Raw genomic sequence first — 144,179 nt, 5'->3', positions numbered from 1 at the left:
GAAATATATAAATAAGAACACAATTAAGCCAATTGAGTGGAAGGAGGAGGAGGAGGAGGAGGAGGAGAGGTGTGAGGCAACAAGTGGCCTGATGGAAGTGATGCTTCCGGCCAGCAGAGGGAGCTGATGAGCCTTTTCCAGGCTGGCAGGGAGGAGAGCGGAGGGGAGGGGAGGGTGGTCTGAGGTTTCCTTTGTTAAGCCCTCCATCACTCTGCCCACTTCTTTCAATGCAGCCTGAATGTAGAGGCAGTTTCTGGGTCTGGCACCTCACCGGCTAATGACCGCACTAATTATTTGCATGTGGTTAAAAATAGATCCGCCCTTTAAAAAGGGAGAGAAAATAGAAGGGGGGGGAGAAAAAAAAGAAAAGGAAAGTCCTCATTTCTCACCATCGATCATTGCACAGAACTCAAATGCACAGTTGGACCCTTGGGCTCCCGGCAGCATCATTCAGAGGCCTGTCTGATCATGAATAAAAATGATTCATGCGTTTCAGGGCTGGTGAGAGGCGAACGGCCTTGAAACTCAGAGGAGACAGAGTTTTTCAGACCTGGCAAAAATAAAAATGATTTCAAAAAAAAAAAGGCAGGGATATATCAGGGATGGAGCACGAGACAGACAGCGAGGATGTAAACCAAGCCGTGCACAAACGACTGCAGAGGACTAAAAATAGAGGGAGAGACTCGCGAAGAGGCAACCGGAGTGGCCTGAAAAGCAGAGAGAAGGGAAGGAGGAGAGAGAGAAAGAGAGAGAGAGAGAGCCGCCAGCTGCTCCCGATTCCTCCGTGGAGGAACTGAGTGGCGTTTTTTTTTATGAAGGAGAGACTCACAAAGCCGGGCGGCCGAGCTGCGAACACTTCGCGGCCGGCCCCGGGGACGAGGCGGCAGGAACGCGCTCACGGATGCTAATGCTCGCCGCATCTTCACCGCGCTCCCTCTCTGCCGTTTGGTTTGTTTACGCCTCTCGACGAGTCGCTTTCCAATCGGGTCTCAAACGGTCAGACGCTCTCCGAGCAACACCCCAGCGTGGCGTTGCTAATAACTCTAATTAATAGGCTAAATTCTGCTAATTGAACTCGCTTATGTCAAACCTCCCTCTCTCTCTCCCTCTCTCTCTCCTCTTTCATTCTCGCCGGACTTCGAGACCACGCTGTTCGCTTTAATAGAAATTTGCATGGCGATTATATTACTGTTCCGCAGACTAATGCAATCTCCCTTCTTTCATCATTACCGTAAATAATTCCTCAACGCTAATCCCGCGTTCACCTATTTTCAACCTTCCCTCCCGTTCGGCGTCTGCTGCCTCTTTCCGTTTGATTACTCACAACTTCGCTACAGGTGGTCGAGTCGGCATCGTTCTGAAATTAAATTTCGGGGTATTTTTTGTGTTCTTGATGTCATTGGGCTGAAGATGGTTGGCTGGAGGCGATCAGGTGGGGAGCATACAGAATGGGAGTCACGCTGTCTGGAGGCCGCCATTGTTGATGACGTCCATCTAGTCGTCCAGAAGAACTACTTCCTAGCAGCGTTTCAGAAAAGTTGCATTCTGTCCACTTCTGCGCGGCGATGGAGTCAGAGCGTTTTCAAAAAGTTGCTTTTTCAGTTGCTGGAGTTTTAATCATTAAGAGGAAATTTTAACCCCGATTATTTCCTCATCCCAGAATATCTCACCCCATTGGCTGAGTGAGCACAGGGTTAATATACAGTCGTTATATATTAAGCCATACAGGAGTTACATTGAAATTTCTCATGCTACGATATAAAAAGCATGGCTGTTTTATGTGAGCCTGTATTTGATACATAATTCATAATACAGTTAAAAAAAGAGGATACGCTGTCTGTTCTCCCAACTCATATTCGAATATATAAATCTTCCTGTGTGTCAGGGATGAATTTGGAAAAAAGCATATTTTTAGGCATCGCATCTACTTTTTTTTTTTTTTTTTCCCTATTTCATGTGCAGAACTACAAAAACTGCACATTGGCTCCGAATCTGTAGAAACCCTGAGTAGACCATTTCTGTGTTCATCTGGCATGTGCACTGTGGAAAAAGGCATTTATAAAGGAGGCAAAACCCAGATTTTATCCAAATTTTGGCACATTCCTTGCGATCTCTGCTTTTTTGAGTATGGTGGTGCTGGAGAGGCTTTTTGGAAGCAATTTTCTTTATTATCTAGTATGTGAACAAACTCCTACAATAGGTAGAAGCATAAAGCTACATTAGTGTTTCTGCACCAATATGATGTATAAATAAAATTGGAAGAGTGACATTCTGCATGTCGAATTAAAGCGATCTCTATGCACAGCAACGCCCAGCGTCTTGCTTCAGATTTAAGTAGGAGAGTGAAGTGACAGCGGCGGCGGAAGATGAAGAAGAGGCAGTATTCAGCTGAGCGAGCAGAGTGTGGCGGAGAGGACAGGATCTGGGAGGGACGCGGGGAGGGACGCCCATTAGCCACGCCAGCTGTTTCCCTTGCATATTAATACGAGAGCAGGCAGGCGAAAACAGGCAGATGCGCACACACACACACACACACACACACACACAGGCGCCACACATGCCGGGAAACATGCAAACTCATGTGGAGACGAACCCCGGCGAGAGAGGCAGGAAAGAGAAATCAGACACACCGTTAAACATCAAAGTCGAGCGGCAGATTTACAGTAGAGACACATGCGTGGCAGATATACGTGATGTGGACGTGCAAGCAAGGAAGGTGAGTGGAGGAAAGAGAGACTGTCACGGGGATGGAGTAGATTCACAACAGATATAAGGAATCCACATGCACGCACGCACGCACGCACGCACACACACACACACACACACACACACACACACACACACACACACACACACACACACACACACACACACACACACACACACACACACACACACACACACACACACACACACACACACACACACACACACACACACACACACACACACACACACACACACAAGGTCATGGCCATGCAGAGGAAACAGATGCAGGAGATTTACAATGTGAAGACATGTGCAGAAACACACAAACCTGAAGAATGAAAAGATCAGAAAATCTTCTAAAATATATATGCATGTGTGTATATGTGTGTGTGTGTGTGTGTAACCTGAGGAACACTCTCTCACACATGCCGGCAGATGCAGCAGTGTGCCCGCAGAACACACACACTGCAGCCTGTGACAGGAGGAAGAAAGCAGGCAGGGCTGCTGTGATGGGCAGAGAGAGGAAGAAAAACAAAGCGAGAGAGAGAGGGAGAGAGAGAGAGAGAGAGAGAGGGCAGAAGCAGGAAGATGATTGTGGCTGTGGCTCAAAGAATTCCCAGAGTGAGCATTATGTATTGAAAGGGGGATAAAGTGCAGAATTGCCTCTTTCCTTCTCTCTCCTCTGTTGTGTTTCCGCCAGAACGAACAAACACTGTCACATCCCTGAAAGCTTTTTTATAAATGCCCTGTGCCATACACTCCTGTATCATATTGTGCGCCGCACATAATCAGATGGCAGTGTCTCCGGCACACGCAGCCCCGCTTGAATAGTTTATTGAATCTAACATGTGTGTGGGCCGACGAGAACAACGAGGAGAGCATGTAGAGAAGAGATGTTTCTGAGGGCTTTTATACACTTTTCCATGTGGAGTTTGCATGTTCTCCTTGTGCATAAGCAGCCCGGGTGCCAAAACATGTGAAAGCAGCCTCAACGTGTCATTTTTGCATGTTTTCAGAGAAATGTTCACGATATAAAATCCACGTCAGTAAAACAAATAACACTAGGAGCCTCAAACTCCCCCACCTCAAGGGTAATAAGTTCCAACCAGCTAAACAGATTAGATGATCCTCCTCATTAATGCTAATTTTCTGTGTATCAACTGATATACTCTTATCACGTAACACAGATGTAGATATGGATAACAGGCATAAAAATCCCCTAACAAGATGCACAAAAGCTATAAAATGACACAGTAAGAAATCTCCTCTCCTGCATTGATAATGCATTTAGTGTACTCCATCGTTTTCCAGGGGTGCTGCAAGTATATTGAAATATAAAAAAAACTGCAGCCGCGCTCCGATCACGCCGTTCCTTGTGACTTGTGACAGCTGAAAAGACAAGCCTCGTTTCCACCCGGCAATTTCTCATGGGGATGGTGCAAAAGAAAGAGTAGCATTAGTTCAGATATCATGCGGCAGATAGAATCAGGACCGTGGAGACCCGGCACCCTAATGGCACAAATAGCAAAGCAGAAAAACACCTGGATGAAAGAGGGGGGGAAAAAAAAATGGGGGAAAAACAGGCAGATAAAGATAGAAAAATAACATGTCATCCGAGTCCAGACAAAAAGCCGACGTGCTCGCGAAACAGAAAGGACAAACAGAGCGGCGGAGAGGAGGATTCAAAAGAACGCCGAGATGTGAAGTGTGGTATGTGACAGACGCAACACACACACACACACACACACACACACACACACACACACAGACAAAACACGTACACACACGCTCCACAAAGTAATAAGTGTTTCGACACAGACTCAGAAAAAACCGAGACACGGATGATCGTTATGTTCGCGCGCGCAAACGCGCACGCACACACCTAGTGTGAGCTTGACTTATGAAATCCTAACTGTGGCTCAACGCCGCAATATTGTCTGAAAATGTCAAGGCTTAGATGGAAGCTCCGCTGGGACAAAATGTACTGTCAACACACACAGGGCTCAATCTGTTCTCGCAAAGACATATGGCTTTCATTTATCACATTCCATGCCGAGACAAATTGTTTTCCCAAACCCTCCATGTGCAACACAACAAGAATGGTAAAGATGAGGTAAAGAAGAAATGTCACAACATCGGCGGAGACCACGGAGAGCCAAGATGGCGGCAAGGCAACGGGAACGCACCGCCGCAGTCGAGACGGGGTTTTTTATGAACAAATAAGACTTTAATTTGGTGAAAATGTCTAATTGTAGGTGAAACAGGGCAATTAAATAAACGACGCGGGCTAAATATACAGTTTATTTGCCTTTTGGTGCTTTGCAGTGAGCGGTATTTTTGGCCCTCAGGGGCCACAAAACAAATCTGATTCCAGTCCTGTAAACTCCAGCTTAGCATAATGTCTTTGTGCTCTTATAATTAACCTCGCCTGCTGTATAAACCGGTTAAAAACTACACACAGAAATAGAATCTGAGCATCAGCCCAGACTCCAATCTGCCCTCGGTTATTTTTTTTTTTTTTTTTCCTGTTATGCTTTCCAAGCATCAGTGACTTGGCTTTAAGACGTTATAATCTGTCTCCATATACCCATAAACCCTTGCGTTCCAAAGCAATTTCCTGTTCAGATTATGTTCTCACTCCTACCACAACACGCCGCAGTTGTCTGGGGCCCGGAGAGCCGGTGCGCCGCCGCATTCCGGCAGAGTCGGGCGCGCTCGCCGCGCTCACCTGGACAGATGAATGAAGCGAGAACAAGTTCAACAGTTCACCCAAACCTCAACGTGCAGTCATGTGCTGGAGTACCTGCTCTCTGGGGACCGTTTTTTTTTTTAAAGAATATTAAACCCAACTGCCAGTGATTATTCATACTGAACTATACAGTTGGTTCTCTGGAAAAACTGGACTTCAATAATGTTTTTTCGGAGGGTTGGCAAAAGCTATTTTTTTCCTGGCAGAGTTGTCATGTAGGTCAAATTAATGTAAGATCTTACTCATGCATTGACATCAGCTTATAATGAAGATATGTGGAGGAGATGTCAAAGTGCCAGCCCATTTATCCAAAAAGCAAATAATGTAGCTCAATAAATCGTCTCTGAGAAGCTCTGCTTTTTAAGATGAGGTCAATAACATTTATGAGTGTAGAAAGACATTGCACATGTTTAAAAAAAAGTGATTTTTGCTACAGATTTCCACTGAGTGGTGTGTGTTAACTGTCTGAAGTTGGATTTTCAGGCTCCGTTTCAAGCGAAAACGTCTCATTTTTGTATTTGTTTCAGAGAAGTTTCATGCTGATACGGCAACGTTTTGAAAAAAGATGTGGAATAAATGTGCATAAATGGGCTTCCTCCAGAAGTTTAGCCTTCATGAACTGAATGCTTGGATTTGAACACCTAATTATCATGACTGGTACTCAGTCTCCCGGTCCTATATCTTATGAGTGGTAGAGGATGATGGAGTTTCATTTCAAATTAATAGAAATTAAAATTTTTGATGCATGTATGAGGTATTAGTGTTTTCTGTACTGAAGCAACAGTCAATCTGATCCATTTACCAACACTTTACGGACTTGATCAAAGCAATAGTATCACTTAAAGTACCGCGGGGATTAAGACGTATCTTATGCATGGTGAGCGAGACGCGCTCACGTGCGCCATATGTGCAGCACACACGCCTCCGTCCCTCACTTTAATTACACTTGCCTATATTCCTCCGCTGTGTTTCGCACTAATTAGACAGAAGTGGTCTGTCACGAGATAAACGATCCCATGTGGCGCTCTTATTTTGACTTTTTATCACGGCGTCGCGCTGCCCGCAAAACTGCAGCAGTTGGTGCACGCCTTAATGAAAGTGTGAACACGTGCACGGCGGACGGACAGCTGCGTGCGCGCGTACAGTATACACTGTAAAGCGGACGGTAATTGGAACGCGCCGGGTTTTGATGTTTATAAAAAGGGAGAAGAAGAAATCCGTCAAGCAGACCTCGGTTTCCTGTTGGACCTTAAAAGCGTCTTTACGGGCTGCGGAGGCAGGGAGGTACGACGCGACGCCAGGCTCGTAACGCTAACCTGTACCTTCTCCCACCAAAAGCCGTGGTCGCGGGACCGCGCCCTGCTTTGGGCCTCCGTTTATGTGGAAAGCCCGTCGCTCTCCTCCCTCTGGGCGCAGCCTCACGTTGCGACTCTTGTGAAAAGCCTGCGGTGTGGCAGGCAGGACACCGGGGCCCCGAAACGGCCCTGGCACTCGCATTTTATTTGGCCTCAAATTGATCCAAGATGGCAGCGCGAATTCCTGACTAACAATGCAGATGTGGGCCGCCGCTGCTGCTCATTAGTCCGCAGCCGCGTTAGCTTAAAGCGCAGGAGGACGACGGAGGATATTAACTCCGGTCTCCTTTTCAGCGAGGTCTTAACCTCCCGCCACCTCCCTCTCCCCTCCCTGTGTTCTCCTCTTTCCTGCCTCCTGACCTCTCCCTGCTGCCGGTTTCTCCTCGCCCGACCTCTGACCCCTCAGCTCCAGCGATCCCGACCGCGGGGTCCCTCCGTGTCAAACGCCGTCTGTGAAAACACCGGCGCTCAGATAAGCCCGACGCGGAGAACGCCGGGCTCGAGAAAGGGAAAAGACCGGAGACAACATTGAGACGTAGCGAGGCGCGGGAGCGGCGCTCGGAGACTCGGCAGCCCTCCTGTAAAGTGGACAACGCGGCGAGATAAGCCTTAGTCAAGTATCAACACGGGCCAAAAAAACCGATTCAGTGTTCAGAAAACACTGCCGCTCCCGATAAGAGGAATAAAGTACCACACATTATGACTGTGCTCATTTCCAAGTCGCAGATAACAAGATGCTGCCGGCTGGAAGATAAGCTAGAGCAAGTAGTCAGGCAAACATATAGCTGTGAGCCTGTATGCATAAAAGCAGCGCAGTGCGCGGAGCTGCGGGACGAGCCCCGGGCCGGTCACATGACACGATACACTTCATTACAAGGATTAATCAACTCATTCAGACTCACTTTACTGTTGTAAGCTGAAATTTGCCAAACAGTGGATGTGGAAATGCTTCTGCTCTGGGGCTTTAGTTTCTGCACAAAGTCTCAGAGAAGAACCATGAAACCATATTCTGCCTCACAATGCTGCGCACAGCGCTGCAGCTCTTCAGCACGGGATGGAGTTGGCCAAATAGAAAGGTTTCTTTATTGTTGGTGCCAAGGGATTTTTGTGTAATTTATCAATCATTATTCATTCTGTCCCAAAGACTAAGGAAATGAGCCGATGCCAACTTGGATGGATACATCTTCCGACGCATATAAACAATCCTCTTGAAATTAATCGATTGCTCTGAGGTGCAACCAGAGTTTCCGCATAATAAAGCTGATTAAAGCGAGTTTGTACAGAAATGTCTCTGGTGACATTTATTGTAGTGTTGTAGTGTCTTGAAGAAAGCGCACAATGACAGATGTTATTCATGTTAAACACAGCAAAAATATTCTGTACCATGAGCCCGGGTAACAAAGGTCACCAGGCGGCGGAGTCCATTCCAGCAAACACACGCACACTTACACCTAAAACCAATATAAAGACAGCAATTAACCCGTGAGAAGAAACCTCGGCAAGCAATTTCGTGACGCCACGCACGCTCATGGAGAACATGCAAACTCCACACAGGAAGCCCCCCTCCCCTCCCAAAAGGGACTGAAATCTGCCATGTGGTGACAGAGCTAACCGTTTCACTGCGGTAAGTGCTGTATTGATGTTCGTATCACCCCACGAAAAAAAAGAAAAACATCTATAATCCAGTTAGAAAAAAGGTAGAAAGTGGGCATTACGCCAACAGATTCTTTCAATACCACCAGATAAAGACTTCAATCTGCGGGAAAAATATGAGGAACAGAGTCTTTACATTTGTGAAGCTGAAGTGAGCAGATTTCACGTTTATTTCTCAAAATCACCTGATCGACCAATCTTCCAGCAGACTGTTGGCTCAGTGGTAGAAATGTGTCACAAAGACATTTGTTGATACAGCCCGACTCTCCTTTGTAAAGAAGTACAGTCATGAGACAATTTCAGATATCAGATCGAAGCCGAATTGTCGCCGGCTTCATTTTCCTCTGAATTATCTGCCGCAGTCCTGCACGGAGTTCTTACTAAAACCGAAATAAGAAATGCTTTATGCTTGGATTGGGAGGAGGAAAAAAAAAAAAGAAAAGAAATATCATCAGTGCTGAAAATGAAGAAAAGGAATCAGTGATGTGTCACTTTTTCAGGTTTACAAGCCCAGTGCGGCTCCCTGCGATCCCCTTTAAAAAGGTAAGAAATGTCCCACTCTTCATTCTGAATAAGGAGACTCCAACAGGTTTCTGTCACCAGGATGAAAAACCAAAGCCCAGACACTCAGTGCTCTCAAATAGAGAGCCTTTTAAATCCTCTGACAATGAGCGGGACAGATAAGGAGAGAGAGAGAGAGAGGAGGAAAGGAGACGCACACAAACAGAGAGGGGGGAAAGAGAGAGAGAGAGGGAGAGGGAGAGACGGAAAGGTGTAAAACGGGGAGGATAACGAATGAGTGCGCCGCTGAGAGGCAGCCTTAATGATGTCAATGTGATAAGTCTAAAACGAGGTGAAAATTGAAATGAGTGCTGCAGCGGTGGTGGTCGGCGGGGACAGTGAATAGGAGACGCCGCCGCCGCCGCATTCATTCACTTAGATTAGCTGAGGGAGAAAATAGAAGAAGAGGTGAGAAAGGAAGTGAGGAGGAGGACAGATCTGTGAGCGGAAAAACGCTAAATGGGACGAGAGGGAAAAAAAAAAAAAAGAGCAGGTAACAACATGAAAGGACATAACGGAGGCCAGAGAGAAGAACGAAGACAGGAAAAGACAAGAGATGGAGAGAGACAGAGAGAGAGAGAGAGAGAGAGAGAGACACAGAGAGAGAAACAGAGCACAGGGCGAGACAACGGGAGAGCAGGAGCTAAGTTCAGGCTAAAGTCAATTGAACAACTAATGTGAATCGATTTGTTGCCTCTGCTTTTGCTCTTTCGGGAGCGGGTGACATTTTAAAGGCATATTTTATTATTGGGGGGGGGGGGGGGGGGGCGGAGCTGTTTGCCTGGCAACTGAGCACACTGACAGCCTGCTGACAGCTGGACAGAAACACACTGAATGGGAGAAATACTGCAAATGGCCCCGCGTGCGCTCGGGGAGCCATTGTGCGTCTGCGGTAGGAGTGTGTGTGTGTGTGTGTGTCTCAGACGACACGCGGCGGTATACGCCTGTATGTAGGTTATAGGTACGTATTTCCTGTAAATGGGTGTTTGCTCGTATGATAAATACTGCAAGTGGCCTTTACGCCGCGAGATTACTGCATCATTAGCTTGCACGTGCGCAACGGACAACAGTCATAATTTATTAGGTATGCGAGCGCGCTTTCCTTCCACACGTCAGCCGTGGAGGTCCATGCTTGCAAGCGTGTGTGTGTGTGAATGTGTATTTGTGCATGTGTGAGCATGTTCTGGGGGAATAATTCATGACGGTGAGTGAAATGTGGTGGCCGTCCGCAGGCAGCCGGTACAGAGGGGCCGCCATTAATATTTAAGAACGCTTTTTGCAGGGAGGATCTCGGCGGCGTCTGTTGTCGGCCGCTCCCTTCAAGGGGCGCGTTCAGGACAATCACACAGGGAAAAAGTTTGGAAACACTGCACAGGAAGTGATACTATAATACAGAAAAAAAAAGAAAAAAAACATTCCAAAGACAGCAGTCACGAGTGGAAAGGTTGCCATGAGGCGAGGCAGCAAAACAGCCATAAAATAAAATATTTTGGTGGCTTTTTCCCCCACCACTGCTATGTGGCTAACTGAGAAATACAGCTTTAATTTTGTCTTTGTAATTGACTCAAGGTGTTCAGCCTGGTCGTTTGTTTCCCCGCTGAGCAAAGAATCATTTTTCGGTTCGGGATAATGAAAAGTCAAAGAGGCGTCCCAGGAATTCACTTATTCTCAAGGACCCACATCCAGAAGCGGCCCGCCAAAACACATTATTGAATCGGAGTAGTCTTAGCAGACCTCGGCAGACCTCATCTCTCAGCAGTCTTTGGTCGCAGTCCAAAGAGTGTGGTAATCTACTTTTCATGGTATATGTAATCCGGGGGAAAGTCTTCCAAACAGCGTGCTGTGCAAAGGAGTGGATCAAAACAAACAAACCCAACACAGCCGCTCACCAGCGTGGCCACGATCCAACCCAAAGGAGTCATCCTTAAGCCCAGACGGCTGGCCAAGTATCTGCAGCGGGCCAATCCCCGGTTTATTGGAAACACTAATGACTGGCGAGGGAAATCAGCTTTTGCATATTCTACGAGCCTCGACCGCACGCCGTTATCGCACATCGCGGGCGCCGGCGCTCCGTCCTGCGATCGGCAGCTAATCAAAAATTAGTACGGATTCTCCTGAAAGTCGTAAACAAACAGGCTTTTTAGTGGTGCTCCGCAGACAGAAGCAGGATGATGGGGGCAGGATGTAATTCCGGCTTGTTAGCGGTTCATAAAAAGCTCGTTTTCACATTATGAGAACTAATCCAATGGCAGTTAACAGGAACACCGTCTAGATGTTTGACTTATTAATCCTATGGCGGTTGTCTGGTTGTGTCCATCAAACTTCTCTGCTGTTTCCTTCCAGACCATCTGACCTCCACCAAAACTATTTATTGCTCATTCTTGGTCTGCTTCACCTGAAATTGTTCCATTTTAAAGTTTACAGGCTGGCTGGTCTCCCGAGTTAATTGATGCAGTTAAACAGAACCCATTAACTTCTCGGTTTCTGGCTGACAATTGTTCTTTCCCAAATTTCGACTTCAAATCTGCATTGCTGTTTTTCTTTTTTTTTTTTTTTTTTAACAAGCACATCTTGCTCTTGTTAATCCCAAAGCTATCCACCCTTCCTTCTTTTCCGCCCACTTCGTACGTTCAAGTGTCCCGTCACACCTCTTGTCTCTGGAGGGAACAATAGAACGGTTCATCGTCGACAAGCTGGCTTTTCTGTCGCCGCCACGGTCACGAATCGTCGGTGGCCTGTGGTTTCTTGATCATGTTAGGTTTCAGAAGACCCGAGCTGCTTCCGACCCCCCTACCAGGAGTACTCTGGCTGATTTAGTTGCCTCCGACTGCAGCTGAGTTGAAGGTCTGCTCCAAACCCTGGGTCTCAGAGTTTCTTCAAAAAGGCAGTTCAATAACTTTTTCAGCTCAAGTCTCCAAAGAAAAAGTTTTTGCAACTCATGGAGACCCAAACATAACATTGTTATATTCATTAATAAGCGCAAAAAATAATAAAACCCACATGATTTTTTTTTATATAAATATGGAATCTATTCAAGTTCCGGGAGTGTGCATGAAATCACACTACAAATCAAAACCTGGGGTGAAGAAGGGGGGATGGTCATCTGAGATAAATTACTGTAGAATGGAAAGGCAGGCTCTTTAAGAGTATTTTAATATGTAGTTCTATGTCTGGGGACCAAGAGAGAACTGGTCCATGACCAATTTTGGGTCCAGACCCACAGGTTGGGAAATACTGCTCTAATGTGATGGAAATCTAAAATTCCAGCAATTTCGTGAAGCAATACTCCAACCGTAGTGAATATCAATGAATAACTTACCGAGCAGGTGTCGCCACTGCGTCACACTACAGCAATCAAGATGTGGATTTTCCTTCAATTTTTAGTAGAAATTATCCACAAGGCAGAGTAGCTACAGAGAAAGCATTTCAAAAACACCCACTATCAATTTTTCTTGAAGAATCATTGCAACGACAATGCAATTACTAACCTACTGCTCCAAATCTGATTATTAAATCCATGGATTAAGAATAAAAATACCTTGTACTCTGACTTGGCAGGAGTTCAATACATTTCAGAGAGCACTGTAATCACAGGCTTGTGCTGTTGTTTCCATTGAGATCTGACCTCTGCCTACTGCTATAGAACCTGATTCTTCTATAAGCCCTTTAATCTTGTCTGCCTGGGTGCTTGTTGTGAACTCGGTGTGCTTGTTTGAAGTAAACCATGAGTGGACTTTTTACCGACCCGCCAGCGTGTTTGTGAATCCAGGTCTGTTTTGTCAGCCGTGACAAAGAGAGACACAAGGTGCATTTCTGATCCGCAAGCCACTCACAAACTCACCGAGGTCTGCGAATAATGAAAATGACTGAGAGAAAAAAAAAAAAAAACCCTAAAAAGCATAATGTCATGTTTACCAGCTGTTGACTACAGTTAAAGTTCAACTCGTCAGAGTTTAATGACGGCGCTTGTGTGACATTTCAGAGAACAGAGAAGCAGTAAAAGAGAAGGAGGAGGTAAGTGTGGATGTGATTGGGTAACCGTCTGCAGATCTACCACTTTTGCATCCTAAGTAGACAAGCTGCCAGGACAGGAGCTCTCGGTCGTGGACTCGGACTGGAGCGCGAGGCCATTAGTGCCACTCAGAGCGACTGACCAGCAGCTGTTCTCTGTACGCAGCCAACCCTGCACCTATAATATACACACATTAACATCATGATGAAGTAACTACAAGCAACCCTAGGAATTTAAACAGTAAATAAATAAAAAAATCAAGCTCCACCATCTCTCAAGCCATCGGTTTTTAGTTTGATTCCCGGTATCACGCCGCATGTTTCGCGTTGAGAGCAACCCAGCAGCTGCTTGACATTCTCCTCCTGCGCCTGTAAGGTGAACCGGGGGAGTGGCCACGCGACGAGTAAGGTCGTATTGACTTACTGTTATTGACACATTAATAAAACAAATTAGAGCCACACCAGGGCCGACATCATTGTTCATCATAATAAATGAAGAAACCAACGTCCTTTTAATCAAGTGGATCCAATAATATGTGCGTGTGTTTGGTAAATGTGGCTCTCAGGAGAAGGAAAAAGACGCAAACATGTCAGTACTGAGTAAAGTGTTCGGGAAAGAGTGAAAATGAATTCCTTTTTCAACACACATACACACTGAGATACAGACACACACACATCCATTACCCAGCCCCCTCCCTCCCCACCGCCCTCCATCCTCGTGGGTGTCGGAGTGAGAAATTAAATTTTTCTGATGAGAAAGTTTTTCCTGCCCCCATTCCTCTCCTCCCATTCTCTCCTCCCATCCATTCTTTAATTTATTCGCTTATTTATGAACTATTAATTTATTCGGCGAGAGAGAGAAATTAACAGTTGTGCAGTCAAGTGTTCGGGGCTTCTGCCGCAACTCGCGACAGATGATCGTGAGCGACGGACTGGCATGAGGCGGCCGCACCCGCTCGCTCGTATGGAAACGGCAGACAGTCGCCGAGGACGGCGCCAGAACACGGGATCAGCCGGTTCCGCTTTCAGAACCCATGAAGGTCCTTTCAGATTTAATAATAACGCCAACAGCCGCAGCGTGTAGCCGAGGCGCAGATCTATTACATCCTGCTGATATTGTGTTTACAGTCGCACGTAATGCCGAGGAACGAAAGAAACACCTTGGTTTGTTTTTCTTGTCACGAAAACAAAAGAGCGAACTCCCTCTTTGATGGGAACTACAGCACCCGGCAGAATGGAAGCAGGTGATTGCAGAAACCTTGCTGGCGCGTCACAAGTCACAAAACGCTCCACAATCATCGCAAAAATTCTACGAGCCCGTATAAAGATGGCTTTACGAGCCGGCGCTGCGTCCAACTCTCTCGCAGCGAGGGTGTTATCTGCCCCTCCGCGCGGCGCGCCGGTCGGCGGCAGCCCGCTTCGCTTCGAGTTCCCACGCCCACGCCATCCCAGCATGCTCCGTGTTTATCCAGTCAGTCATCCAGACGGTCGGTCAGTCAATTAGGTGAAGCAGTCCATCACGCGGCCCCGGCGTGGGCGGGAGAAAATAGAAGACCCGACGAGTCGGCCTCCACCCCCCCCCACCCCCCTCCCTGGGGGGACGGGGTGGGCAGCGGGACACGGTGCGACCCGCGCCGCCTCATTAGCAGGTTAACTGGCACGCGTGGGCGGCCAATGATCGCGTTTACACGCGTGTGGGAGGGGAGCGCGGCGCACGGGCGGGGCGAGGGGTGAGTGACGGCGGCGTGGGCGGCGGGCTGGAAGAGAGATGCCCCGGGGGGAAGGCGACAATGCGGCTCCGAGTGCGATTGAGGCGAGCTATACGAGGTCGCCTCGTGGGAGGACAGGCCGCTTGTCCAAACACTCGGATTCCGTTTAGCCTGAACAGGCGGGCCACACAGGGCACGGCGGCGGCCACCGGGCCTGCAGACCCCCCTCTGTGACGTGCACGTGCCTCAGGAACACTTCAGCCAACACCAGTCTGCACCAAGACGACTGTCTGACTATCAATCTATATTATATTGTATCTGATTTTCAATTTCCTCAGAAAAAAAACAAAGTTATTGTGAATATTGATTTAATTGTAAAATGTTTTATCAATATACAGCTGCATTTCTTTATCCATTCTTAGGTTACAATACGATATATATCATGTAAGCACATTTCAATGGAAAGAGTTAAGTCACGTCTTATATCGGTACCATGAATATTTTTACTACATTGAGTAAACTTTAGCAAAGTTTCCTCCTTCTGTTTGGATACGTGCTCTGAACTAAACTGTTTATAGTGCTGAACTTCTCGGTTTTTCAACACCTAAACCACAAAGAGGACGTGTACTTCATGCACTGAGTGATCGGTTGTACATGCAAAACTGTAATAATTGTTTACTGGGAGCGATGACTGAGACGCAGGCATATCCGCGAACACCTATCGAGTTGAAACAGATACCGAGACTCTCAGAAGAGGATTTTCCTGTTCATTGGGTCTCTTCACAAAAAAGAAACTTTAAAGAGACAACTGAGGGTTTCATCAACATTTAGTAACGCTTCAATAAAGCGCTTTTAGCTATCTTTGTAGCGCACACTCACACTTTTGGTCAACAAATGCTTCAAATTCAAAGGGTTTTACTGTAAACGGACTCTTCGGCCTGCTGGATCCCGGGACCACCATGAACGGGGAAATCCTCCAATGCACACCGAAAATGACCAACCGCGTAGCCTATATACCCACCGAGGGAGCAGGTCTGACAAACAGCAGACTTACAGGAACATTCACAAACAAACACAGAGGCAATTGCAACCATGTGCGCCACCGGGATGTTTCACCATTTTCTATGGAAAATAAAAAAGAAAAGAAAATCTTGTATCAGATTTTTTTGTATCAGTTCCCTCGTGGGTTGTGTTGGCATGACGGAAACGCCGTAGCGCTGAGCTAACAGTGTCTCTTTTAGGCCGTAATGAGCAGACTTTCACAAAGATGAACGCTGATTTGCATTTCATCCGCCTAAACAGCACTCAGCCCTTAATTCAGCTCCATACTTTGTCACAAAACACGACGTTGCCATTCATCTGCCTCACTATCGCTCAACCTTGACTTTGTTTTTGAAGAGCACAAAGACAGATAAGAGGCAATAACGGTCCTGCGGTGTCTGATAATGAAAATATATATATTTGAACGTCGCCGTGGAGCTGAGCGTGCAGGTAGTTTTAAAGCACGGGACTGAAATCAAATTTGAAAATATACGAAACGATTTTCACAGTGGTTTGACCTGTCGCAAAAAAAAAAAAAATGTCTCACCTACTTGATGATAAAAATAAAAATTTGACACTTTGTCCTTTTCGGAGAGCGTCAGGAGTGGACATACCACTCGTGAGATAATTAAAACGCCAGCCTTTGTTGTGTTTGTTTAAATATGCAACATGTATAAAGCGGCTCTTTTCATTGTTTAATGTCTTTTATCCACTTTATAAAGCTGCAGGTGGTCGTGTAATGGTTCTTTTGTTCCAGCCGTTCCAATTACTGGACCACATGGGAGAATTTGGATGATAAAATGCTCCCAACTTCTCTCCACGATTAATGTCAAAGTGCCCTTGAGCACAGCAGTTAACCTAATATTGAGCGGTGGGGGGACTGTGGTTGCGGTGGCCGGTGACATCATCCAACGAGTGTGTGTGTGTGTGTGAGTGTGTGCGGTTTCCCCAGCGGCTGACCAACTCCTCGCCTAAACACAATTTTACATTATACCTTATTAAAGAGAAAAGTGAAAGAACCCAAAAAGAAAATTGTTGGATTGGCTGATTATTGATTTTGACCCACCTGTCCACACTGGTGTGTCGTTATTGTTGGGAATAACAAAGAACGGGAGCTAATTGTTCCTCACACACACACATGCAGAAGGCAGATGGAGCGATGCGGTGCGTCAGATCTGGTCCACATGAACACCGACACACCAGCGCCGGCTGCCTGCAGTGACCAGACCGGACCTGTCCGCACGCCGATGATTGACGGCTCGGCCTAAATGAACTGCCGCGGAGCTGTGGGTGTGTGTGTGTGTGTGTGTGTGTGTGTGTGTGTGTGTGGAGCTGATCGGAGGGTGAGGGGGGGGGGATACAAAAGTCGGTTATTGATCCAGAGGGGCCCTGAAGGCTGGTAATCAAATGAGGTGGATGCTGAAGGGACATGGGAGGCACTTGAAAGTTTCTCAAGTTTCTCACACACGAGCGCCGAGGCAGTCTGTCAATCTGTCGTCGAGCTTGCGTCAGTGTGTGTGTGCGTGTGTGTGCGTACACATGTACCCCAACAAACCTCCCCGTCTGCCCCTGCTATCCATCAAGCCTCGGTGACTGATGGGTTGAACCCGGGCAGGCCGCGGCTCCGCAGATGGACTTTTCCCCGCCGCCGAGGCCCAGAGGGAGCGGCCGTCACCGGGCCAGGACTCTCAGACGAGGCTGGGGGTCTGGACACACACCCCGGAGCTTCAGGGACACTCAGAAGGAATCAATGACAGACTCTAAGCATCCCAGGCTTAATAGAATAAATGCGAGTTGTGTTTGTGTGTATGTGGAGGGGGGCGGTTTCGTGATGGATGCGGACTGATGACTATCACCGTGACGGCACAGTTTGGGACCAGGAGGTCTGAACTAAGAAATCAGAAGGATATGTTGGGAGCGATGGGGGGGAAGAAAAAAAAAAAGTGAAGCAAACTGAAATTCGTCACAGGCTCAAATTTAGCTCATGACTCAGTTTGGTGTCATTCAATTCCCCACCCCCAATCTCTCGCCTGCAGAATAAAGGAGTAAAGATTTACAATAATCTCCAGAAAGAATAGCAAATTGCACCCATTTGGAAAAAGACTACCCTGTGTGTCGCGCCGGGCCCCGGCTCGGGCCGACAATGCGGCACAATCACTGTTCCCACATCTGTCGCGGGGTTAATCAATGGCTATACAGCGGCTGCGAATAGACCGCTGATTCCATATGCCCGGCAGAGAATAGACAATCATTGACTAATCAGAACTTGATAGAAGCCACATAGGGTGGAGAACAGCTGCTGTGCCCAGTGAGCTCAACTGTAATCACATTATATGTTATTGATCTGCTAAAACTGAGGATTATGGGTTCTGATGTTTCTACCGGGAAATGGGCACGGTCGCACTTTTCAAGGTCACGAGTGGGGAAAAAAAAACCCGGAGCCGCTGCCGCAGGGACGACGGACGTCCGCGAGCATCCGCACCCGGTTCTGTGTGGCATTAACAAAACTTCACACGAACGCGGAAGACAGACGCTCCGACGCTCGGTTATTAAAAAGGTGGCGCTCCAGGCATGGAGAAGTGTAGCTGCAAACTGTCCACACTGCAGCGCGGAGATATTGATGTCTTAATACAATAAAAAGCAAAATAAACATTATTATCCTGATCGTTATAATTATCTTCAGCCCAGAGGCTCAAACTGAATTATTCATGGAGTGCTTAATTAAATGGGTAGACTAGGTTGTGTGAGCATGTCTGTGTGTGTGTGTGTGTGTGTGTGTGTGTTTGAGCGTCTAGATATTTGTGTGTGTGTGTGTCTGCCTCTTGTCTTTCGGACAGTAGCATTAAATGAGAGTAAATATTCAATCAGCCTGAGACTTAGACGATGCAGTGACAGAGAGGGAGGAGGGATGGATTACAGACACGCATCCCCCGTTCGCCCTTCACTGTGGTCCCCGTCAAGGGAAAGGAAGACAGACAGCCGTTTAGCGTTTCTCAGCGACGAGCCCCTTTCTTTTTCTGTCTTCTAGTTTTTTGTTTTTTTTTTTTACTCACTTCTTACATTTAACAGCTGGCACAATAAGCAGCCAGTCACCGCTCTGAAGTCTCTGCTACAAAAACGACTCATAAGGCCTCAGCGCGCTGGCGCACAAAGAGACGGGAGTGCGTAACCAAGCTGAATGCAAAGCTTCTAATGCAGTCAATAGTCAAGTCAAGGCCACAGTAGTTAAATGGCGGAGCAGCTGACAGTTATTACTTCTCCCTGGCTATGATTACTGTATCAGCCGCAGAAAGAGAGTGCTTCCTCTGGCCCTGCCACTGATATTACTCCTGGAGAAAACACACACACACACACACACACACACACACGGAGCTACAGAGCGGACAGTTACAATGGTGAGCAGGCACAACTGGAGAAACTTTAGGGATGTTTCATGCAGTAAACCTGCATGGGGAGAGAACATTAAAGGTGCTGTAGGCAGGATTCCGCATCTCCGCCATCTTGCTTAGGTTTACCTAAGCAAGATCCTAGGTAAGCAAAGCAAAAGCTTAGGTTTACCTAAGCAAGATGGCGATTTGACCCATCTAAGATGGCCATTTGAAAGCCAGCACAGCCAATCCTGTCCTGTTTTCTCTGACATCACGCTCTTACGCAAGTTAAGCCCCTCCCACAAGAACGTGCGACGAACGCCCCTCGACCAATCACGGTTAGAGCCTCATGGGCTCTTCTGATTGGTCAAAGATACCTGGAGCTGTGAGATTCCTTTTCAGCTCAGAACAGAGACAGATGGAAATGCTGCGCCCTCGTGGTAGTGCAATTATGCTACAATCCTAACGGATTATCAGTGGATACTCTAACATTTAATCCAAAGAAAACATAGAAAAATTAGCATTGACTACCAAAATCCTGCCTACAGCACCAAGTCTATTAGGGTAATGAAGTCTGATCTCACCAGGGATAATGCATACTGGATTTTTCAGTTACAGTCTGAATGGACATTAATATAAATGCTTCAAGATCCAAAATGTTTCAAGCATTTCTTAAAGACAATGTTGCGAAAGATTTAAATATATTGAAACAACAATTTAATTTTTATATTATTCTTCCCTTAAAATAAACTAAGATTTAAATGAACTGATAGAGGTTCAAATTACTATCATACTTCCATATTTCAAACTTGGCCAGCATGCAATGATCAGAAAATTCAAGAAACGACCAAAACTAGAAAGGATTTTTACAGCATGTCCTAATAAAGGAGAAAACCCATGTCCACAAACTGCCCATCTGTCTAAAGTCAAACCAGCGTCTTCCTTTCAGCGAGGGAAAAGTGCTAACCACTTCACCACGGTGCACTTCTAGCACCACACGATTATTGTGCTTTCGGATCACTTTAAACACTTGGCGTTAAAAAAGCCACAGAGGGTAGATCCTTTCTAAAAGCTTGAACCATTCCAACACCTCTCTCACACCATTGAGCCGTCCCACTCGGATTTTCCCTCGCCTCCCTCACGCCCGCGTTGGCGTGGCGTCGGGGCGCCGCCGTTTCCGTCATCTCTTCCTCAGATCCGTGATGTATTGCCGCTCTACACACGCATAAGTAGAAACCAATGAAGTGCCGATGTGCCGACAGTCCTCGTCTGGACGCCGTGGTAATGTAACAGCCCATTCGCTTTATCGTGCATTAGGACCAGGACTGCTTTTTCATTACACCCTAATGACGTTTTGTAGGGTCCACTAATCAGGCTCCTGGGACCCCTGCTGATACCCCCAAACCCATTCCACACAGACACACAGTTGTGTCTTCATGACTTCAGGGGACATTACGCTGACTTCAATCATTTTGAAATAACCGTAAGTGCTCCTCGCCTCACCCTAAATCAGATCTTTACTTCAAACTTTCAACACTTTAGCGTTCCGTCCTCTGGCGTGTCCTTATTTGCCGCGGTGTACACAGATTCAGGCCCCCACAGCATCAGCAATGCACAGACCTCACACACTGCATGCTCCTGCATATGCATAGTGCTGCACAGACAAAAAAACAGGGCATGCTGGGAAAAAAAAAGAATTATAATGGCTGGCAGGCATACAAGGACACATGTGCACAGAGCAGTCAGAGCATTTACATCGCTTATGCCTTGTAAAACATTATTTCACACAAAAAGCAATTTTGAACTGTCCTCCCAGGGCTGAGACGAGCACACAGGCTGGAGGAGGAGGGGCCCGGGCTGCAGCCATCATTCAGAGCCCACCTGCACCATGAAACAGCACCTCTACTGCTCCTCCACATGAGAAATGTCATGCCAACGGGATCAGAGACGTTGTATACGACCGACTTTGCTCCAGAGCTCAGATAAGGGCGATGATAAAAGACGTGCACAGCATGTAGCGGACTGCAGAGCAAGGAGAAATATGCACAATGCCATCAATACAGCCAAGATTGCAGAAAGACAAAAAGTGAAATCAACAATGCAAAGTCACCTGCAGCATTTATGAACTGGAGATAGATATAAACAGGAAATTGAGGTAGTGAAATAATTTTCCTACCTTTCAAATGAAGTCTGCGACATGTTTCCTTGTTTTCCTTCTGTACTAAAGCTGATCATGTTTTTTAATATGTGACAAAATGGGCGCCAGGGCCTGTAATCACCTGCACCTGTGCAGATCCGAGCAGCACACCTGGTCATTAATGCTGACCTGTGATTGGCTATCATCGGCCAATCGGCAGAGAGATCCGATGTGATGCAGGCAGACTTCACATCTGAATTTACCATAAAGTATTTCTAAAGAGCAAGATGAAAATGACAAACTTACAAACAGAAAGATCAGGAACTAGAATGCTTGTCCAAAAATGGAAACTATTGTTGGTGTGAAAGCCATGCTGTTGGAGTGAGTTTGTAAAAATATGCATAATGCAACAGCGGCAGGAGAAGTTTATTTCTTCACTATATTTTGCATCAGAAAGTTTCATTAAAATTGGTTTCATGTTGACAGTGTAGTAATTTTTTGTATTCATAGTTCGGTTTTGCAAAAATATTGACATTTTCATGACATTTACTCTGCACTACAATAAAGAAATACTTTAAATTTATAACTATGGCAGTATTTTATCAGTTTGAAGCACTCAGCATTAATTTGATATATATTGTGACCCTGAATTGAAATGTGTTTGACACCTATAGAAGAAGATTTCGGCTACAGCTTTAAAAAAAGTTAATATCTGATAAGAAACAGTGACTATAACTTTAACAGGGCTGGACATTTGGTCTATATTCATAATTCATAAACCAGTCTGGTGTTTACTCAAGGATGCCTGATAACTTTTTATATTCTGAATAGCCTCCTAAGTTTTTATATAAAATTTAATTACATCACAAAATTATATCTCTTGAGAACAAAATGCTAATTCAGATCATCCACTAACTTCTTTATAAGTGTGCATAGCCCTGTCTTCATATCTATTTTCGATACTATTTATTTTTGATACTAAAAGCATTCTTTATCTTTATCTATTTATTGAGTGTTGTTGAAACCGAGGAAGCCAAATGCGACGAAATGTCATTCCTCAGTGCACTGCTGTGTAACGTGACATGACAAATAAAGGAAGTCTAAGTCTTATAATGTCTATATTAATCTCTCATTAACAATCAATGGTGCAGCTAAAATTCAATGCAATGAAAAACTGAGAGAAAGCGGTATGAAAAATCAAAGCAAAATAAAATTATAACTTTTATATTGGATGGACAGAAAAAAAGGTGAAATAAGGTTCCAGACTCACGAGTTCTTCAACAAAATATGTCTTGAAAAGGCCTTAAAAATCTAATTTGACAAACATTTTAGAACAGATTTGAAACAATCTGGCTCCATCTCTTTATGAACAAAGTACCAAAGTATTGAGTACAAACTGTTAATTTAAATTAATGTTGAATAGTTCCATGAAAACCATGAAAAGTCAGGCATAAACCTGTAAAAAGTTACTTTATACATGATATACTGTTTCATTTTACCTGATGTAGATGGTTTCTTTTCCTATTTTTTATTTATCAACATTTATTAAGCACCTGCATTCTGATGAGAACAGCACTTCCTAAAAGTTTAATCATGTTAATTTTTAGTTGAATAACTTCCCGCCTCAACTTTTTAATAAAGTTTCAGGACATATTGGCCCCATTGCTGCCTCCAGATTCCAGCTCGGCCTGTTCTTGATTCAAGCCGAGCACACAGGCGCTCTATTCCCTCAGATTAAAACCATATGCAGATACAAACACCGTTAAGTTTCTACCCGTAGGAAAACACATGCAGTATTTACAAAGCCAACACCCACTCCAGCAGCAGTTTGCTTTGATGCTGCGCCGCACCGCAAGGCCGGTATCGTCTCACAAGAGTGGGAGATAAGTGTTAACAACAAGGAGAAAAAAAACCTCTGCCCTTCTGTGCACACAAAGGTATGGGGCATCTGTGTATATGCAAACATCCAAACAAAGCCCACACCCTCCAGAGCGGAGAGATTAGGGTGGCTGAGTGCAGGAGTTTTGCCTCCACCGAGCGCTGAGTGATTAGGTTTAGAGTTTCAACCTTGGGGCAATAGTAGGCAGTGAGCATACGAACACCGGAGTGTATATTTCTGTGTGTGTGTGTGTGTGTGTGTGTTATTTTATCAGGGCTGAGTGTATTGTTCCAACCCTGAAATGTTTCTGTACACAGTGATCCGCTGACCCGTAAGTGAACGCTCTTCAAATTGTTTCCGCAGCCGAAAGCTTTCGGCACGCTCTTCCCCGTAATGACCCGGAGGGAACGCATCATTCCGAGGGCAATCTCACCAACGCAGAGCACCAAGGATGCTCTTTTATTGCACTTTTATTCGTCTGCCGCCCTCCCCGCCGCTGTCGACATTAATTTTGTCACCATTACGAACAGCCGTGTCCGGCGACGGCAGCGTTAGCGCTCCGTAATGTATTACCTGTAGCGTCTCCTCACTCTCTCACTTCAAACTTCAAAACATTAACTTTACTGCCAAGAAAGTGCCTCAATCAGCTCAAACCCTTATGACACACTCTCTGTAAATAAGAGGGAGAGATTGAACTGCTTTCAGTCGAGAATCACAAGCTACAGTTTTAGCTAAAATTGGATATTTTCTCCATCACCTGGAAAGGCACAGAACATTAGATTTCACTAATGTAATTTTTCAGGAGGAGACAGTGGCGGCTGGTCACTGAAGCACCCAGAATATCCTCAACCCGGCTCCGAAATGCCTTCAGCTTTTTACCCACTTAGGATTAGAAATAATACATTCATTATCTGACTGGTACACTTTCACGTAACCAACCATCCAACTTCTATTAAGTCAATCCAAGCCAAGATTATACAAGAGCCAGTGCACACACGGGACAGGTGACGAGAGAAAAATCTTCTGTTATAAGACAGTATGTGGAATAGCAGTAAGCAAACAATTCACATATTTCATAAGACCGAGGAAATGAGGAAGTAGTAGCAGGGAGAAGGCCGGTGGAATTTGTGCAAGTGTACAATGGCATCGCATTCTCATGTAAAGAGAGAAGAACCGGTTTGCCCTGAAAAAACTGAAGGTAAAGATCATCTCACAAAGAGACGGAGTGACGTCAAATCCAGAGGATTATTGCTGTTTAGAAAATAGTGAAGTTTCATGTTCCTGTCTCCAACGTTTTCATGCATGGTTCCCTCGTAGTTTCCTGTGTTTCTGGTTTCTGATGTTATATTTCTTGTTGATGCTTCTGGATTTGTTGCCCATGTCTCGTTTCGGAGCATGCTTATAGTAAACATTAAATTTGTTGAAGTTGATATCTGCTTTTGCATGAACTGTCTTTATGTGCTCCTCTGATTTCAACCTGTGTTTCCACTCGTGTCTCTTCAAGCTCTTCTCCACGGTGTGTATTTAAACACTTTGTCGGTCTCTGTTGGTCCGTCACTGGTGTTTTCATGCTGAGTTTGGAGCCGGATCATTTTTTCTGAAATGTTTCATTGTTTTGAGCTTCAGTTTTCCGGGACACTCGCCCCTCATCCGTCATACAGATTGGTCTTGGTTCGGCCCCGTCATGAGTTTGGGTCTTTCCACGCTCCAACACGGATTAATGAAGAAACGGTTGCTGACACATGTGTGTGCATGTGGTTTACAGACAAGAATTCTCACAACATCAATGGACAGATCCTTATTATAAAACACTTTACGGATCATTTTCCTTACAATATAACTTTGTAATTGTAATTTCCAATCTAACAGTATGTTCTGGGTGACTAACAGACTGTGTATCAAAATAAATCCACCTAATGAACCCATCCTTAAGATTCAGACACGTATCTACTCTTTTCTGTAACAGTAATGGCAGATTAAGTGGGTTTTTGCCGGGTTCCCTCCTCTTTGGACGGCTTATTGTTCCTTTCCTTTGCTTTAAATAAAGCCGAGCCATAAATTCGCCTGTGCCTCACTACAGCAGACAACAGCTACTTAAAGTCAATAAAACATCTTCCTTTATCTCTCCAGAATGTGCTTTTTTTTTTTTTGTCTTCATTTTTTTTTAAAACACACATAGTGATCTCGTCCTGATCTGATATTAGCTCTGCTCAGTGGAGGCAGGTGACCTTTGAGTCGGGCTGTTTTAAAATCAGCCACCGCCTCAACCGCTAATGGTGTATGTATAGTCTGAGTGAGTGTGCACGGAAAGCTTCATTGGTTCCTTAATGGTGGCTGTTTAATCGAACCTATGTAGCCCCCCCCCACTCCACACACACACACACACACACACCCCGAACGCCGCCTTCAGCAGGCTTAATTCCTTGTCTCCTCTTTTATTGGTGATGTTTTTCAAAGGGAAGAATCCATTCAGTGTGTTGAGAGGAAGGCGGAGGTGGCAACCAGATGTGTGTGTGTGTGTGTGTGTGTGTGTGTGTGTGTGTGTGTGTGTGTGTGTGTGTGTGTGTGTGTGTGTGGCTCAAAGCGGATAAGACAATGGTGTTTGGTGTTGGCTCAGACACGCACACACACACACACACACACACACACACACACACACACACTCCAGCTGGGATGCTACCCAGTGACAGGCACTGGGACTCACAGATGTCCAGGTGGTGCAGGAGAAACCCTGGAGCGAAGCCCAGACGGGCATGGGAGAGACTGCCTACACACTTAAAGGAAACAATCACACACACACACACACACACACACACACACACACACACACACACATGCAGTCGCACATATAGATCTGCAAACACACCTAGAAAGCACGTGCTCCCCGCAGATTGACACACACAAACACACCCCGTGCTCGCTTCTCCCCACCTTCTCGCAATTAACACTGCTCCTATAGCTGGAGGCGAGGAGGAAATGAGGTTTGGGTTTTGTAACCGAGTGTGTGTTCGAGACGGGGGTGGGGGTGGGGGGGGGGGGGGGGGGGGGGGGGGGGCGAGGGAGAGCCGTGAGACGTAGACGGATTAGGGAGGAGGCGGGTGGAGGGTTATGGTTGGCGGAGGAAATATAATGTGTGGCATGGAGCTATGTACTCAGGGTACGGTAACGAGCGTGCACGAGGGGGCTCTCTGTGTTGGCGTGTACGCTCGTGCGTGCGCACGTGGGCCCGCGCGAAGTCGTTTCCCAGCCGTTCCATCTCCGAGTATCATGTTCGGAGGCTGCAGTTCGTTCCTGTCTGTCTGATTGTGTTGTTGTGCAGTCATGGCTAATTACCTTGATAGTCTGTTGACAGCGCCGAGACAATTAAACAGCCAAATGGAAAACAGGAGGGGGAACTTGTCTGAAATGTCCTCTTTGAGAGTCGAACTACAGAGTGATTCATCTCCAACATGTGTTTATAATAGGAAATCGTTTACAGGCAAAAGGGATGGAGTTTGTTTAGTAAATTGTAGGATGCTGCCTGGATGTGAGCTTCAGAACTAAACCAATTACACTTTTGCTTGTCTTCCTGTTAAGACAGCTCAACGTACACATCTCAAGCCGGGAATGAAAACAGCTGTCAACAAAGTCAAATACATTGTACAGTTGACCAAATGGACAAATATGCAAAGCAGAGGACTGCTGAACCGGCGGTGGAGAACACAAACACTTGTAAAATGGATACAAAAATAGATAAATACATTTTTTTTTGCTTCATAAACAAGCAATTCAATTCATTTACAAGCTTCCAGTTATTTAAAATGTCATTTTAAAAAAGTTAGAGAAAACATTTGTTTGAAACAAACCTTCTCTAAACACCGGGCTCGGTAGCGTAGTGGTGAGCTCTCTTGCCTCACGGTAAGTTTATTCCTGGTTTGAGTCCAGATGACAGCATTTCTTCATCGAACCTAAGCTCAGAGTAGACCGAAAAGTCCAGAAACATGTGTACGAGCCAAATTTGAGGCTTTTTTTTACTTGAAAATAGAGTTTAAACATACTCTAAGATGCTGTTTTTCTGTGTCCCATTTTAAAGAAGGCTTCTACCAACAGACCCTGACTGTTTTCAGCTTAACCACAGCATGTATGGTGATTCCCTGCTGATCCACGCATTGTGTTGTTGTTAGTCCTGTCTGTAGAAAAGATTGTAAGCAATGCACTTTTCTGCAAACAGTAGATGAATGGAGCAAACTTAAAATATGGAAGATTTTCTTTAGTGGTTGTAACTGAATGCATTTGTGTGTTTTCAGTCGGTTTCTGAATGGATAAAACCAGCGTTCTATAAATCCAGCTACCTGACATAATCACAAACCAATATTTTAAAACTTCTTGACTGCATATTATTCTTTACTCTCTCTCCACCAAGGACGTCATGTCTTTGTCGATCGGTCCGCCACCTCAGAATAAAACCCTGGATTTATTGCTCTGCAATTGAGCTCGGAGACTGAGAGGAAGCATCCTGTTTATTGTTGGGTTTCGGGTTTTTTATCCGGCTCCGCAAACACTTCACAGGATGTCCTTTAAAATATTTCAGCTTCTTTCAAGATGAGTCACGAAGCCACTGGCGCGGATCGACATGTTGTGCCGATTGTCTTCACTAACTCAACATGCCTCATCTATTTCATGTTGAACCTCACTCATTTGATAATGGTGCAAAAGCCCATCCCTCTTTTTTTCAGGGTTTTTTTTTTTCACTTTGTCAAACTGAATCTTTGAATATAAATCCACACAGCACCCCAGGTTACAGTGCTTTCTTTCCATAATCAGATTTAGACGAACAGCTCGTCTGAAATATCAAAAAGAAGAAGAAGAAGAAAAAAAAAATCACATTTCTTCCATCTGCAGACTCCATCTCTAATCTTCCTCCTCCTCCTTCTAATAGAGAACATGCATCCATATATGTAGGGCTGGCGTGTCCCAGCGGCGATAGCGGCATCTATTATGTACACATGCTACATACAAATAGAATTTGCATAAACATGATGGGGGAATTAAGGGGGTTAGGGGTTAGTGTCACTTGGAGGTGGGGGTGAGGCTGAGAAGAGGTTTACAGTTGCATTATGGGATTTCTAACAATGATTTTTTTTTTTCCAAGATGGCATAAATTTGATGCGAAACCAGGAAAAAAAAAAAAAGCAAAGATGACAAGAAGCAAAGGTCGCGGGCGGAATCTAAATCCACGGCGTCAGCCGAAAAACGCGACATGTGTCTGCTGAACCACACACTTCACCTCTGGGAGTAAATAAATTGCAGGTGTGTACACAAAGGTTCTCCCAGCTAATGCTTGCTTATGGAAAACAATCTCCTCTCAACTTAGCGCTCGTGGCGTCGCCCGACGCCCAGATTGATTTCTGCCCCGGCGTTTCGGGGAGAAAACAAATATTTCAAATCATTCACTGTTTCGAAATCTAGTTAAACCTCGGAGCTCCATGATTTGTGTGTGTGTGTGTGTGTGTGTGTGTGTGTGTGTGTGTGTGTGTGTGTGTTCAGTCAACCCGTGTCTAAGAAAGGAAGGAAGAAAAACCCGGAGAGGGGCCCGCAGCAGGGCGAGCTCGGCTGGCATCAAAGCTGTCGCTGCAGACTGATTCCAGATTGGGTCTTCGGGGGTTGCGGGTGGATGTGTGGCGACGGGCGGGGGTCTGCGGGGGTACAGTTGGCCGGGGTGCTCACACACTCAGGGCCAGGCCTGGGGGTGTGTGTGTGTGTGTGTCTGGCTCCTGGTGTGTTGGCAGGGATGGGAGCTGGCAGCACCCCCGTCTGACACCACTACAGTTGGTCCCCTCTGGATATCCTTCACACCCCCCCTGCCCCGCAACCTGCCCCGCTCCTTCCCTCCTCCAGCCATTGTTTCCCCCAAAAACTCTGCACCATTTCCACCATTTTCAAACTCAAGATGTCCCCGCCCGATGCTCCGCGGCGCTATAGTCGCCGTTTAAGCGCAAAATTAATTCACAAAATATACAGCTCCACAGTAAAACAATGAAACATGGCCTGCACTGGGAATAAAACTTTACTGCGGGTTTTACAGGCTGTTTTCAGGCAGCTGTGGTCAGAGAGGAACTGCCATCATATTGGCAGGGGATGCCAATATATGATGGCTCATAAAAAAGCAATAACTGCTTGATGCAACTGCTGACTATATATCTGCTTAACTACAGGCGGACCTCCACACCTGACCCGGCCGCCGTTTCCCCGCCGTCTGCCGCATCACGGAGACTCCGAATTCTGACTTCCGATGTTTACAAGCCTCCATATCAAACCTCTGAATCTTCAGACTGGGAAAAGCAATTAGCCCGCGTTTAAAAGACAATCTGTAAATTCGATAAACAGCCTGCTAATCTGCTTTGATAACAATTAAACTGATTTTACAATGTTAGTGGTAATAAAAAAAACAGATGACTGAAAAAAAAACAATTAAAAAGGGGGTGTTTTATATTTACTGAGGGGAATTTTTCAAAATAAATTCATTGATATTGATATTTTTCTTGAAATTAGCTGAAATTTGAGGAAGGCAGCTTCTGTATCAGAGTTTAAGGTCAAAATGTTTAAAATGAGAATTCAAATGCAACTGGGAATAAAGAAGGAACTCATCTATTGCGAGCGTAACATGAAGGCCACTGCTCTGAACCTGAGATCATTACTTTCTCCAAATAGGATTAAACATTGTGTTTTTGCAGTTAAATATCAAATGAGGTCAGCTGGGGGACCTATGAGGACCTAATATGCTGCATACTGCCAGAAAGCAGCAGAAAGAAATATACAACTTTTTAGAGATCTTGATTTTAAAGATGAATCCTATATGTTTGATTGTCGTTGACATATAATATTTAATTTTTCCTGAATGTAAGAAGGAAAACAGAACCATTCTGTCAATAGTGAGGTAAAATGTTCTTAGTTCCAAGTACTTCCAGTGTGAAAACCACCTTCTTGATTAGTTATTTTCTATTTCTTGTCAAAAGAGTCATCAATTATCTATTCATACAATTCTTCAAGCAAATCAAAACAGTGAAAGTGAAGACGATTTTTTTACCCTATTTATCAAAAATCTGAGGAAATTCCTATTTTCTCATTCAAAAACTGAAATATGATTGACAAGAAAAGCTACTAGTAAAGCATGTTTGTTTTTTTATTTTTGCTTTATTTTACTGTTTTTTTGGAGTTCCCATGTAGTTTTCCACTCGCCAAAAAAAAGTGATTGCATCTCCAACCTTGCAGCTGAAGGGTTTTTGCCAATGGCCTGCCTTAGAAGGACTCTTCAAAATGACTCTTTCCACTTGGCAGAGGAGCGGCTGGTAAACGCTCCGCGGCTTTAACAAGCTGCAATCACTCGGTGCCAGATCAAACCGCAGTTGGAGTTTGTGTTAATTTTTTTTTTCTCCCCCCCTTTCAAGAGGAAAACAGGAAAGAGGGGATCTTTTCAGAGAGACGGCGCAGTCTGACATTTGTTGACTCGTTCAGAAACTTACATATTTATCAATGATATCGCGCCATTTCACTTAAACCGGATGACATGTGAAACATCTCCTTGCACCTGAGATGTGAGGCGGAATGCGTCGACTTTACAAGACACGATGTCCTGGGTTGCTTTGAATCTTACCACACCATCAAAAAAAAAAAAAAAAGAAAGTGTGGATGTGTGATGTTTTGGCGTCCCAAAGCGCAGAGAGTCTGGGAACACTTTTACTTCTCTGAAATGTCACTCTGCTAAGTGATCGCATTTTATATGAGGTGTGATGAAATATTTTCTCTTGAAAGTCAGACTGATTTTTATCGTGCAGTTTTTTTTTTTCTTTTTTTTACACTCGGTGAGTTTCTTCCTCTCCGATCAGGCCTCCCGGGCCTCTGAGTGACATCTCTTTTCTGCCCTCTGTTCCTCATCTGTTCCACATTCGGGGCAGTAAGTCCGCTCGCCATTTTCCTTATTTACCACAGGAAGCGGCCGCAGACGGCTTCACTTCTGGACGCAGGAGCCCCGGGCTAACACGAATACACTCAGTTCCTGAGGTGTGTGTACGTTGTATTTACCTGAGTGTGTGTCTTCGTATGTATCTGTGTGTGTGTGTGTGTGTGTGTGTGTGTGTGTGTGTGTGTGTGTGTGTGTGTGTGTGTGAGGGAAGAGTTGTGGCAAGAAGCACAAAGGCAGCGGAGACGAGGGGGGGGTCTGAAACCACTAAAACTGCACCAAACGGCACATCTGTGCTCGAGAGAACTCAAAATTCACCGTGAAGACGCCTTCTTTCTTCTGCGCCGTTCTGGTCCAAGTTTCTCTGGTGCGCCCCCCCCCCCCCCCCCCCCCCCAGCCTGGACCACCTCCCATCTCCCTCAGTGTACTCACTTACCTCCTTGAAACCCGGCCTCGCCTCGCCCGTCCCCTCCCTCTGCGCCTCTCCGTGGCAGATGGGCACTGTGTGTGACAGCAGGGTCATTGGGTCACATCCACATGGGGTGGGGTGGGGTGTGTGGGGGGTGTGGGGGGGGCAGAGTGTGGGGGTCTCCTTTTGTGTGCGCGCCAGGGTGTGGAGTTTGACCTTTTTGCACGCACGCATGTAATTGTATGTCCTTTGCATGTTTGTGTGTGTGTATGTGTGTGTGTGTGTGTGTGTTCTGAGATTTCTGTGCAGTTTTTTTATTTACTTTTAAATGAGCCCAGAGTGTGTGTTTGTGTGTGAAAATGTCTTCAGCACAGTCATATCTACAGGAATTGGCTAAATGGATTGTAACCTGAAGAAGCCCCCTTAGCCTTAATGCACACACACACACACACACACACACACACACACACACACACACACACACACATGCTTCCCCGCCATGTCTCCAGTCTCAGACATGATATGCGTGACTGTGTCTGTGCCGCACAGTCACGCATGTTTTCATGAGTGTGTGTGTGTGTGTGTGTGTGTGTGTGTGTGTGTGTGTGTGTGTGTGTGTGGTGAAAGAGATGCGGACTGCATGGATGAGAGTATTTATATGCGTGAGGGTGTGTGACAGAGACAGAGTGCTTGTGTGTGTGTGTGTGTGTGTGCGTGTGTGTGTGTGCGTGCGCCATTGTGTGCGAGACAGAAGCCTGAGGGCACGCTCATCAGCAGAGAGACATAGATTTGCATAATGAAATTCCCTCTATCGCACTGCTGCAGAGGACAAAATAAAACAAGACCCTTAAGAAACCCTTTAAACACCTAGGTGTAGGCGACACAAGCACACACACACACACACACACACACACACACACACACACACACTCTCTTATCCTTCAGTCTTGGATTGTACCTCAGGAGAGGCTCTGGGAGTTTGTGACTATAGGTAGAGCGGCTCTCATTGTGTCTGCCTGAGTGCATCCCCTCTTCTTAGGCGTGACACTTGTGCGGCGGCGGCGGCGGCGCGCCGAGCGCCACAATAACGACAATGCCATTTGGCTTGGCGATTGTTCTCCTTTGTGCAACTGTATCTGAAAAGCTATTGTAACGTGTGTGTGTGTGTGTGCGATTCCTTCATAACCCAGCGATATAGTGGAATCAGAAGCCCGTCCAAGCTTTCATGGTTAGATTTGTCTGACAAAGAGAGGTGGAGGTGGCGGGGTGGGGGGGTGGGGGGGGGGGGGGGGGGGGTGGAGGTTCGGGGGACTCTCATCACCTTTACCCGGTCATTCAGTCGGAGCTCAGCTCTCAAGCGAGCATTATGTGAATGACCCAGTCGTGTCTGCCTGTGTGCATGTGAGAGAGAGAGAGAGAGAGAGAGAGAGAGCGAGCGAGCGTCTGTGCACTATAGTGCTATCAGTGTATCTGTCAGGCGAGATGATAAAGGCAGCCCGGGACCTTCACATGTGCACGCCTGGCAGACAGGAAATCTCCCATCACCACTGTTCTCTGCCTGCCTGCCTGAATGTAATGTGGTACACGCTTCAGCGGCGCGAGGGAGGTGGGGAGGGAGGTGGGGAGGGAGGTGTGGGGAGGCGAGTCCGACTGGTCGATAGGCGAGAGGAGGTGAGGGCACAGAAGGTGGCTGAGTGGCGAGAGAGAAAGAAAGGGAGAAAGAGATCACTTGTTTGGGACACGCATCATTTTTCTTGCAAAGGATGCTGGCAGCTGCTGTGTGTAATTGTGGTGGGGGTAGGGTTTGGGATGGGGGGGGGGGGGGGGGGGGTGCACGAAAGAGAAGGAGACGACAGGCTGGAAGAGACGGGAATGCCGGTGATGCATCGGGGGAGGAAAGTCTCCCCTTTTATGAGGAAAACCTAACGAGTGTAAAAGCATCCGTGTCAGAGAAAGGAAGGAGGGGGGGGGGGTCGGATCTATACAGAGACCACCTGTTTCATCAGGGCAAAAAAAAAAGAAAAAAAACAAAACACAGATCTACCATGTCGGCAAACAAGGACAGAAGCGGCGGAGGATTTCACAGGTCTTAAGGATGTTATTCCTCTGTGTGCTCAGACGCTATAGACGGCGTTTAGCCGCTGCTGGCAGCGGGGCTGCTGGATGAGGCCCTCTCCACGCGCTTCGCCTGGCATTTCCCAACGACGCCGCCTCTCCGCAGTGGAGAAATTCCCTTTGTGGTGTGGGCTGAGGTAAACAAAGCTCACTGAGACGCGGCAAGGCTGTAAAAATTTCACAGCTGTGATTAGCAAATTTGGTGAATCTTAATGTCTGTCAGCTCGAAGCGCCTCCCCGATCGCTCTGTTTGGATATTTGAGGAGACAGTCAGATGGGCTCAGGAGAGAAACACAAAAATGGTGGCAAGGTGACGTCAAAACCTGCATAAAACAATGCAGCCCTTCCATTTGTTTCAATAATGCAGAACGCGATATGCTAATGCACTAATTGTAAAAGTTGCAGTTTGTAAACTTCAACTTTTTCGTGCGGCATGGATCCCTCTGCTCCTTCCGCCCCGCTGGTCTCTGCGGTATTATTTACACTGCAACCTCATGCAGACTGTAGTCACAAAACAAAGACCTTTTCATTTTTTTTTTTCTTTTTTTGTGATCTTACTTTCAGCCAACTATAAATGAAAAGGGCAGCGTTTTGGCAGATGCGAGCAGGAATCTGTTCAGGCTTGTGTGGCTTTCACGCAGACGGGGGAGCCGCGATAACGCTAGTGTGACTTAACACTCTCATTAATATTCTCAGATATTTCTGGCTCCATACTTGATCTTATGTATATCTCACTCAATAATACATTAATATTCCTTTGAGAGAAGCCTTTGAAAAAGAAAGAGAACGCGTTGCAAGTGTGTATTATATACATCTTATTTTATCAGTCTTTATATTTTTTAATAACTAAACACTGCATATCAATGTGTACACTCTTTTTAGACACATGTTGCACTTATATACAAATGCATGCTTCTGTACAGCACTTGCAGGTGTGACAATGCAATTACAATATATAAGTACTTTGCACTTAAGTGTGTGTGTAATGTGTTCATGCTTCTGCATAATGTACTGGATAGTGCTATAATATCCCATCACGCCGGTTGTGTGCGAGTGTGCGTTCGCACTCTTAAAGTGTGTGCCCGCTGCCATCCGAGTGTATTTGCACGTGTGTTTAGTGTTTAAGTATGTATAAGTACTCGGCGCAGGCATGCACGGCTATACGAGTGTGCTTAGTTAGTGTGTGCTTGTGCATAATCCAGGGTGTGTATGAATGTATGCATTTGCCTCTGCCCTGCAGACACGTGTCTGAGCGCACTGTAAAAAGTGAGTTTGAGATTTTACCGTTTCTGAATCGGTTTAAATTGGTGGAAATTAAAAAGTCTCATGCAGTTTTGGGGTTAAGTAGGACTTTACTTTCTTCTCTCGTGAGCTTAGCAGAATAATGAACATGAGATCAGTGAAGCCGCCAAGACTTTCACACTTTATTCTGCAACAATAGCATAAATAAACAGACGCACAGTCTGCTTTTTTCCTCTTTTCACACCTTTTGTTAAAGTTATGTTTTAAGTGTTTGTGATGAGTTTTGTGAGAACTCATTGTGACAGACAATAGAACTGAGGTCAATGCTTTAATGAATCTGGTTGCAAATGACAGAACTCACAAAAAGGCGGCAGAACTTTGAGCAGGAATGTTTTAGTTTCACTTTCATGCGGTGATAAAAACATGAGTCAGGCTGCAATTATTAAATCGTGAAAAGGTCGCCTCGAAAAGATAAAGTCATTCAATAAAATCGTGAAAGAAGAAGATCTTGTTCCATTTTATTTTGGAAACATTCATCAAATGTGATGTTGATCTAAATATGATGTACAGAAGTGGAAAACGCTTCATTTCACTAAGGAGTTGATTGAATATTTTACTTTTCTCGTCCCGATCCGAGTTTCTGTGATACCAGATGTAAAAACGTACTTAATGCAGCCAGGTCAGAAATTATTTTTAGTTCAACCACTTCATTTTCACAGCACGGCCGAGCAGGGGACAAGTGTGACACACCGCATTTTCCCTTTTTTCTTTCTTTTTTTTTTCCAGCATCTCTAACGGATGTACTTCGCGCGAGTGAATAATAAGCGCTGCCTTTGTCGGTGCTTTATTTCAGTGGGCTTCAGTGATTTTCACACCTCTTCTCCCCATTTAGAGACACTGGAGTGTTTTTTGACCCCCCATCCATCTCATCCCATCAAAGCTGCCCCCATCCCACAGATAAAAACTCTACCCGGCAGCCAAACTTCTTAACCCGCGCCACTTCACAACACTCTTCTCCCGCTATTACCGACCACTTACAGCACCTCACACACCGGCGAGAAAATCAATACTTTCACTGCATATGAGTGTGTGTGTGTGTGTGTGTGTGTGTGTGTGTGTGTGTGTGTGTGTCGGTGATTGTGGTGGAGACTTGCCTCCAAACCTCCCTCCCCCCTCAAGTTTGCTTTCAAAGCAAAATACCCCCATCATCGAAACCCCCCATTCCACACACACACACACACACACACAGGGTTTGATGTATTTGTGGTGTCGCCTCATCGATTTAATGGATTCTCTCGACCTTCATCCTGACCTCAACTGTGACAAATGACCGTCAAACTAATCCGGATCATTATGTAATTGCTACTTTTGCCCCCAAAATACGCATTTTAACCTAAAGCACATGGATTTTGGTCGATAGAAGGTAAGTCAGACCCCATAAGTGTAGCATGTTCCACTCACACACACTCTCTTCCACCCCTGCGACTGTTCAAACACGCTCACACACACACACACACACTCCTGTGCGCCCGCATCTTTGCGACAAAGCTGCGAGGAGCACCTTTGTTCATGCCCAGCTGCGCGCCGAGCGGTGTGAACGCCTGGCACGCCGACGCCGCGACAGATAAACTTAACGAGGCCCCGGCGAATGTAAAGCGTTCCTCGCACCGATGTCACTGGTACAGTGAGAGGGTCCTCCTCCTCCTCCCCCCCCCCCCCCCCCCCCCCCCGTTGGTATGCTGGCCACACACACACACAGAAACACACACGTCCCGATGCTGGGCCTTGTGTTCTGTTTCCTCTGGCAACGGAAGTTCAGTATTTAGGAGAGCTGCTAGACAAAACAAATACCCTTCGCCCCTCTTCCACCCCCTCCCTCCCCCGCTCCCCCCTCTCTCGCAGCTCTCTGTACATCTTCCTCGATCTTGTCATGACGGTTCTCCCATCTGACTTCGATCGTAGTCATTTGTCTTCTCTTTTTTTTTTTTTTTTTAATCGCCTCTTTTTATGCCCTCTCTCCTGCCCGGTTCGCACACTAACACGGCCCAGTGCCTCTCCGGACACACACACCATTCTCCGTGCTCATTGTTCCCCCCTGACAGCTTTTGTAGTGGGGAGAAAAAGCGACTTCTCCCCTCCTCCCTTCTTTTTTCCATCTCCTAAATTCACTCTCTCTCTCTCTCTCTCTCTCTCCACCCCTCCCGCAACACCCAAACCCTTGCCTTCGCTCTTTTAGTCCCCCCCCCTTTTTACCATTGCCCCTCACAACCACTGGTCTGCACACACACACACACACACACACACACACACATTCCACAGGCGTAAAGGTCAAAGGGTGCAGCTGCCTCAATAAAGGGATGGGGGGAGGGTGAAAGTAGTGGCAGTGGAGGTGGTGTTGGGACGGATGGATGGATTCCTCCCCTTCTAAACAGAGTTAGTACATTGGCGTTGGATGGGAGGGGGGGGGCTCGGTCGGGGTCTGAGGGATAAAGCGGGGGTGAGATTGGCTGGTTTTCCGGCTTGTTTTGCAGCTCTTTGGAAGAGCAGTTGTTGTACCTCTTTCTCACACTCTGTTTACTCTCTTTGGCCGTGGCAGATGTAAACACAAACGGCTGGTTACAGCCATTTAGACCCCCCCCCAAAAAAAAGATCCTTGGCCGGCCTTCTTTGTATTTATGACGAACCAACATGCAGAATCTGCTGCTGGCCGATGGACAGAATCCTCCACGCCTTGGCGTGCTGGAGACCAGTGTGTGGTGCTGATACTGGCCTTTCTGCACAACGCCATATCAGGGCCAGGCAGTTCTCCATCCCCGATACGAAAGAGATTCCTATCTCACAGCTAATTTGAGAGCTATTTGTATTGCGAACGTCAACGTTTCCAAGTGGTCCACCAGTCCAGACTGAAGCCCAGTATCAATATTTATCCTCCACTGAGTATTTGCAATGTGTTTGTCTGACGGGATCGTTTGTTGAGCTGAGGTGATGCCAGTTGTGTTGCGTTGATATGTGGTGAGTCACCGCAGCGTCCAGTCCCGCTCTCAGACTTTTAGCAGTTTTTCTATTAGTTACCGAGCGTCGGAGTCATATTTATATACAAACTGCCTCCTTTTTGTGTGAACTGCTTCAGTTTGTTGAGTTAAAACTGAGACAGGCTAAAAATTAAAGGCCAAATTGTCTCTCAGAGCGGTAATATGAGACCGGACAGACCGTATTGATTTGGATGGCATGCTCACTTGGCTACATATCCATTTGGGACAAAGCACATAAACACATTCAAGATGGTGTTGTGACTGTTATTTCCCCACTTTTTGGCCTGATTTACTAAGGTCTTGCATAAAGTGTGCTAAATTTGCATGCAAATTTTAGTTGTTTTTTGGAAGTGATTTCCTAAGAATAACACGGTGATTGTTCCCACGCGCAGACATGAGTGTGCAGATGAGGATTTCTTAATGCATTGGAGCGGCCGATCGATCCGCAGGAAATGGTATTGCTTTCATGCTCATTTGCTTGCATTTAGCGATTGAATTAAGCGCCGGCACTCTGTTAGACATGGCTGGCAGAGGAGGATTTCAAACATGCTGCAGAAAGTAAACACAGAAAATGTCTAAAAATAACTTCACACTAAAAATATGACTCCTTCAGCTCATTAGGAATTTCTCTATGGGTTTAAAATAAAGTATTTCTATTCTGTTATATTACTCTGTTCATTCTGACTTGAAAACTGGAGATCAGATACTGTTTAAAGGGTTAATGGTGTCTGAACACTGAAAACCCAAACACTCCAGAGAGGACATGCCAGTGTTTGTGTACACGAGAATGATTGGTCACCCTAAATAAATAATAATAATAAAAAAAGAGCCTCCTGACTTCTGGTTTAACCCTGTGCTAACTTCACTGCTTAAATAATGATTTCTTTCTTTGGCCCTCCTAAACTTTTTTGAAATATTACTGAAGAAAATGAATCAAATCCTGAGGGGTAAATGACTCGTTTTTTTTTTTTTTAAGGGACTGTGACCCTTAAAACAATTTACACACTGTTTCACAGCAGCGGTGATGAAGTGCGCTGCGGTGGAGCCTACAAATTAAGCACATGTTGACAGTGCGGGACCGACCTCGCCGATTTCCCCTTTTCTGTTGGCCAGCAGAGTAATCGCTTCCACTCGGAGACTCTGGTGCGACGCTGAAATACGCGCACGGCCAGAACTGAAAAGTACACAAACCAGTAGTGCTGCTAAGTGTGTCTTACATCATTGGATCTATGTGAAATGCTTGAGCGGGACTGTAAACCATCTGTGCAGTCTTTATTTTATACACAAACCTGGGGAAAAAAAAGTGAGTTCAGTGAAAAGCATTAAACCAACGAGCAATACAAAGAGGATTAAAAGGGTGCATGTCTGCAAAAACAAAGAGCAACACCATTTACATTCAACAATAGCTTCATAACCCGCAGGCGCTACAGCAGAGACCATGAGAATTACCACAAGAATGTGCAGAAATCGCACAGGTAATGCTTTTCTCAAGGCCGATTAAAAAAGGGTAAAAAGGCATCCGCTACTGAGGAGCATCCACAACATCGTCGGTACTAAGAAGTCAGAGCAGTGTGGTGATATGCGACACGCAGAAGTCACTTAGAAGTCAAAAAAGAACAAGCTTTCAAGATGCAAAATACAATTAGACAGCTTGATCTGATGATAAACTGCTCCTGAAATGAGCCTCAAAGTAGATGTTTGTTTCCCTGGCGGAGGAGAGACAAAAGGTCTGCGCGGCATGTCTGAAAAGCTTTTAACATTTTATTTCATTTAATTAGCTCGTGTTTCTGCACACATTCCCCTCGCCGGCAAATAGATGTGGGCTCGGCTAACAAAGCGAGAGCAGCAGGTTTCTCACACACTTCAATCGAAGCTGGGGTCATACCAGAGAGCTTCAAAGAAACCCAGAGTGTCCACAAGACTGCGACACCACAGCAGAAAAGGGAACAGCCGCTTTTGTCCCGGAGTCCCAGTCACAGTTTAATGGCACATCTGAATGAAGCCGAGCCATAACTGTGGTCGGTACGACGGCTCGCACAGTCCTGCAACTCCACCGGCTCCTCCGGGTTCTGCATGCATCACCTTTCCCTTTCTTTCTGGACTCCTCTCTGCTTCTCTGTTGTGCTGTGGCCTCATTGGGAATCTGACAGGATGCAAACGCAGAGAGGGGGAGCGACGTGCAGCAACGGTTTGCTATTGGAATTTAATTAGTATTTTACGGTATGTCCCTGAAATATCTGGCCACTTCGGTGCCCTTTGTTGTACGATCTCTACAAAATAAATGCAAGGATGAAATGTTTCAAGCTTAGGAAAAGTTTCTGTGCTATCTCAGAAGGCTTGTGGTCCAAACAAAAGCAAAAACACATCTATACCAAGACTTTGCAGTTTATTTCAGTACTGTAGCAACGTCACCGTTAATGATAATTTATTATTTGTATCTGGAGCCAATCCCAGATGACTACAGGTGGACCGTGCAAGAAAACCCGAAAGGTCCTCCCTGAAGACCCCTCAGGTCCCCCCAATTTCCCAACATGCCACCTAAGACTCCATTTCTGCAACATTTCAAATTGAAACACATTGTTTTTGCATCTTTATATCAGAAAATGTTCATGTTTCCATGGCAGAAAAGCTGGAAAATGTGTAGTTTTTACGTTCCAGCCACTAGCTGGTGCTGCTGGTTGATCTGGTAATTAAACTACTCGTGCATATCTTTCGATAACAGTATGCTACAAACATTAGCAATAGCAAGCACACCGAGAATCACATGAACACACATTCGCTGTAATGGATGACTCGCAACTAGAATGTGTGCAAACTCTGCAGAGAAAGCCCCCAAAGTGATATTTTAGCTGTGAGACCAAAGTCCGATTTCAGTTAAACAAGTAAAGTAGACTGTGAGAGTGTTTGGATGTCATCTCTAAAACTATCTGAGGTTTTGCGGTTGCAGTTTTCTTCTTTCTTTTGAGTCTGTTTGATGAGATACTCAGTGCGGGTGGATTTTAACATGCATCAGGTCGGAGAGCAGGCACCACTCGTCTCCACCGAGAAGCCACCATGAGCTCATTGACACAACCCATAAAGTCTCATAAACAAAGGCATTTTGAAGTCGAGGAGCGACTTGACTCATCGCATTGGTGCGTCGCCACATCAGAGAGCCGAGTAACATCTCTGCTGTCAAACACGCCGAGCACGTCTGAGCACTGGACGGCAAACAGCGAAATGATGGGAGCTGTTCCTGCCTGCTGGCCTTCCCTCCCTCTGTCAGCGGCAGGACAGATTCTAGCTGCTACCTCGAGCGTCGGAATCAATTGAATTGGTTGTTGTGGGGTTTGTGCGGAGCCGAGCAGAGTTCCTGCAGAATCCTGCGAAGGGGCAAACAGGAGTCCCTGAATGGGTTTCACATTCTTAAACAACAAGTCAAACCGATCGCTCCTATGGGAGTCTCTCGCAAACATTCGTTCGTTCTTTCAGCCAAACATCCGGCCGGATTCTCTCCGGGGTTTCCTCCCGGGGATCACATCAGAAGCAGCTCCTTGTCTGACACCGCCTTGGATGCTGAAATGAACTTTTTGCATCATTCAAGTAACATTATAAAAAAGAAATTGGAAAGGGACTTCTGTGGTTCTGGCGGTGCCATCTGAGATTCATTTGACAATTTCTGTCCCAAAATCTTGCAAATGCTTCTTTTTTTCTTTTTTCCGGAGTCAAAAAGTCCCCCGTGGTTCTCCTGCAGGAACAGATAGTGTCTGCGGTCACCTAAAAATGACACATTAGCCTTTTTTAAACTGCCAGCTTGTCACGGAATGACTGATATCTTTAATATCGGGCACACAGCGGGACGGCACTGAAGGTAAAAAATATAGAATTTAATATCTTTTCAAAAACACCCGTCTCTGGATACACGAAGTGTTCAAAGACTGGAAGTTGTAACATCAGGGAAAGAGCCAGAAAACTGTGACGGGAGAGAGAAAGCGAGGGAGAGGGGGCGAGAGACTGATCTCCTGAATGAAATTCCACTCTCACTGACTGCTCGTACCTGCAAAGGCTAATGGGAGGCTGCCACAGCACAAGTGGTGTGAAATCCTTCTTGATGGATTGAAAAGTGTCTTTAGGGATCCGAAAGCCTGCCTTCTTGAGCATCTCAAAGGGTGTGGTGCTAACCAGGATGACTTTGGCATGATCGCATTTAGACTCGACTGAGCGAAAATTAAATCAGATTTCCTTTGAACAGGATTCGCTTTGAACTCTGCCCGGGCATCATTTAGAGAAAGGTCTCATGACACAATTTGATCGCGGAAATGTGTGCAGGTGGAAATCCGCCTCCCCGCGGTTCGCTCTAAACTTTGAACTGAACATGAAAAACTTCCCCGGCTCTTCATGCAACCTCTCATCTTGTTATGCACACACTTCCTCGCGGCAACGATGATGCATTAAAGACTTGAAATAGGTGTGACATGCACAAATTGGTATGATGAAAACCATTCAGTGTCTTGCATTGCTGTACTTTTTTTTTTTTTTTTTTTTTTTTTGGCCAGACAGCGCAAGTATTTCCGTGTTAATTAGTTTGAATATACAGTAAATTTTCCTCCACGTTCCCCAGATGCTCCTACTGAAATACAGTAGCTGAGGAAATCCAGCCTTTTCTGTAGGTCAGAAGTCAGCTTCATTCATGACGGAGCGCTGAACCCAGCTGATGAAGATTCACATCCAGCAGAACCACGAATGCTTTGTGGGGGCTATCTGCATATTTTTTGCGCTTCAGTTGCTTGAACTATACGTGGAGGGGTTTCTCTTTCTTTTTTTTTCTTTTTTTTTTTTCATCCGAGTCTTAGAAATTTATGCAAATCAAGTTGTGGCACATAAACAAGCCCTAGAAGACGAGCGGTGCTCATCCAAAAAGCCCCCTTCATCACCCATCGCAAGAGCAAATTGCGTGCTTCAGCTGTTAAAACTAATCCAGCAAGTCTGGCACCCGCACACCCTAAAGCCTCGACGTAACTGCAGCTTTTTTTTTCCTGATCCGAGTTAAGATTCTGGGATGGAAAACCTTTTCTATTGCTCCTCTGGCAGTGATGTAGGGTTTTTTTTTTTTTTTTTCCACAATGATAAGAACCATTCTGGATGGTTCTAGTTGCCATTTAGGGAGGAGATGCAGAAGAAATTGGGAGTTTACAACCTTGATTCCTCCCAGATTTACATACTGTGAGGCTTTATGTTCAAACACGGCACCAACAGAAGGTTCTGTGCTTTACTCGCAACGTATTTACCTGACAGCAAATCCATCTGACGGAATAAGATTTTAATAATAAGCTTTTACAAAATAAAACATTGTTGCAATGGAGACGGGCCGATAGTCAAAACCATTAAACGACTTCTCATTTGAATGGGATATTCTTCCAGAAGCTGTTTTATGGTAATGTGTTGCACAAATGTTTATTTTTCTACATTAAATCTTTAACTGCACTCAATACGCGGTGATTGTTTCATCATTACTTGACTGGCAGCGCCATGGGCTTTGTGTCCCTTCGTATAAATTCCCTCCCTTTACAGAGGAGAACGGCAGCCGAGTGTGAAGCGGCGAGACCAGCCAGAACCGGGAATCCCTCTTCCAGGTTTGTGCAATAGTCGTGTAACACCGTGAAAGAAGCCAGCCTTCACGACTCATGCCAACGCTCCGCCACCTTCAAAAAATCTGGCCGTTTGTGCGAGTTTTCTCCGAACCGTAAGCCGCGCCGGGCTCCCGGCGTCTTGCTCAAGGACACTTCAGCAGTAAATCTATTTGAGAACAAAGAGCCCACAATCATCCAGCTGTGCGGGCTCGAAAACCACAAGACCACCCCGATGCCACCGTCACAGAACGCTCAGGCAGTCCTTCAACTTCACAATGAGCTTGAAATCAGTATTTTCTCTTGTTTTCCCCCGTTTCATATATATATGCACAAAAGCGAAGGTTGCTGGTAAAGTTTTCAGATGAAACAATAGACGGATGTTTTGGAAATAAACTTCAATCATGACACACCAGTATGTTGAGTTTGTTTTCCTGGGAGGGATTGGAATTCGGCGGAGAGCGTGGTTTATGTAAAGTCTGCTCGGGTTTGTTTATCTCCTCGCAGTGTCTGTGCGCGAGTGGAGAATGTATTTGTGTACAGTATCTTGTTGTGGGAGAATGGTGTATTGTTCTTTGTTGGTGAGTGGATGTGTGTGTGTGTGTGTGTGTGTGTGCGGTGTCATTTGTTCGAGTACCTGCATGAAAAATCTAAGTGAGGTAATCCACCTTTTGTATTAAATCGGTGTAAAGGCTGCAATGTGCGCAGCTGTCATTGAGAGAAACCCAATCTAATCTTCAGGGAAAACACCAGCTTTGTTTGTTTCTGCAAGTCAATATATCCATGTTAAACCTCTGCATGCTTCATGGCTGCTTGTGTAGAGACTCATTCATGACCTTCACTGCCATGGTAACAATACATCTCATGAACCGCTTGCAGTTTAGTTGGATTTGCAGCTACAGTCTGAGGTAACTCAAGATCCTTTCTCCAGCAGTGCTTTGGCAATGCAGCCTTTCGAGCTCTGTGGTTTAAATCCGTGCAACTCAGGAGCGTCCAAACTTTTTTTCCACCGATGGCCACAAGCAGAAACTGGTGCACGGCTCGGGGTTTTCTCTGCCTTCTGCTCTCACTCGTCTCACTGTGGTTCTGCCATTTTTCTTCAACCGGCAGCGACACCTTTCTTGAATTAGTTTTGTATTCCAAAGCTAAAACAAATGTTTACACTCAGAAATGCAATACAAAGTTCATATGCATGTCTGATGTGATTATTTGTCGCAATTAGAAATGAAAAACTGATCCTGAAGGTTGCTTGAACAGTTCTGATCTCACCACTTATTTTCCTGTACTGACATTTGTTTGTCCCATTTTGTGGGTCAGTTTCTTGCTCTGTCTGAATTTTACTTTCTGACCTCCTAACAAAACGCAATAAATAAAAGCTCTTTACTCCAACTAATCCACAGATGTGTATTCACTACAAGATTTAATTGTCATTTGTGCAGTAAAAAGAAAGCAGATTGTGTTTGGCCTCGGTAAACTGCATGTACCTGCAGCTATGATAATGCTGCCATAATCCTGGAACTGGCTTCGGATAAGAGTCTCAAATGGGTTGAAGTTAAATGAGATTTAGATTTGCTCAGTAAAATAAGTGGAAGAGTAATAACACAACACAGCACAGTACACTGGAGAACATGCAGAGTAATCACTGCAGCATTATACATAAAAAAAAACTGGTTTTGAGAAACAAGCACATGTCCTGTGAAGCATTCTTACATAAATCTACATAAAAAGGTTTCTGTTGTCGACTAAAACTGTGTGCAGAAAGTATCAACAGAAGTGTTTACAGTTCTAATGTAGAAGAAACAAAGAGATGAGGCCAGCGTGCTGAAGTAGTGAAAGGATGAGCTAAAATATGCAACGTAATAAAACTAGATCTTCATTTAACCATCTCCAACCAGGGTGTAGGAGTTAGCTGTGACTTTATGATGGATTAGCTCAAGCAGCAGCTAACATCACCATCACGCAGCTTCCCGTGCTGCAGACCATATGCTGCGCGCTCCGGCCCCGACGCCTCCTGCTGTGCCCCGTAACCCCGAAACACATCCCAGCCTCAGCTAATGACGCGCTCTCTGGCCCTGGAAATACGATAACCGGAACGAATGAAGCTCGTGTGGCTGCCGTTGGCGTCGACTGTTTATTTTCATTTGCCATGCTTTCTCTGTCTTGTTTTCCTATTTCTAAAAAGTGTGAGAAAAAGCACTCCCAGTCAGGTCTTTTCTCGGAGTCTCACTACGGCCCCGTGCACACCAGAGAAATCCAAAGCTTGACAAGCCTGCCATGCCTAGTTACTGGAAATGATGATTGGACAATTACTGCTCATGCGAGGGGGTTTACCAAACTGTCAATTTGATGTCATTACTCGGCGGAACAGAGCATTCTGCTTGTCTTAATCTTTAAAACTCCTGCGAGGAGAGTGGAGGAAGGAGTGAGGAACGGCCGTGATGGCGATGATGGGATCTCTGGGAAGCAGCTGAGGATCAGATTCAGAGGCAAAGCTTCTTTAATTGAACACAACCCATTTTACTGATTTTTCTTTCTCCCCCCCCTGTGGCCTCGGTTTGTGTGTATGCATAATGCTGCGAGTGTGTGAGGGGAGTGGGAGAGGGCCGTCGGGGGTGGGGGGGGGGGGTGGGGATGGGGGGCATCAGGGGAGCTGTTTGCGTGACAAGCGGCGCCATTACAAAAAAAACTTCTCTGCAACTGCCGGGGCTGCAGTGGCTCTATCCACTCAGGAATATTAACAAGTTAATCATCTGAAATTAACGCTGTTATATCCTCCAGCCAAACACATAATGCACAACAGCCCCCCCCCCCCCCCCCCCCCAACCCCCCACCGTGCAGCCAAGCTATTTTCTCCACGCTTTCCCATCCCTCCCTCTGTCTCTCTCGTGCCGTCAGCTCAGCATTTGCAGATCGCAGCTGCACTTGTCATCAGGCCCGTTATTAACTGTAACGTTTTTTTTTTTTCTTTTTCTTCCCCTCGCTCTGTGGCGGAGGGGAAAGATAGCAAAAAGTGAAAAACATTCGGGGAGGCGGTGCAGCGAGCGGGAGGTAGGGAGGAAAAAAAACAGACAAAAGGCAAGTGAGAGTCAGGTGGTGGAGGAAGAAAGTGAGACTGGAGGAGATGTACAGCAGAGGGAGGGTGGCACACATTCACACACACACACACACACACTGAGCTGCCAGCGTCACTACTGTAAAGTCACGGCTTCTCCTCCGATGATTCCTCCGGAGGCTGGAGTTTAATTACTCTCCGCCGGCGATATCTGTCCGCCTCCAGATCCGGCCACACGCAGCACAGGCCTTTTGCATCCAATCAAACAGCTTGACCTTTTAACCCTTCATCTCTTCTTCCATCATGACGTGACATTTCAGGTCTGTCAGGTGCGAGCTGCCAAACACACACACACACACACACACACACACACACAGATGCTCGGCGGGCTTTCTTGAGCCGCGCTGCATTAATCAAAGCCACGCCGTAATTTCCCCCTGATTCAATATGCAGATTCTCTGGTATGTTTCTTTGATTCCCTCGCTCCTCTTATCCTTGACCTTCGCTCATTCCCATGGTAAACGCGTCTTGCTCAAGGATTGTTTCGTCGGGAAGTCAAGTGAGCCAATCCTTGGGTTTTAAGTTGCACATCAGCGGCGGAGCTTTTCAAAATCTAATTTAGGGGATTATCTCTCTATTGATTTCACTTAAAACTGATTCTTTTCTCTTTCCTTCCTTCTGCTGCTGTGATAAAGCATCGGCAAGTGAGGCGTGTGTGTGTGTGTGTGTTTTTATACGACGTATCAGGCTCGTTCCTCCCTCTGCGGAGTGGAAGAGGAGGCTCAGCCGTCTCACTTGGCGACGCACCGAAAGCGCCAGCCTGTGCGTGTGCACCAACTTTTCGTTGCCTATCTGCATCTGTCTGTGTGTGTTCATGCGTCTCTCACGCACACACGCGTGCGCGGCTATCATCCTCCGTGGCATTAATATTCATCTGTGTGTGCATTGAGCAGAACAGATTAGCAGGAGTAATGATGAGCATGTAATGATAAGGGGACCACAGCAGTCCCGATAGTCTAAACAGGCCTCTTTTAAACCCGACTGGAAAGAAGCAAGCAAACTCATTACGGCTTAACAGCCATTAGATTAGCATTAGTTCCTCTTTGAAGAGAATATTGCTGCTGGTTTCCATGGATTAGCAACAGTAGTGAGCCATTCAAGGAACATTATCACTCCTGGTTTGGTATTAGAGTTAGCGACTCGTTGGCAGCGACTCTCCTCCGTATTGTGAGCCGCTCCAGCTTCACTATCCAGCGATGGTTGGTTTCCAGAGCTCAGAAATACACACCGACCGTCCAGGTAAAGCACACGTGTGCATGCGTACGGATTCTGCGAGTGCCGTGACGGCTTCACGGAATCACAAATATGCCAAATACGATTACTGCATGAGGTACATGTAAGCAGAGTTAGCACTAAGCTAAAGTCCTACAGCACATTCAAGCTACCCCACGATTCCCTCTTTATATGTTACTTCAGCAACAAGGTGTGTCATGTTTGTCCACGTAGAAAGAAAGTCAGCACTTCTAGAGAAGCCAAAATTACTCCTGGGATTGAGCACTTTGTGTGAAAAGTGTATGAATGTAAAGAGCTTTCAGATTAAGTGAAGTTGTCAAAGTTTGCTTTAAGTTGGCTCCGGCTGCCCAGATTCCACTGGTGGTATTTCAACCCTCAACAAGAATCCCTAAACTTAAAAATACTAAAATTCCCCCAAAACACAAACAGGGATCACAAGAAAAGCAATGATCTTAGAAACAAACCAAAAGACCAGAACACACCGAAGACTCTGTACATACCACAGCCACCAGGTGAAGGCAGCCGCACACTCAGGCACAGGTGAAAGACATCAGCAATCAGACAGGAGGACGGGAAGTCAAGGAGCCAGCAGCCAGAGGAAACTGAATGTGCACCACAACAGAAGTCCATTACTTCCACGGTGCATTGGCTCATTGGAAAGATTTATGCCTCCAGTTGTGTTAACTTGGATTTGCTCCCAGCTCATTCGGAGAAATGATGATCAATGTGACAGAAATGTCGCCAGCTCGCGACCAGAAATGCCACGGGACCAAATTCTGACATATTCAGGAGGACTGTCTCAGGGAGGCCACTGCTGATTTGACCCACGTCGTCTAAACAAATGATAATGTCACCGACGTGACTCATAAAAACCTGTGCAGTTCGCGTTTCTGCACTTTTGGTGGCCTAATTTCTAATTGGTATTTATGCTTACTGCATGAAACCCATCCATGTTTGTATATCTTTGTGTGATACGCTCATTACACAGACCACCCCCTCTTCAGACTCAACCTCTTGTAAACTGTTGGAAGCTTTCATGTACGCTCCAATTGCGAGCTGGAATCTTAGCGGTGGCGATTTTGAAGTCAATAATGATGTTTATATTTCAACCTCATTCTTTAATTCTTGTGATCATATTCGGTGACGTCATTTATGTGTGCGTCATCCATCTCAGCGAGCCTCGCCGGTCACTTATTTTCTGTGACACCTCTGATAAACAATGGACGGATCTCAAAGCAAGTGAACGATAACTCCCCGTTCGTCCTGGAAGATTAGCCCTCCGCGGCTCCGGCATGAGTCAGCGCCTCGGCGCTGCCAGACCAGTCGCCTCCAGCGTCTCCAGTAGGCCTCGTTCCTCCTCGCCGCGACTGTTTTCGCGTTCTCATCTTTGTTTTGTTTCCAGAGACATAAACAGCAGTATTGCAAGCGTCACTGATCCCCACTACAGTGGTGCCCGCAAGTTTATGAGATCTGAGTTGCACACTGTGGCCAGGCAACGCTGAAATGTTGCACTCCTACTGAGAGGCCCTGCACACACCCGCCGAGGTGTTTTCACCTCCCGTTGCATTTAAAGACGACCATGTGACTTGCAGTGGCGACCCCTGTAAAAGGAATAAACATTTATATCGGACGCTCTTTAGAATAATATACGGTTATATGAATTTAATTCCTCCAAATTCAATTTAACTGCTCCTGCTTCAGTGGCTCGCTGCCACACTGTCATCACTCCCCCCCCCCCCCAACATCCTGTTATGTGGGACAAACTAATATAGTTCAAGTCTATAAAAATTCAAGGAAGCAGATTTTTTAATAGCTTTTGGAGTGCGAATGCTTTTCTGCTGGGATTAATTAGTGTTATGAAGATGAAAAATGGCTTGTTTTGCAATTAGCTACCCTCCACTGCATGTCTGTATTAGTAGTGTTGGGGTCAGCGTGATCCATCGGTGAGGATGGACGGTATAAAAGAGTAAATGGTTCTCTTTTGTTTTTTTCTGAGAAACTGAGATGACTAATTTATTTATTTTTTTTTTTTTACTTAATGTTTTTTTCAGCTAATTCGTTGTCAGTGTTTTGGTTTGTGAGGCTGAAAAAACTTTAATTGATTAATTTAAATCAGCTGTTTCCAACTTTTATTTCCCTTGTCCGCTCTAATGTGGTCAGAATTAGTTTAGGAAAACCATAAAAAAACACATTTTCTAATATCTAGATGTAATTTCATACGTTTCGGTGTGTGTAGCTATGTATATATTCAACTTTATGAGCCATGTTATCTTTAAATTAAATTTGCATTCCTGTGTTTAGTGGGGCCACAGAAAGGTTGATAAAACTGTATTGAAACATGTTAAAGAAAAGACCCTTTGTTCACACGTTTCAAGTGAAAACACAATGGTTTTGCATTTGCGTTTTAGAAAAGTGTCACGTTTACACTGTAACAGTTTGAAAATGATGTAGTTGGCATGCCAGGCCACGAGCTGGCGCTGTTTTTTCGGAATGTAATCGTGCACAAAGAAGAAATTAGCAAGAGGAGAACACGAACATTCATGTGTACAGATGGCCAGGTTGGATTGGTAATACAGCTGACTCTCAACTACAAAACTACCAAAGAGAAGATGAACTATATGAGGCAGACATTGTTATTGTCCATCTACTCGTACTTGTGCAGAAGAAATATTTATTCCAGCTGTGGCGGGTATGCACAGCATTTCAGACAAGATTTGTCCTATTTCCAGGCAGGTGTTGTCAAGGCATTTTTCAAAAGTTGTGTTTTCCTGTAAACACTGAGATAGAGTTGAAACTTTTTTTTTGCAAAATTGTGTTTTCTCTTGTTTAGGAGTCAGAGTGTTCTCATAAAGTTTCACCTAGGAAGAAGTTTTCAAAAAGTTGCCTTTTCAGAACAACATTGTTGTTTTAACATCCCCTCGAAGCCACAGCAGAAGTCGTCCATTTTCACCTGAAATCAGAGTCTAAAACGCAGATTTGGAAACTGGCCGGTGCTTTTATTTTGAAGTTTCCTGCTTTTGTGTATAGATGGGAGAGGGCGCGTCCATTGATGTTTGGCTTCACTGGAATATTTGTGCAAACCAAAGATCAGAGAAAAAGGAAAAAACTAATCTAAATTAAAAAGAGATTAACATTAACCAAGCTAAAAAAAATCCCTTAAAAAATGCAAATTAAATTTCTAATAATATCAAAATGTATAAAAGAAGGGTTTTTTTTTTCAGAATGTTAAAGCTGGACCTTTAATATTATGGCCCAAACAAACTCATTTCCCTTCCTCTGCGACAGTAAATAACCTTTTCCCATCGGTGTGAGCTTCTTATGCTACAGCTTGATAAGATTCTTGCTGAACTCTTCCAGCCTGCCCGCATTCACGCCCGGCTCGAAAGGGACATGAAAAATGACAGGACGGCGGCGGCTGCAGGTGCTGGGTAGATTAGCAGGTTTGCCGGCGAATTGATGTTTGCCAACCGTCATTGTGCGCCGCCTGAGTTACAGTGACAGGTTGTCATGGCAGAGGCAGCGGCAAGTGTCTTCCAGGATCAATGCCGGTGTGTGGCGGCGCGTTAAGGCCCTGTTTGTGTTGGGTGGTGTTTGCGTAGGTGGGGTCAACCAACGTGTGAGTGTGTGTGTGTGTGTGTGTGTGTGTGTGAGAGTTGTAATCTACTCTCACACATCGCAGATCAAAGGGTGAAGGCAGCTGCTTGGTCATCTCAACCCTGGGCCACCCTGGTGGTGCGCTGGGCTCTGGTAAAGGCCCATAACTACACACACACACACACACTTGCACACACACACATCCAGGACCAGATGAGGCAAATATTTTAGGAAGGAGAAAACGCTGCTAATAGTTGCCATAGCGATGATTCACAAAGCTAGAGGGGGAGAAGTGGGGAGACAGAGGGAATGAAATCAGCGAAACACTAACGAAGCTGGATTCGATAACTTGTAGATAACACCGGTGGGAGAGCTTCTGTGTGTGTGTGTGTGTGTGTGCGTGCGTGTGTGTGATACGGCGGTGTTATTAGCAGAGGCAGTGAAAGAGCCCCTGCTGAGACAAGCCCAGAGCAGAGATAAGGAGAGACCTTCCATTAAAGCCAGGGTTAGTGGGCCTCAGGAGCTCTCGCACTCACACCAGGCAGAACAAAAGACCTCTGCAGACCCTCCAAAAACCAGAGAGAAAATAGAAACCACACAACAGGACCAGGAACGTGGTGCTTAAACATTTTTGTTTGTTTTTTATTCAACCTTTTTTTTTTTCCAAACCAGGAATGTACTAGATTTTTTTTTTACCCCCCCCCCCTCTCCTCTCTTTAGAGGTGTGTCGACAGGGAGTGGGAGGAGCTAATGGGGAATACGGTAAGAAAGGTGAGGGAGGCGGGGTCAGGGGAAGCTGTGATGAGCGGAGAAGGAGGGGAGGAGGAGGAGAGGACACAAAGAAAAAAATGAAGAAAACCACCCTTCTCTCACACGGAGGTGTCCCAAATACAAAGTCTCGACAACGTCACACAGGAGAGCCACCTCGACCTCGGCTTCGCCCGCCATTGGCACAAAGAAAACACACGCACGCACGCACACACACACTGTGCACATTTACACACACTTTCACGGAGGAAGAGGTGAGGGCGCTCGGCAGCAGCTGCTTTTTCTTTTCTTTTTCTCTCTCCAGTTCCACGCAAAACAGCACATTTTTCTCTCTCTTTCCAGCAGCCGTGGAAACAACTTTAATAGAACCTCTACATGACAGTCAAACAATCAACTGAAAAAAAACAAAAAAACAAAAGGAAACAAAAAACTTGGGGGGCCAAGAGAAAGTGGGCGAAATGGGACGAAAAACGAGGCAATGGTTTGATCTTCTTCTCCTCTGTTGGTGCAGTAATAATCCCAGATGTTTTCTTTTCTTGCCCCCCCCCCCAAACACTGTGTTTGTTTTTGAACCAGGAGCCGCCATTTTGGATCTGAGTGCTCTGAAAGGAGTTGCCGAAGAGAGAGTAACAGACACTGGATTTGACTCGGGAGGACACGTCGGGTTCTCTGAGAGCGTTTTAAATAGACAAAGACGGAACATCATACAGAAAGAACACAAGTCGATAGTTGTACAGAAAGAAGAGTTTGAGGCGGTTTGTTTTTTTTTTTTTTTTCCTCTCATTTCATCTTTAAAATCAATTTCGATACAGTCAAATACAATCCACACTCCTCCATCATGGTATAAAAAAAAAAAAAAAACAAAAAAAAAACAAAAACATATCGGAACATCATCAGCGTGTGTTGAACAAAGTCATTTCAGACGGATGTGACACTTAAGTATGAAAGATATCTCAATATATGATGTTAGATACTGATACAAAACACATCTGAGAAATGTAAGGTCCAGATTCAAACACTGGCGTCACACAGAAAAAAACATGGCTACAACACTGGAGGCTTTGTGTGCGTGTATGTGTACGTGTGTGTGTGTGTGTGTGTGTGTGTGTGTGTGTGTGTGTGAATGTGTGTGTGTGTCTTTGTGAGTGTTTGAAAGTAAAAAGTAAAAGCTCTCCGCTGCCACCCAGTTTACACAGAAGCCATAAACATGTTTGAGCAACACAAAACAGCTTTATTAGTATGCACATGTGAACATATTGCACCTCTGAACACAGCGATGTGTTATTGCCCTCCGAGGTTGAGGTGCCGGGCACGAGTGTGTTTGTGCAAGAGAAAAAGTGTGTCTGTGTGTGTGTGTATGTGTGTGTGTGTGAGAGAGAGAGAGAGAGAGAGGGCGTGGGAGTGTGTGAGAGGGAGGAGAAAACACGGCAACGCCACACAATCGCGCTTTTCACCGCTCCCGTGTCCATCGGGTTAATCACAGAAATACAGTCATATGAAAGTAATCAGTGTGTGTGTGAGAGTGTGTGTGCAAGGGGAGTGGACGTCTTTCAATGCAATCAGGAGGCATTTGTGACAGTCATTAAAAGGTGTGAAATCTGCGTCGGGAGGGTGTGTGTGTGTGTGTGTGTGTGTGTGTGTGTGTGTGTGTGTGTGTGTGTGTGTGTGTGTGTGTGTGTGTGTGTGTGTGTGTGTGTGTGTGTGTGTGTGTGTGTGTGTGTGTGTGTGTGTGTGTGTGTGTGTGTGTGTGTGTGTGTGTGTGTGAAGCGGAGAGAGACACAGAGGGCACGGACCGCCGAGGGGAGTTTCTGTTGTGAGGAATGAGTGTGTGACACGGAGATGCATTTCAACCAAAAAAAAAAAAAAAAATTGGGAGAAAAAAGAGGAATCTAAAAGGTGCCACCTCATGTAAGATGTGTGTGTGAGTGTGTGTGTGTGTGTGTGTGTGTGTGTGTGTGTTTGTGTTATGGGACCTCCTCTTTTTTTTAAGAGTTCAACTTCAGAATCCATTTTCGGCTGTCGGTCCATCACCTCTGATCAGAGTGGAGGGTTTTCCTTGTTCCTCCTCCGTCCATCCTTTTCCTTCGTCTGCTCCCATCCTCCCCTCCCCTCGGCTCCTCCTTCTTCTTCTTTAGTGTGCAATTCTTTCACAGTCTTTTCTATCTCTCTCTCTTTTTTTTAAAGTCTTCCATTAAGACGCTTTATTCCTCCTTCCAAGAACTCCTCTTTCTGCCACCGTCGCCACCTCTGTCCCACAACACCCCCACCCCGTTTTCTTTTCACTCCCCCATCTGAAAAAAAAAAGCGCTGAGAAAAAAAAAAAAAAACAACAATAATTGAGAAATAAAAGGGGGGGGGAAAAAAGCTTTCATAGATGGTTCTACCTCAACACTTCCACAAACGAGGTCTAAACTTCAAAACTACAGCATAGTACAAGGAGCTATAAAAATATACACAGAGCAGAAAGACCCTGGGGGGGTGGGGGGGGGGGGGGGTGAATGAGAGAGGGACAGGAGGAAGAGAGAAACAACCTCTGATCGCCGGGAAATTAAAAAAAAATAAAATAAAAAGATTAAATTAATATACAAAGCAAAAAGAGGCGGAAACAAGGTCGCGCTAAGTGGTGAAAGAACAAAAGACAGCGGATAAAAAAAAACGACTAGCAACAGAAGTGTAGTGAAACAGAGTGGGTGGAAATGATAAAACAATAGAAAACAGAAAGAAACATCTACAAATTATTTACTGGATATTCATATATATAATCTATAAGTGTTGATAGCGATAAAAAATCTCACTTTTTTGATATTCGCTCACTATTTTGTGTTTTGGTATTTAAGACAAGTCTAAAGAACGCACACATACCGCACACACACACACGCACGCACGCACGCACGCTCGCACACACACACAAACTGAACCCCACGCACACGCATATGCAAAACTTGCTGTACTGAAGCACACTAACTGCACGCACACGTCTAATGTGGGGCAGCGGCGCTAAAATTATTATCCAAGTCGTATGCACGCACGTAGGAGCTCTCGCAGTCGCACGACACGCACACTTTATTAAAATATACAAGATTCTGAGTGTCACCGATCGGTCAGGCCTCCCCCGGGGGCCTGGGCTCGGTCATGTGACCGCCGCTCGGACGCGCTGATTGGGTGAGTCTGTGGCCCCTGTGGTTTTTAATTTTTTTTTTTTTTTCCTTTTCATTTTTTTCTTTTTTCCTCAAGAGAAACAACACAAACAAACTAGAATCCTATTGTTGAGTTAGTGGCAGGGGCCGGTCTCTGGTTGGCTGATGGAGCACTGAGGGGCGGGGCGGTGGAGTATAGGCAGGTACTGTCTCTGGAGATCAGAGTTCTCCGGTGCTGAGAAGGGTTTAGGATGCAGTTTTTTTCAGTTTGTTCTTGTTTTTTTTTTTTTTCACTATTTCAAAGTCATCGTCTTCTCCTTTTTTAAAACTTCTTTTTAAAGCACGTCCCATCACCAGGTCTACACTCCCCAGAAAAGAGTGTGCTCGTACACTCCGTCGTTTTAGAGGATGACTCTTCAATTCGGCTCAGGCTCATTCAGCTCTGAGTTAGCGAGAACAGGGCACTCAGAGGCTCTTGCCTCTCCACGAGGGCCATGTTAAGAAGGGCTATGTATGGCTACTACTCTGCCCTTTCGCGCACACTTAGAGGCCCAGTTGTGTGAGAATGTGTCGGGGTGGTTTAATCAGGGCGGAAACACGACTGTGGCGGGGGTTTGTGTGTGGGGGGGTGGGGGGTCCCACGGGCAACACTGGTGGTTTGGAGGGGATCGGGGTTTGGAGCTGTGGTGGCAAGCTTTGCTGTGGCTTCATTCTGAGCGGGCGGGGGTCGGTCGGTAATGAGCGGAGGGGAGGTGGGTTTGTCCGGTCGGCCGGAGCGGTGGCCCTCTCATACTTTGTAGTAGATGTTGGCCGGGCTCTGAGGCGGCATCTCCTGGACGATGTAGACGGGGTGCCCGTAGTCCCCGCTCACCTTCTCGTAGTGTGGGCAGTAGGCCGAGTCCGACGTCCGCAGGGGGATGATGATGTCGCTGGGCTCCGAGCCGTTGTTGTTGGAGCTGGTGATGCCGCCACCGCCTCCCCGCTTGGGGCTGGTGAGGGAGGACAGGGACAGCGGAGGGTGGTGGGTGTCCGAGTGCTTGGCGTGCCTCCGCCGGTAGCACACGACGCAGATCACCGCCGTGACCAGCAGGAGAAAGGCAGAACCGCCCGCCGCGCCGGCGATCAGGGCGATGTTGGAGGACTGGAGCGGTCCGTTCTCACCTCTGCCGTCATCCCCGAACGGTCCTCGAGGCTGGGTGGAATTTCCGGCACTCCCTGAAACACATCGGAGAACAATCTTACTTCAGAATCAGAACTCTTCAAAATGTGGACATAGAACTGTGACGCACTGAACTATGGATACAACCACAACATGAAATATCATCGAAAATGTTGAGGGAATGTGAAGAAATCTCTGCACAACTGGGGCAACAGTGAAACCCAGTAATGGATAGTGTTAGCCTTAATCCCTTGCACTGCAATAAAAGCTGACACGATTCCACAATTGAGAGCAGCTAGTTGAGGTGGTATGGCCATCTGATAAGGATGCCCCCCGGTCAGCTCCCATTAGAGGTCTATCAGGCACGTCCTCCTGGAAGGAGGCCCCAAGGTCAACCCAGGAGCCGCTGGAGAGATTATATATCTCATTTGCTCTGGGGGCAGCTTGGGGGTCTCTGCAAAACGAGCAGGAGGGAGGTTGCAGGGTAGAGTGCTGGAGCCTCTTTGCTGTCTGAACAACCCGTCAGAGATGGGCGGGCCGACGGACGACTGCACACGCTCATGAAGATTTCTTTCAACTTTGTAATCATTTTAAGAGTCAAAGCATTCTTTTTTCCCGGAAATCATGGGATAGGTCTCTGTAAGGCAGACAATTATTGTGGTGTTTTTCTGCAAGTCCTTCTCCCTCAAGATAGCCTTGATGAAAGATTGCACACCAATATCTGATTCAAAACCCAACAGTGAAGCCGAATACTGTCATACACGCCAAGTGGCAACTTTGGGTACTTTTCTAGAAGGTGTCTTAATGGTTACTGTCCAGTCAGATGTCATTCAGCTTTTCTGTCATCATATGAAGATAACTTATGATATGCGGCATGAATTGTACCAACATCTGTAGATACTGTATGCTGCCAGCCAGACGCTTTTTTTTTCATGTACGGTCTTTGCCAAACTACAATCAACGGATACTGACCTGCCAACAAATCACAAAAACACAAACAAAAATAAAAGACATCAAAATACTGCTGAATTACAGAGAATCTGTAATCTCATTGGAAAAGAAGAATCAAAGAACTTTCAGAACTGCAACTGGTTTCTCAGTTTCACTTCCATTGTGATGGGCATCTTGCTTTATCTCGCAGCCTTTCAGGAAACTGAACTACTCCACATGATGTGTAGCGATGAATATAGTATATGAGCAAGAATCCCAGAGCCTTTAAATGAAGGCGGCGCTCCTCGTGGCCGTGCACCACAAATATCCTGAGAGATGTTTAACGGTGGAGCTCAGCCGGTGGAGGCTGCACACGCTGAGCTCGGAGGAATTCGGCGGATCTCACACAGGCTCATATGCGGTCGCTTTATTGACGTGATGGAGTGGACAGCGGCGCGTATAAAACGGAGAGGAATGTCTATAGAGAGCATGAGCGCACTGTACATTATATACTCTTGTGGACAGCTCGGCGAAGCCACAGTGTGTGTCAAGGTAGCACACTCTATTTCCCTAACCCTTAACAACTGTATTTACTTAGTATTACAGTCCGCCACAAGAAGAGAGCCTCCCCGCCGCCAGACCACACACTCCGCCTGCCCGCTGGCCTTCCTGTCCGCCTGTCTGTCGTCTCCGTCTGTCTGTCTGTTTATCAAACTGTCTGTCACGCCGCCCGTCTGTTTGTCAGCCCCTCGCTCACTCCGTCTGCCTGAAACCTTAGATCTTCACAGCCCGGGAGCCGGCGGTTTTCTCGGCGGGGGGCCGGGGTCAGAACCCAGCAGGTGAATGATGGTCTGGAAGGTGTGCGTGCGCTTCAGAGAGCGGGGAGGCGGAGGCGGCGGCGGCGGCGGGGACGGCTCTGGCGCAGGACCGTGTGAATGCGAGTTGTGGACTGGTTAAGGCCGGTAATGCGACTCTCTGCTATATAGAGTCTCTGGATTGGTCCATCATTATTCTTGGCACACATCCCCTTTCTTCTCCTCCCCGTCTGTCTCGCTGCGGCGTCTCCGCCGCTTCCTCACCCCCCCCCCTCGCTCCGTGGCTCTCTCCGTCTCCGGGTTATTGTAGCCATAATGACCCGCCTCGCTCGGGGCTCGGCGCCTAGCAACGAGGACGCGCAAACAAGACACACCGCCGTATTGATGTACACTACCGTGACAGCACCTCTCCCCGCCCACCCGCTGCTCGGCCCCCCGCCGTGCCGGACAGACCGGGAGCTAAAGGCTACTGCCCGACGCTGATTACTCTCCCCGCTTTCTTCCTCCGTCCATTAGCACAACATCCCTCATTCTCCGTCCCCATTATGACTGCCGTCTTTCACCAGCTCTCATTATTATGCTCTTCCTTCACCTCTCCGCTTCCACCTTTCACTTCCTCCCCCCCTCTTCCTTTTGCGCCCCTTTTTAACCATCCAAGTTTAAGCTTTGAGACTTTATTTCCCTCTTCACTTCTGCCTGTTCTACACGCAGCGGTTCAGAAATCAAGGTCCTTAAGTATCCGTTTCCCAACTCCAGCGTATCTCACACGGCAGAATGTCGAAATTGGCCATTTTTTCACTAATTCTTTTGGAACAGTTTCATCATCCACCACGCTCCTGCACATGTTTGCACATTTCAGCCTAAATAACGTGTGAATCAGCGCCTGTTTGCATCAACAACCTTTACATGAATACATTCAAGGGGATGTGACAAAATTACATAATTACTTGGAGCCGCAGCAACTCATGCATTATGGCATCTCATTGCGGCTTCGCACATAAGATGGCAGGTTTTTTTAAATGAATTTGTCTCTTCCTATTCATCCTGCTACGATAAAAAGAAGTTGCCGTGCTGCATAAAGTTTCTCTTTCAGAGTCGCAGTGGAAACTTTGGGTAAAACACAGTCCTCGTCACTGCCGGGAATAATGAGTAATGCAAGAAATTACCTGTTTCTCTCTATAGTTAAAAACAAAAGTACAATTATAGGAGCTATCCAGGATGCATGCTTAGCTAAAATTATCTTTAGGCTCTACAATATGAAAAAAGAAGTATAGAATATCTATTAATGTAAACATATAAGACAATTGTTTGTTATGCTCATTACTTTTGTCTGTACAGATAAAATTAAGCATTTTAAGCAGGGTTGAAACCAGTGGAGGGATTCTGTGGTTGTCTTTCACCTTGCATTTGTGTTAACATTAACAGTGCCGCTCCTGTCCAATAAACCATCACACTCTTACTGCAGACATATTTATTTCTCTCGGAGGTTTGAACATGTGGGTTTGTGTTATAATCCTGGTCTAATAGTCACCTCCAGGTGTTACAAAGAGTTCAGAAGCATGGTGAATGGGATCCACCAACACCTGGCTGAGGCAGGCAAACCTCCAGTCAGCAGAATGAATGAAGAATTCTGCAAAGCAGTGCCCTGTTATACTATATATGAACAACTATAATACCGATAAATGTTCATTTATAAGGAATCAAAGCACATATTAGGAAGCAAAACATCCCCAAGTAGCAAATGACTAATTGCAGTTATACTTCCCCTGGTTTTTGCAGCCCTTTTCCTTCTTTATTTGGAATAAATAGAAAAGGAAGCATTAGCAAGAAGCTTTCTTAGTTAATAGCCTGAAAAAAAATCTTTATTCCCCAAACGTTTGGCGGGGTTGCACATGCACTGAATAGGAGGAATGCTCCACAAATCAATAACTATCTGTTTAAAACTGGATTTGGGTCGACACCGGAGGAACCTCTGCACCGCAACTCCGCTGGAAACTGATTGAACGCTAGTTTGACTCAGCCGCGGTGTAATATTGAACCTGAAAGTGTATAGATTGTCCGCGTGCGATTTGGCCTATTTGCATCATTAAAAAGAAGGAAGGAAAAAAAAAGAAATCAGGAGCACTGGCAGTTCGTCTTCACATCACGCAGACTACAATCATCAGGAGTGGCTTTTCCCTCTGATTTCTAACCAAATTAGGGATGTTTATCCTCAGCGGACATCTGCACAGAGTGAGTGTGTGAGTGCTGTTTTGATTTGGCTGAGTGGAGTTTGCGGCAAACTGAGGGGAATAAAACTCTTTTAAAATTCCGACAATGCTCATATCTGCAGAGAAGGGGGGGAAAAAAAAACAAAAAACATTACCGACATATCCAAAGAATGTATTTGTATTTATTTACATCCCAAGTGATGATCAGAGGGAACAAACAAACACAACAGGAGAGAGTTCATGCGTTCACATGAGGACGAGAAATTTCTGTCGGGAAGCAAAACAATCATCTCAGATAAGCGGATAAGTGCGTGTTGAAGCGTCCGTGCCCGAGAGTCAGAATGCGTAAAACCGCTCGTTGTGCGCGTGAATAAAACAGTCTTGTGTGGCGCGCGAGTGCGTGTGTGTGCGTGCGTCTTCTCGCTCATCTCAGCGAAAACAATCGTTGTCATTGTTGCCGACTTCACACGTGTGATTCTCACCTATATGAAATGCAGGAAAGTGATTGGAAAATGTGTGAAATCCCTGATTTATTGGGCACTGTACACAAACTGACTGCCATGGAGAGAGAGAGAGAGAGAGAGAGAGAGAGAGAGAGAGAGAGAGAGAGAGAGAGAGAGAGAGCTGTGTTCTTTCCCCTCCACTGAATAGCTCTGAGGTGGAGCATGAATTTAGCCTCTTTCCATATCCGTCTCTCTTTATTTTCTGTTTCTCTTCCTTGTTCCATCACTTCCTTCATCCCTCATTCCTTCCTTCCTCTGCGTTCTCTCCGCAGAATCCAGGCCGCCCCGACTAATGACAATAATAACTCTGTGAAATGCCATCGCCACTGCCCTCTCCCTCGCTTTCTTTCTCCCTCCATCTTTCTTCCTCCCTCCTTTTTTTTTTCTTGTCATTCTCCCAAGGTAGCTATTAGCCCTCGATCCCCCGCCTGCAGCACTTAGCTCGCAGGGCCATGTGCAGAGGCGAGGGATGGAGACCAGTGGGAGAGAGAGAGAGAGAGAAAAGGCAGATAGAACGAAAGAAAGAAAGGAAAGAAATATGGAATTAAACAGAGAGATCCACAGATGTCACCCGCTGCACATCCTCCATCTGTCGCCTCCTCCCTCCCCGCTTCCTGCTGCTTTCCATTTTGATCTACCAGTCTTTGCTTACTCCATCCATCCATCCATCCATCCGTCTGTCCGACCGTTTTGCGGATGAAATCTGCAGCGGATTATCCCCCCGTTTGGTTTCCTGCTTACCTGGGTTTCTGCTGGTGGTGCGTCCCGCCGGAGGCTCCTTCTTTGGAATCAGTCCATACGGGCCTGAGGAGGGAAGCACGAGCGCGCAGTGAGACGAGGGGAAATACTCAGGCAGCCTCCGTCTTCCCGCTACAGCCAAAGCTCGCGGAATTGGAACCAATAAGCGAGATTAGCCAGCCAGAAAGAGAGATGGAGACGGAAGAGGTTTAATAAAGGCTTCCCTTCGTTCCCTTCCCATTATAGGAGAGCACATATTGATTCGGCTTCGATGTGCCACGTATGAGCACTTCTCCATTTGTTTGAATGGGAAACTAAAGAGAGGCCGTTTGTTGTTTTGGCCTGAACGAATTTACACAAGGCCATAACGGCTTGTAATCTGTAGTCGCTAAATCAGGCCATCTGTCTAGCAAGCCCTCAGTAATGGTGATGGCATTAAAGTGCGTTTATGTGACACAGGCAAAAACACACACACACACACACACACACACACAGACACACACACACAATTGTGAGCCACTGCATAAGTGCTACTCCTCAAAAGCTGAAAGAGATGGCTCAGAAAATACTAATTTTGCTGGCCTCGGAGCCATCTGGCTAACAGTGGGCCGCAAAAAAAACAGTCTGATGTCGGGTTATGGCTGCGCGGCTCAGCAGCTCGTGCAACATTTTGAAAAAGGAAGTCTGTTAGCGGTCATCGCAGCAACCGGGGGAGAACGAAATGGGTACGGCACTGTACGGTAAACGCACAAAATCCCATTTCTCCGTGTGCACACACTGCTGTGTGTGTGTGTGTGGGTGTGTCTGTGGGGCCTGACAAATTCAGATTACACAACACTCGTGGAGCCTGAGGTCCTCTACGGGGTCCAAAATACACACTGGTCTGCATGTCTTTAAGGGGTGAAGCTGTGGTTTTCCCAGCTCAGGTAACATTCTGGTATTGTGGTAAAACGCTTTGTTGTGGATTTTGGGGTTCCGGTTAGATGTTACAAAATGCTTTATGTCCATGTAAATGTAGCCTGTATGTGTGTGTGTGTGTGTGGTTTTGTATTTCTGTCTCTGTGAATTTTTGGGAATCAGCCAACCATTTGAGGTCCGAAATGCAGAGTTACACACCGATTTGTGTGTTTTTGAGGGTGGAAATGTAGTTTTCTGGGAATGGCGACAATCAGATTAAGGTAAGGGTCAGGATTATTGTGAAAGAGGACGGATAACGTCAGGGATTATTACAGGCGGTATATCCATAGGAAGGCAACACAATGGTACTGTGTGCATGTGTGTGTGTGTGTGGCTGCACATATTTTTTTCATTTATGAGACTACAAAGCTAAAAAAGACACACACACACACACACTAGAAAGCAAACTATTAATAGCAAAGAATTTATTTATTCATTTGATTGGAATTGCTTCATGTGGGTATTGCATATGGAGATTAGTTTTTTTTCTAAATCCGCTGTTGCACGTCTCCTCTCATGAATTGAGATTAATGTTTGTAACACATGGCTCCGGACAAACAAACTGATTGAACACAATAAACAAATAAATACATGATGTCATGAGATAGGCCTCACAAGGACGGAGCTTCCAGCGTGTGTGTGTGTGTGTGTGTGGGTGTGTGTGTGTGCGTAGCCATCATCCTACATATACTGACATTTAGAAAAGTGTGAGGCTATTGGCTGGAGGCTCCCCGATGACAGTGAACCAAACAGAAGTTGGGGGGCGGCGCCGGCCGGATCAATAGAAACCGCTGTGTGGTCAGCGGGGGCCTGTGGGGGGAGGTTTCGGGCGTCTGAGTGTATTTGCGTGCGCGCGAGACACATCCAGACAGCCAGCGAGATAGATAAAGAGTGAAATAGGAGAGGACAGGTCAGTGCATCTGCGCCGGGCGAGGGGTGTGAATGTGCGCGCCCGCGAGAGCGTGCTCCTCGGAGCGGAGCGGGAAGCGCCATATCTCATCAGAGATCACCACGAGGCGGCACGCCGCTTATTTAGACGACAAACAACACAGACGTGACCTTTCAGCCACATGGCAGATAAGATGGAAAAGACACGGAAGAGAGTGGAAATAGCAGAGCGGGGCGAGCCGGGAGGAGGGACGGCCGGCATGCAAAGCAAAAAGGGAAGGTGATGAGGACGGGGAGAAGGGGAATTTGAAAAGGGAAACGAGCAACAGTCGCCGGATTGAAAAAAGGGGTTAAAAAAAGAAACGGCCAATGCAGTGGGAATAGAGGAGAGGTGAAGGAAGGACAGAGGAGGAGAGAAAGAGACATGACAAATAAGGTGTGAGTGTGTGAGTGTGTGTGTGTGTGTGTGTGTGTGTGTGTGTAAGAGGAAAGTAGATTTTCCATTGCCTGTGTGGTGAAAGGAGTCAGGGGAAATAAAGTGTGTGTGGTGGTGTTTCTATTGAGCCGAGCTGACTGCGCTGATGTTCCGGGCTGATAGAGCCACAACAGCACCACTTGGCTTCTTGCTGAGGAGCACCAACAACACAGGAGGCCCGATAACACGGCACCGATCAAAGAACTGCAAATAAGTTCACGCGTGTGTGTGTGTGTGTGCGTGTGTGTGTGGCGGTGTCATGTGAAGGACAGGTGCCCATTATGTGCTGGACCGTACAGGTCAGTGAAAATGCTTGAAAGAGCATTTTTTTTCTTTCTTTTTTTTTTTTTTTGACGTTTTTCTGCAAAACCAGCACGGGCGGGTCATTACCAGCGAATATTTTTCTGAACAAATTAAACGTGCGCGCCACTACAACTCATTAAAAATCACTGACTGTGTGCTTTCACACTGAACCGAGTCGTTTCGTTATCATGCTTTTAAGCTGGCGGGTCCTGCTGCGTGTGGCGGCGCACAGGTGTGCGCTTTTAGTTGCATGTTGCAAAGTGTGTGAGAGGATGTTTACGCGTGTGCGTGTGTGTGTGTGTGTGTGTGTGTGTGTGTGTGTGTGTGTGTGTGTGTGTGTGTGTGTGTGTGTTGCATCCACGCGTGTGTCCAGCAATGAGTCAGTAGCAGTTAAAAGGCAGAGTGAGAAGGGAGTCAACAGGGCTCATTAGAGCCGACTGATCCCACACTTCTCCGCTGTTCCCGCCACTTAACCAGCCCTAATATGCTCGCCGAGAAAAAACACGCGCACCTATCTCCGTGCGCGAGAAGGGGGGAAGATTAGAGAGCCGGTTTTAAGAAGCTGAGGAGGGTTGCGAGTAGCGAACGCCGCCACTGCTCGGCTCCACGCAGATGTGGGACGACGTTAGATGTGGAGGACTGGAGGCTTCATGCAGGAGGCAATAAACCAACACTTTCTCTCATCGAGCAGAGACAGGATTCCTCAGCTGGATTCTTTAGATTCTGAGTGTGCCCCGGAGGAGGACACTTTGCCTCCCTTCATGCATGCATGAAAATATGCTCAATAGCCCACTTAGACAACGCCGAGTGCGCCGAATCCAGGCTGGTGGAGGCAGCTGGAGTCCATGCGGTAATCACGTCTATACTGGGACGAAGCGCCAGCTCAAAATACGAGGAGTCTGGAGATGCGCGGTGCTCCCCATTTTTCACCAACTGACTTCGATTATCCAGCGCTCTCCGTCGTCTCCTGGTTGTTTGCTATCCAGCTGGATAAACTGGGAGACGTAGTGCGGCCATGAGTGCCGCTACTCTTCGCTTTTGAGCTGTTTTCTCTCTTTCCGCAAGTGGTTCTGAGTCCTTTTACAAAAACAGTTTGTGTTTACGGTCCTGCGAAATTGTTTTGGGGAACACAAGAGAGCATGACTTTTAAATTTGAGGGTCATAATAATCAAATTCAGATTTCTAAAGTTTGGAGTCAGTGGCAGAGTTGATCCGGCAGAGATGAGCGGATGTGGATTTTCTCCAGGTCCTCTGGATTAACTGGTGTGTGTGTGTGTGTTTGTGTGTGTGTGTGTGTGTGTGTGTGTGTGTGTGTGTGTGTGTGTGTGTGTGTGTGTGTGTGTGTGTGTGTCAGCCCCGGTACGGGCTGCTGACCTGTCCTGTTGCAGCCTGCCTCTTTCATGTGCTGCCTTGTATAATTTTCAGCTCAACAACCCCGGTCTGGACAAAGTGTGTATAGAAGAGTGTTGGATGTCATTATAATTAGAGGATAAAGACTATTTTATTCGCTGATGACGAGCAGATGTTCAGCCACTCTTTTTTTTCCTTCCTTTGACCTAAATACTGCTGCTCCAGAGCGCTCATACTTGCGAGGGTTTGTCTAAATAAAACAAACTGTTGTTTGATGGGGTTGTTAGTGCAGTGTGAACAATTTAAAGGACAGATCTCGCTCTGCTTACAAATTAGTCTGATATTTTTTCAAAGGGAGTCTAGATGTGGCGTCATAAGAGCTGCTGTCTCATTTGTTCCTCAACTGAGATATGAACCAGGAAAGTGAACCACATGAGTGAAGACAGTTCTGGCAGTCCCATCCCGACACAAGGAAAACATTATCTGAAATCTTCTGGTTTAAACATTTAAGTCAATCTTTCTTCCTTAGCTGAGTCATTTACAACAGGACAAATCTTTTGTTTATGCTGCTTTTTGATTTTCCTGTAAAACCGGTACCGATTCTCTGGATATCATGTTTACCTAATTTGAGTTTCGCGAACTGAAACTCAGTCTGAAAAAAGCTGCTGGATTTTTTTTCCTTTTTCTCCAACATGTGGCAGGCTGCATGTACAAAGCACATCCACCCTGGGAAAAGTCACTTTAAAAAAAAAAACAAAAAAAAAACAACAACTGGCTGTGCACTTTGAATTTACAATCAGGATTCATGACTAAGCACACCAGAGGAAGAACCGATTTAGAAGGTCAACAATGTTTGGTGTCATCTGAGAGTCGGCTCTTGTTCCAACAGAATATCAAAGAAAAACTAATAGTTTAAGAGGACGATCGAGCCCCAGTGAGTGCTCATTTTATTGCGTGTTAAGTGATTCACTTGGGGAGACGTCTGGAGTTTGAGACGGGGAAATAAAGTTGAGAGTACTCACTCTGTCCCACTTTCAGGACCACCTTCATGCCTTGCGTGGCGCACACTCCGCCCCGCATGCTCTCCAGGCCTTGACGCGTCCCATCTGATGTAGCTGCGGGGATGGACAGACAGAGAATCGCCGTAATTAGTCAGGTAACAGGTTGTGTGTGTGTGTGTGTGTGTGTGAGAGAGAAGCGTTAAAGCCCACTCGCCCTCGCTGCATCCCCGACCCCGGCCCCTGCCGGTACGGCCAGGCGCTGCGGAAAGTTGTCGAGTGACATTTGCAGAGGCAGCGGTTTAAAAACTCCACCAGAAGCTCTGAAATGTCAAACCATGAGGCAGCGGCACTTTAATAAGTCCTCATTTACCAGGCTGCTGGAATTCATTAACACCCCCGCCGCACTGCATGGACTCGACTGCAGCCGCCGCCTGGGCTGCAGGAATAGCAGGAGTGGGGGGGGGGGGGGATGTGGAGCGGCTGAGGCTGGATGGAGGGGGGAAGAAAAAAGGACGGTAATCCAATCAAGAGTACATATAAAGTAAAATGGAGCCCCTGAGACACAAATCAGAAGCTTGATTGGTGGGAATACCCACTGTGTTGGATGAGTTAGAGCTGCGATGGGTAATACCCCGCCACTATCACTGCTTATGTTTTAATTAAGAGAATTAAGGAGATATTGTTAATTGAAACTGAGGGAGTTGCGTGTTAATGCAGGCAACGGTGGATTTAATATGCCTTTTCATGCCGTAAAAGCTTCTCTTACACTGTAAAAAGTGCGAAGGGAAACGGGGAGGATGGGATTTTCAGGAATTCTGATCGGAAGGAGGCCGAAGAGTTCACGGACACTGCCGACGCTCGTCGCTCTCACTCTGACGCTTCTTACGTAAAGCATGTCTGAATGTTTTAAAGATCAGCGGAGTGCAGGCCACAAGAGGAGGAGGAGGAGGAGGATGAAGGAGCAGTCAAACCGGGGAGAGGGAAACTCGGTGATGCCGACAGGAAATGTGTGAGGCGACGAGAGCGAGCGAGAATCACACCTCTGCAGCTGATCGCTTGTGCAGCCGCCCGCCGGACGCCAATGTTCCCGCAGCCTCTCTCCCTGATTTCCGAATCGCCGCCTTCAGAGGACGCGAAAACTCCCCGCATCGGTTTGTGGCGCCCGAGCTAACGGAAGGCCGGTAAAAGATACAGGAGCAAACGCGTTCCTCCACACACCGCTCGTCTACCCTTATTTTCCCCGCCGTACCCCGAGGGGTTAACCCTCACCTCTCCCTCCTTATAAAAAAAAAAGTCTGAAAAAATCATCTTCTTCCGCCCCTTACCTCCAGGCTATAGATTAGCCTGTCTGAAGCGGAGCAGAAAGGGAGGGATGGCGGAGAAGGGAAGGTGTGAAAAAGAGGCAGCTTTACTCTAACACCTCCTCTCTCTATCGCTCTCTCTCTCTATCCCTGCAGTGTGAAAGCAGGAGGAGCAGAGAAGCAGGCGGAGGTCAAGGCGAACGGCGGCGCTGTGGGAAAGCCGGGAGACAGCCGGGGTTTAACGAGAAACTTCTCCGTTCGGCAACTTTTCGCACTATTTGTTGTGACACAGAAACCCTCACGCTAATGCGTGTCGACAGCGTCGTTGATTTTGATGAAGCTCGAATAAATGAAAAGAAGTGGAGTGACTGAAATTAGGGAGAAAAAAAAAAACTTGCTATCCAGCCACGTCCTTGGCTCCGATGTCGCGTTCATGTTGTGGCAACATGTCTTCAACATGATCCCGATGTTCTCAAGCGGCGTTCCGATCAACAAAACAAAAACAGGAGCGGTTCTCCGTCCGTTCGACGTCACACACCCTGTTCTAGATAACGACCGTTTACACGGCGCGGCGTCGAACCCTCCAAACCCATAATACAGCCTCCCAAACCCAGTGGTTAAGTCCCTGAACTGCTCTGGCATTTGTTAGTGTGTTATGAAAAATTAACTCATGTTTTGACCGTTTTGGATTTTATGCAAAAAAAACGGGGATTTTTCTTTTTGTGCTGAATAATGCATCCACATATCATCATTTAATCAACCAATTAAGACCAGCTGCACTACACAACATCTATTTTTTAACAGCATTAATTACATATTCTTCTCCTGCGGCATGTTGTACTTGAAAACATAATTATGAAAATGAAGGATATGAAACATAATTATCTCGAAACGAGAAAACAAGGAAATGAGATGTTCGGAGAGAGATGAGACACTAAATGGACCTACAGAAGGACGCTTTAGCAGAAAACTTGAGGAGATGAGAAAGCGAGGAGGACGGGGAGTGACGACGACGGGCCGGAGGGTTGGAAGTGAGAATACAGGTGAGCAGGAGGGCGGAGGTACCCCGGGATGAAGCCGGGCGCCGGGGTATGATTTCTGAGAGTAATAACTGCTGACACGTGAAGGAGGACGAGGAAGTGACGGGAGACGAGGGAGGTGAGGAAGACGAGGGAGAGGAGGGAGGGAGGAGGAGGAGGAGGCGGAGGGAAATCAAGCGAGGAGACTGATTGCCTGTGACAAGCCGTCGGTGATATGATGGGGACGGGAGGATCAGGAGGCGACCCGCAGAGGCAAAGACATGCAGAGAGACCCAAACGGTAGCCAAGTTAAAAACAGAAAGTAAGGAAAGAGTTTAAATGACATGATAGATAGCAGAGAGGTAAAAGACCCTAATGTCTCCATTATGGGAGAGTGGAGCGGTAATGGATACAAAGAAGAGGCAGAGACAAAGAGCAGCCGAGCCAAATTGAACCACGAGAGCTTCCACAAATGTGATTTTGCAAATGCAAGCCCTTTTTTTTTTTTTTTTTGAAACATCACATTCAACAGGTCACAAATATCACAAAGGCAATTTTTGTTAAAACACCGAACTGTATCATGACAAATCCTCTTAAATCCATTAGACATGTTAACAGGTGCCACTATTTCTGCGAACGTGGATTTTACAGGAACAAAGCAAAAAACAGGGAAGATCAGAGCCGCTTTGCCCTGGGATGGAAAACATTCCCCTCCCAATCTTGGCTGCCGAACGCCTCGAAATGTTGCCTGTGCTCCAGGACGACGGGGGGAGGGAGGTGGGGAGGGAGGTGGGGAGGGAGGGGGGGTAATCGCTCCATGGAGGTAGAAATAATCACAGAACTTCTGTGAAATCCCGATGAGAGACAGAGATGAGGAGATGGAATCGGGAGGTTCTTCTTGGGATGAGGCGGGGAGGAGGCGAGAGTTGAGGAGGAGCGCGGGATTAGATAAGAGGAGAAAGGAGGGAGGACGGGGGGTGGGGGGGGGTGAGTAATTGAGACAATGATCAGCAGTGATGGGGGGATGAGAAGCAACGGAGGACAGAGGAGGGGATAGGCGTCGCTCCGCCACCCCGGTTCGACGGGAGGGAGAGGCGGAGGAAGTGGACAAAACTTAATTAATGAAATAATACCGCAGTCAGCCTCAATCAGACTGCACACAAGAAGGCAGGCGGCCTGGGGTGGGGGTGGGGGGCGTCGGCAGGACTGTGTGGCGAGTCTGTGGAAGGGATCGCAGACTGGATTGGAGTCTTTCTCTGTGTCTCTGTTGTTATTACCAAGGTCAGCGCCGGGCCAGGCCTTCTCCCTGCCTCCATTATCGCTCCCCGTTTGGGGAAAAAAAGATCCAGACTCAGCTCCGGCGACTTGCACCCCGGCTCCAGCCTCATATCGACTCCCATCAACGTAAAGCCGCGTCATTTGCATTAAGGTACACTTCAGGACGCTCACTGTTTGCCCTCCCGCTTTATTCCTCCTCCCCTCCCCTCGGTCGATTTTTGCAGCCCCTGGTTATATATTCCGCGCGTGCTGAGTGACAGCCGGCCTTCCGCGGCAGGAAAACGGCTCGCCTCGCCGTGAGTGATGTGGATTTGTGTACATGCTGATGTTATCATTTCTGTCACGTCCGTCCGTCTAGTTTGGGACACGAGTCACATTTCGGCTCCGCTCCAAAGTCACGGGAAGTGCTATTTTACTGCCCCCATTTCACGTTTTTTTTCCGCTTGAAATGGGATTTTCACTCCGAGGCACGTACACATACGCTGCAGCTCAAGGTGCAATATGTTGGTTTAGGAAACATTTGCATATCTTTCAAAGGGAAGGTGCTTTCACCTGTATCTCTCAACACAAAGTTGGATTATTGACCAAACACTCAATCAAAGGCACATTTACACTGACTCTCTAATTACTGCACCATTTTGTTGTATGACAATTAAAAACTCACTTGATCTTTTAAGCAATCAAAAAAAAAAAAAAAAAAAAAAACTGCTTGAATTTCTTTTTTCCGAACAAAAATAACTCCGGTTTTCAATTTCAGGCAATATGAAATTTAATTCCAGGCAATGACAACCAGAGTGGAACTGAGCGATACGGAGGCGCAATCTGGAAATAGTTCCTCTTCTGCACCGTCTCACAGTTCAGCAGGTCATCAAAGCAAATCGAGCCGGGAAAAGTTGGACTTTCTTGAGAAGTTGTTTCATATTAACTTAATTTCTTGGTGCTTTTGTGATTTTATTGATTTGAATTATTTATGTCTTCCTGTTTTGTTTTCTAATGTGTGGCCATGAGGTATGAAATAGTTAGCAGTGATATGACCTTTTTTTTATTATTTAATTACAATATATATTGTGCAGCTGGGAAGCTGTCCATCTCTGCTTTCAGACTGTTTCAAGTCCACTCACACACAGAGGAGAGTATCTATTGCCCCACTTAAGTCAACACACATGCATTTTAAATAATTTACAGGCTCCATACGGAAATGTATAAATCATACCCTCATTTTTTGGGGGGTGAAAAATACCAGATCAATGATCTAACGCAGGACTTTTATCCGTGAAAAAATATATATATTTGATGTTGACAAATGTTATGTAGCAGTTTTCCAGCCTCGGGCTACGCCTGCCTTCTTGCTCCGAGGCTTTAGTAACATCCTCCACAAAAATCAGATCAGAAGTCCGGCCAGTGAGTTGTACGGAGCCCGAAAGGCAAAAAAAAAAACCCAAGGCAAAGCAAAACTGCATATCACTGGAAAAGCTGCACGCTGTGATGAGGCAGATATAACCCGAAGAGACGGAGACAAGTGGAGCCCCCCTCCATTTCTTTATATATTTACTTTTGTCAACTCTAGCCTGAAAGTATGAAAACTTCTTTACGAATATCCTCTTATTTGACCGTTTCACACTGAAATCTCTTTTTCTAATTGTCATATTATTATGAGTTATTTAGATTCAGCAGCCACCAGTTAAAAAGCACAACCCTTTAACCCTTTAATTTGCGTCCGGTTGCAGACGACAGGATTTGACGTGCGTACTTCTCATAAGCATAACTCCGTGACTTCTAGTCATACAAATGAAAAAATGACCAGAAAGCAAAGAAACGGGACTTTTTGTGCCCATATATACAAGTCATTATGTTGCTCCAAGCGCTTCTGCTGCACCTCTGTCCAATTACAGACAGGATTCGCCGGCGTGTCGAGCATTTGACAGCGCAGTCGAAAACACAGCGATGATGGAGAAAACCACAGAAGCACTCTCTAATTTTACTTTCTTTTTTGACAATTTTACAGTCATAAAATCAAAATAAAACCAGTCTCACCGCAGAAAGGTTAATATTACAATTTAATTGGCTGGTTGGGGCAATCTGTTGCTGTAATTTATCGGGATTTACGGCGAACAACCAGCTGAAATCACAGTCGTGCAACTCAAATTTCTGCAAATAGCTAAAAAAAACAAAAGCCCAGAGAGTTAAAAAAAAAAGGGGGGGGGGGGTTAAATGGGGTCCAGAGCTCAGATTTAGCCCTGGGTCCCCGGGAAGTTTAAGGTCATTCATGTCAATTGAAAAGTTATGAAGTGGCTGTTTTCGTTCCAATCAGAGAGCCTGAGAAGGAGATTTTCTACACTTTAGCGTGAGCAGCGTTTGTTTTCCAGGCTGGTCCAACAGTCCGAGCGAGCTACTGTTGCGCGCGCGCACACACACACACACACACACACACTCTCTCAGATTACACACGCTGTCTGAGTGTGAAGTGGCAAACATCTTTTCCGATGACAGCGAGATTAAAAGGGAGCGAAAACGGGAACGTGGCGCGCTGCAAAAGAGCAGATTAAACAACAAATGGAATAAATAAACAAGCCGACCGGAGCCAGGGAGGAACAAAGCGCGCTCGCCGGCTCTGTCTGGCGGCGGTGGCGCCCCCCTCTGATTGCATTTGACAGGGTGATGGCGAGGAAGTCTGTCAAGCTAACCGACACGGTAATTACAAATGCAAATTTAGAGGACGGGAAAGGGTGTGTTCTGCTCGGCCCCAGACACGCCGCTGCATGCGTAGAACAGTATGGATGGAGTCTGTGCACGTGCACGTGCATGCGCCCCATCAGCGTAAATCCAACATTATAACCGAAGTGTTTTCACCTTCCTTTTACTTCCACTCGTTTGGCTTTTGGACGACAATGAAACTAAGTGTGTCATTCAGGTGGACTGGGAATGTGTGTGTATGTGTGTGTGTGTGTGTGTGTGTGTGTTTGTGCAAGGCTGTGAGGGTGCAGAAGGGTCTTGGGGGTGGGATTTACCGATGCCTTCCTGTTTAAATTTGTAGAACTCCCTCTATGAGCTCCATGTGTGTCATCTCGATGATGAAGAGCACCGAACCTGATCCCCGCTCCCCGGGGACCGAGCTCCCTCCTCTTCCCGTACACACACACACACACAAACACACACACACACATACACACGCCCCGAAATTCCGAATCCCACCTTTGAAATTTCCTGTAACCGAAAACGTCTTCATAAATCCGGCGTGGCGCTTTTACAACCCGGCTATGACGCATTAACGAAGCGATCACAAGCCATTACCGCGCCGCAGTGGCAAAAGGCATTAAGTTGTGTACTGAAACAGAAAAAGGCATTATTTTAGCTCCCCCTCTTTGAAACACACACACACACACACACACCAACCAAGTATTGCTTTCCCTCACATTCCATCTCCAAATACACAACACGCCATTACTTACAATATAGCATGAAATTTTCCAAACTTGTTTTTCTGCAAAAAAAAAAGGTGCAGATTTTCTCTCCTGTTTGCAGCAGACAAAGGCCCACTGTTGACTGCTGCTGCGGCTGGAAACCGGGGGAAAACGCAGAGACGTCGGCGCGTTCCCGGCCTCCTCCACCCCCCCCCTCCTCGCGCGGTGACATGACGGTATGCGGGCGGCTCGGAGACGGGATAAGTATGACATGTCGCACGGGGGAGAAGGGGAAGCGATGCCGCTCAGATGAAAGCTCGCGGACCGCTGAAGTATGTTGGCTCGCCTCGCCTCGCCTCGCCTCGTGCGGCGGGCCAAAGTTCCTGCTCGGCGTTGATGCGAGAGGCTGGTTTGAGCGGTGGAGAAAGCGCCGCAACATAACCTTCAACAAAAAGGGACTTGTAAGACTTTATTTCTGCGCATTTTCTGTCAGATCCATGAAACATTTCGCTCGGCGAACATGCTGGAAAGTGTGAGATATGGAAGGCCAGCAAGGTTCCAGCAGGATTCCTTATATGGTCGTCTGTTCAAGACAGCGCAGTAGAGGCTGGAGTCAAATTACAAGCACTTGATGCTCAATTGCTCCTGCTCACAAACGATCGACCGAATATATGCACAAATGTAAAAGACCATATCAGGAAGTGTGATTAGCACAGATATAGCTAACATAAGGCGTGCGGCCCACATGAGCCCCCCATTTCAATTCGTTGAGGCCCCAGAGGCAACGTCTATGAATGCAATAATTAGACTGGTTATCAGAAGAGGAAAGTCATTTTAACCACATCTCAACCTCATTTTTTTGCTGTATATACTGTGTAATTACAGTCATAAATTAAAAATTAAAACTTGAAATTTTCATGAAATTAGTAGCCATGAATCTCTTACGGCTCTCGCTGTGCTCGAAGCTCCCCGTCCTCACTATAGAGGGACCCACGAAAACGAAGACAACCTTTAAAAAAATGAGCACACATCGGTCACCTTTTATGAGAACTGGTGACTATTATCTGATTAAATACCGGCGCTTTTCTTTGGAGGACGATTAGTCTGACCCACGCAACGCTGGGAAAGGGTAAGATAACTCAAATTGCTTTCACACTGCCTGAACAAATTAAAAGCCATATTTCTTTAATTTCTCCAGGCAACCAAATTTGCTGATTTCTGCTGGGAATTCTCCGCAATTTGCATTCTGTCAAAATGTGAATTTAATTGCAAAAACAAGTACAACTTTCCGAAAGAAAGTAAAAAATTCAGAAGCGTGGCTCCTGTGGATGAACGGCTGCGGGGAGGCGGCGCCGGCCAGACCTTCGGTCCCAGGCTGAGCTCGCATGATGTGTCACATGCCGACTGAAGACACACAGAGTCTTGGGGGGGGGGGGGGTCGCACGCAAGCCCCCAATTTCACGCCATTACCTGGAAGTGGACGTGAGCTCCCAGACACACGCGGAATGATCTCAGTGTCGCGGCTTGCTTGCGTGCGACCGATCGCCGCGCTGCGCTCGATGACATTTTAATTCTCAGCAGTTATTCTCCCTCCGTCCATCCTGTTCCATTACAATCACTCCCACCCTCAGTCCACCTCCTTATTCGTCCTTTCTCCCTCCGTCGCTCCCTCCTTCCGTGCGCTCGGAGGGTGGGCGACTCTGAATCACATCGTATTAACCTCCAGCACCAAAACACACACACACAACACACACACACACAACAAACTGGGCCACACTGCCGCAGCCTCCACTTCCTCCCCCCGCCGTCTCCTCCCTACTGCGTGCCGAGAGTTCCAAAAAAGAGGAGGACATGAGTGAAGAGTGCACCTGATCACTACATCTGACAAACACACACACACACACACACACACAGACACAGACAGAGACACACACACACACGCAGCGGAAAGTCTGATCGCTTGTGACACGCTCGCTGCCATTTTCTGGCTCAGTTCTGAGGTGCTGGGCGTAAAACGTTGTTGGAGGCCTGAAAAAAATCGCTGCCGCTCGCTGTCACTCCGTGCTCCCTTTGTGACTAAATCCATATCATAATTTATTTGACAGCGCGGCTTCTGCCGTACCGCTAATCCAGCTGGGCGTATGTGTGCGTGTGTGTGGAACCTGTCTCACGCGCGCGTGCGAGTGCGCAAAGGTCAGGAGTGTTTACGCACACCGTAATGTGTGTGTGCGCACATGTATGACACATCCTCCGGCATATAATCTGTTTTGAGACGCGGGGGGGTTAATGACGGCCGACAATTGCAACATTAACACACTTTGGGAGCGACTGCAGCTACATCAATAAGCAATCTCCTCTCAAAGCCGCTTACAGCCTCTATAGAAGAGGTATATATGGTATATATAAGGTCGGGGGGGGGGGGGGGGGGGGGGGGCAGGAGGGACGCGATTGAGGTCGTCGGCAGGCGTAAACACACCAAGGCCGACGTCTCCTCCTCCGTTCTCACGTTAATTAAATGACGAGAAGCAAACGTAATAAGTCTGACTGCCCACTTTGGGGGGGAAAAAAAATAATCCGAATAAATGTGACCGCCGGAGCATTGGCGCGCATAATGGACCACGAGGAAGACGGGCATGGACAAAGACAGAGAGGAGGGGCGGAGGAATGAAAAAAAAAAAGCAAAAGAAAAGAGGGAACAGAGCCATTAAAGAGAGGCCTAGTGACTGGCTGGATGAGCCTTGTGTAACGTCAGTAAAGTGCTCGCCATGTAGGACAGTCACGACCAATGTTCTTTACAACTGGGTCAATGTTCCCGTCCCGGGGCAGCGAGGGCATTCTGTGCACGCCGGTGAGTGTGTGTGTGTTTCTCTATGTGTGTGTGTGTGCGGATATCTGTTAACTCCCACAAACCTGCTCGATGCCGCCATCCTCTACAATCCCCGTCAAGTGCACCTCTGAGTGGACCTCCATGCATATTGAATGAATACTTCAATGACTACTTATCAATACTTAATGAATACTTATCAGCGAATCCCTGAGTGACTTCTGCAGCACTGATTTTATTTTAAAAAGGACGTCTTTTTTTTTTTTTTCCCCCCCAGTAAAAGAAGGCATGGAAAGCCTTTTTAGACTGGGATCAGAACGTAATGCGCTCCGCCGCTGTCGGGGCGGAGGCGGGGTGGGTGGGGGTTGAGCGCAGGCCAGCGAGTTCATGGTCGCTCTTGGACGTTTGAACGTGAGATTTTCCAGCGGCGGCTGAGCCGATGCCCGATTCGCCGCAGTCGTTGCAGAATGACAAGCAACAGTGGGAACTGACATGGAGGGGGGGGGGGGGGGTTGAGCAGTCTGCACACCCCCCTTACAGCGAGTGTGTGTGCGCGTGGGTCCGTCTTAAGGTTTGTGCGTGCACGCGGGTAGCCGTTCTCCATAATATCAGCCACTAGATTGGAGGCCTGGAGAAATGGGTCAGCGCCAGTCTTGTCGTTCCTCCTCACTGTCTCTCCTGCTCTTTGCTCATGTTTTTTTTTTTATTCCCTTCTCCTTTTCCTCGCAGCCTCTCTTTATTCCCAAGTCGCTCCAAGAATAAAAGCGAAACACCTCAGGTTGTCCACCCCTTCCCGCGGCTGTCTGGATCTGGGTTAAACCGACGAAGGCCATCATTCACTCCTCCGTTTCCCTCGTCTTCCTCCTCTTTTTCGGCGAAACTCTAAGAACTCCTCTGAGTTTCAGTACTGTTTAAAGACAAAGAGTGATCATGGATCTTCTTGTCTTCTGATGGAAAACGTGTGGAAAGCTTCCTTGTGTGGAGGGACACTTGCTGCCTTCTTTATATTTTAGTGCAGAAGTCATGAACTCAGTCAAAAAGAGGAGACTGTAAAATCTAATAGCTCTCATCTACACCACATCTCTGCTATATGTTCTGTTTCTCGACGTTTATCCGACTGGAAATAAGTCACAACAGCTTCTTTTGCACTTTATACATTCAGGACGTTTTTGTATTTCCAACAATGTCCGAGATCGTTTCCTATTTAGTCCTTTCCCGATCCTGTTTAGACGAGAAATGTCATCAGCGTTCTGGTCTCCGTCCATTTTCACGTTCAGACTGCAACATTCTGACAAACATCGCCATAAACACGGAAACCTTGTAGTCTGCTCGCAACATAATCACACACACATTTGCATGCATTGAACGGCTGAATGTAAACATTCATGCCGCTTTATGCTGTCTTTCTTTCTTCGCCGCGTTGGCCGACTCAGTCTCTGGAAAAGGATTCATTTGCTCTGTTATTGACAGACAGGAATAAGAATTTGGATGCATTTGCTCCTGAAGGCGACCGATTTCACCTGAGAGGAAATTCAACCCATTTTAAGTGCAGCGAGAAACCCCCATATTCCAACAGGGTGGTCCCACACACCTGTTAGAGGAAGTGATGGCGGTAACAGGACACTACAGCCACGACTATTAGGACGGGAGCGATGCCCCACTCTCTCTCTCTCTCTCTCTCTCTTTCCCGCATTAATACCTCCATCATTCATCCTGTTGTCTTTTTTTGGGCCACTAAGTCCCCCTCAAACCCCCCCACCCCCTCCACACTCCGCCCACACACACAACCGTGGAGCGGCACGGCACACTTACACACCTGCGCGAGCGCACAATCGCCGCATAAAAGCCAGCAAGTCCCACATTAGCCTGATTTACCGGCTCAATTTAGGCGAGAGTTCAGTGCAGCGGAGAGGAAAACAAGAGACAACTTGCGCCGAGCTCGCCGCTCTCCCCGTCACTTTGTCATCACGAGGGAGGGGAAATAAAGCATCGCCGCAATCGCTCTGCTCCCCTCTCCTTCCAATTATGGCCTCTGTGTTTGCGCCCCCCCTCTCTTCGTGAGGGGGCTTCCTCTCAGGCCGGACCTCGCTGTGACATTGTTTGTCATTGCAGGATTACAGCGTTGGCTCCTCGCCACCGACAAGCCCCCGAGACGCCGAGGAAGGCGACCCCTCGCCGCACGGCTCCCGCCCTGCAACAGGGTGCAAATCCCTCCGACTACAAAAACAAGTCCTGAGACAGTTTCTGTCGGCAAAGCCGGAAACTTTCCACGGGGGGGGGGGGGGGGGGGGGGACTTAACAAGACTGATTAGGCGACTTCTACAGCCATCACTGTCCTCTTCATGTGACAATTATCGTTTTTAATAACGGAAATCATAGATTTATATAAAGAAAATTTGAAGAAAAAAAAACAGCAGAATCATGTTGAAACACTACAAGACAAGTAATTTAGTCGATTATCTCAAATCTCTCCGGGGAATAGGCGGTCAAATAACGCTGGGCCTATTTTTTGCTTTTTGAGTCAAAAATGTAGGTTATCGGAGTTTTGGAGAGAAGAAATTGGGAGGAGAGGGGGATCGGAAAAGGAGGAGAGAGGAGCGAGGCTCCTCCGCTGAAGGACAAATGTCTGGTGGAACGGGGAAGAGAGCGAGGAGCGATGGCGAAAAGAGGGAAGTGGGTCAACGGTCTGAAGGGAGGAATGTGACAGCGATCTGTGACATGCAGCAGGAGAGAAGAGAAAGTGGGAAGATGGCGGCGGGCGAGGAGCGAACGAGAGAGAGAGAGAGAGAGAGAGAGAGAGGGGAGGGGTTTCTAAATTAAGAAGAAGGGAAGCAGAAGGATGGAAGAGAGAGGGTGAAAGTGTGAGAGGCGAGATCCGCGGGAAGCTGGGAGCTGTTAGAGAGCAGGCCCTCATAAATGTCACTCCTCTCCGGGACGATATTAATGGCAAATGTCAAAGACTTCCAACTTAGAGGAGGCTACCGCTCCTAAATACACACAAACACCAGCGAGTTTCCCCCCTCAGACAATGACTTTTGAAGGGAGGCAGTGACGGAGCGGGCCTGCAGAGGAGTTGTACATCTTAAAGACTGTAATTACACATAACTGTCAGTCTAATTAAGGCTTTTAATGAACTCCGCCAGAGCTCAGGAAGGGACAAAAAGCCGCCCCGCCGCCGTGTTTGTCTGCACGCGAGCGTGATGAACGACGCGCAGGGAGGAGGACGGCGCCGCAAAAAACACCGACGCAATCAAACATTTTAATGAGCCTGAGCGCCGCTTCCAGGTCCACCATCTAGTAAAACATGCGTACTTTTAAAGTGGGGGGAAGAAGCTCTCATTTTCTGTTGTGACACGCAACACGCGCAGAAGTAATTATTGCCGTCGCCTTCTATGGTGACAGAGCGTGAACGGCCGGCCCACCTATAGGAAAGACCTTTACAAACAATCGGATTTGCCATTAAGGAAAACTTTATTCAAGATGGAGCTGAAACGCTTCACAACAGAGGTTTAATCTGCATTAAGCATCATTAGGGCGCCTGGCCGCGCTCGCCTGTTGGCCCGGTCCCGATCCGGGGAAAAAATGGTTTGCAGTCGACTGGAAAAACGTCGGGTCTTGATCTGGTGGCAGATACGCTGCAGAGACCAGAATCAAACAAGGTTTGATTGTGGGTGGGCAGGCTCGCTTCAGCGGAATGACACGGCGCCGCTTTCAACTGACTTTCAAGTTTCTTAAGGGCCAATTCCATTTATATATTTATCTGCACGCCATCACGTAAACCCGGGCGTTAGTTAAAGCAGCGGGACTGTTTGTTGGAGCCATCGAGTACAGTAATTACTACTGTGTGCAATAACAGCAGGTTTAAAGCAACTAAAGATATTTTCAAGTATTTTCTTTGTATGTTTGCTTGTATCAAAGTTATCATTTTTTTTTATTATGAATGAAGTTATTTATGTATAAAACGTACTATGTACCTTTTCTGTCTAACAACCAATAACAGAGTAGCGGTATTACTTGTAGTGAATAGATTCATTCTTTCCATTCTTTGACTTTTGGAATGAAATATAGTGACTTTTATTTCTTTTTTTATAAAAATTTCATTTCGTTTCTCCGGGATCTTTTAGATATGTTAATGTAGAAAGAATATAGGGCAGTCAGAGTCACGTCTAAGAATTGATCCTACAATTGACTTTTCCATTCAAACTTCACAAATGGCTTCAAGTGAAGGAAAGTAACCAAAAACAGGTATCAGTATCAGAACGTTTCTGAAAATACATCAGTAAGAAACTTTATATAGAGGTCAAATTTGTTGTGTTTTGATTCCTTCTGTGTTATTTTTCTCATTTTCTGTCATTAAAAAAAAAGTTGATCCATCTTTAAGTAACTTTAAGTGGCTCCAACAGACCCCTACTGATCAAGTATCAATTTAATTCCATCATACACAGCATTTTAACAGTTACATAAATTCTGCACTCATCTTCAGGTAGTTTTAGGTTATATGAGAAACAGTCACATGAACAGTGGAATAAAAAGGGACTGAACTACAAATTTAAACACTTTCTAAAAACTTTGGAGCGTCCCGGACAAATTCAAGAGTCGTTTTCCTCCAGTGAGCCATTTATGAGATTGCTGGCTTAATAAAAACCACAGTGCAAAGAGAGAAATGCTTGGAAATCACTGACATTATTCTGACACTTTGAGCCTTTATTAGACAGTAACAGTGGAGAGAAGATGGGAAACGAGCGGCTGTGTGGTTCATGATCGACGTTTTAACCCCTCAGGCGACCAGGGCGACATGCGCGAGCGTTTCGGGCTACTTTCTCTACGGCTTTGGGCAGAAGTACGGAGAAGTTCCAGAGAGAGGAGCCGCAGTAGCTTCCTCAACACTGACTAATGGACTCCGCTCTGGTTCCTCGGCTGCAGCTCATTTTTCTTCATAAAGACGGCACATTTTGACTATCGCTACGTTATTCTACTTTTATTGCTCTTACTTTCTGCCATTACTGTTTCTTGAATCTTTTTATTTCTTTCCATTTCAGGGGCCACCGCCTCCACCCGTTTGAGGGGCCTCGATTCATTACTCGGCAAAGAAACACTGGGGACAAAGAAAACAAGGCGCTTTTTTCCTCTTTTCTTTTCCCCCTGAAGTTTCTCTTTCTCTCTTGTTGCATGCCATTCTTTCAACCAGCGGCTATGTCATGCACTGTAGGGACTGTGTATATGTGCACACACACGCACGCACACACACACACACAGAAGCACTTTAAACCTGGCTCCGTTTTAATGTTTAAATGCTCCGGCCAAGACTCGACCATAACACAGCCCTGACGAGCATGGAGGTCTTTCTAATGGATCAACACACATTCAATACAATACTGCAGCGTGTGTGTGTGTGTGTGTGTGTGTGTGAGTGTGTGTTTGCTTGCCTTAAATGTCCTTGTACCATGACTGTAACACCAGAACAATAAGGTGTGCAACTGTGTGAGACTGTGTGGGGGTTTTTTCCGACTGAACTTGGAAAAAACTTTCTGAAACAGTCGAGTAATCTGCGGCAGCGCAGTTCCGTTCTTCCTCGACTCCAAAAGAGGAAAAGCAGTAGAAACTCATACACACGCACGCACACACAACACATATATATACAAAACATGGGAGGCAGCCAGCCGAAATAATACATCTTGACATCTGTGCCTGCTGGAGGGAAAGACTGGAGCGGAGGAACGAGGGAAGACGAGGGGTGAGATATGAGGGGGAAAGATGATGGACAAGCAGAAGGCATGGGGCAATTATATATAGTGTGTGTTTATGTGTACATGCGCACGAGAAGATGTGTGTGGATCCCGAGATGCGCGCAACAGCGAGACAAAGAAATTGATGACAGTTGTGTTTGTTTAGCTCTTCGGTGATTAAAGCGGAAAAGTGTGCGCTTAGCTGTTCGCCTTTCTGTCGAGTGTCTTTTTTTTTTAAACGTGCAACCGCCCAATCGTGGGTGTATCTGTGCACCAATGTTGTGGGTCTGTCTTCAGTTTGAGTGTGTTTACGTGTGTGTGTTTAATCTCGTTTGCGTGCGTCTCCGTCCCCCCCTCCCCCGGCGTCTAATCTGCCGCTCTCGTGAAATCATCCGCCGGCGTCTGGCGTTACGCAGGACTGGAAAAACCTGCGCTCCGTCGCTCATTAGCGCCAGGTTCCCCCCTCTGCGCAGTCCACACGGTTTGTTTGCATTCTTCTCTGTGTGATGAGGAGTTTATTTCATCTGACAGCTGAAAGATATCTGTCTGTCTCCTGAAGTTTTCAGGTTCAACAGGCCCAGATAGCCCTGATAAGATCATTCCCACGCTGCGAACATAAACTACACAACGCTGGCTCTGTTGCAGGAGATAAAAAAAAAAAAAAGTGTGTGTCAAACAAACCTGTGTCGCAACTCTAACTATATTAAAAAAAAAAAAAAAAAAAAAAGGTTGAGCAGAGCATTCCTTCGTGTCAAGACGGATTTTATGGCTCCTCGCGTGTTCAAAAATAACTTGAAAAGCAAACTGGAAGGACTGTGGGAGTTTAACTCATCTTGTGGATAAGCATGTGACTGACTCTAGAAATAAAAGGTCACAGGATGAATTCATCATCTGGACAAACAGCAGAAAAACACCATGAAGTAAAGACCAACAGCTGAATCCAGAAAACAGCCTGACGTAACACTGCTATTGAACTATATTTTGTTTTTAATTCAGTAATCAGACTTAATTCTGTTTATCTCAGTTAAGCATTTTTAATTAATCTGTCAAACTCAATAGAAAAGACTCTCAAGCCTTCACATTATGGAATCAATAAAGATCTGTGTCTACCAGAAGCTCAAAAGATCTCATTATGTTGTTCAATAATACGTAAAATAGCATCATGTTGACGAATGTGTAACACCACAGTGTGCCACTAGGGGGTGTTTGGAGAACTGTCCACTCCATAACCTGCAGAACTGCTCAGGTGGACACAGCAGCAGCCCGTCGGGATTGAAACCATTTTTCTTCATCTATTATGCATAACCATTTATTATTTATATTGAAAGTAGGAAAACAAATGTTTACCAAACTGTCAGCGATACTTTAAAAGGAAGTTGGTAACCAAAGCATAAAAAAGCGGCAATACTGAGGCAAAAAAGTATGTCTTTTACCTTGAAGTTAGTTTCAAGTGTGATAAAAAGGAATAATGTAGGAACAGATCATGTAATAACATTTTGTAATCAGTTATAAATAAATGGTGATTACGTTGCTGGTGTTGGAGGAACTATCTTTGGCCCCTTCTCTTGATATTTTGAGAGAACAAAACAGTCTTGCAGCCTTACTTTTGTTATCCTCATTCATATTAATGAATCTCTAAACCGCGGACATCGCTCTTATGCATATCTGCAGGCGATGCTGCTGACGCACAACATCATGTAACAGTCACAAAATACTTCCAGCAGAATCGGTCCCAAAACACAATACTGAGCTCAGTGAATTCCTAATATTTATGTCTGCATTTTTGAAAAATACAAACATTTTTTGCAAGTTTTGTGCAGTTCGGTTATGGAATACAGGTATAGTGGACTGGATAGTTGTCTGCAACGCTCTATCCATCTTTAAGTTGTTACATATTATATATTGACGGATTTGAAGCCTGTGAGGGAACCTGCTATTTTCTAGTTGAAGGTTTGGGTGAATAAACAGAAAAAAAAAAAAGAAGAAGTGCTGCTTTGGACTTGCAGCTGGGAGCTCCTCAAAAGAGTAACAGGAGCGCTGAGCGGAGTGACAGACATGCAGAATAACCGAAACAGAAAAACAAGACAGCGAGGCGCGGCGGAGAAAGAGAGCTCCCCCGCCGGACTGAAACTTTTAACAGGGTCAAGCGTGAGGTTCTGGTGTTAAAATGAAGACATCTCGGGCTAATTCATATTTCAAACGTGCTACTCACACACACACACACACATCCGGCTCCCACCGGACCGCAAGTCCACTACGCTTACCTCTGAGCATTCTCAGAGAAACGGCTGGATTTCTCTCTCTAGGAAAAAAAAAATAAAAAAAGGCAGCCGTGGCGTGCCAAAAACATGGCAGATGGGAGACATTTTCCACTCTCAAACTGACTGACAAAACCTCACATAACAAGAACTGATTTGATGGTGTAAAGATTGACATAAGTGTGATGTACTCCCGACACTCGGGGAGCAGAAAGAGGGCACTTCAGCGTCAATGTCTCCGACGAGGGGCTAAAAATATCAGCTCGGCGAGGAATAAAGGTAGCAAAGATCCCAGGGAAATCGGCGGAATCGCGTTAGCATTTCACATAACACACAAACCCCTAAATAAACCCTGACTAATTTGTTGCTCTGTGTCGTATTCGAAGGCTGAGCGACCTTTTTTTTCTCCCCCCCCCTCTCCCTGCGTCGCCAAAACTTCTTCGATTACTTTATCAGTAATCCGTTTAAAACGCCGCACTCCAACCGCCGTAAATCTGTCCCGCTCCCTCTAATCTTCAATTCATCACACATTTCCTAATCGCGCTCCAAAAATAACAAACCTGGAATTACTTAGGCTCTTCTTTCTGAAGGGGGGGGGGGGGCGCCGAGCCAGAAGCGAGCGATCAGAGGTTTATGACATGCGAATGAATCACCGAAGACTCACAAACTACCCCGTTTGTCTTGTTATACTGTGGAATAAAATCAAAAGAGACGTAATTAAAGCTTTCAATAATTTGAAAAGGGTTCGTAATAAGGCAATAGTGCTTTCTTGGCAAGGTCAACCAGCTGTAAAAACAGTTCTTAAACCTTCAAAAAAAAGAAAAAAAGTGACGAGCGACCCCGGATAAATAAAGGTCGGACCAATAAAGGAGACACGCATCCTCCAAAAAAAGCGAGTCTTCCCTGACCGCCGGTCCAGATGAGGTAAGACCGCCGATCCGCCACAACAGGGGCCCTCTTCCTCTTCCCTCCCCCTCGCAGCGCCACCAAGAGAGCAGCCGAGCGAGGCTGGAGGTGCCGATGAATTAGTTCACTGTTTTGACTCATTATACCGGACTGACTGCCTCACTTTTTCTCTGTCTTTATTTACACCCTTTTCTTCATCTCCCCCGACTTCTCTGGCACCGCACACACACGGCCGACAAAGACCTCGCTCATAATGAGGGCATGGCGGTGTCTGAGTGTGTGTTATTCTTTGTGTGATTAGTGTGTGTGTGTGTGTGTGTGTGTGTGTGGGGAGAGAGGGGAGGATTATGGCAGTTCCAAAGCAGTGAATGGGGTCTAGGCTGGGCCTTGGCCCTGGCTGAATTAATTACTCTAATTAGCTTCTTAATTGCATATATTAAACCTGCGGTTAGCAGTGGTGGGTATGGGGGAGGGGGGTGGGGGGTATAGGCGGGCTGACAAAAGGGTATTACGCACAAACACACATGTCGACACACACAAAAAAAAAGCAGGAGACAAGCACCTTAAACCCCCCCCCCCCCCAACGCCCTCTTGAGATCTTCTGAAGTGGAGGAACGAGACCAAAGCGCTCCCCTCCAAGATGAGGGTATTCAATTATCTCCTTTCCCGTTCCCACCACGCCCCCCCCCCCCCCCCCCCCCTCCCCCCCGTCATCAATATATAATCAGCCCATGCTGCAGCAGCAGATGTGTGGGCCTAATATGGACGATAAGCCCCCCCCCAACCCCCGGAGGGAACGCAGGGGATTAATATTAGAACTACAGGGAGTACTTGAAGAAGTCGTCGTCGTCGTCGTCTGAACCTCCTCCTCCTCCTCCGCCGTATCACTTACTCGTCTGTCTGTGACATTCTAGACTCCGCCGGTCCCTCCAGCTTCGCACGTGGGTTTCGGCGACAACGCCGGCGCCTCAAACTTCAATTATCAAATACTTTTTCTTGGTTTTTGCCTCCAAATGACCTTGAAGTCGCAGAAAAAAGTGACACCTCTTCTCTAGACACACAACCTCCGCCTTCACCGAAGGCGGAGGTTGTGTGTCTAGAGAAGAGCTTAAAAAAAACGGTCAGAAACGGCTTGCTGTGTCTGTGAAGCGGAACCTAAAACCTCGGATAACGATGACGATTAGTCGAGAACAAGTAAACAGCGACAGCGATAATGAATCTCTTTCCAATAAACAAGAAATCGCACACACACACACACACACACACACACACACACACACACACACACACACGCGAGCAGTGAGTGATAATGATGTTCTTTGTGTTTTTTGGTGGGTAATTAGGGCTGCTTAAATGGTGGTTAAAAAGGATTTGTGGCTGATTGTTTGTCCTTGTGTCTTTGAGCCGCGGGCCCTCTTGCTCCGCCGAGTGTCAACACCGTCTCCCTTTTTCTTCATCATCCGCATCATCCGCGGCCGACCCTCCCTCCGCCTCCCTCCGCGCGCTCAAATTATCCGAGCTCGTCTCTTTCTTCCCTCTATAATTTACCGCTTTCCCTCCTCCTCCTCTTCCTCCCCGTCTTCTTCCACCCGGCAGCTGTTGGGTCCAATCACGAGAAACGCCATAATCCGCCCCCGCACATGCCCGAGATCACGCCTGTTCCTTATAGACACGCCACTTCCTCAAAAAAAAGAAAAACAACAGCGGCGGCTCTGATCTCTCCCCGGAATAATTCAGTGTTTTGGGGAAACACGCTAATAGGTTTGCTCTCCGAGTTAGACGAGGCGACCGATACCAAACCCATGCCGGTGCACTGAGTGTGGGGCGTGAGAGGAGACGCGGCGAGCGCCGCTCTCCGGGATTCGAGTCACTTTGAGTTTATTTTCCTTAATCGGTCCAACTGTCAAGCCAAAGATAAGCCAACAGAAATGCATAAGATGCTTCATTTTGAGATGCAACGTTTTTCTTTAATTCTTCTGCAAATTTGGTTGGTTTTCACAGCAACCAAACAAGACATAAAAGTAGCTCTTGTCATGCTGTGATTGTTGAATGCACTGGAAACTCAAGTATAAGTATAAAACACCAAATAAATGTGAATAAGATCAAATATCTAACGTAAAAGAATCAGTTTGAGTAAAAGTAAATCTGAGCTCAGCAGATCTTCGACACTGGTGGATTTTACGTTGATGTCAAAAGATGCAGGTCAAGTATTTCCTGAAAGCAGCAGCTAAACACAAGAATCTGCTGGATTTTGTGTGAATTTCATCAATTTTTAAGGTTGAATGTGAAAACGGGTCGATGTTGATGAAAGCTTTTTGATGCAACAGTTTGCAGTCAGTTATAGCTGAAAGTTGAATCTTAGCCTGATGTTTCTGCCGTTATTCTCTTGTTCTTGTTGGACTGAGGAGGGACTAGAAGCTGGAAGAACTCACTTTACTCTCATCTTGTTTGTTTCTCAAATCCTCTTCGACTTTTATGAAGAATTTTGAAGCTAAAAATGGAAAGAAGAAGTAACTAAAAAGTTCTGGGTTTTTTTTCCACACATCATTCTGAGTTTTAAAAAAAATAAAGGAATGTATCTTCTCTTGGTGTCAAGTGTTTTTCACACTTCCCGGAACACAGTTTTTTGGATAATTGACTTGTTTTTCATCAGAAATGAAATAATATTAATTAGTTGATTTAGCGGGAAAAAAGCTGACCAGCACACGTGTTTAATTAATTCTCACTTTCTTTCCCTGTTTTGGCATTAGTGTTTATTAGTGAGGACATCCTAATTAAAAAAAAAATCTTCTTTTCAGATCCAAAGAGCTGTAATCACACGGAATAAATCTCCACTACTGCCATAAAGTGACATTTTTATGTGGCATAACGCCGTATATCATAGTAAACTGGATATTTTAATCATATATAATAGTAAACCTCTCTCAGCTCAGATCCCAATAATACAATAATGGGCAATAATGCATTTAAAGCTGGTTTCCAAAAGAAATTAAAGAAATCTTGGTTTAATTCTGATCATATTTTTCAGTGACGCTTACGACTCTGCGGGTTAAACAAACACCTTCCAACATGGAGGTTAACCACGCCCGCACGAGGAACAAAAACGGACAGATGGTTCATCGAGAAAACTTTCGCAATTAAGTTTGTTAGTGTGTGTGAGACACACACACACACACACACACACACACACACACACACACACACACACAGAGCGTGTGCTTATGTCGGGTCACACATCTGTGTGAACGCGTTCATTATGTTGATCGGGGGGTCATGTTTGCGTGAACCTGGACACTAAATCAAGGCTGTATTAGGAGGGTAATACGTTCCACCGATGGCAGAGGTCAGCTGAGAGGTGCGCCTGTTTGAAACCAACCCCCCCCCCTCATTCCTGATCGCCGGGTAACACGTCGCAAGGTTCCTTGGCAGAAGGCTGCGGCACAATGACGCCTTTGTTTGCCGAAGCCTCGACGGGGAGAAAAACTTTGTGCATCTGTGTGTGTGTGTGTGAGTGTGTGTGAGCCATACAGACAGTGTAGGAAGGTTAAATGAATCATACAATGTTAACCAGGCCCAATCCAATTAGGGAGGGATTCTTCTTGTCTGACCTTTAACAGGAGAGACATATTCACACTCACTCACGCAATCAAGCCCCCCTCCGCCCCCCAACACCTCCACCTTCTCGTGCAGACAGACGCAAAAACACCACACACACACATAAGCCTGTAGCCCACATGGCACACCAACACACACACAAACTGACACACACACACACACAAACTCGCAGACAGTAGCGCGGCTCTGATTGCTGACCTAAATCGGCCAGGCGATCTGTCACTTTCTCTTACTCACACTCAGCACACATCTTTTTTTCATCCTTTTTTTCCCCCCTCTTCTTTCTCTCCCCTCGCTCTCTCTTCTTTCTCTTTTTTTTTTTTTTATTTCCGTGCCCAAAAGTCCCTCGCTCTCTCCCGGTGTCGCTTCACATCAGCTCACTCCCGTCGCTCTCCTCTATTATCTCCACCAGCGACGCCTCCGCCTCGCTCCTGCCGCCGCTATAGGTGTTAGCATATGGCGCCCGTTTACGGGCCTTTTTTCTCGAACGCCGCAGTATTCCGACGCGCGCAATAGGAATAAACACCGAGCACCTCGGGCGCGATATCAGCCATAATCATTTAAAACACTCGAGTGGACCGCCGCTATTTAAATAGAGTTATCTTTTCAACTGTCCACTTTCGCCTCTCCGCCGAGAGATGCAGATAAACTTTATCTCTGGAGGGGAAATTATTTGGATCCGTTGCACAAAAACCCCTGCTGGCCTATTCTATTCCATTTTCCACTCGTGCTCTTTATTTGAGGCTATTTTCACACATGAGAGTTTAACTGAGGCTGCTTCGCCCCGAGAATTCGATGTGTTTGGTGGAGTGTGAAAAATGTGTTGCAGGGCTGGGGAAGCAGTCTCAGGTCCGCCGCGGAGCGGGGTTGTCGGGGTCTGGCTCGAGGCGGACTCGAGGCGCGTCCCCCCCCACCACCACACCATCAATACCACAACATATGTGAGGGCGTAAACACCGCTGAAGTTGAAGAATGTGCAGCAGGACTGCATTCGGGGTGGTCGGTCGGGGTTTTTGTCCACAGGTGTCGACATTTCATTTGTATGGAGGACAATAAACAGGTGGGGAGGTCGGCGAGGCGCCTGGGTCGAGAAGTTTGGTGATTTAGTTCTTGCATGTACCTCCATTTACTGCAAACTCCACATAAACAGGTGCCAGCTTAGCATCAAACCATGTCCTCCTTGCATCCTCAGTGCTAACCACTACTCCACTGTGCACCTAAATCAAGTTAGTGCAAGTCACTATATTTATTTTTGCATAAATGCAAATAAATCTCAATTAAAATCTATGAAATTCACATCTAAAGTGTTTATTAAAAGGATATTTTCTTATGAAAAACCAATTTTTTAAGTCTTATCAATGGAAAAGCAAAAAAACAAACACATTTTGGTAAAATCAGTGGATATTTACAAACAAAACATCGAATGTTTGTTTCTAAATAAATTCCTGAATATGACCTTGTGTGTGAGGATATCTGCTTCCCTCTAAAAATAAAACAGCAACAACAACAACATGCAGTAACTGATAAAACTGCAGCTCCACACGGTGTTCCTCCAGGTCTGGATCTCGTGGTGTGTTCATGGGGTGCAGGAATAATCAGATTTCCCACCTTGAAAATCTCTCCCACACTTACTGAAGTGAGACCAATAACTGAGAAAGTCTGCAGGATTTTTGAGTTGGTGATGTCTCACACGCACCAAAACATGGTATAAAAAAAAAAAAAAAAATAGAAAAAAGTGTGGTAGATTTTAATCATGCACTGCATCTCAAACGTTTATGTGGTGAGGATCCGATTCTCAACCAGCCAGATATACTTTAACCAAGTTATCAGCAGCAACCTGCGAACCCTCACGGCTGTCAGACACGGGCTGGGAACCGCTGTCACCGCCAGCTCTGCACGCTCTGATCACACACAAGACGTCATATTTCGGCTGCTTTCACGGTTTTTTCCACATTCCAACCTGAGACAGGAGCGCATCCATGTCAGAGGACGACAAACACGGCTGCAGGGAGGGCAGCTGGTGTGTGAATTCTACTACTTCCATTCAGCGCAGTTTCATCTTGAGGGGATCGGACTGGTAAAACTGTATCATAATCATCGTTAAAATTAAACTTTGATGCTTTTATTGTAGTTGTGTTGCGTATATGTGATGACATTATTAATTTTATATTGAGATTATTGTCATTTAATGTATTTTTGGTGAAAATGTTCATTTTAATGAACGCTTTTGAGGCTAGTTTCATGGCGGCATCACCAGCTTGGTGGTTTGGCCGGATTGCGGCCTCTTGCAGGCCGGTTTCGGTCCACGGGCCTCATGTTTGACACCCTTAGAACATATAAAACAGCCTCCTGACTCCAGCTGCGGTACGACATCAGTGAAGGAGAGACGTAGAGTGTTTTATCTGCGCCGTGTTCCTGTCAGTAAGTTTTCAGCGTGAGGGGGAAAAACTCCCACCTGAAGCCCTGGCTGTGGTCATCTTGCCTCTCCCCCCCCCCCCCCCCCTCCACCGCAGCTCTTCCCCCCCCCTCTCCCCTGTGCTCCTTGTGGTTGCCTCTGAACCCGGCAGGGGGCTCAAATCAGAGGGTTTAAACTTGATCAAAAATTCAGCAGATATAGATTTCTCCCAGTCCCTCGATTCCCCACCTCTCTTCCACCCAGCTGCCCCCCCCCCCCCCCCCCCCCCCTCTTCCTCTCACTCTCCAGTCTTTTTTCCTTTCTCTCGTGCTCTCCTCTCACCGCAAACAAAGTTGCTCTGGCTCAGCCACGCACGTCTGCACATGGGGAATCGTCACGGAGGAGCGTCGGGCGGCAGGAAGGAGCAGCTCATTTAGGCTGCAGTGCGGCGTTTTCTGCCTCCGCCTCCACTCCGTCGTTCTCCATCTTTCCCTCGCTCCTCTCACTTCCACCCCCCCATCTGGATTCTGTGTCATTTATTTCAGCTTAACCCTGATAAATAAACCAGAGCGTACCTCTGCATTATTAAAGACTTTGACATTGCTGTCTGCACGCACCGCGTCTGCCCCGTACTGTCCGACAATTAGACCACACACACTCTCTCTCCCTCTCTCTCTCACACACACAGCCTCACCCCGTCGCCGGCTGCTCACAGAAAACAACCCAAACTTTCCAAACTTTGCGAATTTCTCCAGGAAAACACATGAAAACACGTTAAATCAGGCGGAAATGGCAAGAGAGACGGGAAAGTGAGGACGGAGGAAATAAAGGTGCAGCGAGGAGTGACGTATCGCGCCATGCAAATCAAGTCCCACACAAACACAAACACACACACACACACACACACACGTGTGCTGCTGCTGCTGCTGCCGCCTCTCAAAACATCCTAAAGTTGCCCCAAAAACAAAAAACACATGCAAACATCATGCACGAGCGCACGTTTTTCTGGTTCTGCAGGCTCCACTCAGCTGTTCTATTATTCATATTAGAGGGGTGGAGTTGTTTATCTCTGCCATTGTATGACAGCGAGCGGCGGACTGTCTCTTCTGCAAGCCCCCCCACCAAACCCCACCCCCCCGAGGGGCCCCGGCTCCGTAAACACACCAAACATAGGAAAAATGCCTTCACTTCTATACATCGTATCACCTGCTGGGTGACACACACACACACACAAACGCACGGCAGCATACCTGTATCTGCCCCACATGTACACGCGTGCACGTACGCGTGCACACACACACACGAATGTCCGCACGCCGCCATCTGTCTCAGTATGCGACAACAACAACAACTCTGCAGTCCCACGGCGACTGACCCGCTCACCAAACCCAGTGTGTACGTCTGCATATGTTTCTGTGTCTTTTCAGGCCGAGTGTGTGTGTGGAGTGTGTGTGTGTGTGTGTGTGTGCTATTTTTGTGCACACTCACAACCACAGGCCCCACTTGTGCGCCCGTGTGTGTGTGAGTGCATATATTTACGAGTAAGCCCATGTGCATGGCGATGTGAGGATGCATATGTTAGTGCGAGCATCAAGGAAAGATTACTGACGTGTGTGTTCGTGTGTGTGTGTGTTTGTGTGACAGAAAAGGGTTCACACACACACGTACGAGGTCGTGCGTATGTCGAGTGCGAGTGAAGGCCCCGTGCGCGTCCCGCCGGCGTGCCGACAGCGGAGGTGATTGGAAGTGACCGCGTTGTTTAGGCGCGGCCGCCTATCAGCACACACTCACATCCCATCCGCGTCACGCCGCGCACACACCGGCAGACCTGCCCGTCGGCCGTCATCTCCCATCTAACTCACGCCTCCCCCCTCCTCCTCGCCCACTTTGATCCTCTCATCTCCCAACATGTACTGTATATTCAAACTTTTTTCTTTTTTTTGTGGTTCCTCGACTGTTTCCTGTTCTTCTCGCTCGTCAGCGTCTTTTCCACTCTTCTACTTTTATCTCCCATTTCAAGGAAACATCGGTTTGACTGCTGGCCATGTCACGCGCTCGTAAAGTTGTTTGAGCCACTTTTTTAATATAAGATGAGCGGCGTTTGCCTCATAGTAGCAGGAAAACAAACCAGCGGATGTCTTTATTGACAGTACAATAATACAAGTAACAAAGTTACTGAAACCATTATATAAATGAGGATAAGAGAATTCAAGTAAAAATAAGAGATTGCAGCGAAGCCAAAAGCTGACTTAAACCCTCACTCGATCTCTCTCGCACACGAAAGCAGGAGCCTTCAAAGTCAAAGCGACGTGCAGATTTCTAGGTCTGCTGTCGATTCTCCACAGATCGTCCACAACACATGTTCTCCTTCTATGAAGTTCTGCGTCTTCAGATGAAATCCGTTCGGCGTCAGGCGTGTGGATGATTAAAAGGTAACTAGAGGGCCTCTTCTCGTTCTGATTTCTCTTTGTTGAATATCAGAGAACTTCCAAAAACAAATCCAATTCTTGCCCATTAAAAAAAAAAAAAAATCAGACACAGCCTTTGCTGAATCGGGACAGAGAGGATCTGGATTGTTTCCCTGACCCTTTAAAACGACCCGATCGAATGTTCTCCTCACAGAGACGCCTCCTTATCTGATACCAACGCACCTCCGACTGCGCATGTGCTTCTGTGTGTGTGTGTGTGTGTGTGTGTGTGTGTGTGTGTGTGTGTGTGTGTGTGTGTGTGTGTGTGTGTGTGTGTCCGACCGGGCCCTGGCGCCTGATTTCAAAGCATTCATTAGAAGCAGTGAAAGACTTGATCTGCATTTTGGGGTGATGCACTGAGCACGGCTGTGTGAGTGTGTGTGTGTGTGTGTGTGTGTGTGTGTGTGTGTGTGTGTGTGTGTGTGTGTGTGTGGGACACGTTTTGAATAGCGAGGGAGACGAGCAGAAACTGAAAGGGGGCGAGAGAGAGAGAGAACGAGAGAGAGAGAGAGAGGGTTTACGTAAACTCTGACCTCGTGTTATGAATGAAAACATCAATCATTAACTATAACAAATCAATTTCTACACTCTGTCTCTGCTCTCCCCAGGATGCGGAAGTGAAGAATTACATTTAATGGGATTTGAGTAATCTGATTACAAAACAGTGGCATCTGTCCTGCATTAGTGGCAGCAGAAAGTTTTCACCGGACGAGACGAGACTCTGTGGAACCAGAAACCTTCGTTTTGATGGGCGATGTCGACCACGATGTGAAAATCAAACCTCACGGAGCTTAAGCGCAATTTAGGAATCTGTTGTTCGCCGTTGCTGCAACCTGTGGAGCAAACAGATCGCCCAGTGGGCTTTGAGCTAATAACAGGTAATCTGTTGCAGGCTCAACTTTGGAATTAACCTCCACAACCTCGCTTCCTTCTCCTGTCCCGGCGTCCGTACGTACACTTTTTTTGTCCGCGGCGTGCAAATTAAATCACACTAGGCTATAGGTTAATTAAAACAAGATTTCCCCGCGGCTCCTCCATGCACTGGCGCCTCTGCACACATGCACATCTCCCGCCCGTCCGTTTACCGGCGCCCTTCCTGCGGGGGACAGCTCGCGCTCGCGTGCGTCGGGCTATCTGCGGCAGGAAACAACGGTTAATTATCCGGCAGCCTCATTACGTGCAGCCAGTCCGGGGTGAGGGGCCATTCTTCCCCGCTGCTCGCGATACGCCGGCAATCCGAGGATGCTATCGACCGGCGCCGCCTCCGACCGGCAGCTCCCCTGTCCCCCTCGCCTCTCCCAGTCTCGCTCCCTCGCCGAATGTGACTAAACCCGGTGTGTGTGTGTGTGTGTGCGTGCGTAGGCGTGAGCGTGTGACCTTGTGTTGCAGCCGCCATCGATCGGACTGGAGCTGTCAATCGATCAGTCTGGGCTGCGCGCGGAGATAAAGGTGTTTCTGTTTTTGGACACCTGGTTGTCAGGTGGGAGCACAGAAAAGAGGCGAGCAGAGAGAGAAAGAGAAAAAAAAATAAAGAAGAGCTTTTGGGAAACAGGGCTTTACTCCTGCTTTTTAGTCTGGAGAAATGTTCTCGGAGGGTATTGAATTTTATAGAATTTGAGTTTGGGGCAGATTAAAAAGTGAAGTTTCCTGCCACTCTGGCTTTGTGCACGACAAGTGCATAAACTGCGCGAGTGTGTTTGACGTGTAATCGCTACCGGCTCCATCCTGTAAGACGGTGTTTGAAGGCCGCGGACGCTGGGAGCGTCCTGGGGAAAGCTGGACGTTGACGTGGAGAGCCACAGAGTGACGTCCAGTCCTGGACTCTGCATGATCACTACTAAAAGCATTTGGAGTTTTTTATATTTTTAGGTCTGTTCTTCCTCAAATGTGTTGAAAAAAAAAAACACTTTAGTTGGAATCAATCTTAATGTGGGCGTTTGGATGAATCTTAATGTCGGCTGTGAAGCAGAAACAAAACAAATCCCTGACAGTCAAACATACGGATATTTGTTCACAATCTTTGGAAAACGCTGCAGATTTTTGTAATTTCCTGTTGCGCAGAGATGAAGCATTTTTCACTTCCACTGGGTGCGTTCGGCACGTAGTCGCTACTTGCTCACCGGTGTAAGATGATATTTGGACATTGTGGAGAAAGCTCCGGGCTGAAAGAAGACAAAGTGGAACTATTCACTAAAACTGCAGAAAGCTGGTGACGTGTTCTTCTCGGTAAGCTCTGAACAAGCTGCTGGTGGACCATTAGATCGACCAGATTCTCACAGTTTTTGTTGCATAAAGATCATTTCTTTTTGCCTTTTGTTTCTTGCCCTCCTCATTTTAGATGTATAGAGAACAAAAAACTGTGCCATCTACACATATTTGTCCCCAGCAATAATCACTTATTGCACCGAGATGCATGTTTAAACAACTAAAAGTATCTTTTTCCCCTCAAGTGTTATTCTAATATGCATCTAATCAACATAATCTCACAGATTATGGTTTTACTATGTTAATTCACCCATTTCTGTTGAGAAATATTTAGCATGTTAGGAGTGCGTTCCCCTTGTTTCTGCATCTTTAACATGTCTGCAGGGGCATGCTGGGTAATACAAACAATTGCACAGTTCCATTTGAATCACATAAAATAAATCAGCATTTTATTTAAAGCTATTTATACACAAAAAAAAAAAAAAAACTGTTGTGAACAAGTGTAAAATATAAATGTGTTAATTCTGTAAACTCTCATACCGGATTGTAGCAGGAAGGCTAAATCAGAGATGAAATGTAATTTTTGACTCTTTTTCATGTGCGGATTGAGGTTTTTTGTGAGCGTTTCGGCGGCGGCTCGGGCTCCGCCGTTAAACATCTGTCACTCACTAAATCCAGTATCAGCAGGTATCAGGTTGCATTAATTTTCCTCTCTGCTTTATTAGACCAGAATTCCAGAGCGCATATCCAAAAACACACACACACATGCAGACAGACAGAGTGTGTATACAGTAAGAGGGGGCTTAGTGCGCGGTGCTATCTCACCTGCTCATATCTAATCTGAGACAAATAGCTGTATGCTGATACTGAAGCAGCAGAAATCTGCCCGGTCCCTCACCTCTCCTCACAAAACACGCCGGGTATGAGGACTGATAGCGGGGGGGGGGGGGGGGGGGGGGAGAGACACGAGCACGCCCGAAACCGCCAAACAAATATAGAACACAAAGGGGCATGAGGGACTTCACAGACTTCCAGAGATCTTATATTCTCTTTGTCTCTTCGCCGCTCTCTCGCTCTGTCTCTCCGTCTCTGTCCCGGCTCTCTCTTCCTCCTCCTGGCTCTGCACCGTTCTGTCGTTTTGTTTTTTTTTGTTTTGTTTTTTTTTTTTACTTTTCTTTTCTTCCCAGCAGCAGACAAAAAAGAAATGAAAAGAGCACTTGCACACCTGAGTGAGCCGAGCCCACAGGTGCGTGGGAGGAGAGCTGTGGGAATCAAACAGGGTCTCTCTCCCTCTTTTTTTCTCTGCCTATCCGGCTTCACTCTCTCACTCCTGAGGTGTTTCTTTCTTTCTCTTTTTTTATTTATTTATTTTTTTTAACTTGTGTTTGTATTGGAAACTCGTGGGCGTGTGGGTACACATGCACGTCAGCGCGCTCCTCCTGTGTGTGTGTTTACGTGCACCGTTCCGGCTGTAAAGCACCGTCGGTGCTTTCCGCTCCTGGTGTGTGTTTAAAAGAAACACGCAACCCAGGCCCGTAGGTTTTCGGGGTCGAGGCGACCTTCGCGCGCGAGATCGTTCCGTCCGATACGAAACGCCCGTCCTCCACGACCTCGCCGGGCCTTCGCGCAATCCAGCGACTCCAAACAAACCTTTGGAATAAACCAAAACAGAGCGGAGCCTCGCCATCTGCGGTCGCTGTGAGCCTGGCAGTAACAATAAACAGGCCCGGGGCCGGCACAGCAGCCCGGTAAGACAAAGGCCCGCCGATGACAGACACACTCTCACAGAGAGGCACCAGTGGAACCAGATTTCTCCAAACACACAATCACACACATGTGGGGAAAGTCCAGGGCCGCGACAGGAAATCAAGAGAAACGAGAGTCGAATTTTCTTTCCTCGGCTTACAGCAGAGGCGTCATGTGGAGTTTAGTTAATCCAGCAGGGGTGAAAGTGAAGGTGAAATTAATTAAAGTCACCTACTCCTGTAAGGTTTGGTTTTGAGGAGCAAGAAACACCCTAGAAATCCTGTACCCTCCACATCGGGGGATTTTTTTTTTTTTCTTTTTACAGTGTGTGTCCTGTCGTTTATCCGCCTGCGGACAGGATCACCCACAATTCTCAAACCTAATTACTCTAAACACGCCCGTCCAATCAGCATCATCATCACTGACATAAACAAACACACTCAGGCACAATCACAAAATCAGCCCCGCAATCATAACAACAACCCCCACCCCCCCTCCCTTCGCCACCCACACACTGCCACAGGGCTCAACGCACACGCCCACACACACACACACACACACACACACACACACATTGGCCCCATCTCCCTCCACTCACCGATGATGTAGTAGTCGTGCATGCTCTTGAACTCGTGGCCCCACAGGTTGGGCGAGAACTCCTGGAACTTGATGGTGAAGCGGCGCTCGCGGGTGGGCTCGTCGCAGGTGAGGACGATGTTGGACGTCTCCGTCACCTCGCAGTGATCGGCCTGCTCCCGCGACGACAGGAGGTAGAGCTTGTAGAACTCGTACTCCGGCGTGGACCGGACGGTGTCCAGAGGGGGGCAGATGAGGTCCAGCCGGTCCCCGATCTGAGGGTACAGCACGTAGCCTTTGTCGTCCCTGAACCTGCAGGAGACGGCGAGAAAGAGGGAAGGATGATTAATTCAAGGCTTTCTGAACCAGCTCGGCGCCACCTGTCCCTTCTCCTATACGAGCAACAGATGGGTCCTTCAGCTCGCTCGCTTCTCCTCCTCTTAGATTCTCTCCGTCACTGGGAACAGGTGCCTTTACAGAGGAACTGCTGTGCAGTTAACTGCACAAATAAAGTTTTAACACACGCGCTCGCACAATCCCCCGCTGACCTTCCCCGAGGTGGTGGAGGGAAAACGTAGGAAAACATAACCACCGGCTGATGATCCACGCAGGGAAAATAACCGCCGTCGGAGCCAGGAAGGCTGCAGTTATTAGAGAAACACATTAATCTGCGATGTTTTCTCTTCTAAAAGACCCCGGAGGAATACATTCAGAGATGTTTTTTGAGTGATCAGAATACTACGCCTCCGAGACTCCATACACGAAGTCGTGAAATATATGCAGAAACAAGGAGGGGAGCAGGAGCAGCAGAGACCGGTCGGCTTCAAAAAGACGAAACCATATATTTGATGTGGTCAGTGCTCATTCTCAGAAAAGACGTTGAAACTCACGCATGCTTTTTACCTTTAGGGCAGGAGTCTAAAACATGTGGCACATTAGCCTCACTCCAGTTAAAAAAGGTAAAACTGTGACAAAAAAAAAGGCTAAAACTGCTAAAATTACAACAAATTCTCACAATCGTAGTAGTTGGAGTGGTTGTTGGTTCGATTCACGTTTCCTTTGTCCAACACTGACTTACTGCAGGCTTTCACCTCAGTGCGCTCCAGGCACTTCACACCCGTGGAAAAGTTGCTCGCCCTCCGCCGGCAGCAGAGTTCAGCGCACTTCTGCGCACCAACGAGACGGGGCGATGATTGAAATGCCAATCTCTGCAGCTGGAGGACGTCGCACTATACCACCTGAGGCGAGGCCGAGCCGCGGCTACTCAACCGCGGCGAGCGAGGTAAATCTACCCTCAATAAATAAGGAAGCAGGATGAAAAAAAAAAAAAAAAAAAAAAAAAAAGCCTCATGAAAACAGAATCCAATGGCAACTTAAATATTTATCCTGTTTTCTGACCAAACACCCACTCTTCCACTGATACTGCAGCACATCATGCATGGACTTTTCACAGCTGAGGAACAGATGTGTATCGGCTTCGTAAAGATTCCTTGAGGTCCAATAACTAATCCAATGGAGTACATCAGTGTAGACAAGTTTTTTTTTTTTCAAGTTTAAGTCTCTTGGCTTCCTATCTGACAAAGTCTGGAAAGAAAACCCTCTCCGGTTTAATTCCTGGATGACTATCGGGGTCGTGATTATGCTATTTAATCCCCATAAATGAGCCAAGTTATAGCTGTTTAGGTAACTCCAGAGTGAACCAGGCACATGTGAAGGTCTGTTCTGAGTAATTTATGAGTTTCTGACTCTGGCAAAATGGGAGAAACAGTATAAATTCCCCCCAAAACGACTCTATCGTTGCGTGATCTCTTGGGCCGAGTAGCACACATTTAGGAAACTCTGTGATCTCATTTTGCAGCGAATGTCACATTTTATCACTTCCAGTCGCTGAACTTCTCGTGCCTCCCTCTGAAAAGCCCCTCGGTGTACGCTGTACCTCAGAGGACAAAGAGGGACTCACACTGTGTGAGTATTTCACTCATTCCTCTGCACTTTCATTCAAGAGCATGACGGTATATTGTCTCAGGAAACAAAAATCTCGGATATTCTTTTAAGCAACTATTTCCAAAAGAAGGTCCAAACAGTCTTTTTCCATCCTTTCTAAACTTCTGGTTCTGATGCAATTTGCCTGAATGTTTGTGTAGCAGTGGTTGTGGACATACAGTAAACAACTTTCCCCAGCTTTATGTATATGAATGCACGCAGATGAAGCGAAGCTCAAATTCTGTTAACATCAAGCCAGCCGAAAAGCATCTGCAACTTTGTTTTTTTTTTCTTCTTCTCAATTCGCTTTTTCTCACTGAGCTCATTTTCCTTTTTTTTTTTTTTTTCCTTCTTCTTTCTTTCCTTGTTTTATCTCCAGCTCGTATATTTGGAAGTGAGAGCTGAGGCATGTCCGTGGAGGAAGAAACGGGCGCAACACTATCGCAGCGGATCAGCAAAACAAAGCTGCCGGTGCCAAATCTCAGGTATGTACAGTTAATTAGTTTGCTAATTAGCTGTCTTGATGTGGGTCCATCGCTGGTATGAAGAACGAGTTTGTTTACGGCCTCGTAGACAATCTGACACCTGTCATCTGCAGGGAACCCGAAGCGATTCTAATCCAACTGGATGAGTACGTCTCACCAAAGCGTGCTCGGGCACGGCCTCTTACTATGACGTTACTTTGATGTTCCTTCCTTCGGCCACGGCGCGGTTAAACGGGTCTTCCTCGGGTAAACGCTGGGAAATTTATTCCACGAGAAAAATTGAAATTAATTCTGCCCACACGGAGGAACACGGCGGCGGCGGCGGCAGCGCGGAGACCTTCGCCGCGCAGGGGAGGTGAAACACAGCAGTCGAGGGGGGCATAAACTCGACAAATGAGTCAGACGCCGTCATCCCGCCTCGCTCACAGCGCACAGCCATCTCTCGCTGATAAGGCCAAATACTATGAGTTATCAACTTAGCTCCCGAGGCCCGGGATGACTTTAGCGCGCCGCGCTAGCGTGCTTGGCTAACAGCGGGGAAAAAAATAGAGGCCGCGCACACGTCGTGCCTTTATCTCAGGTTAAAATAAATGTCACCGCTGACAGGACGAGGGGAAGTGTTTATCGTGGTAAAAGTTTGAACGGAGGAGGGAGATCTGCTGGATTTATTTTTCCCCGACTGTTAGCATTCTGGCTGAATCTTAAGTGACACTTTGATGTGGAGGTGGGAGGAAGAAGCAAATGCCTGCAATGTTAAGGAGCTGATTCTCTGCTACCTCTGACTCAGATGCCGTCTCCACTTCCAACAAATCCACATAAACTCTCGGGAGTGCATCGCTAAAACCTGCTTAATTATTCTCTCTGTTCTGCCGTCAGACAACCATTTGAGCATTAAAAATAAACAATACAGGATCACAAAGCACACAAAGACAATGAGGCATGTTACATAATGGTACTGTCAAAAAAAAAAAAAGGCAAAATAAATCCTGTAACTGTCACATAAGCAACAAGTGACACTTCCATTTGTTCAATTAATTAAAAAAAAAAAGAAAGAAAGACAGCTTACCCTTCGCTGGCTCAAATGAGTTGTGATTATAGCTTTTCCTTTATGCCCCGCTTTGGAAGCCAACCAAAGATAATGCCAATTAATGAGTAACAATATGAGGTAATACTGAAAATAAGCCAATGTCATTTTTGGTGATAATGTTTCCTCATTTGTTTTAGCTGTACAGATCAAGCAGGCGCTTCAGTGAATTCACACAGCTCATTCATACAATTTTGAGCTCGTTAAAGACAGAATTTTAAAGCCCTCATTTATAAGTAAAGCCTCAGATCCTACAGATACAGTGACGCTAAATATCTGGTGCATGCTAACCTGAAAAAAGAAACCGCATCCTCTACCACAATAAGACTCAACGGAGTCTTTATTAGACCTCCCACGCATTCACGGTTCCACCGCCACGGCGCAGCTCAGACAACCTTGATGACTTGTTATACTCCCAGACGACACACTGCTTTTAAAAGACGCAGGTTGTGTCAAGAAAGGAGCAGAATCAGTTAAAAGTATCCTTAAAAATAATGCAAACTTTCTCACATTGTTTCAGCGTGTGTGTGTGTGTGTGTGTGTGTGTGTGTGTGTGTGTGTGTGTGTGTTCCTCTAACTGAAATGACATGAGGTGTTCTGGTTCTGTTGTTAAGCACACGAGAAAGAAAAAACCTGGACGAATCTCTCGCTCTCTGGTCCACACATGAATTATTTGGCGCAGAGTTTTTCGTTCTTGTCATACCTGTCAAGTCCAAGAACAACTTTTCCGCTGACCTTGGTGCAACATGTCGGCAGCTGTCCCTCCGAGGCTGCGCTCACGCAGGGCGATCAAACACGCTAACAAAGATGGAAGTATGTTAAGTCTGAGCTGACTGATTAACGTTCAGGTTCTGCTCGCAGGACAGAGCTTCAAGTCAAAATGCATTTTTCAGTTTCTGAAAAGCTTCGCGCTGACAAGACAACGGTTTGAAAACAATGTCTGTTTACACAAAAAAACGGCAGAAATGCTAAAAACATGAGGCATTTCCAAAAAGTTCCACCTTGGGAGCAGTTTTCAAAAAGACCACTGCTATGGAAAAAGACTACCAAAAAAGCAACAAAAACTTGAAAACTTTGTTGTCTTTGCCTTTGAGATCTACTGTCCTCGATGCCTAGTAATGACACATTCAATGACAGAAGGAACATCATGTAGAAGGAGCCAAAACTCCAGACTCCACCAACAGCGTTGACTGAATTATTACCAAATGTTGCAGGTTATATGTTGCATATAACTCACTTGTGTGGCAGCATGCCAAACTATGACTATTTGTGTGTACATTCAGCTTGGTCGTCGGACTCACTCGTTCCCACAGTCACACGCCTTCCATCAGAGCCACCTTTTGGTTTCTGTCTTGGACAGAAAGGCACGTAGACACGAAGCGCCGGTGATCAAAACCACCAACATCACATGACACCAGCCTCCCCTATGTGGACTTTGATAAGGCCCATGGCCTCACGCAGACGTTACAGATAAGATAAAACTTTCTGTAAAGTTCCGGCGGCTGATATTTGCCTCGTGGAATTTCAATACCGCGCTATTGAAGTTCCCCCGAGGAGAAAACCTCCAGCTCCGGCGGGAGGGAGAGTTGTTTTTGTTGAACTCGACTCTCGGACCACTTCCTCCTCTGCCCCGCAGACCGGCAGGCTACATCTTAGCTCTCGGCGCTAACAGCCTCACACCTGCTATAAATTGAGATGTGAGCGTTATCTGTTGGCCACGTTTGGCCGGCGGCGAGCACTGAAGGGGGAACTTGAGAGAGAGCGCAGCCCGAACGGCGCAGGAGCCCGGGCCCAGGCAGGCCCAGAGGCCTGCTGGGAAGCCACTGTTCCACTTCTCATTACCCAGGTCACTCGGGGTTATCAGGCAATACTTAGAGTGGAGAGGCAGGCACTCAGCTTCACTCAACACGTACACACACATATTTCACCTTCCTGGCGGCTTCAGACTGGCGAGCACTCGCACCATTTATAGAGTACGAACTGTAAACACGCCGGTGGCTCCTGGGGGCTCTGCAGCAGAGCCTAAACAGACAAAATCTATTCAGCACACTCACACAGGCCCATACAAATGCCCTTCTGCTAAACACAAAAGGTTTGCCCGAGCACATCCACCCACATCCAAACACACAGGTTTACTTTTCCCTAAACAGGAATGCTGAAGCCCAATGTCACACACACACACACACACACACACACATACACCGATACACACTTTTTTTACAAAAACAAGCACCTTTCGCTTCCTGCATGACGCATTTTGTGAGTGGTATCTGATGGTACCTTGAGTCAGCCGAGCTGCAATGCAGAACGGCGAGGAAACACACACACACACAAATACATGCACAGAAAAGAGAGAGAGAGAGAGAGAGAGAGAGAGAGAGAGAGAGAGAGAGAGGGGATGGTATGAGAGGTAAAATGCCACTGGGCAGGTGCAGTGTTTGAAAAGAAGGAGAAAAAAACAGAGGAATCGGTGAAGTGAGAGAGAGAGAGGGGGGTAGAAAAAATTAGGCAAGGTATGTGGCAGCAACAAAGAAATGTGGTGAACAAGCAGAAAAGAGAAGACGGAGACAAAAGCAAAACATCACACACAGAGATGGAGAGATCATCAGATCCAACGGAGGAGCGAGGAAGCAAATAAAAAGCCAGATCGGGAGTGAATTCCAGCACCGATCTCGCAACGGAACTCAATTTTCTGATAGGCTCCATGTTCAGAGTGTCAGATTTGCTGAGTTAACCCAGGTTAACCCGAGGTGTGTGTGAGACGGCGATAGTGCGCACGGTAAACGGGGAGACCTTGTCCCAATCTAATCGTGCCGCACAGCTCCAGAAAGCGTTTCTGTATTTATCTCTGAATTCACACTTTCCTCCTCCTTTTTTTTTTTTTTTTTGCACGAGGTCTTCAGTGTCAACAAACTCCCGGCTGCTTTCAGACACACCGCAGTAACTCAGGATCGCTTACACACCCTAACTGGATGCATTAAATCCGCCTTCAAGTCTGGTCCGGCTCGCTTTGCGAGCCCTCGTCAATCTCCGGGATGCGGCTGTGAAAAGCCTCCCCTCCCGGCGGAGCGGTGCGGACGGGACCGCCGAGAAAAAAAAAGTGAAGTGAGGTGAACTTATAAACAACTTTATGGAGTTCATCTGTGACCACATCTGAATAAATCATCGCCGTTCAGCCGCAGCTCGGAGCGGCATCACGGTTTCCCTTTACTCTCCTTTTTCTCTGGCCACAATTGGCTCCCAGAGAGACGCTCTCTCGTCACATCTCTGAGTGTCTCTACGTGTTTTTTCGTCTAATCCTCGCTCACTCTCACTCTCTCATCTCTCTCTGCTGGCTGTCCACTCTCTCGCTCGCTCTCTCTCTCTCCCCCCCTCCCTCTGCAGCCATCTCTTTTTCTCAGCCGTTAACAATAGGGCCATTCATGTGGCCACACTTTGAAACATGGCGTGGAAGGGTTGAAGGGGGCCAGAGGTGACACTGGTGGGGAGGGGAGGAAGAGGAGACGGAGGGGGGAGGGAGGGGGGAGGGAGAGAGAGTTCCCCCCCCCATGTCTTTTCTTCTCTTTTATGAGAGGAGAAACATCATTTTCTCAACCCAAGCGTCGCCCCGCCGCGACCCCCGAAGACTCAAGTGTCAGTCTGCCTGACCTCCCCCCGGACCTCTCACACCTCCCGCCTCCCTCCCTCCATCCTCCGTCCCCACGCCACTCTTCCCAGAGCCGCACAAAAACAGCTTCAGTTCCCCATCAACCGACATTCAAACTATTTTTTCTTTCATTATTCTCTCTCTGTCAGCGGGAGCGTCGCCGGCTCCACTCCTCCTGCGTTCGCCGCCGTACCTGCTCCGGGGCGGCGTGTCGGACAGCCCCGACATTTCCCAGATTCCACAGTGGCAACCCGAGCCATGTCCAGACCAAAGCCGGGCACACAGGTGCAGCGGGCGGAGGCGGGAGAGCGGGGAGACAAGCGAGACAAGGGGTGGGTGCAAATGTACGTCTGTGCGAACATGAGAATATAAAGAGGAGCAGCGAGGGAGGAGGGGGGGGGGGCGAGTCGCTGAGAGAAAACTTTGAAACCATACCATATTCGACGTGATGAAGCACTGAATCCAAACACATCAGGAGAAAGAGAGGGAGAGAGAGAGTGGGGGGAATAATGTCAGGCACAAACAAAAGGGGAAGAAAAATGAAGGGAGGAAGGACGGTGGACTTGGCAGCGAGTACAAAATAAACTAAAAATGAAATCAGCGTGGAGGATTTACTTGAAACTCTCCTCAACTTTGACCTTCTCCGTCCTCGGAGAGGGGAGGGGATTTGTCCTTGAGCTAACTGCAGCCCGGTGCGAGCGGGAAGACAGCGGAGGACCGATCTATTAGAGGATAATAAACGGCGGCGGTGTTCGGTTCTGCGGCGGGGGGAGATTTATGGCGGGCCTCACGCATAAAGCTGTCCGCACTAATCTCACGGTATACACAGTGTAATCACACACGCACACATATACACACACACACAGAAAGGCTCTGATCATATCCCGCCGCCTCCACCCTCCCTTTAATGTACACAGGCCGTCAGATGCACGGCGGGGGGGGGGGGGGGGGGGGGGGGCGCGTGTACGCTACATGAGCGGCAAGAACCAATCGGCCACGGAGAGGAGTACGCGCACGCCGCAGGAGGATGGGCCCCGCCGAGCGCCGACACCTGCAGGCCATCTAGTAGCTGTCTGAAGCAAATCCGCCGGGTCCCATTTGGCTGAGAGGTGCTTTCCAAAGAACGCCACAATGAGCAAACACATGCGGGCCGGCCGGAAAACCTCCATTTCTGAACGTGTCACCGGAGCCCGCACGGACCCTCTAAAAAAACCTCAATCCAGTCAGAAACTTTCAGCCAGTTCTTATTAATTTCCTTCCAACGTGCTTTTAAACGAATCCCCCCCCCCCATCAAACAAGTGGGAAAGTCTCGAAAGAAGAAAATGACTCCTCGGGTATGAATAAAATGATTCAAAAGATTTGGAAATGTAAAATTATCTCACTCCACTGACAGACTGTTTTACCTACTTGAAGGAAAATATTATTTCAAGCCCGGGCGCTGGATTAAATCACTTGCTGTGATTTTTTTTTTTTTTTTTTTCTTTCTTCGCCACGCACCAACGCGGAGAAGGGAGCTATCGCTTTCCACCGCTCTGCTGGAGCAATCAGTGCCCCCTATATACATGCTGCAGAAACACCAACAGCATCTAATGCGAAACACATGCTCGGGAGTATATAAAACATGACGGTGCAATCTGTCTTCGACGCGGCGTTGGCAGAAACGGCGGCTCCGTCAAACTGACCTGCTGTGCTCCCCCCCCCGCCAGTCTCACCTCCGTCTTTTTTTTCCCGCCGACTCTGTCTGATGGTTTTTTTTTTTTTTTTTTTTTTTTACAATGAGAGGATCGGGAGCTTTGAATTTTTACTCATGTTGTGCTCTTTTATCTTGACCTCATCTTTGATCGGCCGTGTTACTGAAAGAGGCTTTTCAGTGCGCGTACAAGCCGCTTGAAGCCCCCCCCCCCCCGTCTTTCCTTGCAGCTTGAACTCGAGGCCTTGCTTCAAAAAAAAAAAAAAAAAAAAAAAAAAAATGCTATTATCACGTGCAGCTGCGGCGGCGTGTGGGGTCACGCTGTGAAACATTACTGAATTAATATATTTGCAGGTTTTCACGTATGCATGCATTAGTCGTTCGTCAATCCGGATGTAAATCCCCTGGTTTTTCTCGCCGCCGCGTCTCAAGAAAGGCAAATTATCCAATCCCCATACCTTTGGCACATTATTTGTCATCTTAAACTGCTGTAAGAAGTAATAATCAATGATTTAGATTGAGTTATTTGAACGTCTTACAGGACCTTCCGCGTGCAGACGCGCCAACTCCGGCTTCCATCAGCACGCAGGGGAGACAGATGGTTTTAAAATATCCATAATCATTATTACTGTCTTCATTAAAGAACCATATACCCTGGAGAAGAGCTGCAGAAAGTGGTCTTTGACTGTGTGTACAGAGCTGGAGAGAGATGGAAACACATTTGTAGCAGAAAGAGGCAGACAGGGGAGGGCGGTGGGGGAGGGGGGGGGGAGCTATAATGTAAATTGATGAGAGTTTGAATCTCTCTAGAAAGCATGGCCCAGATACCTCTGAACATCTCCATTATGGATGGAACGGTGGAGCGGGTGTGGGTTCGGAGAGGAGCGGGAGAGGAGAAGTTAAGGTTACCATTCAAAAACTTTTGCTCCTGCTGGTGTAGCGGATATCAATAGAAATGTGTTTTTTCCTCCTCTTAAACTTTCTTCTACATTGCAGGGCACGCTTGTTCTCTTCCACTCCTCCACCTCAACAGTGGGTCGGACAGTACGAACAAACTCTTCTCAGTCCACCTTCATTTAGAATTCTAGTGAAGAAGCTGCCGTTTGTAAAGCTACCAAATCCAGTCAATCTGGACGTCAGGAAAATGATACAAACACACAAGGAATGAGGAAAATCGAGTTTTGGTGAAAAGATGCTAATTTCATGCTAATGCTAGTTTTCATGCACAACAATGAATGAGATTGTAAACAACTAAGTAATTTGTTTCACACAGCATATTAATGTTTTTTTTTATCAATAATAGGCAAATATATCCACATTGTGAAGGTTAAAGGGAGAAAATACCGACGTCAGCTGGTGTGAACAGGTAGGTTTTTCAAGCTTGCTAAGTTTCCAGCAGCATAAGTCTGTTTTTTTTTCAATTTACCTAAACCGATCTTTTATGGTTACGAATAAGAAACTTTTTGGCTTCATAATGTGCAACGGAGCTGTTATGCTCAGCGAGCACAAATGTGTCATTTTAACGCTTTAAACAGTTTTACCAGTTGTGTTTACAACCTGACGCACAGAAGCTCGTAAATCCTGAAGATGTCCAATTTACAACAGCTGCCAGGTAACCATCCACGGAAACATCTCTTTTCTAATTTAAAAATGGTTTTTTTTGTGTTAAAACTCATCTGAAAATAATGTTTGACACAAGTGTTGAAATCCTCCCATCTCCAAATGAATCAACAGGAGGCCTATGAGGAGTGAAGGGCATTAAAACAGCCCGGGATTTGTTTTAAAGACAAAAAAAAAAATCACTTAACAGACTCCAGATTTAGAGTTTCTAAACATCTACTGGGTTCAAAAGCAGCAGAGAGGCGGGTCGAGATCGGGAGATGAACCGACGGCGAGGAGCAGTGTGAACAAGGAGAGAGGGAGCGCAAGGTTGATGTAAAGTCAGTGAACGCTGTAAAGCCCCCAGGAATGCTGGCGGTGAGAAACGACAATGGCTGTAATGGTTTCCATATGGTGAGAGATGGGGGGGGGGGGCTGCGCCCGGGAGAAAGAGCGAGGGATGGGAGAGGAGAGAGAGCAGTGGCGGTGAGCAGGTAGGGATGCAGAATAGTTAGTTGGCATCATGGGAGTTTGAAGGTGATGGCGCCCTTGTCATCGCACAGTTTCTCATCGTCTTGTCCGGAGGCGGTCCAGAACGGCTGCGGCGTCGGTGTCACATCCAGTACACATCACGCCCGGGATAAGCAGCGAGACACGGGATGGCGGCGCGCTGGATGCCGTGGCATTTGGAAAGCGCACGTACACACACACACACACACACACTCACACAGAGGCAACACAATGTGTTTGTCTGTCCCATCAACGCACACCCTTCATCTCCCTTGTTGCGACGCTCCCGCTGCGTTCAATACCGTCCATAGGATACAATGCAGCAGACGAGCGTGTCGCATTAAGCTGAAACTTGCGGCTGCATCCCGAAGAGAAACTAGAACTAACTACCAACTGTGGAGAGAGGCGGCGCGGCGCGCCTTCCTTTGAACAAACCCCGACAACGCAGCCGTATCCAGGTCAACAGAAACTTTTCTCAAGCAAACATCACCCTCTATTCTTCTTCCTCATCTCTTTCTCATTTGCATCCTTGTTCCTGATATTTCTTCTTTTTTTTTTTTTTCATGTTTCTGCTCCTGCATCTGCAGCTCAGAACTTTTTGTTCGCGGCTTCTTTTGACTCCGCCGAACATTCGCTCGACGCGAGTTCAAGAAAACTGCACCACGTTCGGTCTCTTGTGTCTGACTGAGCACCCCCCCACACACACACACCTCTATACCTTTCTCCATCGCCGTCTTTCTTTCTCCGCCCCCCCCTCTCTCTCTCTCTCTCTCCAGCCAGCCACACGTCATCTCGCTCGTCTGCAGACTTTCCCAGATTTCCTTTCGCTTTTGAAGCACTTCGGCAGAACAAAATCGCTATAATGGAAAACATCTCCGCGCAATTATTAACCAAGAAAAATGTGACTGAAAAATAATAACTGCATGTTCCATTATTTGTTACCCTTGAGGTATTTTAGGGACATACTTTTTTTCTTTCAACTAAGTGCTTTACCACATTTCTTTCTTTCCCAGATGTTCTTTATACCTCGTTACATATATTTCTTTTTCTTTTTTTTTTACGCATGTCTCGGTGAAATCTCACTGGGACCCGATCTAACAAGTTATAGAACCATTTATTTAGTCAGATTTTCTCAACCCATAAAGAAAGGCACCGTTTTCAGCAGTTTCAGTTAGCGCTGGCGGTGTTTTATGTTTCTGTGTGAAACCCCAACGTGTCGACTAACCAGCAACCGTAAAGCCGCAGAGATATTTCCAGCAGGAAAAAGACACTCAAACATTAAAAGATTTGGCATTTCACCTTCCTGCAAACCGCAGACACATTGAGTGTGAACATTCGGGGTTGTTATTTTGTTGGTCGCACTGGTGGGACAGGTGGCGCCATCCGCCGGGCCTTTCAGAGTCAATGAAGGAAACGAAGTGACGGCATGAGAGGTTACCGAGTGGAGTTGCCTGGAAAAAGATGGACGTACAACTCGATTTAGCTTTTTCAAATCAAAGTGAAAGCGCTTGTAAATAAAGATTAGCAATATTTTGAAGCTATCGAATCTAAATATTTGAACTCAAAAACTCAGCGTACATGATCTGAATCCAAACTGACATCTTTTTTTTCTGCAATTCATTAAAGAAGCCAACTTTTTTAAGTGCTTTGGCCTAAACTAAACTAACTATGTAACAAGGTGCACCAAGGTCATCAGTGTTTTCTGTTAGCAGAACGGAAGAAAATGAGATGTTTTGATTTAAAAGTAACGATGTTTAGCATGTCCAGGGTCCTCGGGGGACACTTCTCCGTGGTGTGGGTTCCACGCTCCTCCTCATTGTTTTGAATTGTTGCCCCCTTCGACTCAAACCCCTCTCAGATTTTGGACTTCCTTCCTTTAGGAATTCAAAATACAGACGCACCATCTTTTTTCTCGTTTCTGTCTGCACTCCTAAAACGTCTCCCACCAGTATTTCTTCGCGCTCCCATGTCTCTTTCCCCCCTCACCTCCACACCCCCCCCTCTCCGTTTCCCCCCGCGCTTCCCTCCCGTTTTCAGCATGTACTCCGGATGATTTGCGGCGGTCTGGATTGGTCCCATTAAGGTGGTCTAGCGGAGGTGTGTGGTGATAGAGCACCGCGGACCCTTGACATGTTCTCCGTATGTGTGTGTGTGTGTGTGTGTGTGTGTGTGTGTGTGTGTGTGTGTCTGTGTGTGTGCGCGCTCGTGTGTGATTAAATGAGCCTCAACAGTCCACAAATGGATACACCTACACACGTGTACCCCTCTGCGGAGGCTGAAAGGCACCCCTGAGACACACACACATGAGCTACGGAGCCCCTATAACTCCCAGTGAGGTCTTTAGTGTGTTTAAGTATAAACCTTACGATGACATGTACATCCCCACACACACACACACACACACACACAGATAGCTGCAGCTGGTGTTTACTCCTGGCGTGTGAAAAGTCTTTGAGCAGCGACTCCTTCACTTTCAACCACCTCGGTAATTTAATTAGGTCAGCCGGGGCTCTGGAGGAACGAAGGTTAGAAACGCATGCGGCGCCTCTCGTTCCCTTTTGTCTCACACACACGCACACACACACACTCGCGAAGGAACCGTCCACTCTCCGTCCCGCTGGGAGTGGAGAAGCGAGGTGAGCTCCTGACCTGCTGCGGTGTGGGTCACCTACATTTCTGAAAGTCCCTCGAGTGTGTGTGCATGTGTGTGTGTGTGCAAGCACCTCCATATTCACTCATGCGTGTTGGCGCTCACCCCTGACAGCCCCCCCCCCCCGCCGGTGTCTGACCTGCGAGGACCACGAGGGTGTGTGTGAGGGGCTTCAACTTTGCTCCGCCGAGGCCACGGCAGAGCAGGGAGTCTGAAACTTTAGCTAAAGGCGACTCGGCTTAAGCCCAGTCAGGCCACAGTGTCAGCAGAGCCGTGTAATCCATAGGGGGCCCCCAGGGGCCACCGAGTATGCAGAGTTCCTCGGTCACATCCACTTCTTTTTTTTGTTCCCTCTTTTCAAGAACATGGAAGCAATTGTTGCATGTTTATTTACATGGGAGGTTTGTTCACTTCGGGCTTTGAAGGGCGAGTTTGGTGTTTTATTTACGGGAAATGGAATGAATACAACAAAACCCACAATGTGTTTCTCAGAAATAAGCTTTGAAATATTTTCAAAAAAGAGCTCCTATATATATATTTCTGCGGTTTTTGAATCTAATTCTCACATTAGGGCTGCACAATATCATATAAATACAAACACCTACATAGATGATGGTAATGGTCGAGGTTAAAGGTACAAACATCAGCAGCATCTGTCCTTCAGCTGGTTCAGGCCGTCTTGCAGCATGCTGCAGTTATAAAGCCTTTAACGAGGAACCAAAGAGGTCACAATAGATCTTTCTTTCCTTCTTCTCTCCCATTCGAGGCGTAAACAGTGGAGTGTATAAAAACCGCTCTCTTAGACATCTGGCGCACTTTAATTTTTCAAAAGTGTCACTCACACAAGAGCTGTAATTCGCCGTGGATTAGTGCGCACGGCGAACTCTCGGCGAGCGCTCGTGGCAGCGGGGCTGTGTGCGTGAGATTAACTCGGAAATAAACTACAGTGCCCAGGTTCATTATGATGATGGGAACGCGTCGAGCGGAGGATCTGCGGCGGCTTTCGGAAGCACGGCGGAGCTCGGAGCTGTTAGAGAGGCTCCAGCAAGATCGGCTCACTTCCAGAGTCAATACAGCTAACCGTTTTCTTAAAATAACCTCAACCTTATCTGATCTCAACGGTTAAGATTAAAGTTTTCCTGAAAAGTTCATCAACAATGCAACTTTTATCGTGTCGTTTTAAGCCAATTGCCTATTTCCAGAATGTTTTGTTGATCTCATTGTGTTTATTTTCTGAGATTCACTTTTGTCAGTCTAGTAAATCTAACTTTAATGAACTGTTGACATTGTTGTTTTACAGCACAGTTCGAAGACATGACACAATCTGGGTGTACAAATCATGACTTCTAAAAATCCATAATAAAGGAAAATTCTTTATAAAAGCTTGTAAAAGCTCTGAAAAAGCCCTGCATGTATAGTATTTGAATTACAATGTTCTCCAGCGTTGGTAAAGATATATATGCGTGTTTGCTGTGTGTGTCCCATCGGGGGAGTGTGTATCTGCTGCAGCGCTTAATCCACCATTGGAAATGGGAACCTGGCTCCCATTCGGTTCCCCCACAGGCTCCGAGCGGCGCTACCCGACTCCCAGATTCTCGGCTGCTCCGACTCCAGTGGAACGCATCTTGAAGCGATTTGGGGCTCAAACCCTCTTCTGCTCCCTCTCTGCCTTGCTTTCCTTTTTTTTTTTTTAATTCGCCCTCCTCCTTGGCTCCGCTACCCTCCTCTCACCCACCCGAACGCCCCCCCCCCGCACCCCGTTTCCAGGCTGAGGGGAAGATTTAAGGGCTTAGGGGAAAGCGCTGGAGCGGCGGTCCCGGCTCGACCCGGGGGCCGCGAAGCCCCGAGGTAAAATCAACAGTTAGCCCCGCTGCAGGAGCGCGCACGAGGGCTGCGAGCGCGCACGAGGAGTCGGGGGGGGGGGTACGACCACGGAAAGTAGGACAGGCTGGGTCCCCGGTTGGGCTGGCTGATGGCTGCCTCTGCTGCAAATACACACACACAAACACACACACACACACTCGAAGCACACAAACAGTGAAAGAGAAAGCCTCCGGGTCATCAAAAATCCTATTCACTCCCGTCAGGATATTGAAGAGTGTCATGCCAATATTTCAGTGCTGATAGCTCTGCCAGAGTGTGTGTGTGTGTGTGTGTGTGTGTGTGTGTGAGTGCACACGGCAGTGTGTGGGCGTGTGCTTGAGCACGCCGCTGTGCGCACCCCACCACTTCTCTGCCTCTTTATTTTCTAAAGAGTGGCGTTTTCAAAAGTCGCCCGGGTATTTTCAAGGGGCCTGTCTAATTCATGCAGGTGAAGTGCTTTAAAAAAAGTTCCACCCCCTCTTTCCCCCTCCTCCCCCCCCGTTTACCTGCGGGGCCTGAAAAACACACAACAGAGGTGTTGAAACATCACCTCCTCCTCATCCTCCTCCTCCTCACTTTTATCACAAACTTCTATCCTTTTCGTCCTTCACTCCTCTCTCCCGTCCCTCCACACCTGCCGCCTCCTCCGCTTTCTTCCCGTCTTCCTCCTCATCCCTCGCTTCTCCTCTTTGCTCCTCTGTGTCCCCCCCCCCCATCACACCCTCCCACCTCCCTCCCTGCTCTCCTCTTTACCTCATCCGTCCCTCATCCTCGCCTCTCACGCCGTTTGAAGCGGAGTGTTTGTCTCTAGGGCGGGATGATTGACAGCTGAGAGAGAGCCAGGCAGCTCTCTGGTGACAGATAAGGACTTTGGCTCTATTACTCACTGGGTCCCACAAACACACACATATAAACTCTCCCCCCCTATCCTCCCACATGCACATAGATTCACTTACTTGTACACACACACACACGCTCGTGCACTCGCATAGAAACACACACTCCAGGTCCCATGCTGCTCCCAGAGTTCGGCGGGGAGCAGACAAACCTATTTGCATTAGGAAGCAGCGTGTAAAATAAATAAAGAATCGGATGAATCGAGGAATAAATAGACAGGAGGCTCGGCTGGGGATGAGTATGACTGATTTGCAGTGCAGTGTGCGCGCTCGTGTGCGTATATTTGTGTGTGTGTGTGTGTGTGTGTGTGTGTGTGTGTGTGTGTGTGTGCGCTCTCCTTTTTCAACCTCTGGGCTCTCTAGCTGGGAGAGTGGCAGTGCAAGGAAAAGGAAACAACACACACACACACACACACACACACACACACACATACATGCATGCACGCACGCACGCACGCACACAGACAGTCAAATATAAATGAAATGATTCTACAAAGCCCAAATCATTATGGTAATGAAATATGAAAGGGTCTAAAAATACTGTTTTATTCCTCCCTTTGTTTCAGGGGAACTCCGGAGAGACCGCCGGCTGACAGAGAAAAAAGGGGAAAGAGTGAGCCGGAAAAAGGAAGAGAGAAGGAGTTCTTCCCCTCCTATCTCTCCTCCGCGAACATCTCCCTCTACAGCCACCCAAATCTCTGGATTGCAACACACTGCGCGCTTCAAAGAGAGGAATTGGATTGAGCGCAACTGGTTCAAATTGGGTACATGTTTATGTTCCTGGCAGAGGAGAAGCCTTAGTGACTTGTTGATTGACAGCTGAAAGTGAGAGGGAGATGGCGAGGAAGCGAGGCAGCCGGCACATAAACAGGTGCAGCATCAGATACGCAGAGGAGACGCCGAACAAGAACAGGAAAAGGAGAGCAAGCGCGGAATTAAAGGAGAGACGGAGGGAGAGTTCTTTACTTACGTAAGTTCGCGCAAGAGGAGAAAAATAGGCTGAAAACATTTGGGGGGGGGGGTCGGTGAGAAAAACAGGCCGGCGGGGAGTGGAGGGGAGACTGGGAGGCGTGCTGAGTTACAGGTGTGTCAGGGAGGGAAGAGGGAGGGAGGGCGAGGAGTGACGAGAGCGAGAGGATGGATGGATGGATGGAGGGAGGGAGGGAGGGGGGGTCGAAGGCAAGGACGAAGCTCGGGCATGACTAAAGAGGAGGGTTTGAAATCGAGAGCGAGGAGAAGGAGGTGGCAGGAGAAGGACGGCGAGCGTGAAAACGGCCTTTGTCGTCCCTCCTCAACCACGGGACAAAGGCGAGCTGCTTTCTCCAGCATCACTCCGATGACAATGGCTATTTGTCTCGTCATCAGAGAGACGAGAGGGAAGAAAGTGCAGAACGGGCTGTTCTATGCCCCCCCCACCCCCCCCCCCATGTCTGTCCTCCATCCAGGACACACCAAACCCTCTCAACCATCGCTCCACATGCCATTGATCTAACTGTCTTTAATTCCCTGCTGATGGCAGCGTAGGGTGGTGGAGGAGGAGAGGGGGGGGGGGGGGGGGGGGTGCTCCAACCTCCCCCCTCCTCCTCCCTTATTCTGGGGTTGGCGAGGTTAAGGGTCACGCTTGAGTGCTGATGGTGCATCCAGCCAGACAAAGCAGATTAACACACACAGGGCGAGCAGTGGTATGTCACCCCTCTAACCTCCCCCCTCCCCCTCCCCCTCCCCCCTCCTCCTCCTCCTCTCGGCTCGTTCCGCTCTCATTGGGCGAGATGGCATCATATGTTGCAGGTTGCACCAATGGGAGGTCACGGCCCCCCGATTGTGCGTGCGGTCAGCGGTCAAACCACCTCTTGCCACAAGCGGCGACGTCGCCGCCGCCGGGTTGGTATTCACGGCGAGCAAATTGCCGCACGAGTCGGTTGGGGTTGCACAGGCGTGTTTTGCCGTTTATCTGCCGGATATTTCTGCACGCCACCTACACATTTATCATAACATCCATGCTAATAATGCGCGACTGGCGCCACGCTCTCCCGTTCAGCCTCCGAGCTCAACAAAAGCCCGAGGAACGTCATCTGAGCAGCATTTAGCCGAGAATTTATTGAAATGAAATCATGCGCTTCTTCCTGTGTGGTGGAATAATTTCAGTCCTCCTACTTTTAACACATTTCTTTTCAGATTTCTGAGCGAAATGTTTCTTTTTCACATCCATTTGCTGAAGAGAGGAAATTCCCAGAGCTCATTAGGAGAGGAGCCTATACACATGAATTGTGAGTTTAAAATGTTAATTTAAATATTAATCTTGATCTAATCACATTCACACAATGATTAGTAAACTATAAATCTCATGTGAACGTACACTAATAGCACAGTGCATTTTATTAACATATTCCACCATGTTGAATGAGACAAAGTAGATTGATGACCCTTGGATTTCATTAAATCTGCATTATTATCACATGAATGGCATATGGATTTTTGGGTGGAGAATCAAATCATATAACTCAAAGGAAATCTTTAGAGTTGGAAAGCAGTTCTATCGCCCCGTTTCCAGGAAAAAAATCTGCATCGCTGGAAAGAAATCTCCTCACAAATCTGCAACTAATTCCTATTGTTCATTGTTTAAACATCTGTCAGTTCATATTCGCACTAATCACGGCCTGCACTGGGCTTCAAGGACAGTTTATTGAGCGTTGATCTGCTTTTTCTAGCATGTGCGTATTAATAATGACAGCTCAGTGTTTATTCATATGTGTGTTCGGAGTTGAATGAGTCGAGCGTGATCAAGGTAAACTAAATTTAGCTGCTTGTTTTTTTAGGAGCTTTTTGATCACAGTTGAAAACCAGCTGTCACGCAACAACAAATGTTTTACTTTCTCCATTTCTGGGTGTTTTAATGACTCCTCATGCATCTTTTTTTTTATTTTTTTCGGGTCTTCATTCACTATTAAAACATGTTGAAAGAAGAACCCCACGTTCTCCATCCGACAAAATAGCATCTCTCTTCTTTGTCCTGCAAGCTGAGCATCTGCCAAAGCAGTAAAAAACACAAATCCGAGCAGTTTCCAGTAGGAATCAATTTTCATAAGAATTTTCCATGAGTTGGTCTCTTTGTGAAGAAAGACTGCTGCAACACAATCAGGAAAAGTGACTCAAGTTTGGAAAATAATTGAAACAAGTTGATTTTTATTGGAAACAGCTTGAAATCGCCTTGCTGCACTGGCAGATTTTTTTTTCAGCGAGCGGTACTTTTGGGATTGACTGCATTCGAAAAAAGAAAAAAAAAAAAAAAAAAAAGAAAAGAAGCGAGCACTCAACAGCGATTCCACGAAAGAATGTTAAACAACAACAGATCAATTCGGATGTCCTTCGTTGCCCTGTTGATCTGTGTGTGAGGTCCTCCTTCTGATCTGGCATCGGCGGGCCACTGGTGCCAGTGTGTTTAGAAGTGCTAAATGCCCCCCTGACCTGCTGCAGTCTGTTATTAGACCTACCGACTGCCAGGCCTGGCAACACACACCAATCAGTCGGATACACACACACTCACACGTGCAAACACTTTAAGGCAAACATGTTGCTTAGCGAACACACCCATCGGGCACTCAGCGGAGGGTGAATCGCCGGCGATCCTCCTCCTCCTCCTCCGCCTTCCGCCTTATCAGCGAGTCGCGTTCCGCCTTAGCCGTGCATACTGTACAGTCATTAATCATGATTCTCATTAATTATCTATGCGCCCGGCTGGCTAATTAACACATCAGCTCAAGCAGAACTAATGCGGCATGCTAGTTCACCTCCCACTCACACCCAGCAGTCCCCAACACACACACACACACACACACACACGGCAAACCAACTCCAACCCCGCTTCCGTCAAACTTTTAGTTACTGTCAGCTGCAAAGAGGAAACAGACTGGAGAGGGGAAGAAAGCTTTAATCTGACGGGATCGTCGGGGGCACGGCGGAGGCCATGGAGACAAACCACGGGCCGCAGATTAAAGGAACCTTCTGCTCGGTATTCCCCGTCTGCGACGTTTAACATCTCCACCAGTAATCTCGGGTTTTGCTCCTCCTGTCGGGTCTTTTTAGGAGTTTGTTCGGCTCCACGCGCGTCGACAGGCTGTAATGAACGATCCTAAACGGTGCCTGTCACGACTGAACGGATCACGGCAGAGCTAATAACGGAATGACGAGCCGTTCAGCAACAGGTGGCCCACCTAGAAATAGGAAATTAAATCAACTTCGGCTGATATCTGTACATGTTTGGACCTTTGTGACAAACTTAACAAGCTGTTGATCTTATTGTTGACATTCATAAAAAAAAGCTTGATGAGCTCTCAGGAAAAACTAATGGTCTGCAGATTGCAATGGTGACTGAAATAAAGACATAATCCATGGTGTGACAAAGTTATTTGTTCAGGTTCAAGCATCAAAACGTCTCGGTAACATGACACTCTGGAGTCTCTGTTGCTTCACGATCAGGGTTAATTATATGGATTCCACTCAATAGCTAAGTGCACTTGAAAAATCAAGCTTAGCTGTTAACTACTCCAGAGAAGTAACTTTGATTTCTTTCAGGAAAAAAAAGACTTTTAATTCAGCTCCTACATAGCACCTGTTCTATTGGCTCTGTCTAAATAGATGACTTCTTAACTCTTATTTTCTCTTGAGTTGATAAAACTGCCTCTTAAACATAAAGTAAAAGTCCAGTTAGCTTGACAACAATATAATTGGTGTAAAAAGACATATATAAATGTATATGTAACCCTGTTGGTCAACTCCCAAAAACGATAAATACATTATCTCTGCTGAAGTCCAAACAAGGTGACGTGAGGAGAAGTCCAAACGGCGTTTAACACCCGAGCCCGTTGTTGACGGAGCGGGAACTTCTGCGGCCTCTACTCTCCGGGACGTTCAGCGCTCCGGCACCTCACTGCAAATCGCTACGAGGGCCCAATTTTAATTTGGCCATTTGCATTTTTGGGGAGACGCTGCTCCTCGCCGAGCGCTGAAAGGACACGTGGGAACAGCACGAGATAACAAGCGGAGAGATTGACTCCATTCAGGGCGCAGGAGAAGTGCCACATCCTGCTGGGATATCGGGCCCGTTTATATGCTGGTCCAGCTTCCACACTATTTACTCCCTTTAATCTCCCATGAGGCCTTGGGGCGAGAGTGAGATATATGCCTGGGGGCAAAATGGAGGGTAATTCACACTCAGACATGGAATTATAATGTTTCCATGCATGAAGCCTCTGAATAATTTACAGCGCTCAATGGCTTGACATTACTCATCCTGTGTGCGTGTGCGCGCCACGCACACACGTGCACGCACAGGTCCGGATCCGCCCAGGCTGCGGCTGCAGATTCAGCCGTCGCCCTCGCCTGGGCGATCTCTCACTGGTGCGTCACTAAATGCGGTCCCCCCCCTCATCTCATTCTTCCTGACAGGCGGTGCAGCGTATAATTATGTCCCCCCTGAAACCAGGACAGTCATCTCAAACACTTGTCTGGCCATTATTACAGCGGGCTCCGGCTCCTCTCTGCCCCGCAACCTGCCGACTCTCACTCCCCCCCCCCCCCCCCCCCCCCCCCCCCCTCCACCTCTACCTCTCTCTCTCTCTTGTTCTCTGATTTCTCCATCTCCACTCCTTCATATCTCTCCCTCGCTCTTTCTCCGCCAGCCAGAAAAGCCTGAATTGAGCGAGGGAATGAGAAAGAGAAAGAGGCGCTGTGACATTAACGAGATTGCTCGTTAAGAAAGGGGGGGAGAGAGAGAGAGAGGGAACGGGAGGTGGAAAATGGAGAGGCTGTAATTGGGAGGGTTTTTTGAAAAGGGGAGAAAGAAAAGACAGAATTAGGTTTTCCATCCAGGGCCTGTCTGCTGGTGAGTGTGTGTGTATGTGTGTGTGTGTGAGGTTGATACAGAGGGGGGGACTAAATATAAGGTGAGAGAATGACTTGTTGGATTTCTCGAGAGGTGCTAAAGGTCAGACACACCTATCAATCAGGTCCATACAAAGGGGCCGGGGTCTGCGCCTCGCCCCTCCCTCCCCGCTCCCTTCATTCCTCTTCGGAGACAAAGAAACACTTTACAGTAACAGGCTTCTGGAGACTATTTCCTCCCCGCGCCTCGCCGCCGCTGCACTGTCAGCAGGCCCATTACACAAATGCATTCCATTGGCATTTCGCTTCACGTTGGACAGGGCGGGCGGCTGCAGAGCCGCCTCGCTACGCCAGACACATCCTGCAGAGGCAGCTCGCTTTATGGCAGCATAAAGGCGCGTCAACTCCCGGCTCCGTACGGATGAAAATATTTACCCTTTCTTCGGCGCATTAAGCCTCAAGGAGCGATGCACGGCGTCGTTTTCCTCTGGCATATATTTTCTCTTTGAGTGCGTCCTCTTGAAACTTTTTTCTTTTTTTTTTTCTTTTTTTTCAGCTCATAATACTTGCTAATAAATTTACAGAAAGCGATATCCCTGTGTCTGAAGGAGCGAGCCACCCTGAGCACGGTCCTCGTGTGTGAGGTTTTTGCATTTCTTAATGTGCAAATATGAGCCAATAAGTGTGTGTGTGTGTGTGCGTGCGCGTGTGTGTGTGTGTAAGTCAGTGTAATCCCTCGCTATGGGACGCCCTTCCTTTTTCCTGTGCCAGATGAGGAGATATTCTGCCAAATTTGACGGGCAAGTGGGCTGCCAACTGTGAACATACACTCTCGACCGCACAGCGAAATCATACGCTGGCATGTGATGCACTCATATATGGGACACAAAGAGCTTCTGTACATATGTGTGTGTGTCTCCACACGCGCGTGTGTGTGTGTGTGTGTGTGTGGAGGGATACCAGCGCACACTCTTGGCTGGGTGTGGGCAGGTTTATTCTCGTCTGTAGGTCTGGAAAAGAAAATGTTGGGAGGATTAAGGGAAAGAGCCCCACAAAGAGGTAGAAGTGGAGGGAAAGGAGAGGAGGGGGAGAGATAGAGGGATGGTGAAGGAGAGGAAGATAAATGAAAGACAGGCAGAGAAGAAAAAAAAAAGGGAAAGATAGAAGGAAATTAGATCCAAAAGCATGATGAGGGAGGCACAAAAGCGGGCCAAGCTGGTGCTCTGAAACAGTTAACTCCGCGGTTTATACAGCGGGATGGATTATCTCTACCTCTGTTCCTACACCACCACCCCCCCACCTCAATCCACCCCCTCCTCTCTTCTCACCCTCCTCCTGCTCGGATCTCTCCATTGTGCCGCGCTATAGAGCTCTATGGAAGCAGCGGTGTAGCGGGTGGTGGGGGGGGGATTGAAAGAAATTCCCACTCTTTCTCTTTCTCCAACTAAATTAATAATATGAAGCTCTCTATCCCTTTCAGTCTGCCTTATCCCTCTATTCGCCCCCCCCCCCCCCTCCTCTGCTTTATCTCAGAGTATTCCTTGATTCTATTATTCCCTTGGCTGTATGCTGGAGTTATAGGAGTGTTATGCTGCTGTGTGCATGTGTGTAGATGTGTGTGTATTCAAAGCAAGCTTGACAGGCTGCACACCAATCCAAGCATGAGAAGTTTTTCTTTTTTTTTTTTTTTTTAAGCTGGTGAGAGACTGCAGGGTACGGAGCAAAGAAAGAGTGAGAAGCAGCGAGAGATAGATACAACTACGACAAAGGGAGAGCGGATTGGCGAGAGAATGGAGGAGGAGAAAGCGACTCGCCGAGGCGGCCGAGGTGCGAGATGAGACCAAATAGATCAGAGGAGCAGTTTCTAATAAGAGCTGTGACACGTTGGCATCTTTTACCTTCCGTCATCTCCACGATACATAAAGAGAAAAATCCCTCAACCACATTTCCCGCTCCGGTTTCCCTCTTTCACTCCATTTTTTTTTTTTTCCTCCCAGCTTCTTTCAACGCTCCCTTTTTTGCCTTTGTTCTTCATCTGTGCTCAAACAGGAGTGAACAATATGCCAGGACTCCAAATCTGGCAGCCCGTGTTACGAACACACAATTCTGAGGCAGAAATCAGACAACGAGGATCCGAGTGTAGGAGCTATTACCCAACACAAAATACTAATACAGCTCCACGTCTGCCAATTACCTGCTGGGCTCGGCGCGGGGAACCGATGGTTTTTTGTGAAGACATCCTACCGCTTTCCCTGCAGCCTGTTCCACCGGGTTGGGCCTCACTCCGTACCATGACCTCTGACCTCTTGCGCTATATGGTTGTCTTATCTGAGAAACATCAGCATTGAGGCCTCCACACTCTCTCTCTCGCAGTGTATCCCTGTCTCGGTACTCTCGAAGTGTCTGCTGCCCTTTCAGACGTCGGCCATATTTCTCAGTTCACTGATCACATTCAGACACATCAGAGCTGCTCTAAGTCACTGCTCACACGGGCCGACTCAAACGCTGCGTCCCGTTTCAGGGCCGGCGGGGGGCTTTAACCATCAAGCAGCTGCAGGAAATTCGGTGTGGGAGGGTCTGCAGTTGTTGCAGGAGTTTTGCGAGCACCTGTTCAGACCTACATCAGAGCCGCCGGTCGAGCCGCTCCCGTTCGCGGCTTTTCGGGAGACCGTGGGCGGGCGGATGCTGCAAATTGGGCACTCCTGTTGCTGGAGGGTCTTCGGTTCTACATGTTTTCAATGCCTTCCTACTTCAACATCCCAGGATGTAATGAGGGCCTGTTGTGCAAAACGCTTGCGAGCGAAAACAGAAAAACTGAAAGTCACCTGGAATACCAATCTAACCTGGCCGGATTTCAGTGAATTTGCCACTGTTAGTGTTTATGGCGTACTGTTTTCTGCCAATATATCATTTTTAGCATTACTGCCAGTTCCATGTACGGTAAAGGGACGTCGTTTTCAAAATCATGCCTTATCACTTGAAATATTGTGTTTATGGGACCTTCTATCATGAATGCTTATGTCAAGTGTCTGGAAGACAGCACACAAAAAACTCTCCAAGACCAGGAGTGTCAACCTCTGCTGCTAAATGCATGAATATTTTGGTGCAATGACTTAGGTTTACATACTCTTTGCAAACGTAATGTCACAAAATGCAATTATATTTGCAGAGACTGAACATGACCTGTGTACAAAACATGGGGATATGCAGGCCCAGGCATTGGTTAAATACTGTTTTTTTAAAGCTTTTCATGATGTATCCTCTTCAAAATGTTTTATCAGACAAGAACACCTCATGCGAAGCTGTTTGAGTGGATGTTGAGCTACAATATAGTGTAATTGCCGGCGACAGCTCTGCTTTATATGGATTTTACTCTGCATTTATTTCATGTGTCTTGTGTGCTGGTGAAGTAGATTTAATAACCCTGCAGGGGGGATATATTTTATGCTGCCCGCAATATAAAAAAAAAAAAAAAGAAAAAACAAGCAGAGGGAGTGTGTGTAGTGTGTACACCACAGGGAGGCTATATCCTCCCGTCAAATCGCACCCGCGTTATTATGCAGAACTGATCGCTGAATCTGAATAAAAATCTCATGTTAGCCCTGCAGTACCCACAAGCACCCTTAGGGGTGTCATACCAAAAGCCCGCTGTACAGACGTGAAAGATAATCTGGGGAGTGAAGTCAGGACTGAGCTACAGATGTGTGAATCTGAAAGGCTTATTGAGGCGTCGAAACCGCGCCGGTTAACGACACTCGCAGGCGAGATTTTGCAACTCGCCGCAGCAATTATTTCATCTTTCATCTAGACGATCATGAGGTAATCTGTAGGAAAACAGCAATCGCATTATCAAATCGCACAGCTGGGACCCTCTGCCTTGGCACCTCGCTTTGCCGCAGTGGAAACTTATTTGGAAACGAGATGGAGAGGCACATTTGCTCGACAGGAGTGTGAAGCTTGTATGATTTCTTGCGTTATTTCGGACCGAAACTCAGCACTTTTGACATTATGAACGTTTTAGTGAAAGTATAAACGGAGACCTGACAAATGATGAACACTTCGTCAACCCATTAGGAGTGATCAGCTCTGACTGATCGGTATCAGTACTGCAGTCAGATTTCAGTGTCAGTCAGCTCCGGCCCAGTTAAGCAGTGTCACTCACCCTCTTCCTCCACAAACACACACACGCACTTACACACACACACACAACACACTTCCTTTCCTCTCTTCCATTCACCCCACCACCCCCCCCCCCCCTTTTTTTTTTGTTTCAGCAACTCTGCAAGTGGATGTCTTTAATCAGAGCGTCAATCAGGGAACACACTGTGTTAAGAGAATGAAGTTAAATCCAATATGAGATACGCAGATAATACAACCGTTAAAACCATCAGCTGCCTGCCAGATAACAACCCTGTCACCCACATTAAGTCCCCCCCCCCCTCCCGTCTCCTCTCCCCTCTGTCACTTTCACTCGTTGTCGTCTAATCTCGCTCTCTTAATGGCAAAATGAACGGTTGTTAAATCTCAGCATCTCCCCCGTCGCTTCATCAGGTCCCCCCCCACCCCCAGCCACTCAAATTGAAGTCTCTTTGCATCATAGTCTCCTTCAGGGTTATTATTGTTAACAAGAAGTCTAAATCAAGCCATGACAAACACTTCTGGATGAACTGAAATGAGATTTTCAAACTATGGCGAAAAATAAATCAAAAGCAAAAAAAAAAACCTTAAGCTTCTTTTCACCAGCAAACAGATTAATATTTACTTTGACACAATACTGAGAGAATCCTTAATTAACTACCGAAAATAACACAAGCATATGACGGATAAAACAGGAAGAGGTACAGAATGTAAAGAACTCGACTCTTGTTTAGTCACTTTGTGCACTGAGGAGCAGAAGTAGGCACTGTTGTCCTTACTGCTCTAAATATAATGCTTTTCTAATGGGAGTGACTCATTACACCATCTGGTGGTCCGAAGCGGGATTACAAGATCAAAACTTCAACTCATACAAACATCTGTCAGTTCCTCACATTTGTTGTTTTCTGAAATTATTATTGTTTATATACCTTTATGTTGAAAATCTTGTACATAAAGATGTTTAAAAACCCAAATCTGAATATTTAACTGTGCTTAAACTAAGATTTTTTTCCCCCATCTGTAATTAAAATGGACTTTAATTAAAAGTTGCTGTGAAACCATAAGAGCCTTGACCTTTCAATCTTCTTTTAACAAGTGCCCGAGAGGCAAATCTTCATTTCTCCCATGCGGAGCCGTGTGGCGATCTGTGGATTAAACGTGGCGAGGTTATTCCCCAGGATTGCGGCAGATTATCCAGTTAAAGGTCCTGCGACTCAAGAGTGACCTGCTGGTCAAACCGGACAGATTACCGACAGAGAGGCATGCGCATGCAAACTCAGAGCAAATTTTAAAAAACAAAAGCAGGTGGCAGGATATAGAACAGGACCGCAGGTGGGCCAACCAGTTAAAGCAGGTGAGGAGTGAACGCCGGGCTGAGACGCTGACAGACGGTTTAACTAAACAGACATTTAACAGACAGATAGATGGGGGAGATAGTCGGCAGGGGAAAACGGCGAGTAAATGGAGGGTGACTGCGAGAGGAGGGGCTTCTGTCACCACCTCCAGGAGCCGACAGAAGCCCGGCTTAGATTTAAAACAGGAACGTTGAGGACACAAAGATAAGACCGGGCCACCGGAGATTCATCACGTTTATGGGGAAGGTGACATTTAGCCGGATGACAACTTGTTGCGTTGATATTATGAGAGTGCACAGGCAGCACAAAATGAAAGAAAACTTATGGAAAAGGTGTGAAAAGGAGGAGTGACTCGCATAGAGAGGAAGTGGGTGTTTTGTGTGTCATTTCGCATTCATGGATTCCGCAGAGTTGACCTCAGCCTAAGCTTTGCTGCCGTCTGTGAAATTTTGAGTATAAATCCATTTTTAGATAGCCGTGCAAAGAAACTACAGAGTAAAGAAATGCTTGTTTTTTTTCCCTCTATTTACATCATTAGATGCCTCCTCTTTAAAACAGGGATACTGTATAAACAATTAACAACTGTTTGCTTCCAACATGTAACTCAAACCGCATGTGACCTCAGACAGAAAGAAACTGCACACATCTGACCTGCGAGGGTGGTCGGCCATGAGAAAAGCTTTCAGCTTCTGAAAAAATGTCAAACTGTAACATACCAACAAACAACATATTCGGTTTATATTGACTGAGAAACTTTTATCGAAAAGCAAAAGCTTTTTCATCCAGTGTGTGCCGGTTTGGTACCTTATGATTCTGACTCTGATAAAAGCCATACCTGCAGGTCCTGGATCTGGATTATGTATCTGATCTTAAAGTCGGTGGTTTGATCATGATATGGTGAAGTGTCTGAGATCCAAATCACTCTGGAGCACATCTAAATGTTCGATCCCCGATCCCAGACACTGATCCCTAAAGTTCTCCCTGGAGAAGCAATCTCCTCGTTCCGGTGAAGGTGACTGATCGCGCGAAACATCCCGAGACTGCTGAAGCAGCGTTCGGTTAAATCCTGACAGTCTCCACACAGCTGACCCAGAATATGTTCAGAGAATTTCATGTCTGGATTTTAGTTTATTTACTTGACTGCAAACAAAGCTGATGAGGCTATTTACACTGTTAGACTAATAGTTCCTTTTTTCCATGTGCAGGTGCATGTCTGGTATCCTCACTCTGAGAGCTGGACACCTGTCACACACACACACACACACACACACACACACACACACGCGCGCATGCACATGCACACACACCTGTCCCTCGTGTCGGTGAGACACAACACACGGGTGCAAGGAGGAGATAGAGGAAGAGCGCAAAGGGCTTTTGGAGAGAGAGAAGCGGGGCTTTGCGGGGGGACGGATGGAGAATTGGAGATAAACTAAGCTTCAGACGGCAAAAAGCAGAATGAATGTGCGTTGGGAGAAAGACGCAGTCTGTTGAGAGGGGACAGCGGACAAGGGGACTGGAGACGGCGGCGGGGGGGGTGGGGGTGCGGCAGGATGCAAGAGATGGCAGCGGGAGAAAGAGGTAGAGAAAATGGATGGAGAAGAGAAAGAGAGGTGGGAAAAGGCAAAAAGAGAAGGGGTGAGGGGAGGAGGGGAGGGGAGGGGAGGGGAGGGGAGGGGAGGGTCCGCGGTTCATAATCCCCTTACAGACAGCTTTGTTGAGTGATTGACAGCCCAGCGCGCCACGTTAGTGCCCGGCCGCAAGAGGGGGGTGGGGGGGGACCGCCATGACTGGAAGGATTATCTCTCCCCTGGCTTACGACCTCACCCCCCCCCCCCCCCCCCTCCCCTCCCACGCCACATCGTCACACACACACACCCCCCCCCCCCTTTAAGATGGGGTCAAGTGGTACAGGCCAGCGTGCCGTTGTTTCCCCTCTCTTCACGCTCGCACAGAAACCTCCGCTTTGTCTGGCGTGATTGTGGAGTTTTGCAAATAATGCTTAATGTGGTGATGAAGGGGGGGGGGGAGGAAAGGGGTGCGAGTGAGCGGAGGGGAGGGGGTGTACACAAACCCACGCAGGGCATGTACACAAGCACACGCACCCACGCATGACGCATGCCCGACATCCACACACACACACACACATGCGCGCACACACACAAACAGAAAAACTCGCTCTATTCAGCTTGCGAGGGCACAGGAGGGTACAGAAGCACTTAAACAAGACCTTGAGTGAATTCTTTTGTTCTAGCTAAGTACCACCATAATAGAGTTAGCTCGCCCGTCACAAGAGTGATTAAATTTAAGAGGAAACATAAGGAGAAAGCAAAGGTTTTGATTAAAAAGAGATAGCGTTAAAAATATACTCAAATTACAGCACTTATGCATGATAGCCGTATTGTTTGGCCGCCGCGTGACGGGCTGGGAGGAATCAGATCGTGTGTGTGTGTGCGTGATTTACAGAGCGCCAGGATACACCTCAGAGCCTGGACGTGCCGCAGCACTCAGCTGTGCACACACACACACACACACGCACATAACGGCCACCCAGGACTGAGGCTCCAGATGGACTCGGACTAACTGGGACCGGTGGCTTTTCTGAAACACACAGAATATGGAAGCAAACACAAACAGCACAGCAGCTGTGAGTGTTAACCGCCGAGGACACACACACACACACACACACACACACACCCCGACGCTGTCTTCAAAATGTGAGACCACACAGCCTGAAGGTGATCCTCACACATACAGCCATGTGCCAAAGTCAGGGCATCACTTCCCTGATGCCCTGACTGATTTTTAAAAAGTTCCAGCACTCCTCTGGATTTTTTTGCCACTCTGCGCCGTGAGTATGCAAAAACTGTAAAAAGCCTTTCAAAACTATCAAGAGAAAAGACCTGGATACATTCAAACCTGAGGATGATTTTAATAAAGGGACAGATGACTCCACTGAAAGGAAATATCTCTGCAAGTGCTTCACTTTTTCATGTTTGTGCAAAATGAAAACACCAATGCAGAAGGGGCACCAAGCACATCTTAGTTCAGGGGCCATAATCACCTTTCAAAGCTTATTATTTGTTGTGGTGCAGACTGTACGTGATGAATATGTCTATATTTTCACAAAAAAGTTTGACAACGTCAACATAAATCAAATTTTATTAAGAACTTTTGGAGCAAAATACCATATGTTTATTCAAACTCATCCTTGGTGTTTTGGAGCCTATTGTGGGACAGTTTTGACCCGCGGGCCTTATGTTTGGTCAAAATCCAGGAAAACGTCACATAAATTTGACCTGCGACCCGAGTGTGAAGACACAGTGTGTGACGGTTGATAAAATATCATACATATATACATAGTGACTAAACATAGAAAACTTCCATCTAGAGTTCCATCTAATCAGGAACTTGTGATTTCAAGGGCTTCGGGAGCAGCAGCGGCGCCCGCTCCCTAAAGGCGACTTCTTTCACACGTGTCAATTTGTCATGTCGCCTGTCACCCCGCGATCCGACACGGCTCGAGAGAAAACGGAATGATTATGTCAAAAACAACTTTTTGCGCGTTCCCTGACGGCGCAGGAGAGCGCATTCTCGGCACGGTGACCCACAGCGGTGCCACTCATCCATCAACCGAAAGACCACAAGAGCGAGGGACTGTGGAGAGAGCGGGGCTTTTGTCCCCGTCGACCCCCTCTCGCACCGGCATTCTTCAGCCTTGATTTTCTTTGTGGGGAAGGAGGGAGCGTAAGAATGGAAGGATGAAAGAAAAGAAGAAAGAAGGGAGCTCCATCTGTTTTTTCGCCCCCCCCCCCCCGTGGCTGGGGACCTGCAATACAGCTGCACTCCAACCGAGAGCCGGACTGGTAAGAAGGTGAGGGATTTTTTTCTTTTTCTTCTGAATGGTGGCGACAAAAACGAGGGAGCTAATGAGGGATCGGGATCTTGATTTGTGGAGATTTCGAGGGAGTGGTTACATCTGCGAGTGTGAGTGTGTGTGTGTGTGTGTGTGTGTGTGTGTGTGTGTGGTTCACAGTCACTCCCCAAATTACTTTGACACAGCAGTGATGGGCAATCCTGATTATTCATTCCGTCTCCACTACAGAGGACCTATTTACCGCCGGACAAGTGATGAGCGAGTGAGGAGAAACAGAGACAACAGATCAAAAACCACCCACAAAGACGGGAGGGGGGGGGGGGGACCAAAGGAGCTGTTAGGAGGCAAAGGAGGAACAGAGGTGGAAGAAATGAGAGCCATTTAAGAGAGAGAGAGAGAGAGAGAGAGAGAGAGAGGGAATAAATTTTACTGTCTGCCAACCAGCTGAAACTCGATAACGGACCTGGGTATGTAGCGCAGGAAACTTACACTGGTGGCGAGCCAGGCGATGAGAGAGAGAGAAAATAAAGGGAAAGACAAAAGGAATGAGGAGTGGATTAGCGTTGGAGAAGTGGACTTTTTTTTTTTTTCCTGTGTGTGTGCGGAGACGACGATGCCGGCGAAGAGTGCGTGTGGGAGAGAGCGTGAAGCCGGAGAGCCGGGTGTGTGTGTGAGGGCTTTCACTGGAAGCTCCAGGAGGGGAGCTCTTTTGTTCGCGGGGGAGCGGAGGAGGGAGGAGGAGGAAGAGGAGGGAGAGAGAGAGAGAGAGAGAGAGAGAGAGAGGTAGAGGGGATCCAGGGATATGCTACCGACTAGGAGGGGTGTACCTCTGAAGAAACCCAAACCCTCCACTTGGACTTCTTCCAGCACTGGGAGCAATAACATTTTTCATCTCTACATGCATGATTATGTGTGTGTGTGTTGGTGTGAGTGTGTGTGTACAAGCTCGCCACTGTGTGCATGCATGCATGCCTGAATCTGTGTATGCGAGTGCACATATGAATGCCGGTGTGCGTTAACCGCAAGACATGAGGACAAAAGGCGAAAGAGAGCGACGGGGCAGTCTGGAGTGCACAACACACACACACACACACACACGCAGAATGGTGTATTATGGGCCAGAGCTGGGGTATCAGATGATGGGATGTGGAAGGGCCGACAACAATCCACTTCACTGCTCTTTCTATACAAGATGGATCTTGTTAGAGTTTCTTGTCCGGGGCAACAAAGCGCCGCCAAGTACTCCATATGCCACGGAGAAAAAAAAAAAAAAGAGAAGAAAGAATAACCGTTTGGAGGCAGTCAGCGAGTTCCTGCGCAGCTTTAAATCATCGCTTCAGGTTGAAGTACTTTTATCGGCAACATGTCTGCGTTCCAAGGAGCCGGGAGAAGCGGCCTTGTTTCAGTTTGACAACCGTGCATTTCTGAGTTTATCCATCGCAGGTCTGAAAGGGCTTCATAAACTCCACCGTCTGCATCTTTTCTTTTCTTTTCCATCCCGAGAGAACAATAGAGCCACTCAACTGATGTCAAAGAAACTTTAAGCAAACTGTCGGAGATGAAAAGTTGAACGTACGAGAAATTATACAAACTCAAAACAATTTGAAGGACGATTCAGACGATCCTCACCGTTACCGATAAATGTACTGATGAGAGAAGAAAGCCGTGTGAAGATATTCTCCGATTCTGTTTCAAAACGTGTTTAAATGCCTTCGATTGGCACAAACACCCGGCACGACTCAGCTGCAGTCAGAACTCTGACAGAAAACTTCATTTTTTTCCACAATTTGTGTGAATTCAATTCAGAAGGCCTTCAGTCAGCCACAAACAAGGTGAGTGTTTTTCACCTGTTCAGCAGCTGCGATAACTACAATATTGTCTCAAAAACAAGTACATGCACTGAAAAAGGTCAATAAAGTCAAAATTTGTAATATTTTAATTGATGTTTACTTAACTTGACGCTGAAAAACAATGGAGAAAATGAAAAAGCAAGTCTACCTCTAAGTAGGTTTTAGTTGTGTCCTTGAAATCAAATTTTTCTGTTGAATTATCTGTTAAAAGTGAAATGAGAAGTGTCATAAAGTGGAAAACAGAGACTAAAATCAAAGTTTGTTCACCTTTCATCTTAAGACTTCTACAGTCCAGTGCACAGCTGAGATCTCCTCGTAGGAAAAACCCCAACATGCGTCTGAAAAACGAGGAGTTAATCTTTTTTTCTTTCATTCGCACAATAATTGTGCATTTTTCATGTCAGTTCCACTTAAATTATATTCAACGCAGAACCGTGGAAATGGAGCATGATTTTTTTTTTTCCCCCCGCACGGCGAGCCAAGGTCAGTTTCCCCATAGACGTTAACAACGATGGGCTAATGCCAAAGCCAGATGGACTACGCTCACTGTACGGTCTTTTAACTCCTAATTAGAACTATGCATATGTGCGCGCACGCACACACACACACACACACACACACACACACATGCAAGCACTGGAGGAGAAGAAAGCGTGAAGCCTGGAAAAATAATCAAGGTGGCGGGAGTGGAGCACGGAGAGAATTGCGAAAAGATCTGAGGTAGCGGAGTGGGGCCTGTGCGAATACGGGGTAATAAATGTGTTGGTTTATGGGCGAGCCGGGTCTGGAGGCTGCGGCGGCGGCGGCGGGGCAGACCAGGACAGGGCTGCCCAGGAAAAAGCCTCTTAACCATGGGGATCATCTCTGACCCATTGTAGGTAAATGGGTGAAGCTGAGGCGCTTTGGACGAACAGGTTTCCAACACCACAGCATCCACACACACACACGCACGCACACACACAAAGCAAGAGCCATGCATCACTCTGCAGCATATAGCCGCTCTGCTTTGTTACCAGGCTCCTTCCAGGCACTGTGATTCATGTGTGCTTACTTTTGTGACTCGGTGTGTTTCAGCAAATCTCTGGATAACAGCTTTTTATGCCAAAAATACAAACGTGAAATAAGATATTTACAGGAGAAAAAAAAAAAATCCACCTGTAAGCACTTCATCACTCACAGAAATAAAAAATGAAAAAAAGCAGCTACAGGCTGTGCGCCTCAGACTTCCAGGTCCATTTTGCACATTTGATGGTGTATTTTTTTTTTGTTATCCGCCGACAACACGGAGCGAGACTGCGTTCCACCTCAGCTACAATGGAGTACAGTGAAAGGAGAGCATCCCAGTGAACGTCAGGTTCTTGAGTGTGTTTCGCATAATCAAAGAGCGAGGGCTCCGAGTCTCGCCAGCAACCGCCGCGCAGGAGGAAATCCATCAAAGGCGAAGCAGAGACACCATTTGACTGCAGCCTCAGTGGGCCAGGATGCAAACCGACTCTTGAATAAGAATAATGGCTCTTACGAAACGCTCATAAAAAAAAAAAAATTTTTGGTCTCTGGAATTCGCTGTAATATTATCCATCTTCGCCTACACACGGCACCTCAGATCCTGGACCCTTCTATTACAAAATGCAGAAAATCAGAAGCTGAAGTTCAAGCAGGAGGTGCAAGCTGAGACAAAGTGGCATCTCCAATAAATGTAAATTACAGCACTTCATCTCGGAGAGAACTGAACTTCAGATATTGATTATACAGTGGAAGAGTAGCTCTCTTTTAAAAGGAATTGATTTCGCTTTTGGCAAATTAAGTCCATCAACACATTGTTCTCCTATGAGGCGCTTGGCATCGTTTCTGCCTCCGTGAGTCGCACATAATGTGTGTGAAATGTCAGCGGAGTGTGTTTTTTTTTTTTTTTTTTTTTGCAGCTTCTCATCGGATCCTGTGAACTGTGGCAAACGCGGAGAGGGGAAACAGCTGCCAGTCTCCTAATCGCTCCATGCTAAGTTGATCAAAGCGCTCGTTCTGCCCAAAAAGTCGATGAATTCCTTTAAAGCTTACCAGGTTTCATGCTGGACTTCGCAGGGATAAATATTATGGGACGTGTCAGTAATGAGGAATGGGGGGCCAGGCTCCGCCGTAGCCGAGCAGGAAGCAGCCAGTCGTGGTGGTGACCCGGAGATCGTCCGTCACCCTGCCTGTCCGGGCCGTGTCACACCAGCCTGTACCACCGTCAGACCCGGCCCGGCTCCCAAACCATCCATCTCCCTCTTCATTTACCTTCGGCTCCGAGTCTTTTACGCCGTTTTCGTCCCCCTCCTCTCGGCCCATCAGCTCCCTCCCTATCTCCTCTATCTCTGCCTCGTCTCACCCTGACAACACCCACTCTTTCTATTTTTGCCCTCCCCTGCTCATATCGGTGGAAGATGTTTGCCAAAACATCAGCGGTGACAAGGCGCAGCTGTCCGCCGGCGGACCCCGCTCATTTGTCTCTCTTGTGCAGACGCACTCCCGCTCCCTCTTTAACATTCAGTTACAAAACCATTTCAGGCCTGCTTCCAATCAAAGCGGCGCTTCGACGTCCGCCGGCAGATGCTGCGAGGAGAGTGATGGAGCCTCCGCGTTGACGAAAGTGACGGGACGTAAAGTCTGAAGCTGGAACGAGGCCCGACTCTCCACGAGGTGACTCGGAGATAAGTCGACGAAAGCATTTGTCTTTTTGTTTTGCATTTTACAAGTTCTGCATAACCGTGTGTGGAGCCATGCAAAGCAGGACTGCACCTTGATACAGCTTGAGGGGCGGACAGGTGTGAAAACATGAAGCAAATACTGCAAACAACATAGTAAAATCAGCCCGTGAACACAAAGAAACGTGTATTGGGTGGATAAAGCAAGGACATCCTTAGAAACACAGATGTGGCACTGAGAGTGAAATATGAAATCACAGCGTTTAGTTTGTCAAATGCTGCATCACGGACAGCACCGTGCACATCTGACCTTTGAGCTGTGAGACAAGTCAATTTCAACAATCAAGCTGCTTCATTGGTTTGCTGAATAAGCACAAGAGCGACCAATAAAATTAGAGAATATGTGAGCCATAATAACATTTTAATCAAATGTCACAGCTGTGTAAATTTACGTTCTGAAAGAGATTATTAGATTTCAAATTTTCAATGAATTTCAGTTCAGTTTCGGTTGAAATGTTGCGAGGAGGCAACTTTCAAGGTGGAAATTACAAATAAAAACCTCCCGAATCGGAAAATATTCAGAACGGCGCCTAATAACAACAACAAAAGAGCCCTGATTTGGATTTTCACATGCCACGCACAGAGTCGCTTGGAGCTCCGAGATCTCAACACACAGTTTAGTATTCATGGCGCAACCACACACATGCCGGCACATCCTCCGTCACCAACCAGAATCCAAACACACAAAATAACAATAGTGTCAACTCCCTCCTGCTGCTATCCTGTTTATCTGGAATGATGCCGACGCCACAGTAGCTGCAGCAATATGAGCCCAACCCGGCGCTGTGAGGATGTGCAAAGCAGGAGCAGAGTCTTCAAACTGAGGAGTGAAGGAGTGGAGGGGGAGCGGGGGCGGAGAGGGGGGGGTGACATCCAGGGAGGAAGGAAAGGCTGGGAGCAGCGCTGGGAAACAGGAGAGAGAGAGTAAAAGGGAGGATAGATGAGCAGCATGACTGAGGATGCCCTCACATTACACACCCCTTTGGCCTATACCGTCTTCCCAATCCACCAGCCTGCTCCTCGGTGTCACCGGGAGGGAGGAGGATTGACCTGGCCCAGTCCAAACGCTGCCAGGAGGATTGGATGATCCTGCTTAGGCAGGGTGTGCTGTGAAGCAAGCTAATGAGAAGCCTGCGTGTGTGTGTGTGTGTGTGTGTGTGTGTGTGTGTTGGCTGGCCTTGCTAAGGGGCTCTGGGTTCAGCCACCCGGGGCAATCTGCCCAGTGATGCTAGCACACATGTGACCCCTTCAGACCTGTAGCCTGGATTACTGTTACCACCATGACCACTGCGAGCCGAGAAGCTTGTGTGCGTTTTTTTTTTTTTTTTTTTCCTGCACACACATGTTTCAGGGTTAAGGAGATGGAAAAAAAAAACAAGGAGCTTGTTTCTGCATGTGTTCCAACGTTTAAACTAGCTCAGCCAGCTACACGCTTTTAATCTCCTTCATCCTAATCATCAGCACTTTTAACAATTACCAAAATCCCAAAGTCACTTCTAAAGCCCGAGGGACCGGGGGAGTAAATTAGTTCTTTAGCTAACCCCAGCATATTTACAACGGCCCTTTATAGCCGTTATGATGTTGATGAATGTGCGCGGCCCCTGCCAAATAAACTTATAATCGAGTGATAAAATAATGAATGAAATCCGAGTGGAACAACGGCCCGGAACGCCTGCCAATTTCCTCACCTCTCCTGTTTGTGGTTGAGTGTATACGTGTGTGTGTGTGTGTGTGTGTGTGTACATCTGCCCTCCTGTGTGTTTACTACCCAGCGGTAGCAGCGTGTGTTTAATGCTCACTTGCACATGCAACAAGGGGAGATGGATACATTAGGACCACACACTCTTCCTTACATGTGTCGGACGGCGGTGGGAGGGAGAGGGTCGAGCCCCCCCGCCAGCCCGAGACTAATTCGTGCGTGCGCCTCGCGGGCCGGCTGCGATAGATCTGTCTCTCCGCACGTCTGCATTTCCACGGTCGGGCCGCGTACCTGCGTCCGTCCGTCCGCCCGAAAGCGGAAAGACTGGACGGGGCTCCCTGCTCTTTCGCTCGTTCCCCTGGCCTTTCCATTCCGCCGCATCAGCTGAAACCCTCTCTCTCCACGGCTCCTGTTGCTCTCAGCTCGTAAAGTTACACACACTCCTCTTTTTCGCCGAGGGGAGAGGGAGGTCGGAGGAGGCGAGCGGGGGAAGCTTCGGCGGGCAGCTGCAGCAATATGGTTCATATTCTTCTCCTCCTCTCCTTGGTTTTGTGCCCTCTGTGAAGCACCCAGCAGATACTTTCCAGTCATCTATCCGAGCACGAAGCCTCACCAAGAATTAAAAGAAAAAAAAAATTTCATGCATTATTCATGGTGGAAACCTACAGAATGGGTGGGTGTCACACGGATGACAATGGGCGTAAAGATCAAGCAAACAGTCAGTAAACGGGTGCAGGAATGCTGCCGTTTGTCGGGTCCGACGCCCCGTTTGACCTACTAACACTCATTCCGCCGTGCGCCGCGCGCTCGCTCTCCGGATGCCCTCGTCGAGAAGATTTCCAGTGATTCCACCCTTTTTTCTCACTTTCTTCTCTCTCCCCCTCTTCTTTTTTTTTTTTTTTTGTACTTGAAACACTTAGCCTAGTTAGCTAGTCTTTTATCCAGCGCCAATTAGCAGGCGATTAATGAATTATTGAGAAACGGGAAGGGGGGGATTAAAATTTAATGTGGATCTTAGGGGGAATAGTTGTATTACAAGTCACCGCGAGCGCCGAGCGAGGAGACGCCCACCCTCGGCTGCCGTTTACAATAATCTACAGACATTTACCAAAGTAAAAAGAGAGAGAGAGAGAGAAAGGAGGAGGAGGGGAGGTCTGTGAGAGAAAAGGAGGGGCGAACACAAGATTTTTTTTGGCTTTAAGAACAGACGCTGAAATCAAACCGGGAGAAAAAGGGCCAAGAGCTACAAAACTCCATATGCTGCGATCAGAGGAGTGACCACAGCCAACATTCTCGCTCGTTGAATTCATTATCCGGGTGAAAACGCGTGTGTCCGCCAACACGACCCGCTGGCGCGAGGGTCACCTGCAGCCTTCCTCCGCCTTCACGCCGCTCCGTCCTCCATCCTCCACCCCAAAGTCCCGAGTAGTAATGCGAGATTCGATCTTTCATTAGGGCGGCCGTGTAAGGCCGATAATAGGAGATGCTGAGATAAGGATAATGTATGTCTCCGGGGGGTGGCGGAGGAAGAGGAGGAAGAGGAGGAGGAAGCTCTTTCCAAGGTGATCGTTCTGGTTCAGTTCCCTCTTCTTCAAGCAGAACCTGTATTGGCACTTGAGACTTAACTGGTATTGATTTACTTAGGGTTAGGACCGTCTCTACTCTCTACCCCCGCTCCGCTCTCTCTGTTTCTCTTTCACCTCCCGGCACCTGTCTCTGTTTATACTCCTCCCCGAACACTTCTGTCTCCCTTCCTTCTGTCAGCCGGTAGTAATTTCAACTGATGGGGCAGTCGATAAAAGGGTGGATGTTGCGCTTGATGACCTCGGGCATTTTTGATCTTGTAACTTATGACCTTAATTCCAGGGAATGAGGCCGGCTGTGTAAAATGTAAATAACTTACAATCGATTTGGAAATTTGATGTTAAACAATGGTTTTCAAGTGAGTTCATCCTTGGACTGGTCTTTTCTGAGATGTTTTAGTTAAAGACACCAACTGGTCTGAGGTAGAATTCAATGTGGAAACTGTAAAATCTGAATGTTTTCTGTTATAGAGTTGTTTAGGTGATGAGAACTTTAATGTCTTCAAAGTGTGAGCACCATCCTCAGGTTTACTCTGTCTTTATTCTGTGTGCACAATGTGGTTTTCTTTTCGTTTAGCTCAAACAAGCGAGGTCAACCCTCCAAAGGACGGGTTTGGATGATTTCAGACATGCAAAATACATAAACCAGACCCAGAAAGCATCGTGTCTTCTCTCAAGTTGATTCCAGATTTCTGCTTTGCATGATTTTGAGCTTTAAACTTCAATTACGTTGGCAGACTCTGGTTTTCTTAGCTTTTAGAGGGTGCTTGGAGTGTACAAGACATCCATTTTCCAAGAAAAGCTACGTGAGGAGCTGAAGATCACAGCGGTCTGATTGTTTTTTAAAGTAAATTTATGTCCTGTATCATGATAGAATGCAGTTTTTTCCACAATGTTGACATTAACATCTTACTTTTTTTGATTTAACACTTTTTATTGGTGATTCTACATTTCCCATAAGTGTTAATGAGAGTGTGACCGTCTGTCCAGGGTGTGACATACATTTCACCCATAGTCATGTGTTACTATTTTTACACTACGTCCATCCCTTGAGGAATTCGAACCATCAATCACTCTCATCATTTCACTTTCAACGTAACTCAACAGTAATCTGGACTCTGTGTCGATTTGTTGAAGGATGCCTCCCTCTTCCTCCTCACCTCCGTCATCCCCAAACACACTATTGGTTGCGTAAGCGGCGGCATAATTAGCGGCTGGATGTGACACATGTTTCCAATTTGCTACGTCTGGTCACCGCAGAGGGGCGGAGGAGGGGGGTGGTTGAAGAGGGGGGGTGATGGGGGGGTGGTCGTGACGGAGCGTGGTGGAGATACAGACAGACGGAAAGTGACAGGAGGGAAATGAGGGACGCAGCGACAGCCACGGGGGAAGAAGAGGCAGCAGCGGAGGAAAGAAAAGGAAGAAAGAAGCGGGACATTGCTCACACAGGCGGAAACGCAGACTGCGGGGGAGGAGGGGGTGGGGGAAGGGGGGGGGGGGTCTGGAGCTGCAGGTGGACGGTCTGAAACTTCAAAGCAAGAGCATCCAGCAGAGGTCGGGGGGGTTAACAACGTGCCAGTCCATTTCCTACACAGACAGCACGTGAAGCGTACGTGCCGCTCGGGGGAAGCCTGATTGATACAGACTACTGCTTCTGCTTTACTTTTCGCCTCATTTCTGAAGGACAAACCAGATGTGTGTGGGCTCCACCAGACCGGCCTTGGAAGATGCGATGCTATTTGGACAAGCGAGGGCTCTTAACATATTTCAGCCCTGGGCCAAAACCTATTTCTGCCTCCGGGCGTCGAATGCTAAAGTGCAGCTCTTGTCATGTAGAGAGCAAAGAGAAACAAGCCCGTGAAAGTATGTGAAAGGGGGGGGGGGGGCAAGAAAATAAACTGGAGAATGACTAAGCTGATTAAGTATGAATAGTAAGCTTTGAGAATAAGCTTCATAGTATACAATGGGCTTTGTATTTTCAATATATGACTGAGCAAATCTGTGGAAATGACTGCAGAAGGCAGCGTCGAAGCCAACACCCATCTAATTGCCACCCAAACCCCCGCCTCCATCCGCTAAACCCCAACGCCCACCTAACACTGAAGTCCATTAGGAAACAATGGCGTGGAATCACCTGCAAGGCCTGAAAAGCCCCGGCCGAGGGCTTCACAGTGGCAACCACCCTCCCGTGTCCGTCCCCACTCCCCTGTCGGGTGAATCCACCCACTGCTGACAAAAAGCCCTCATTAAGGGCTTCATGCCTGGATCCACAGCGGGGGCCCACGCACAGTCACATCTGCGGGAGAGAGGTGGAGAAAACGGGCAGGCGACCGTAGCCTCTGGCACATGGACGCATTAAAAACCTGTTAGAGTCTGGGAAAAAAAAAAAGCTCCTGGCATGGGTGTGAGCAGAGGACGGCTCGCCACAAGTGAGCCTCAATATTATTGTGTGTTTTCCTCTGACAAAATGATGCAGGATGAACCCACACGGGTCTCTTGTTGGGAGTTTGTGGTACTTATCCAGCCCAGAATGCATCACTGTTCCAATTTGTCGCCAGAAAATGCTGCAAGGTTTCACAGAAATGAGTCCCGTTGTCTCCAGATCTGCCCCCTCCTCCTTCACCTCCATACAAGCTGCCTTGTTAGACTCATTCCTCCACCTCCACCTCCTCCTCCTCCTCACAGCCACCAGGTCTATTCAGACACGGGGAAATTGGCAGAGGTGTGAGGAAAGTGGTGTCGGAGAGGTGTTTAAAATGGCATTTCCTCAGCTAATGCCTGACACCTTCTCCACAGGAAAAAAAAAAAAGAAAAAGTAAATGCAAATGAGCGCGGCCTGGTGGGCAGACCAAAAAGAGGGGTGGCATGTTTGAGAGGCCTGAGGGGCCCCCTGGACTTTAATCAAGGTCATCCAGCAACAGCAATTAGAGCATCATACAAGGCTTTATTATCCTGCACAAGGGCGCCCATCTTTTTCTGTTTTGGAGGGGGAGGGAGGGAGTTACTTACAGAGACTTTGCCAGCTAGAAGAAAACTGCAGCTGGATTATCCCCAATAATCAATGCAAGTGTGACAAATTCAGAGCAGCTGTTAACCAGAGTGTACACATTCATCAGGTTACACTGTTTAGATTGAGCTGCAAACAATAACGAGGGAGTGGATGGGATTTGGGGAGGAGAGGACAAATGAAAAGCTTATCAGAAAATAAATAAATTATTAACACTCAGAGGGATAGAGTGTGTGTGTGAGAGAGAGAGGCCCTGCATAGTGAAATTCTCCCTTTTATTCAACTTTTGTGTGCCATGTTGCATTACTTCCTCCACCAAGTCACACTTTCAAAAAAAATCACCTCCCAGCTGCAAAACCATCAATTCCACAACCTGCAATTACTCCATAATAATTTGAGGTCTGGCGAAGTGAGAGCTCGCTCCTACCTCTCGTTCAGGGAATTCCAGTAGATGGGCTCCATGTTGCTGGCCGTCGTCCCCAGTAAATCCAGTAAGAATACCAGCAGGATCCACAATCCATTCCCACACGCCATTTCGACCCCGACGCCCAGCCTGTGCAGCCCCATCCGAGCGAGAAGCGACCGGGATCAGGTGTGCGTTTCCAGCGCCGGCGCGCGCGGAGAGATCTCTCAAAACAATGGACGCGAGGCTGCAAGAAGGTGTATCAGACAGTCAGCGTGTGGAGAGAGAACCACAGCCTCATGGATCCCCGATCGCAGCTCGGGAACCACGCCGAAACGGTGCGGGAGAAAGTTGTTCAATCCGTGCGTCCAAGAAAAAAAAAATAATAAAGAAGGGAGAAAAAAAGAAAGAAGAAACCCACGGGCTTTCTCCGTACTATTTCAGAGCCAATCCCATGACTTTCCCCTGTTAATTTCTCCTTAGTTTTCCACAAAAAGAACCCAACAACGCTCCTCGGGCTCAATTATAAACTCCACAGAATAAAAAAATAAAAAATTCTCGCCACCCAGGAGCTATTTCTGTTGCCTTTCTCTGCGCCCTAATTGTCTTTTTCCGAACAATGTTCCCTTGTTCTCTGAGCCGACTCTGGATGATTTCTCTCCCATTACCTTGTTTTCTCGCAAGAAAATCCACCTTCCAGCATGTCAGGGTTAGAAGGGGACGAAATAATGTCAGTCGAGATGAAGAAGGGCGAAAAACGGCGCAGGTAAAACCATCTAAAACGGAAAAGATGCCACTCGTGTCCACAGCTCCATCCCCATGAAGACGTGTTGATGCTCGGAGGGCTCAGTCAGTCTGTTACAATCCTAAAAAACACACAGGTTGAACTGTAAATCCGCAAATCCTTCCAAGTGGATCGCTGGGAATTTATTTTTTTATTTTTTCCTTTTCTTGAACAAGATTCCAAAACGGTGATAAATCCAAGAATCGGTTGACACGAGAGAGAACTGAGAGGAACAGAACCAAAGAGCTTAGAAAAGCATCCCCACTCTGAGAAATGTCCAACGTGAAACTTGTGAAGTGATGAGAAACGGGAAGGTGCGCGCGGTGCGCATCGGTCCCGGTGGAGAAATGGACGTCTATCCGCTGGAGCGCGTCATTTGGAGAGCGGGACGCGTCGCGTCTTCTCGGTCCGGGAGGGAGAAAAAGAGGAGAAAAAAAAAAACAGCGCTTCGCTCCTTATCTCATCCGTCTCTGTGTGCCTCGCAGTCCCACTGCTTTGACTTGCCCTAATGCTCGCAGCGCATTGACAGACCGACTGGCTTGTTTGAGAGGAGGAGGAGGGAAAAGGGGACGTGGATGAATGGAAAAAAAATCCCCATCCTCCGACTGGCAGGCAGGCAGGCAGGGCGCACTGACGGAGCGCAATTCTTCCAGGCTTTTTTTTTCCTTCTTCTCCTTCTTTTTTTTGGGGGGGTGGTGGTAGGGGCGGTATCGAGCCCCCTTTCAGCACCTCCTCTCTCCTCCTCCTCCCTCGATGAGTTTCAGGAGGCCCCCGGACTCGGACCTTTGGACTCCCCGGCGCTCTATTCTGCCTCCTTTCTGAAGAAGAATCCCCCCCTCCTCCTTCTCTTCTCTCCTTTCCAGCCGTCACCACCTCTCCAAACGCGCACCAGCCGCGCGCCCTCCGATCCAGAAGAGCAAGAGCGCCCTCAACGCATTCAGCGCGCATCACATGTGGCACTGGAAGTGTGTGTGTGAGAGAGAGAGAGAGTGAAAAAAAAGATATTATGCAAATGTCACAGCAAAATAGAAAAGAGGAAAAAAAAACTCTCTCCATAAGGAATGGTAAATGTTTATTATAAAAGAAATACACCTCGAGGAACTCCCACTATGGCTCCTTATGGGTGTATTAAAGTGAAGTTATGGTACTTTCAAGGGATGGAGCAGAGCGAGCATTGTGGGTAGTACATCTCAGGAAGGGGAACGAGAAGCCAGAAACCCAAGCGACAAAAAGCAACTCCTCCAGAAAATATCTGGATTATCCGTCCGATCGCTCGACTTGCCCTCACCTCATACATCTGCGGCCCAGTCTAAACAGAACCAGCCCCCCCGCCCCCCCACATCCCCCCAGCCTCTGTGGGAGGATGTGGTCCTGCCTCTCTGCTGACAGAGCGGAGGAAGAGTCCCAGCATCCAGCAAAGCCACACTTCAAAGTGGGGAGCTGCGGCCTGATGGGTTGCAGGACGAGCTGGATGACAGGCCCGACTGAGGGGCCACACACACACACACACACACACACACACACACACACACACACACACACACACACACTCACACACACACAGAGTTTACACAGAGGCCCCAGCCTCTGGTTCACTTCTGAGGGACCCTCAAAGCTGTGGCTGCACTGCCCCCTAGTGGTGGATGGAGCACGTGCGCGGAGAAGTGAAGAAGTTGAAACGATCTTCCACAGGCTCTCTGCAGGCTGTCTTTGCCTCTGCCGCTCCAGCACTGACAGTTCCTCATCAAGTTGGCTTCTTCAGAGCGCCGCGTGTCGAATGTGTGAAAATTCTGAGGGACACTCAGCTGCTCCCTTCCGACAAAATGCATTAATTGACAGATTTTACCATCAACGTGTTGCATTTGTTGCAATAAAATCCAAGCAGACATTTTGTTATTGCAGAAATAGTTGTGGGATAACTATCCTAAACCAACAGAATACAGAGCAGTGCATGTAAACTTGAAGATATCCGTCAATCATGTGAATCTAGTTGGAAAGCAAATTCTTCACTTTGTTGAGGAATCTTCTGTTATTCCAACAAGAGGATCAT

General features: G+C 47.0%; 2 protein-coding genes across 2 annotated transcripts; both read right to left on the bottom strand.

The window, feature by feature from the left end:
- Nucleotides 1-52,917: 52,917 nt before the first annotated feature.
- On the bottom strand, nt 52,918-54,450 carry LOC115408153 (zinc transporter zipt-7.2-like). The gene is made up of 2 exons (XM_030118749.1): nt 53,746-54,450; nt 52,918-53,594 (listed from the first exon to the last, which is right to left on the bottom strand). Exons 1-2 carry the CDS (start codon nt 54,248-54,250, stop codon nt 53,176-53,178), a joined length of 924 nt encoding a protein of 307 aa, XP_029974609.1. The 5' UTR covers nt 54,251-54,450; the 3' UTR covers nt 52,918-53,175.
- A 962-nt stretch (nt 54,451-55,412) lies between these two features.
- efnb3b (ephrin-B3b) lies at nt 55,413-142,943 on the bottom strand. Its single transcript, XM_030118738.1, has 5 exons — nt 141,370-142,943; nt 98,429-98,718; nt 66,710-66,802; nt 61,718-61,780; nt 55,413-56,574 (listed from the first exon to the last, which is right to left on the bottom strand). The coding sequence occupies exons 1-5, from the start codon at nt 141,507-141,509 to the stop codon at nt 56,147-56,149; spliced, it is 1,014 nt and encodes a 337-aa protein (XP_029974598.1). The 5' UTR covers nt 141,510-142,943; the 3' UTR covers nt 55,413-56,146.
- Between the last annotated feature and the right edge of the window lie 1,236 nt (nt 142,944-144,179).

Source organism: Salarias fasciatus, chromosome 3 (genome assembly GCF_902148845.1).
Source record: "Salarias fasciatus chromosome 3, fSalaFa1.1, whole genome shotgun sequence".
NCBI classification, from domain to species: domain Eukaryota; kingdom Metazoa; phylum Chordata; class Actinopteri; order Blenniiformes; family Blenniidae; genus Salarias; species Salarias fasciatus.
This window is presented reverse-complemented; position numbering and strand designations above follow the sequence as displayed.

Excerpts from the sequence above, each read along its gene's own strand:
- LOC115408153 (XM_030118749.1), bottom strand. The coding sequence starts at position 54,250 with ATGGACCGACAGCCGAAAATGGATTCTGAAGTTGAACTCTTAAAAAAA. Across the intron at positions 53,595-53,745 it reads CCACTCCCCTTGCACACACA|CACACACACACACATACACA; the intron begins CTCTCACACACA and ends CTCTCTCTCTCT.
- efnb3b (XM_030118738.1), bottom strand. The coding sequence starts at position 141,509 with ATGGGGCTGCACAGGCTGGGCGTCGGGGTCGAAATGGCGTGTGGGAAT. Across the intron at positions 98,719-141,369 it reads TGGAATTCCCTGAACGAGAG|GTTCAGGGACGACAAAGGCT; the intron begins GTAGGAGCGAGC and ends CGTCTCCTGCAG. Across the intron at positions 61,781-66,709 it reads GGTCCTGAAAGTGGGACAGA|GCCCGTATGGACTGATTCCA; the intron begins GTGAGTACTCTC and ends TTCCCTCCTCAG.